The sequence below is a fragment of the Corvus cornix genome, chromosome 4 (genome assembly GCF_000738735.6).
Source record: "Corvus cornix cornix isolate S_Up_H32 chromosome 4, ASM73873v5, whole genome shotgun sequence".
Taxonomy (NCBI): domain Eukaryota; kingdom Metazoa; phylum Chordata; class Aves; order Passeriformes; family Corvidae; genus Corvus; species Corvus cornix.
Window position 1 is genome coordinate 25,531,019 of NC_046334.1, and position 144,179 is coordinate 25,675,197.

The 144,179-nt window shown below is 40.8% G+C and overlaps 2 protein-coding genes across 13 annotated transcripts in view; both read right to left on the reverse strand.

Annotated features, from left to right (window-relative positions):
• Window positions 1-1,023: 1,023 nt before the first annotated feature.
• Window positions 1,024-82,675, reverse strand: TMEM131L (transmembrane 131 like). Of its 8 annotated transcripts, none has more exons than XM_039550757.1 (35): window positions 82,520-82,675; window positions 82,136-82,206; window positions 75,036-75,079; window positions 46,921-46,992; window positions 45,903-46,026; window positions 44,721-44,837; window positions 42,619-42,729; window positions 36,479-36,556; window positions 34,488-34,641; window positions 32,372-32,430; window positions 31,906-32,014; window positions 30,866-30,971; window positions 30,062-30,215; window positions 29,267-29,437; window positions 28,889-28,955; window positions 26,813-26,930; window positions 26,074-26,215; window positions 24,972-25,081; window positions 23,173-23,245; window positions 20,927-21,069; window positions 20,166-20,308; window positions 19,647-19,833; window positions 18,514-18,699; window positions 17,490-17,639; window positions 16,324-16,940; window positions 13,941-14,095; window positions 12,533-12,657; window positions 10,847-11,004; window positions 9,788-9,973; window positions 8,652-8,730; window positions 7,530-7,615; window positions 6,080-6,200; window positions 3,899-3,987; window positions 2,922-3,064; window positions 1,024-1,435 (listed from the first exon to the last, which is right to left on the reverse strand). In XM_039550757.1, exons 1-35 carry the CDS (start codon window positions 82,641-82,643, stop codon window positions 1,157-1,159), a joined length of 4,851 nt encoding a protein of 1,616 aa, XP_039406691.1. In that variant the 5' UTR covers window positions 82,644-82,675; the 3' UTR covers window positions 1,024-1,156. The 8 variants fall into 8 exon arrangements, with proteins under 8 accessions (XP_039406691.1, XP_039406695.1, XP_039406690.1 ...); XM_039550761.1 differs by having other exon boundaries at window positions 7,530-7,612; window positions 26,074-26,212; window positions 28,889-28,958; XM_039550756.1 differs by having other exon boundaries at window positions 26,074-26,212; window positions 28,889-28,958.
• A 21,788-nt stretch (window positions 82,676-104,463) lies between these two features.
• Window positions 104,464-144,179, reverse strand: part of MND1 (meiotic nuclear divisions 1) — a 40,899-nt gene continuing 1,183 nt past the window's right edge. For 3 of the 5 annotated variants that reach the window (XM_039551510.1, XM_039551512.1, XM_010411811.3), the window contains exons 2-8: window positions 143,101-143,166; window positions 142,247-142,304; window positions 140,491-140,639; window positions 123,815-123,889; window positions 121,916-122,030; window positions 106,350-106,394; window positions 104,464-104,709 (exon numbers count right to left, since the gene is read on the reverse strand). In XM_039551510.1, coding sequence (XP_039407444.1) covers window positions 104,603-104,709; window positions 106,350-106,394; window positions 121,916-122,030; window positions 123,815-123,889; window positions 140,491-140,639; window positions 142,247-142,304; window positions 143,101-143,166 — 615 coding nt within the window. In that variant the 3' untranslated portion in view covers window positions 104,464-104,602. The other 2 variants (XM_039551511.1, XM_039551513.1) reach the window with 2 other exon arrangements.

Genomic DNA, 144,179 nt, shown 5'->3' on the forward strand with positions numbered 1-144,179 from the left:
TCTCCTGCAGCATTGCCCTCCAAGGGACATCATTTTTCCTCATGTTCAACCTCCCATGTGGCAATCCATGACCACTGCCACTTGCCATAATGCCTGTTGCCACCACAACACAGAATTTGGTTCTGCCATCTCTGTGGCTCCTCTTGATGCAGTTGCACAAGACAGCTACAGGATCCGCCTTCACTCTCTCTTCAGGCTTGACAAGTGCCCTTGTGCCAAGGACATCTCTGAACCTAAGGGATGCCTCCCCCTCCTTTTGATGTCCAGACCACTCTGCCATGAAGAAGAAAAGACTCTACAGGAAGGGTAAGCAGAGACATCTTGCATGATGGACTGGGTGCTGGCATGGGTGGCAGCACTTCCTCAGCTACTTTTCCCACTAGAGAGTTTCAGTCTCCTAACATGAGCCAGCACAATACCATTCTGTTTTGGGGAGTGGTGTGAACTCTGCTCTCAAATAAACATTTCTTTTAGTTCAAGCTTTGGCATTTTAAACAAGTGCAATTACATGCACTGAAAATGCTATTGCAACATGAAGGCTAAAAATGAAAACACAAAATGCCAGGAGTCACTCACAAGAAAAGTTCCTGGAAGAAATGCCCACTCACCCACACTGCACAAGCATAACATTGTCAAAGTGACAGCTTGCATTTTGAAGCCAGATAAACAAGACACTTTTCTACTGTCAGAAGTTTGCACTCACAAACAACCATATCAGCACTATAAGTGGTACCATTTGGAAACTCTCTGATCTGCATCAACAGGTAGGTCCTCAGTGTTACTGTTTGGTACAGATGCAATGGATGTAAATTTGTACCTACAAATGCTAAACCACTCCTAGTTTCTACCACAGAATGTAAACTTCAGAAGAAACATGTGCAGTACAGGTTCATGGATGCTCTTAAGAACTAATACTGTCCTCATTCATGAAAAAAACTTTGAATTTTAAATCTATAGCCTTCACCTGACAATAACAGCATCCTGAATACGCTGTGCTTTTTAAAATGCACTGAATGCTCAGACTTCAGTAAAAAAATTTATTTTCAATATAAAAGTGCCAAAATATTCACCAACATTGTAATCTATTCAGCAACCAGCTTACTCTAGTAATCAAAATTGCAAGCATCTTTATTCACATTTTTAAATCAAATTCCTTTCACACGTTTCCACAATAACCCGAGTCCCTCGAAAGTGGGAAATTTGCATTTCGATTGGCTGCTGTAGTCCATATGTCCAAGTTCATGTAGGCACGGAAAGGGTTAAACCTCGGATAGTATTCCTGCTTACACATAACTGCCTGGTTCTCCACATGGGTTGAATGTTGAGTTGTGGCACTGACGGGGCAGCAGCTTTCATAAACATCACTCTGAGGTGCCCAGATGGAACCAAAAAGTCCAGACATTGGAGACAAGCTTCGGGTGCTTGAGAGGTAGGGCTGCAGAGCAAGATAAAACCAGCATGGGAAACTGCAACATGGACCATTTGCCAAAGAAAATCTGGAAATGCTAAGTACTAAACGGGAGGGAGGAAGCAACATTTATGCAGAAAACTTAAGAAATCCACAAGCAGAGAATTACACAGGTGTTTACAAAGAAATATGGCTGCCAAAAATATTACGGCAGCATTAATATGTGTGTGTGTGTGTGTGTGTGTGTGTGTGTTTAAAGGCCCCTCACTGAATGAAGCCATATGAGCTCCCCCCTGCACAGCCCTGCACAGCCCAGATATTACTCTAACAACAATACACTAACTCAGTTCTGATCAGACTGTTAAGGAAGACAGAGGAGAAATGGAAGACACACAAAAATCACCATGCATTCTTTGAGAGTTAAAATGAAAATAGAAGGATGCCTAGAAATGACAAGAAAAAGGCTGAAGTATGTGTCAGTCCAGAAAGACTGTGCATGCTGGGAACAGAAAGGGATATTCAGTGTGAAAAATGAGACTATAATTGGGAGCTAGGGAATTTAGTTAGAAAATTTTGAAAGCTTATAAAGAACCTCCTGGAGGGCAAGATGTGTTAGTCTGCAAGGAAGTCTCTCAGAGAAGGTCATGGAAGTCTTGGGACTTTTAAAACTGAATGAAACATTGAAATGCATTGTGGAGAAAAGCTTGCCAGGGAAATGAACTGAATTATCTAATGCATTTTCCAATCTCTACCTTCTGTGTTTCCTGGCATTCCTGAATAAAATATTAAATAAAGCCATGTTTATTTTAGGAAAAAGTCTTCTACCAGTTTTGCCACTTTTTAACACAGAAGAATTTTCATTTTTACAGTTGAAATTATTTCTTGCTTTATTTGGTTAGTTTTACTCAAAATAAACCTACAGTAAATGAAAAAACAATTCTAAAACAGAGGATTTTGAAATATGAGCAGAAGAGAAGGTGGTTACAATTAAAGACCACCTTGAACTGAAGTTACTACACTGCACTATGGGATGACAAACATGGCTAGTCTGGAGTGTAACAGGCCTGAAATGTGCACAAATCCACCTTAAATCACTTGGATTTCCTAGCAAAAGTCACAGAGAATGGCTGTCCATTCAGCTCTTCAATTTTCAAATCTCTCCAGGTTTTGCTATCAGCACTTTTTGGGTTTTACCCTCAACTGGACATGCTGATTTTGATAGAAAAAATCTCAGTAGACTACATAAGCCCAAAATGTTTTTCCATATGTAAGCTGATTTTAGTCAATTTTCAGGCAAAGGATCATCTTAAAATTTTGCAGACAAGGTCAGCAACATCCTTGACAAACAGCTGGGAAAAACTCAGGCTACCAATGCCAGCATTAAATACATACATCAGGCTACTTAAAAGATTCACCAAGAACATGCAAGCAACAGGTAGGGAAAAGACAGCAATACACTAGGACAGCTTTGAAGGAGCACACGAAGGCAGCACGTCACAGGGACAATACTCACTGTGGAGTTGACGTAACTCGCAGGCTCCCAGGCAGGTGGCATGTTGGGAGGAGCATTCCAGGTGGAGGGACAGTTCTGGTCAATGAAGGCTGTATTCTGCACTGCTGCAGTACCTGGGAAGCCACTGGGGTAGTTCATGTTCTCTGCAATTTATAAAATCAGGAAGACAAATTAAGGCTTTTGCAACATAAAACACTACTAACATTTCTGTGGAGGAACGCTGAATCTTCGCGAGAGTGAGGTGGGCTGGGATTGACCTAATCCTTCAGTGCCTTCAGGCAATGTCAGGGTAGCACAACAGCAAAGCAGATCAATTTCTGTCAACAGGACTACCACTTTGTGTTAGGGACCCACTAACAAATTATCAGGGGGACAGGATAGAGACTTGGCAATCCCTCTGCTGGAGAACAGAGTCTTTATTAGACAGAACATGCATGGCAGAACCTACCCAGTCCTCACTGCCAATATGTCTGAGCTCTAAGTACCCGAGGGATCACTGTGCTGCCTGGGATACTGCAGTCTGAACTTTAATTATTACTTAGGTAGGTAATGCTAAAGAATTCTAGATTGCTGCCAGTGTGCTTCCCAAGCCAAGAAACTCTAGCCTGGAAAGATAATTGGTCACAAGAGCCCTTGTATTTCACACACTGGAAGGCAGAAGCCTGCCAGAGGGGAAACAAAAGAAAATTGTGCAAAAAGATATGTGTAATACTGTAGACACAAGCATTTCTCTCTATTCCCTCTGAGAGTCCTGCATACTGCCTTTTCAGGCTCAATAACTCTATACAAAGGCCAATCTTCTCATCCACCACATGCAGTCATTGTTTATTACTACAGAGCACTCAGCTGGAAAACGTAAAGTCCACTTAAGCAATGAACACCCGTGTGTATAGATCAGCTCAGCCTTTTGTTCTGTAAAAGGTGAGAGTAAAATAACCACGGCTCTGTGATAATTCAAAAGCTTTATTTCATCTTACCTTCTGGGAAAGCACCATATTCATTCATCTCTAACGGACAATACATGTTGGAAAACTGGCTGTCACAAGCTGCATTCCAGTCAATGAAGCTGTCCCAAGAAAAAGAAAAATCTGCTGTCAGAAAGAATTTGCAGAACTTCTGAAAATTATTTAGAAAACTTATTTAATGCAAAGCTGTTGGATGCAAAATGCCTGTAACTGATGGTGAGGCTTTTCACATTCCACTTGTCAGTTTTGCCAATATCTACTTCTGTGCCACTACTTAATCACAGGAATCTCTCTCACAGAGTTCTTCTTCCTCTGAGAAAATGAACAACTCGTAATGATGCTACCAGAGTCCTGCAATGCCTACCTGGGTTCAACTTTTTCCTCTATAAAATGAAAATAATTGTACTTCTTTCCCACAATCATGGATAATGTGATTTGAGGTAGAAGACATAGCACATTCTCAAGCATTCGAATGTTTGAGAATAGCAATTAAAATGGAGACTTCTATTTCCTATTTTCCCAACCACATGTGCTGAAGTCCTGTTAAACTGTGCATTTTCTAAGATACACATTGATTTGTAGGGATTATACTCCTTTAATTAAAATAACTTCAGAATTTCAAGAAGATTTTTTCTAAAGTAATTCCTGAAGACATGTCAGTAGTAAAACAGGCCCTGCTATGCAGCAAGTTTGAAGTAGTCCAAGTCTGGATCCCGTCTGCACAAGGTAGGCATATAAATTCAAGATTTCGCATGAAGCTCCCCTACTTCAATTTTACTATTCAGCCAAGCAGCTATCCTAAGTTATCACTACTAAGTATCAATAAATAACTGTATGGATGTGCATGTATTTTTACATATAAAGTCTCAATCAAGATGGGTGTATGAAATTAAAGTCACAGAATGGGTCAGGTTGGAAGGGACCACAGTGGGTCATCTGGTCCAGCCTCCCTGCTCAAACAGGGTCATCCCAGAACACATGGCACAGGACTGTGTCCAGAGGGTTCTTGAATATCTCCAGTGAGGGAGACTCCATCACCTCTCTGGACCATCCATTCCAGTGCATGGTCACCTGCACAGTAAAGAAGTTCTTCCTCATGGTCAGGTGGAACTTCCAGTGCATCAGTTTCTGCCCACTGCCTCTTGTCCTGTTGCTTGGCATCCCTGAGCCAAGCCTGGCTCCATCATCTGTCAGATACTGACAAACATTGAAGAGGTCCCCTCTCACTTGTCTCTTCTTGAGTCTGAGCAGGCCCAGCTCCCTCAGCCTTTCCTTGTAAGAGAGATGCTCCAGACCCTTGACCAACTTTGAAGCTCTTTGCTGGATGTGCTCCAGGAGCTCCCTATCTCTGTTGCACTGACTGTGGAGTCCAGAACTGGACACAGCACTCCAGATGTGGCCTTACCAGAGCTGAGCACAGGGGCAGGATCATCTGTCTCCCTTGCCTGGCTGGTAATGCTCTTCCTAATTCACCCCAGGATACCATTGTCCCAGCCACAAGGACACTGCTGGCTCAGGGACAGCTTGTTGTACACCAGGACCCCCAGGTCCTTCCCCAACTTGAAGAACTGGCCATATTTCACTGCCATGTGGTGGCAGAGTAGTTTGGTGGCTCATTAGTTTGTGGCACATCTTTCATTAGTAAAATTTGCTGTGTGAGCAGTGTAAACCACAAGAATTAATCAAGTTCATTACTATGGGAAGATCAATCCAAATACACACAGAGCCTGAAACATACCAACTTGTATGCCTAAACCACCTATATACTGGAATATTTGTCTTTTTATAACGTCTGTTCATGCCATTTAGCACAAGTACACACTGCATAACACACCATGTGGCATACAGAAGCTATGCATTTAGCAAGAGGGCAACAAATTTCAAAGCTAGGCCCTCTGTCTGCAAAAGGAGTGAAAGGAATTAATAGCTTTCCAAAAAGTAATTAATTAAACTTGAAAGACGTTCTAGAATATCTATATATGAACAGGAACAGCAGTGAATTTGTCTTAGTAAAATTAATCATGATGTACTCATGGAAGAGCACTAACAATTAGAACTAAGATTGAAGTGACAGAAAGACTTATTTTAACTATATCATCTGCCTTACAAATATAATGAGTCAAGTACAGTCCTCTGCATTAAAGAGGCCTGAACAAAGCATTATCTGTACTTTTTACATAAAACATAACTTGCCTGTTGTGGACAGAGGGGGTTTCTTGGATCATGCATGGTATATTATTCTCAAGGTTGTAGTTTAAGCTGTTTGTCACGCAGACTGGCTGGGCAGGCCACAAGTCTCCTGTTGGGTAAAGACCTAAAAAAAGAAAGGGGAATTAAATGCAGAGCAACAAGAAGGAGACTCCAAGATTCTGTTACACTGACACTTTATTCTCAGATCCCCAGTAAGGACTGTTTGCTAGAGAAAAAAATCCAAGAAAAAATCCAGAGTTACTAAGCAATTTTTTTTGTGATGAAGGCCCATCTTTAAACACATCTCAAAACTTCTATTTTTTAAAAAAGATATATATAAGACATATAAGAACTGAGAAACTGGAATTCAAGAAAGCAGGGCAAGAAATTCCTACTGAGGGTCCTTAAGTGTTCAGCTGCGAGTGTGCCAAGGTGGCACACTTCCACACAGCAGAACAGACAGCAGGGATGCAATCCCCACTGGCCTCCTTGTCCCCACCCCTCAGTCAGGAACCACTTCTGAAGTCCAACTACACAAATACAGCAGGAACAGGGTCAGGTTTCTAACAGACTGGAGCCATTCCCGACCAGACAATTTGTGAACTCATTAAATGCTGTATTACCCCCTAGGGAAGATGGACCTAGTGCCCTGACTACCCACAGATACTTGATTCCTATCAACTCCATGAGAACTGGCAGCTGGATAAAGGAAAAATCCAAATTAGCAATTTCCATGAGACAATGGTTGCAAAGCTGGCTCTATTTCATTACTTCACATGATACATATTAATATTGCTACCATGGAAAAAGGTTGATCAGCATTTGTATCCTATCAGATGCAGGTTAAACCTACAGCAAAAGGGCAGGGAGTGCTGCTGCCCAAAGAACCACGTGTCCTAACCAGCTTTCAAACTCCATCTCACCATGTAGCATGATGCCTTTATGAATCCCACTCAAAAAGCTAATAATACTTCCCTCTGAGATACAAACAATGAAAACTCAATTTTAACAGAGCTACACAACCTCACTCATTATTGCTTTCAAAGAGAGCAAGTACCAACTGTGGAAATTTGGAGATAAAAATGGTCATGTTTGATTTGATGTCAAGCTTCACTTTAACACAGCAAGCACTGATCTCCACACTGCACTGCTTCTGGACATTAATCTGTGCAAAGCAAGAAGATGAAAAAAAGAAAGAATACCTAGAACATGAGTTGAAAGCTAAATGCTGTCTTCACACAGAGAAGATGCAGCAAAAATCATCAAGGTTATAAGCAAAAACTGCCAAGGTTTTAAGCCTTCACTTGCAAACTTCACACCTAACTTGCTTGGAAGCAAGTCAAGTTCTAGTAATGATGTGTCTATCAAGTTGGTGCATGCAAGTGTTATTAGCAACATCACTAAAACTGCTTGATAAAGTGTGAAAAACACAGCTTCAGTTGTTAATACTGACCTTTATTTTTGTCAGGATCTGCAGCTATGTCAGTGAAATTGGGACATAAGGTTTCAGGGTATTGGGGGATGCTGTTCATGTCTCTGCTGAATGAAAAGAAAATTTAATTTCTTAAGTCTCATAATCCAAACTATTTCGAAGGAAATATACAGAGATGTAAAAAATATTCTAATGACCATCATGATTGCTATTGCTTTCCCACTGTCCTGATCTTCCTTATTTCAGAATTACCACTGTGCAATTTTTTAAGGTTTTTTTTTCCAGTTAAAAGCCAGCTTCTTATCACACATGTAAAATGAATAAATTAATACACCTTAATCACCCCATTTTTATTATCCAAGTATCAAGCTATTGCAAATTAATTCAACAACTCTTCTCTAAAACTAGAAAACAAGCTACAGTTCATGAAGATCAGTAGGACCTCTCATAATGTTTAAACAACTTCCAGGTAAGTTTACTTTTATGTCCATGAAGATACATAGAGACACATGAGCACGAATTTTATATTCACCAAACCCATCCAAGAAACTAGTCAAAATGAATAAAAGGAAACATTTTCAAGCACCAGAATCCCAATGGAAAAGGATTGGATTATTTTTCCTAGTGAAAACAGAGAGTGATGAATGAGAAGTGAAATGAGGATTCACAGTAATAAAAATTGTAGATGCTATCTCTACTACAGTAAAGAGGGAGAAAAGAATGTAGGGAAGGGAGGAATCAATTTTCATGCTGTATATCCTATGAGAACATTATTCCCATTAAAAGAATAGCATCAACTTGAAAGTCTTACTCCCACCTTTTTTAAAAAACCATTATTACTTTAATACAACTAAGCAGTAATGGAAATGTAGTAAGTTGCTAGGATCTGGAAGAAGTGAGAGTGGAAAACCAATTTCCATCTATTTTCCATTTGGAAGCTTGTATTGCACTTATGCAGCATTATCAATTTTGCTCCTATCTTTTCATGTACTGAAGAAGATTCTTCTCCCAACTAGTAACTACAATCAGATGATCATAAAAAGTTACAAGATAACAGGTAGGTATTATTTATCAAACTGAGACAAGACTTCAAGTTGGTGGTGTTTCTTTAATGCCTTAGAGGTATAGATTCAATTTTTTTACCTGGTATTGCAGATGTTATGAGACAGATTTAGAGTGATAGGAGTTTCAGATGGAAAATCATTTTGTGAAATATTCTCTCCTAAAGAAAAGAATGACTGTGAAAATCAAAGATCCTAAAAAAAAAGAAGTATGCACAGAATATACATACACACAAATAGAATCATCATGGTGTTAATCAAATTTTCTCTCACACTGAATTATCACTAACAACATCAATTTCAAAGCATGCTACCTAGGTCCATAGTCTTAAAATGTATTTTATGATTTAGAAGTGATTACCACAGTCTTAATGGAGAGGTTCCTTGTTACTATCAAATTAAGTCTGAATTTAGAATTACTTGTTTTCTTTTTTTTAAGAGGCATTATAATTTGAACAAACAGAAAAGTCATATACACACGATTTGTTATCTATTAGATCACAAGTTCAGATACACCACACACTATCATCTATCACTTAGTAATGCGAAGTTTTATCCATATACAAATACACATGAAAGTTTTTGCATATTTTTAAAGAATTCAATCCATCCTTTTGCAGGTACCCAAAGCTGGGTTTGCTGGTGTCACTTCAGCACACTAAAATTTACTTCTAGTGCCACGTCACCCTGGATAATTGTGACAGTGACTTTCAACTACATTAACAATATTCAGGCATTCAAGAACTGCAGCAATGAACCACAGCTCCCATTTCTCGTACTAGTGAAGTGGCTCAGGTCTCCTGGCTACTTATGCCTCAAATAAACCTATCCAAACCCAGCACCCTCAGATCTGAACTGCTTTCACACATTCCTCATTTGTGCATCACTTAAATAGTTTTAACGTTAAAAAAAAAAAACCACGGTGAAACAAATTCAAAGGTGGAAATTGCTTTGGCTAGTGACACTCAGTTCTCCCATCTTTCCATGACAACTAAATGTGCATATTCCTCAGTGAGGAGCCTGACAGTCATCTTTGTCTCCACAAAACGTGTGTACTTCTTGTCAAGTACAAAGTTCTTTAAATCTCTCCTTGTGTGTCTAAGAGGTACTCTACAAAAGACAAGTTATGTGCCCCATGCCATGGTAGGCCTTTCCATTCAGCAGGAAAGCTAAAACTCTGCCCACTTACTGTGAAGAGGTGCAGTTTGCAAAACTTACTGGATGGAAGAAAATGCCTGGTAGTAATCATTGGCTTTTTATCTCCATCTGAACTGCTGGTACTGCTCCAGCTACCCCAGCTCCCACGACTTGCACGAACACTTCCTGACGAACTTCCACAATCTGAGCTTGAATCAGAACAAAACTTCTCCAAGCACTTCTTTTTGGACCGCTGATAAAAGTTTTCTAAAGAAGATGGAAAAAAAAAAAAACCAATCAAAAAACCAACTCAACATTTAAGAAAGTCTTGTCAGGGAAAAGTCATCTGAAAAATGAATTTACATGGATTCTCGGAATTTACTGATGGGAGAGAAAATAATATTTACTGATAGCTTCAGTAACTAGACCCTAACACAAGAAGCTTCTGACCTACATGATATCCCAGTAAAATTAATGCAAGCAAGGATACAGTGCAGCTACAGGCAACAGGTTGAAAGAGGAAGTGCATACTGTCCTTTGAAATATATAGTTAATACTTTAAACATGGAACATATCCTGGCTGTATGAACATGCATACTAAAAGCAATGACAAAATGTTGCAAGTAATGAATTCGTAAGAGATAGATTCTCTTTTCTTATTATCTCATCGGAGATGCACAGGACAATCCTACAGAAACTGGTATCTTTTTTCAGATCTCCTCTTCCCTAAAGTCAGGGAAAACAGATGATTAAAATCCTGATGGAAAGGCAGGAAGCAGGTACCCAAGCTAGTGTTGTTCTTTAAAAATGATTCAGTTGCTTCAGCTAATACCAGCTTTCTTTTGAACACGAAAGCAGATTGTCAGTCTGTCTCTCCTTCACCAAGAGCTGATGGGTCATTGCTTCAGACTGATTCATTTTCGGATTCGCACCACCAACCAACCCCACGAAGAAGCATGCAGGGCCCTTCAGAAGTGAGCAGGTATTATTTCAGGCACTGCATCATGCCAGTCCTGTCATCTTCACATCAGGGCTCAAAAGGGAGAAAAGCACAGGTCTCTCAAGCAAGGAAGAGAGATCTACTGCCACAAAATCCACATTGTATTTCTTTCCCCATTTAAGAAAATTAAGATTGCGTACCTGTTTCTCCCTGCATGGACAAGCTCCCAGCTTTTTGGTCTGCTTTACAATTTTCCCCGTTACTCTGAGGACACCAGGCTCTTATTCCAATATTTGCTCTCAGATCCGGCCTTTCAAATTCACTGCACATGTGCTTCAGCTCACTCTGCTCAGGGACCCTAATACAATCACACCCAAAAAAACATGTCTGTATTTTACATTTCATCTGCATTTTTCCTTTTCAGCCATTAAACACTTCAACTCACACAGCTATCAAGGCAAAGTGCAGGAGAAGCAATAGGTTTGGGAGTCTTATTCCCCAGCTTTTCAGAAACCTAAAAAACCTTTCCCAAAATGCAATATCCTACCACACAGACTTCTACTTCTTGGGGGGAGAGGTAAACATCATATGCATATTTAACTCCATTCTCTAAAGCACGTGTAGAAGGCAATCAGATGTTACTGATAAGCACAGTCTAGCAGTGTAAAAAGATCTAGATACAAAGAAAAATGTGCCCTGTGTTCATTTCACTGGCGTAATTATAACTAGAGTAAAATCACAATCTGAACCAATCTTAAATTTTTGCTAGTATAATTGGAATGTCTGCATCCAGTGTCATATTCAGAGAGTATTAAGGAAAAATTATTACAAGTCAGCTGTCAAATTTCTGCAGAAAGGGAACGGTTCCATCTTAACTCAGAAAGTAGCTACTGCTGAATTGGTTCAAGGAACAGACACTGAACTTCAGTATTTCACTCCTGGTTTTCATCCTTCCTACCTACAAAGCTGTGCATCCAACAAAGATTTACACATGTACTGACTTCCCACAAAACCAATAGAAATTTGTGTACGATGCGTTATAACAGCCCTTTCAGATTTACAATCCCCTTTTAAAGTCCACTGACCTCAACAGAACCACTTGCAATAAAAATTAAGTCTGTGAAGGCTTTGTAGGATTGTGACCTTAATTCAAAGGGCTGGGGGAAGGGAAGGAGTAGGATTTTCTCCTCAGAAGTGTTTCTGTTCTAACAGCAGTTTGTAACTAGTATTTTTTAATAATCCAAACAATTTGAAATATATCAAAAATTATTTAAAAGTAATTTACAACTGATTTTAAAATGTATTAAAACAATCCTCAGGGGGAAAAAAAAGTAACTTTCCACAGTGCTCATTCAATATTCTTTAGAACCTAGTGCTGCTCTAGTCTTTTTAATTCATTACAGCAAAAATGCAAGCCCCTGTCTCCTTTCTACACATTTCTCTTCCAAAATTGGTAGAGGACAATGTTCCCCCAGTTACTCAATATAGCAGATGACTCTCCTGAAGGTGGAATCATTTCAACAATTTTCCTTTTTTCACTTAAGAGAATACCCGACTGGAACTTCTCCACACAATACACAATGGGAAGGAAGCTAACCACCCAAACTTCAGAAACAGCACATTCCAGGCTCTAACAGAGAGCTACCACTGCTATGCAGAATGGGGTGCCTCTATACGCACGTAGATTTACAAATGGAATATTTTCATTTTTTTGTTGTTGGTGGTGATACTTAGTACTGCACATTCCTAAAAATAAATGCTTGGGCCAGGATTGAAGTGTGTTTATTTAAATAGATAAAGCAATCCTGCCTAACGTACTATGCAAAACCTGCAGAAACATTGCAGCAACTCTGGGTTTCTTCATGATTTGGTGAGGTAATACATACCTAGTAGATATATTTACATTCTTCTTCTTATTTTTTCTAGATGTTCTATTTCTATTCCAATTCATATTAGATACATTTCCTTCCTTTTTCTCCTGAGGTTTCTTCTTCCTATACGCATCTTCCTGCTAAAGGCAAAAATACAAGCTGAGACAATACGTACATTATAAAATGAACTTAACTTGGTCAATGAACTCCTTTGGATTTTTCTAGCTAAATTTCTCTGGACAAAATGACCTGACCCAAATGCATAGTTACTTCATGATTTAGTGTCCTTCCATAGCACATCCTCTTTCCAGCACCATCAATTTAACCAGCCTTTCCAAGACTCTGTCCATCAAGACAGCAAGAGATGATGACAGACAAATTTTTGAATTCCCAAACTTAGCATTTTCCCCTTCACAGCACCTAGCTCTGGCTTTCAGGGAAATAAAAAAATGGAGGGAGGAAAAAGTAAAGCAGTCAATAAAATTCCCAATGTGCTAAAAACAAAAAACATCTGCCAGATTTATGATCAGCTTGTGTGCAAGTTCAGCAGCAATAAATCCTCCCTTTCCTCAGCAGCTGGGGGGGTGGGGGAAGGCATTCATTTGAATTACAACTGAGGAAATTATGGAGTAAGTTACCAACAAATACTAGTCATTTCAAAAAATGCAAGAAGCAAACTGAGCACCATCAGCCACACATGGAAAGAAGTTTGTAACAACAGTTCCCAAAGCAAGACTAAACCGTGTCTTTTCTGATATATTCCTCAAGCAATGTAAGCAATTCTTCCTCACACCTTTTTGCCATGGGATTTCTATCCAGTAGACAGAATACAAACATAATCCAGATGCTCATGTTTACTAATTGCCTGATGAAGTTCTTTTAGTGTTCTATGCTGCCTGCAACAAAGGTAGAGTCTGATGTGTTTATCACACTCAGAAACCAGGGGTGAAGAATGATCCTTTTTAAGAACTTCACAATCTGTTAAGGGGCTTCTGCCTGCTGTACTCTCAAATCCAAGTTTCTGATGCAAAGCCCTGGGTTTGGAGATCAGGTCTGCAAATGAAGGCCAATATGCCCACTTCCCCTCCAGGGAATGTTCCCAATCATTAGTGTGGCTGACAGCTGGCATTAGATTCCAGCATGCTTGTGCCTGCTCTGACAGTAACAATCTCTGGCTGTGATGTGGCTGTTTTGATTTTTACCCAAACTGTTCATCATTCCATAAAGCAGCATTAATACACAACGGATGTGGGACAGCACATCTGCATACTTCCTCATTCATCTGATTTACAGTATTTCAGATCTGTGACTCTACATCATAGTGCCTACATACATATACACATACCTATATGTGTACATATATGTACCTAAACTATAAAAAGTTAATTTTAAATTTGATAAGCAGAAAGATCACAATACAAACCTCGGAAGAAGTAATCTCCTCTTTTGCACAGCATGGAGTCTCTTCCTTAGGTCCCTTACTAATCTTTTTCTCTGTGGAAGGCTTTAGGTTGATCTGCTTTTTTAAAGTCTCGCAGTTTTCTGTTTCATTCCTGAGAGGCACTTGCTGGCTATTCCCTACAATTAAACAGTAACAACAGTTTGCTTGGGAAGAGAAGGGGCTCCCAGTCATAATCCCATATCTTTCTTTAGAAACAGACTTGTGTTGTTTTCCAAAACACTAGGAGACTAACCTCTAGGCTGATGATACTGAAAATTTAAAAATCAAAAGCTAATGCTGTGTAAAAATTCTTACAGTGGTTGCAAAAAGTAGCTTTGTCTTGGTTCATGCTCCTGAGCACACCATTCCCAGTGCATGCAGAGATTACCCAAGTCCTGCTCATCTCATCTGAATTTGAGCTGTTTGGGGCTCAGCCATGAGTCTGTAAGGTAGAGTCTGAAGCTAGAGAACACTGGGCTAAAAACAAACAGAAAAAAAGCCTGCAAGCTGAGTGGGGAGAAAGGACAGCCTTGGTGCTTTACATCTCTGAAGTGCCCTCTGCATTCACTATGAAGACAAAGGGAAGTCATCCTTTCTTTAGGATGGGTTCCATATTGAAAGTTCTTTTACTTGAGAGGCTTGTGAGGTAGAAGCATTAGTTTGATCTAAGAGTCCAAAAGATGAAAGCTTTGAGAGGAAGCCTGCCTCAACAATTAGCTGAGTTGCCCAGTTGAGTCACACTCCTCTGCCTGGGCCCTGCCAGGACAGGACAGAATTAACTTCGTCTCTGATGGGTTCCAGATATCTCAGAGATCTGCAATACATCCACAGTGACCTGCTACCGAGGCTCTCAGCTGCTCTGCATGAGAAATGTCGTCACTTATTGAACTGAACTGGCCGCCTCAACTGGGAAAGGCAAGCCCAAACATTTTTACAGTTTCCTACCAACCAACAACATCACCCCAGCTCTGAGTCAGACACTCTCCCCTCTGGAGCAGGCAGCCATGAGGACTGCAAAAGGAGCACATGTGAATGAAACACCAGGCAAGGGAGACTGCCAGAGCTCTGAAGAACACTCTGTTGCTCTCCAGCATGCAAACATGTGAGGACCTCAGGTCTTGAACTCCCTGTGCACAAAACCAAGTCTGTAACTATATCAAGATACAAACACTGCAACATGGTACTTTTTAGACTTAACATCTCCTACTAAACACCTTGAAACACAGAAATACTCGCATACCTGATAGTGCAGAACACGACAACTGCTAATAGACAACAAGTACATTTAGTGCTTTACTACTGAATACACTGAATGATCTCCTAATTCAAAGCAAAGAATAAACAACACTGCATTTTAGGAGCACATGAAGAATCTCAAAATACCTTGTAAGAATAAGTGAAACTATCCTGCCTTCACCTGAGTGTGCACACTTGTACCCGCTCTAGCGCACAGATTGCAACACAACAGGCAGCAACGAGCCTGTGGTAACAACTACACAAGACAGCAGGGCCTGAAATCCTCTGATGGCTCACTCATTAAATAAACTCTGCCACAGCTACAGCAAATGACAGTTTTCACCATTCAACTACTTTGCCAAGTGCCTCAGTAAGGCCAAGCTTCCAGAGGATACATTTTCCTATCCTGCTCTTGATTCCTCCCAGGTGTTCTTTTGCTGTTCTTAAAATTTTGAATTGTGAAGCTAAAAGGTAAAAGCTCTCAGGCAGCTTAGTCCCACAATTTCAAAACAAGAAAAACTATATAAAAAATATAGCTAGGCAACTAATAAAAGAAACACTGATTTGCCAATTCCTACAAAATATAAATTCACATTATTCCGATGTCAGGTTTTTGTTATTTTGGGTGGTTTTATCAAAGGAGTTCTGAATATCTGCTTCCCGATGTCAGGTTTTTGTTATTTTGGGTGGTTTTATCAAAGGAGTTCTGAATATCTGCTTCCCGATGTCAGGTTTTTGTTATTTTGGGTGGTTTTATCAAAGGAGTTCTGAATATCTGCTTCTGAATGTGCTTGCTTGGTGATTCAAGCACCATATTTTCAGTGGACCTGAAAATAGCAAACTGGGATCCTTCTGAATATCTGACAAGGGCAATTTGTGTCTTATAAGCATATCTATGACATCAATTATTTTAACAGTTAAAATGCCATGGCACAAGCTTGAAATCTGTAAACCAAGAAACAACTTGAAATGCAAGCTGCTTCCTTAAAAATGTAAACAGACAAATCACAGTGAACACATAAAAACTGCATCCCCTTGTCTCACGCAAAAGACAAACTCCTGATCACAGGGAACTCATCAGAAGATTTTGCTTAGCAATTTAGACTGATGGAATTTGAAAAAAAATTACCACTACTTTTCCTAGAAATTTCTTGCAGTTCCGGCTGTTGTTGAGGTGAATTTCTGGACAAGTGACTTTCAGGTAGCTTCTTGGACATCTTCACAGAACAGAATTCCTGTTCTTTGAGCTCAGCTAGATTTTCTGAAGTTTTAAGGTTAGTTTCCTTAGGAAACATACATGTTTGAAGATCTTCCTTCAGATCACACTCTGAAGAAGTATTTTTAATGAGAACTGTATTTTTCAGTGTACTTTCTTCTTTACCCAGAAAGTCTTCTGGAAGAGTTAAATTCTTGTTAACATTTATGCCATTTGCATATTTCAGAGTTACCCAGTTCTCACTGACTACATCAGTGCAAATGTCCTCTTTTGGTGCTGAGATTTGGTTCTCTGCAATCTGATTCTGTTTCTCATCAGCAGCTGCAATGGGACTGCCAGCTGCTGTGTTTGGTTTCTGCTTACTGTAGTAAACTGAACATTTGTGTTTCTTCTGAGAGTGGCTGTAGGTCGCAGGACTTCTCTTTGCCGCACTCTGACTTCGGCTGGAAGAAGTGCCTACAGACAGGAAGCCCTTCCCTTTACCTTTATCTGAGGAACTATAGGAATCCATAAATGTCTTGCAGCTTCCCCTGGTGAACAAAAAAAAGTAATTTGGGATTTGTTCATCTTTACAAAGCCATCATGAATTGCTTTATGAGACATCGTTGTAAGAAAAGAAGGGGGGGCATATTCACAAGCCACAAAATTGCTTTAGGTCTTCAATTTACCATACCAGCTAATTCATACGTTCTGATTTCAGTGGGAGTTGAGCAAGACTCTAAGTATTTGCTAAGATTTCCAAAACACTTACATGCTTCAGTGAGTAAGTTCCTAACTGACCACTCAAGAGGGTCAGATATGAGAACCATTAACGTATTTTCCATTTTTCCATAGCTGCCACACGTGGTGCATCCTTTACTTTCATCACACAATCTCTACCTAATGTACTACTGTCAATATACAAGATTAATAAACCCCTGAGTTCCTCCACTCCTCCTGGGTTGAGATGGAAGTTCTCTAAAAAAGGCTGCTTGGAACACTGTCTCCTTTAAATCAGCCCACAGCAATGTCAGAGTACACACAGAAAGCACCACTTCACAATAAACAGGGTACAAAAGAAGAAAAGAAAGTATTCTTACTTGTAGGAATCAGAGCTGATTACGTCAACAGAGTTGCTGTTCTGCTGTGGTGAAGCACTAGGATTTGGCCTCTGTCTTGATTTCATGAACTCTGCTAGAATATACTGGGCTTGCTGGAAGGCTATCAGAATCACTCCAAGCAGGGACAAACTGCCAAAGAAAACAACAGATACTGGTGTCTACAACTTTTCAGGAATATTCAGCAAAAGAGTTAAAAAGTTTCTAACAAGATACACTTTTAAATATTTTGTTAGTAAATTCTAAGTAAAAACAAAGACAAGAAACTCAAAATACAGCTTTAAAAATGATAGTTGTAATAGTCTTTTCTTTACCTTTTTTTTCCTTATAGCCCTTACTAGTTATTAGCTCTATAAAATAACTCAGTCATGAACTTTACAAAGAAAAAAACAGAACAGAGAAAAAGTTCATTCTAAAAAAGATAATCCTTGATTTGAAGGTAATTTAGAAGTAAGTCTCACTACAACACAATTACATCATATCATATGATATCTATCAGCTTCCTATTCATTTGTGATAGTCACTGTCATTATTTTGGTATTTAGTTAACACTGTCTCTTTCTTTTCCTAGAGAAAATGCTGGCATAAAATGAGCTACAAATGCCACCATACTTTTGAACTAGAAATGTAGAAGCAAAATATCCTCTCTCCACAGTGTATAAAATTGCACCAAACATATATGGATCAAAACAAAAATCTTTCTAATTCATCAAACAACCTTCTCAATCATGCAGTGTAAATTTTGTTAGCAGGAAAACAGAATGAAAAAAATCCTGTTTTTTCAGATGCCTACAATCTCTTTCTGCTGCATCTAGAACCAGGCAATGTGGTCACTGCTGTTGTTTCATTTGTGCTCTGACTGTTTCCAGTGTCCAAACAGTGCAAGCAGCACCAGAGTGTACACGGGGATCTCCGTTAGGGATGCATCAGCACCAGTGCTATCACCATGACATTCACATGCACTGCATCTTGTAGGAACTCAGGGGTGCTGTGAGGAAAGCCTTACCTTACAAAGAGGACAGTGAGCCTCCAGAAAGACTCTTCCCAGCTGGGTCCTGGCACCACATCTGCACACAGTGGTAACAGATGGTGAGGGAGAGTCACGTTGAGTGTGAAGTGGAACTCCAAATCAGCAGCAGTCACCAGTGTCAGCTCACGGATTACCCACGAAGATGTAAAGTCAGGAGTGAATCTGACAGGAAAAACAGAGATGGTATTACCTTTTCATTATTGGGCTGAATTTAATTTTCTGAAGTCACACTAATACCAAAACCACAAATAATATGACAACAACAAGAAGTATGAAAACTAATTTAATAGTATTTAATAATAATTTAATAGCAAATTTTAATTATTAAAATTACTTTAAATATTGCCTCATTAATAATATTAATAATTTATTCATCTAATAATAACAGTTCAATAATAGGAAACAATATTATTTATTAATATTTTTTAAAGCACAGTTAAATAAAGTGTCCACAATCTGCTTAAATTGCGCAGGTGGCATTATGTCATCTTAAATCAGCAAAATATGTGGGTTCATTGTGACTCTTCACAATACTCCTACTACTGTGACTTGTTTTTCTCTCAGATTTGTCTTTTCTTCCACTTCCCTGACCCACCTCCTTATTCTACTTGATTGCTAGAAGGTATGACTTGCCTTTCCAGTCAGTAGAGGTAAAATTGTTGTACAGGAAACCTCAGTTACTTTAATACAGTAAGTAATATTAACTTTACTTTTGCTTAAGTCACAGTATCTTTCACTCAAAAACAGTTTAAAAAGAATCAATTTTAGACTATGTGCAGTGTTGGGAAAACATGACTAGATTGTGGTCAGGCTACTTGGAACAAGTTTAGAGAATAACAAGCAAATAAAACATTGTGGCAACTCTTTTGCTTTGATTTATTACTTCATAATGCACTGATAAAAGCCTGTATGCTGCTTTTTAAAAATAATGGGTCCTATAAAGAACCAGTATTATATTATTCGTTTGTTAGTGTTATCCTGAGGGAAACGCTTACTAAATTTCCATTCAAAATTTTGTGTGTGGTATGCTATTGGAGTGTCTGCTCCTGAAATTAATTATTTCAAATTTCCACTTCAGTTATTTTGTCAGCAAATTTGTCAGTGCTTACACAATGCTGATCTCCCGTGATGAGTTCTGACCCAGGAAAAATTCCTGACAGTCTAACACTTCAAATCCGTATCCTTGGCAACTGTAACCATTGATTTTCATTGATGAAATTGTTATAGGAAGAGGCCCAATATTCTCTACTTTGAAGTTCTTCGTAATGGATAGAATTTGCTTGCTGTCTTTCAGTTCTTAAAGGGAAAAAAAGAGAGCAATTATTTTACAGTGCATAAAAATTATTTTCTTACATTCATAAATAAATTTCTGGTTTTACTTACAATCAAATAAAAAAAAAAACCCATGTAAGTGACCAAAATTTAATACAGATTGTTTTGCAGTAGTGTATTTCTAAAACTTTTAACTATTTTCAGTCAGCATTTTGAAAAAACAGAATCTACACTTCTCAAGGCCAAGCTCTTCAGCTTTTACCAATCAGTTTACGTAACATTAATGTTCTGTGTCTGTATCAGTGCAGACCAAAGCAGCCAGCTGCACAACCAGAGACCTGTGTCTCCTTACTCACGTCGTCTGCAGTCCATTAGTGTAGCTTCTGGCACCTTGAATCGAAGGGATCCCCCTGCACCAGGGAGTCTTCCGCCTACTTTAAGCAATTCTTTGGCTCCAAAGCCTTCTACACTGACCACATCCAGAACGGTTAAGTTGTTTCTGCCATAAAATAGAAATCAAGCAATCAGCCACTAAAGCACAAATTAAGTTTGCAAAATCATGGCCTTGGTCTCTAGATGCCAAACCAAGACAACAGTGTTTCAGGAACCAGAATCAGTGGCCAAAGCGGAACAGATTTCCCCTAAACAGAGACAGCATCACTCCAGAAACAGTCACTAGTGAATTTCACACAGTGAAGGAGTAAGTTTAGTGACCACTGCCACTGGGTAGCAACTGCGCCACCTAGTAAAAATGATTGCTTCTTCCATAAACTCTCTTCCTACAAAGATAACCAATGTTTGGCTGCACATAAGTCTTACTGGATAAATAACTCCTATCATTACAGAGTTGAGTTGAAAATAGCAAAGCCATGCAATGTGTTTCTCTCTCAGCTCAAAACTGCCTCAGTACAGTCACATGCGTTTTATAATCTTCTGACCATATATCAAGAGAATTAATGACTGAGACATAAGGCACAAACACATTTTAAGCAATTTTTATTAAATGAGAGACATTCTGACTTCCAAATTTTGACCATTTGTCTATGTGCCAGGACTTTAAAAATTCTTTTTTACATTGAGTTGCTTGATTCTCACTTACAGCTAAAACTTGGCTTACCTGATTAAAATAAGGGAAGCTACTCTTTTGTAGTCAAGAGGTGTAAAAATTACACCAACTTTTCTGGTTTCCAGTGGCTGTAAACTTAACCAAAGCATCTCAGAACTGCATTTCTTGCTGATAAGGTCCTCTTGATGTGCATTCTGTTAAACAAAAAATGCACTTCTCACTCACAGAAAACATGTGTGTTTAAAGATGTCAATAAAGCAAGCACTGTATCACTACTTAGCACCACATAGGATATTTTTGGCAAGGTGTAGAAACTGCTAACTAACTTATACCAAAGTCTTTCCTTTTGACAACATAAAACATAAGATAAGATTGTTTATTTGAGAAAAAGTTCATATTACTGCACTTATTATGAGGAATGTATTACTTCATTATTTAAAACAGCCTTTATTAGCTCAGATGGAAAAGAAATTATATAGTGTCTTTCATAGTCAAGGAATCCTGAAACACTTCACAACACAAGAACTGACAGTGTACTAATTGCACAGGGAAATGTGGCAACCATTATACCCTCAGAGTATGACTTACAACTTGATTGAAGTGAGAAAGGGACTGCTGGCAAATATGCTGATCATTTGAGTCACTGGAAAGAAGCCAAAGTGAATTCTCTACTATATTAATTGACAACCAGAACTACCAGAAGTTCACTTAGTCTGGAAATAATGTAAATTTTTGTTTGGTGGTTTTTGGTTTTGTCTTTGTTTTTTTTTTATACCATTGTTTATTCTTTCTGCCTTCAAAAAATGAAAATAGCCCTAAAACTTGTTCTTCCAGAACTAGGAAAAGGGGTGATCAGATACCTATAGCAGTCAAAAATCCCATAAACATTCCAAAATGGGCTCCTGCTTGGTTGTTTCTCAATTCATGGGTGTTGTACTTACAGCTTTTCTGATCTTTTTCAGTTCAAAATTTTTTTATTCTTAGTCTACTTTATGAAAAGCAACACACAAAAACTATCAGAACCTGCATTTAATAGTTAGTATTTATAAAAGCAAGCCATGTATGGCATTTTCAAACTTCACCATGTCACTCCCTATGAAGACATGCATGCACTCAAACATGAGCCTAACAATTCACTGCACAAAAAAACTGACTAGGGAAATGATGACAAATGCAAAAGCTTAAATATTAACAACTACTGATTTGGTTAACAAGCCAAGATCTGTCTCATATGTGCTGAACACCTATCTAAACCATGCATGTTCCCCACAGCTCTTCAAATCTAATGAAAAACATGTATTGCACACACTGATGTGAAGATCTACAGCTATTCTTCCATTTGGTCAAGAGTTTGGTGTGTGGGACTGTGGAAGCTCACTCCTACCCCTATGCTACCTTCCCTTTCTCAGAGTGTGCCTACAGGCTAGGATTTACGAACTGCTGTCTCCTCTCTTTTACAACAACTCTTACAACTGTTGCCAGAAAGGAAAGGTCAGCTTTGATTAGCGTTGCAAACATACTCTTTTCTTTTTACAAGGTACAAATACTTCATTAAGGTCTTAAAGCATATGTGCAGAAACATGTATCTACACAGGACATTAAAGACAAAGCTGCAGAATGCCCAAGCAGCAAGGAAAATACATTAATTCTGGGCTTTTGCACAGAACAGAAGTCTTAAGAAGAAATTCTCCAGGTATTCTGGATAGTACTCTGGTCACCAGAATATGCCAACATCCCTGATACAGCATTTTCTTTGTTTCTGTCACCCATGACACAACAGCTCTGGGTTTAAGCACAGCTCAGCACTGGTGTGACACAGTCAAGTGTTACCACACTCATGCAAAAATTAGGCAATGGGAACCAGAGAGAATCATGACATTCCAAAGCTGAATCCAGGAGTTGCAATGGCATGAAGTTGAGATGCAGAAATCCCGCCTCCCTCTCCCTTGAACTCCATGACATTATTTCCCTCTACTGAGAAGATAACCAGCCAGCTCCTGACATCACTGACTCAACAGCCCAACGCTTCATGGTCAGCCTGGAGCTAAGTGTGAAGTCCCAACAACACATACACACACACTTCCAGGCATGCATGCACTTCCTCCCTACAGCTATATTCAAAACAGACTCATCAAATGCTGAAAATAATTAACTGTGAAGATACAGACCTGACAGGGAATCAAGAAAACACTGTGAAAGTGCTTTAAATCACACTTGGGAACAACCCAGAAGTAGCACAGCTAGAAAAAGCTTTCTCTAGTGTGTCAGACCAGTTCTACCAAAATTAGCCATCTTACCCTGTGAGAACATTCATCCATTAGCCTGAATTCGGTGGTTGTGAAATTAATAGCTTGCACATTTATGCCGAACCTAAATAAACCAAAACAAAAAGTTAAGCACTTCAAACCCAGCCTGTCAGAACTGCACTGACTTATTTTTACATGCTGGCATCTATTCTTAAATAAAGCCTACTTTCACAATTGCATTTTGGCAATGTGAAATACGGTGGAAATGTGGGTCTGCATTTCAACAGAATACACTGCAAATCAGTTTTATGTGGATTCCACACATTTGGAACACAGACAAATGGCTGGGCATTTAAGGTCTGTCAGTGTAGAATATTGTAAAAGATCACAACCAAGAAATACAATTTCTAAGCCACACAAACACAAATTCCCCGAAGCTTTTTCTGCTCACCTAACTGTTAAGAAATAATCATTATTAAATCTCATATAATTTATTCAAATATCCCTCTTTCTGCTCATTATTTGTTTTGGATAAATTCCTATTTTCTATCACATAATTTGCAAATCAAATTCACTTACAGCAGTTGACTTTTTTGCCTAAGTGCAAATTAGAAGCATTTGACATTAAGTTATTAAAAACTGATGTAAGAAAATCAACAGGTAAAATGTAGATTATAGAGGACTAATGGACCTCCAGCCACTGAATTGAAAACTCACTTGTCACAACTGTCTATGACTTTAGCTTAAAAAGAACCAGTTATTATATGGATGTGATTTCTGGTAAACTTAGATGATCTGGAGAAATGAAAGTGTGCAAATACAGAGAAAATGTAATTGCAAACCACTAGAAAGAGTCTATGTGGAAATCATATTTAGTATGCAAACAAATGCAGCTATTAATGTGCATATATATATACAGACATATATATGCACATGCATGTACCTATGTAAAGAAATGAGGTTAAGGAAGCAATTACACAGGGATTGGGACCCCATGTAAGCAAGTTACACCTAAGCACAGGAGTAATCCCACTGTCTCAAACCAAACAGTCCTACCAACTGTAACATTTTCTCAAAGTTAAGTGTGACAGTCAGGACTTATTCTGGCGAACTTCAGCTCACTTCACCAGGTCCCTTTATTGTTCATCTAGCTCTTCTCTAGATTTCTCATTAGATAATCTCAATTCTAAAACAGAAAGTCCAAACCAACGCAGAAACATTTACTTAGCTGACCCTAAACATTTATGTTGAGGTTCCTCCCTCTGGACCTGCATTTTTCTTCCTGGTTCCTGTTTCCTCTTCAACCAGGGTTATTACCTAAGAAAAGGCTAAGAAGAAAACTTTTCCAGGTGGGACGGTTCAGATGCCTTCTTTTCACTGATCTGTCTACAGACTCTGTAAGTACCAACTAGCACCACGAGGAGATACACAACCCCAACTCTGTAAGTTGCTCACCTCACCCAGGCAGCTTGCGCTAAGCCTCAGATCCTAGAAGATGACAGACTTACATCTGTCAGACACAAATTTGCTTAAAACATGTTCAACTTGTGTTTTATCAATGATGAGGTACATTACAACCGCATGCACCTTACAGGGAACTGCCCTGAACAGGGCTGTATCTTCCAAAATGGATCAGAACATAATCCCCACCTAAGTTACACTTCGAAAAACAAAAAAAACAAAAAAAACAAAAAAAAAAAAAAAAAAAAAAAAACAAAAAAAAAAAAAAAAAAACCCCAAAACACAACCAAAACCAAAAAAACCCCAAAAAACCCCAATACGTAACAATCATAAGGCATAGCAAATAAGATCTTTTAAAAGGGAAAACAGTATCCTGAGATAGTTATTACCATTTGTTCAGCAGACTCAGTGAAGCTTGGGGATCAGGGTAGTAAGAAAGAGGCAGAAGCTGCAACGTAACTGGGAAGGATGAAGGGTTTCTTAGTACGAAATATTTTACCTAAATAGTTTGGAGGGGAAAAGAAAGAATTAAAAACTACATATTTGAGAACTGGTTGGTAAAATAATTCAGCACTGGTAATATGATATGCATTTTCAAGGGACTTCAATCTGGCTTCTGTCTTAATGCAGTATAATCATACGTGCACAAGACTGCATGGAACAGCAGGACATGTCACCACAATGTCATAATTTGCAAAATCAGCTAAGAGTGCATTTCAAACCACGTGTGCAAAAATACAGACCGCCTCCGCTCCTCAAACAACCCTTTCATTTGGATTTTGATTTATGCAGGCAGATGTGAACAAAGCTCTTGCACAGAAGAAAGTGAAGTTAGTGAGGTGCCACCCTTTCTTAGAGAAGTCTGAATGGAAGCAGGTTATAAAAATTACTGTAATGACTAACCATTAAACTGGATAAATGGAATATTAAGGTAATTCACAATATGTGCATATGAAAACTATTTCCATATGACTGGTTCTGGCCTAGGCTAGGTTAGTAGAGACCTAAATCTGACAAACAAGAAAGAAATAATTGTCAGTGTGGCTGGAAGATACATTGCTCTGTATCTCTCATAAATGTTTCACACACTTCTGTCACACAAGGCAGTAGCATGAGGAAGGCCATCCTGTAACCACATGCATCACTAATGACAACACACCGTATCCCTGGTCCCATGTTCAATTATTTTATGACAAGCATGTGAATTATATAATAAATGCAAGGAAAGTTTTAACAACTACAAAAAATTGTTTGTTAAGACCTACACTGCTTTACTCCTCTCCTTGTACTATAATATTACAACTAGGAAGCTAGAAAACTTATCAAAGAGCCAAAGGACAAACCTAGTGTTTTAAATTAGATCAAAACACTAATTCACAAGCAGTATGAAAATGCTAAGCAGCACCAAACATTACCCACAGACTTTATAATTTAAATAAGCTCAGAAAAATACATCAACTCAGAAAAAAGCGTAGGAACAACCATCCTCACCATACTACTTTTAACAGCTGTGGCACTGAAGTTGAGTGTAAGGCCAGGCTCTGTAGTCAATCGTGGCAAGAAAAAGGCAAAGGAATCCTCTTCAGAGTTCTTCTGCTGAATAAAGCGAGCTGGTCCTAAAATACGTCTCCTGCTTTATCGGCAAAACCAGAAAACTTAGTTAGTTTGTATTCTTTTTTTTTTCCCCTTTCAAACAAAGAATAACAACAACAAGACGATTTGCCAGGGCCTATAATTGCATCAACTAAACTTTCCTTGAAAATGGTCTCTACAAAATAAAGCCCATAAAGCTGTACCCCTTAGCAGAGAGTTAGCCTAACTTCTGTGTATGTAGGCCAGGGACTAAAAACATTGGAAGACATTCAAAGACCCTAATCCTGAGAAGACTGCTACACAACCTGTCAATGAAGGATTCAGGCAACTCCATAAATGCTCTGGTAAAACATGCTTTGACTGCCTTCATGCCAGGTAGCCCTGGTGAGATGACTATAGTCAGAATATTATTTACATTCTCAGCTGAAAAGCTTACTTATGGCTGGCAGTGCCTTGAAAGGACCACTGGGAGTGTCTGGGGTGCACTGAAACTCCACATGCTTTGAGAGAACTAACGTAACCGTAGAAAATGGTCCAAAATGTTTTGTTCTAATTAAGAATACTTCCGAACAGAAATATTCTTTCTTACAACACTGTCCTGGCTTGAATTAAGAACCTCAGCAGATTCTGTACAGACCTGCATGCTTCCCCACGTCTTATTTTTTGCCATCTTTCATAAAGGTCACTTGCAAGCTCGGAATCCACGTCCCAGGCAGAATGGTCCAGAGAGAGACTCTTCTGCCAAAGCAGATTTGCTAAAAGGATAATGGATAGTTCAGATTTTACAGAGATAATATTTGCTCCTTCCATCAACCTACTTCTGAACATGAGTAATTTGTATCTGCAAAGAGTCCAGACCCAAAACAAAAAATGCAACCCACTTTTCCCCTCCAAAGTGACAATATGAGAGGGTATATATATTATTTTCCACATCAGATTTGCTTAAGGAAATACATCTGCAAAACCAAAGTAACTGTACATGCAAACAAGAGTATGGGTATTGCACAGGCTTTGTATGCTCTAGTAAGCCCTTTTTTACTGCTGCTATGTCTAATAGACGCCACTGAAGAGTAACCAGGTTATCAGTAGCCTACACAGTACTCTCTGCTGATGGCAGTAAAGTATCGAGATAATATATTACATAGTGGTACAAAAACGGAGTAGCACGGCACAGCAGGGAGCAGAACAATTCCCACAGTTTGACCAAAACAGTCTTCTCCTTTTAGCTTCTTTTCTAGATGCTGATAATTTTCTCAAATTCTTAAGATAAATTGCAAGGCTTTACATCAGTCTAAAGATTAATGCCTTTTAGAAAGTTACACTCATTGGCGCGAGCATTTTCACATAGCAGAAAGAAGTCAGAAAAGCAAACTTCCTTTGAAAGAAAACAGAAATTATTTATTTTGAAAGTGTATGTACTTTATTCTACAATCCTTAATGTTTAAAGTATTGAATTCAGATTGGTGATTACTGGAATAATCCAACTACAATTTCTTTAGGTCAGTATTTTCAGGCTCTTGCATTACACATTTCTGTTTAACAAATACTAGTATCCTAAAGCAGAAGGCAGAATACCTGTATATAAAGATCTCATTATCTGCATTATTAGAACAAAAATAAAGTAAGCAACAAGGATTTGGTTGTACCAGCCATATTCCTTTATACAGATTAAAAAAAAAATACAAAAAAGCAAACATTTGCTTCTAAGAAATTTACCTAAACGTGCATGTGTACCAGTAATTGTTCAAGTCACATGTGTCTGTATGTCACCTCAGTTCTCCTTTTCACATTTGACTGACTACTATTGCCTTCCTCACATCCTCACACAAAAATACATTTCAGGAAATGTCATCTTGAAAACACTTCCAGGAGAGCACTTAAACATTTAAAGCCCATGGTACCAGCTGCCTTCTGAAACTCTCTACTGCACAGAGATTAAAAACCACGGTTCTGAATCAGCTTTCAACAGATTCAACATTCTTTAGGCAGTATCATGCTGTGTAATACCTATCGCTGTATTTTGGTAAATGCCAGCCATGTACTTAAAACAGCTCCCAGTATTACAGTATCTGGAGATAAATTCCTCAGTTCCAGAAAAAAGTAAGAGCCCTTCTTATTGTTTCACATGATACAGTGTCAAGGACGCTGTCTTATAAGCCTGATAAACCATCTTTTGCAGAAATCTATGGAATTATTGCTGTGAGAAAGAGATAAAGAGAAGGCCTTCAAATTTAACTCTGGATACAGGAGGATATTGGTCAACATTTTTCTGTTTGTTTTTCATCAAAGAATTCCCAGGATCTGGGCCCAGGTTATGCACATTTTCTAATAACTCTGAGTTAGTGGACAGTTTTACCATTCTACCTCAATATCTCTTGAGAAAATGTGTATAAAGAAAGAAAAGGGCAATACATCACCCATGAGAACTCATCGGAGAGTCTTAAATACTAAAACTCAAAAAAAAAAAAGTTTCAAGATAGAACATCAGCTTGGCATGTGCTATGGAATTAGATGTCTGAAATACTGCACCATGTACTCAGTACCCTTAGCCATTTACATGGTCCCTGAAAAGAGGGTGTTTTTAAAAAAGCGTAAAACTAAGTGCTTGTATAAACAATCTCAAGATTCTCATTACAAGTCCTGCTATATAAAATGAATTTTCTACAATAAAACTACTGTCAGATGCAAAAAAAAAAGCCTAAGATGAGCCTACCTGAATCAGACTTTCCCAAGTAGCACTGAATATCACAGTGGGCAATTGCTTCAAAATTAAGACCTCCCTGCTGGAAAAACAAAATAAAAATATGACAAGAGAACAAATTTCAGTTTCTCAGCGCATAATTTCATAGAGTCAAATAAGAGAATTAAGGCCTTGAATTAAGAGAATTAAGTGCCAAGAGACCTATAATTCCATCGCTGTTCAACTCTGGGGACTTAACTTCTTAAGCTACAGAAGGGTTTAACAGAGTGGTCTGGTACTGAGCCTTTCTTTCAGGACTAAGGAACACATTTTCTGGCCTGAGAGAGACTCTGCTGTAGTTGGGTTTGCAGTGCCTAACAACAATTCAACACACACAATTGAATACAATACCTTGGACACAGTCGAATATATCTGCAGAGGTATTTCAAACATCACTCCCACATTTGTGGACAAACAAATACTAGAGAGCACATTCGTTACAGTGTCTTTCACACTGAGCTTCAAAGAAAATACATTCCAGCAGCCTGGAGGTAGAGTTAGAGGTTCAGCAAAGTTCAGAATCTAAAAAGAATCAAACAACAGCTGAATTAAAATTGGTACATTTACTGGTGCAGGTGATACCTTGAAGAATGTAAACGTTCTTGCCCTTTGTGCTTTTGCTGTTACTACATGGTGATACGTGCCTATACCCAACCCATACAGTGCATATATGCAAATCTCAATATCAAAATATTAAAAGAGTCATTTAGATGCCTACATTATGTGCTTATTCATAAACCAGATTTGCCTGATTTGAATCAAGCAGTTGTGCGAGTAAATTATCAGCTTCAAAGCTCATCTATGCACTAAAGACTTCCACTATAAAGAAATGCTGAATCCTAGAGAGCACAAACACACATGCAACAATTCTGAGAACAGAGCAATAATCTATAATTTGATGCATCTGTAGCTGCAACTCAAAGGAAAGAACAGTTGTTAATAAAACAATACAAAACTAAGCAGGACAGTGAATAATGCCTCTTGAGACAGCAGCCTAATAGTTACAGATGTACACATACCTTTATTTTCAACTGATTCCAACCAGCTCTAAGAACACCAAGTTCTTCAAAGAACCTATTCCTATGTCAAAGGTCCGTATCTTTAAATCAAATACAAAACACTGTACAAAGAAGAAATAAAGCTCACCTTTACTATGTTCTTTGTTTCTCTGGCTATGAAGACTTCATTCAATTCAATGCTGAAGTAAAAATTATTTGTAAACCATATGGACCAGTATCCTGAAGTGTTATGGTGTGGCTCTATATGAAACAATGCTGCAGAAGGATCTACATCAAAATACCTGTAAGAAAATAGAGAAAAAATATAAATACACCTGCTATTGTCCTTGAATACATAATAAGTGGTCCATACAAAAGAAGATACCATAGCATTCTTGCATAATGAGGCTCTTCTAAGCTTTTATGGAGAAGAACAAAACTATTTATTTGGGAATAATTACATATGAGAGTAAAAATTCACAAGAACCATGTAAAAGAGGCAGGCAAAATTTCTACCCTCTTGTTATGCTATAGTACAACATTGCCTACTGCTTTGCAATACAGTAGGCTGGGTGAAATTGGCAAAAGATGACTGAAGAAAGAAAAGACTTCACACTTTTTCTAAAACTATCCAGCTTCTGCGTTGCATTAACAAGGATGCTGGAAATTTTACCACAGACTAATCAACATGTATACAATATGAGCTGCTAAGGCGTATCTTTTTACTGGCTCCTGAAATTGTTCTTGGGATAGAATACAGAACTATTGCTTGAAACATGACAGGTCCATTTTGGCAAATGACACAGCAACAATAGGAAGAAGCCTTTTCACTGACCTTGGAATCGTAGACTGACAAAGGAAGTTACCTTCATCTCTTAGAAGTAAGGTACAGTATTTTCATTATAGTATCAGTGAACGTTAACAGACAAACAAAAACCCACTGTCAACCTACCCTTCCATCACAGGACAGAAAAGACAGGCTTTGAGTGTTGTAGTGCCTTTCAAAAGATTGTTCTCGTTGTTGTCAGAATAAAGACTTCCACTGTCACAGGATGCAGCTGGGAAAGAGCAGACACATGGAATACATCATCCAGAAGCATATCTAAAATTATTTCATGCGAAGATTTGCAAGAAAGGAGAACCTTTGCTGGTGCGATACTCACACAGAGTAAAGCACCTAATTGTTTGAGTCCTGATTTTCAGAGATTTCAAAACTTGCCTTAAATATTCATGAATGCTAAACACCTTCAAAAAATACACCCACAATAAGGCTGTGAAGAGCTACCTGACCAATTTTAACCACGTGTCACTGGCACAGCATTCTTACTAATGAGAGCACACTGCCTCCTTTTAATAACTGAAAACCTGCTCTGAAAAAAAGAATCCCTGAACATAATAGTCCCTTCTTTCTTCTTATTCGCCCATGTTTTCCCTAGGAAAAACATGTCTCAATGTCATTATGAAAGCAGCCTGTTTCATAAATGTTTAAAGTCTGTACACTGCAGTCTAGCGGCCAGAATAGGAAACAGGCTGGAGTCAGGAATGCTTAAATGCCAATCTCTGCTCTTCCACAAACACGTCTGCTCTCAGGCAAACCTCTTCAATGGTCCTGCCAAGAAATGTCATAGAAAATGACCACCCAAGCACAATAGCCTTTTAGAAAACATATTTGAAACAGAAAAAAAACATAAAAGGATGTTGAAAAAGCATGTTCAATAATTATGCTTATTGTAAAATCAGCTAACATTGTAGCAAATGTCTTTTCCCCCTTTTTCAAGCACGTATAGCTTAGAGCCTTCAACCAGCATAAGAGGAACCACATACACATAAAAATGGTGGAAAAAACTAGCAAAAAAATTCATCCTCTTTCTCAGTGAAGTCCAGACAAGTTGATTTTGAGATCTTTCAGGGTCTCTGGTGAAAAAAACTACCCCTTTTTCAGCAATCAAATCCTGTTTAATTATATGATCTCTAAATATATGTAACCTGTACCTTTACAAGAAATAGAAGCAACTTTTGTGAAGTTAGTAGATGATGAGGATAGCAGTACTGGCTCAAATTCCACAGGTGATGAGTCTTTTTGTGACAACTGACGTATTTCCTGCATGAAGACAAGACAAATGATTTTTGTGGCAGTACTACCACTATTAGTTTTGCAGCTCCTGTATTAGTCTATCTTCTTGTCAAATTTGCAAGCCACCATCTGCCATTTTCTCATATCTTCTAAATCAACACATGAATTTTTATTCAAGCTAACAGCTCTTATGTTTAAAAAAAAAAAAAATTCATCACTGAACTACAACATGTCATCTCAAGGATCTATTAGACATTTGGGCACACTTCAAAAATTTAGAAGTGTGACATTTGCCACCAGCAAAATCAATCTGCTATTAGAGAAAGCTAATTCCCCAATCAAATCCAACACCCTAAATTATGACTTCCCAAAGCCCACAATTACCTGTATATGCACAAGGCTGTTTCCAGAATGCATGATATACACATCTACTGATGAATGACCTGTCCAAAAGAATGAACACCAAGGTAAGCTCACCAAGGACGGAAACACTCTTGTTTCTTCTCTTGTCAGATACGAGAAGCAATCCCAGTTTAAATTTTAACATCTTTGTGTGACAGATACCCTTGCTAAAAGGAAGAACTATTTACATCTTGAGCTGGCAAACATTTGAGAGAGGAGTAAAAATCCACTCAACAAGATTTTTGGCCACAAAGATGCAGGCAAGCTTTAACAGGGAATCTTCATTATCCCCTAAATCCTATCTAGAGCACAATTCCCCCCTTTCCTAGGGGCAGGGAGACAGGAGTTAACAGCTGAAGGGAAGAAGAACGGCTGGTGATGCAAGTAACTTTCTACAGGCCAGTCTATCAGTAGCAGGAGAGGGTCCAGTAAAAACTGTTCTGTATCACACACAGCTGAACAAGATCCTGCCTCACCTGCTTTAAAATGCAAGCATTCCCAGGAGATAATGTGAAGCCAGATTCAGTGCTTTGGGCTCATATCAGGAATGGTCCTATCACCCAGCAGGTGGAAAACTATTGCCTAAAGCAACAGGAGACAGGGGTAACAGCTCTCACCTGCTGATAAGGCGGTACAGCTGTGTTGGGGAACCACCCTTGGTCACTGGCAAAGCTATGTTTCCATCCACAGGACAGCAAGAAGATGTACAGGACCAAAAGAAGAGCAGCAGGACAGAATAACTTGTGTTTTTGTCCTTGCTCATGCTTGAATTAAATCAGTGTATGCAGGCTGACATGAAAGGATGTTCTCCCACCTGACCAGCCATGATTTCTAATGATGTATGTGCTTTGCTCAGCTGCTTGAAAGCAAGACTGCAAGTGCCAGCTTCCAAAAGCAGGTTCAAGGTGTTGCTTATGAGCTCCACATACCCCCCAGCTGCTTAAAGCACATACTCTTAAAGCACAAGCTCTTCAGCCTTTCCAACTGGTGAGTTCCCCTGTGCAGCCCTGCCTACCTGCTGTCCCACTCTAGGTGCTAACATCCCACCAACAGCTAATCCAAAAGGCTTACAGGACCAGCCTCTAGCACAGAGAGGACTTATAGCTGCACTATATTTAACAGAAAACAGCCCTAAAAGCATATTTCTAGTACTTTAACCACCAAAAGTGTTAACAGTGAGCGCCCTTGACAGAACAGATGGGAACAATTTTCTACCAGCATCAGAATAAATGTAAATCCACAACTCAACAAAGCCCTGGCATCTCACTGGCAGGGAAACTAGGTTTGCAGCGGGTATTTCAGTTTCAGCTCTGTGAAATATCACAGAACAGGCACAAGGGAAGCAGTACATATTGTGGACATTTTCTTGTGTATATTGTATCTATTGTTTTGTGACTAGATTTTGAAATGCATTTCTCAAAAGACAGAAAGATCACACTCTTTCAATAAGTATGTTAAAAAATATTATTTTAATCTGGACTCTTAAGCAGTTTCTTCTTCTCCAGTCAGAAGGGAAAACTGGCAAAAATGTCTAAAAAAAGCTGTTCTAATAGACTGCAAGACTCTATAAATAATTTTAAATCCCCTGGATTCAGAGGATTTGCAGCATAAAGAAACTGCAAGGAGTTGATTGTTTTGCCTGTGGAATTCTAGCTTACAAGAACAAATGATGTGCACATCTGTATTACCTCATTACCCTACTTTCCATAACAGCCACTCTCGCCAGTACTGTATAAACCATTCTGCCTTCACAGTCCCATAATGGTTGATTTAATTAATGGGAAACCAGAGATGCAGTTGTAGAATTCAAAGGACCATGTCATCTTTCCCTACTGTTTAAGCAGATGCATAAGCACGGGGGACTAAAGAATGAAAAAGATGTAGTTTACAACTTTACAATTGTTACCTTTATGAAGAGAACTCTGCTTATGATAACTCTGCCCTACACAATTTCCTGCACGCTCTGTTTAACTGAACTTTGTTTCCCCTACTTGTGAAGTTAAGCTGTTACTGAATTCAATTCAATTTAGGATACCAAATTGCAAATTATGTATAAAACCAAGCTGTATTACACTTAACAGGCAGATTTAAGACTTACCTGAGGTCTTTGTTCTTTCCATTGCTACATAAACTACAAAAAGATTCTCCAGTAAGTATTGTCTGTGCTCCACAAAATCTTGCTGGGCATTTTCCACTCTTACTGTTAAGCTCATTTCTAGCAGCATTGGGTCATCGGACATAAAACAGCAACTCTGGAGTGAGACAAAGGGATATGGTGTGTGTGTGATGGGGGACAGAACAGAAGAAGTTCACTACACTAAGGTACTCTGAGAAATTAATCAAAGGTATTATCTAACAGACAAGGTTTCCAGCACCAAAGTGCTGGCAAAACAGAAGTAATTAGGACCTTTGCTAAAATCTCAGCAGAAACCAAACACAGTGCAGGTACAGAGAGCACAGCAAAAACAAAGACAAAAACAACTAAAAAAGACACTGAACCTTGAGAGAATGCAAATTTATAAACTGTCTTAGTCAGTCTCACCTCAGGGACTGCAAAACAGTTTCCTTTGTTAAATCCTCTGCCTTCAATAAAATGTGCCATAAACAGACTGATGCATGTGTCTTAATGGTAAGAAGACAGTTCATGTTCACTGGTCTGTTTATAGTTAATTTTTCCAAATCCTGTGTTTTTGTCTCCATTTCTCACTGAAGTAATTTTAAAAAAACAAACATACATGTACAATTCTTAATAGAAAACACTGTTGTCTGGCTAGAATACTTCAGAAAAATACAAATAGGATCTTATTTCCATCTGTAAGCAGTGGCTGCTGTTAACACAGCTAAGTCATAGCAACTACAAAGACACAGACACCATTTGGCAAAAAAAATTAAAGCCAGCAAAGCAGAACAGAACTAGACAATCAACAGTGAATAACATTCATTGGTCCTGCATCAAACCACAAGGTCGCTAAACTCAGGCTCCGATGCCCTACCAAGAAGACTTGCTCCGGATGGAGGAGGAGACAACAGGCACGTGAAGTGCTCTCAGAATTGCAGCAACACACTTCCAGCTAATCTCAAGTGCTGCAAGGAAGTACAGCAGGAGTGGGAAGCGCCTGAGGATGGGATGCCAGCTCACAGCTCACACAGCACCAGAGACTCTCAGCACTTGAAATGGCTGCCAGGAGCAGGAGAGGAGGCTGCCATAGCGACTGGAGCACAGGCACAGTGCACCCTTGGGAAGTCAGATCAAAGGGCAGACAGCTGCACCCCATGCAGCCTCCAACGCTCAGGTGCACCTCAAGCACCTCAATGCACTGTGCACTGCAAGAACCAAACGTGGAAGCAAAGCAGCACAGGAATGCTGCCCTGTGCAACACACAGGAATACAGCTCTGGAGCCTGGGCCTCATCACTCCTGGGGAAAGCGGTGCCGCCGGCCACAGCGCGGGTCTGTGTCTGACCCAACACCACACCCACAGTGAGTAGCACCCACCTACTGTGTAAGGATGCTTGAGGAGAGACGGGAAGAGGACTCAGATGGCACTGCCCAGGCCAAGGAGATAACCTACTGTCCTGAAGGCTCAGTGCTTTTGGAGGGGGAGTCCCTGCTAACACACTCGCCCCTCCGCAGCTCTGTCCAGCACCACAGCCGCCCTCACATCCCCAGGAACACAGCCCAGGCAGCCCAGGCTTCAGCCTCTCCAGCTCACTGATCACTTCTCACTGTGAACCAGACACTCATGAAAAGTTTCCGGAGAAAAAAATTACAGAAATCTAATCTAAGTAGTACAACACCTACCTATCAGAATGCTTAGCCTGTTGGACTGGTTTTGGTTTAGTTTTTTGGGAGGTTTATGGGATGGTGGGTATCTTTTTTCATCTCCTTTATTCCTAAAGATTTTAGTGTGATGTGTGTGACATTTCATTTACATCAGAGGATACAGTTTTATAAAAACACAATTCCCATTTAAACTGAGACACTGGAAACTGCAATGTTGCTAAAATTTCTAGAGCTCTGGAAAGCGTCCCTCTAAGCTTGGTTTAAAATAGAAGACTTACACAGATATAAAATAATAATAAAACATACCTTAACTAGCTGATATGTGTCATTAGGTAAACTGCACTCAAGATGAACCCGTAATAGACTGGCATTCATAGTTTCTGTCTGTAAGAAAAGAAAAGTGATGAAAACATCAAACACATTGCTTCAAATGTTATATAAATCTAATTCACATACCATAATTTATAAAGATAATAGGACTGCTTCCTCATATACAGAACACAGCAATGTAAGGAATTTTTTTAATGACTACAATTACTCTGTACAGTAGTCCAGCAATTAAACTCTGAATCTCAGGACTCCATCAATATCTACCTACTTATCAACATCAAAAACTTATTACACATGATTATTAAATATTTATACAGCATCAGCATGAGAACTCTTAAAAATTTTCTTATGCCAAAAATCTGTATTCAACAGACCCTTGTGTGCAATATAAAAGCTTATTTCCTTGTTTTCTGTGTATTTTCTTTGCTGACTGGATATTGAAATACAGTATCTAGGCCAAGAACATAATGCTTCTTGGACATGGTCTGACACACAGGCTTCATGCCAAAATGGACAGACAGAAAATACTTGTTTTGCCTTTTTATTGACTAGAATGGGAAAAGAAAAGAAAAGAAAAGATGACATTGACTGTGCCAGCTTGTAAAGCACTAATAAATCTAATGGGGCAACAGCACCAACAAAGCCAAGTACAGTTCATGAAAGCTATCTGGAAATCTGCACTGCCAAATTACTTGCAGAAACTGCACAGCCAGTATATCTTGATCCTAAATTAAATTTAAAAAAAAAAAAAAAAAGCCAGAATCAGAATGGCAGACCTGTCACTCTATCAGTGCCTTACTTACAGCCAAATTTCGTGCTAATTTTGAGGCTGATGTGGAACCCCTGCCCTCTGTTTCTCTTGCGATACTGAAATATCTGAGTAGGGTATCTGCAGGTTCAGGTTTTTGAAGGTGTTGATTAAACTGACTTCAAACAATTTCAATAATTTGATGCTGAAAAGCAAAATTGTGAAAAAACTTTTGAAGGTATCTAACACCCTATTTCATACCTCTCTAAGACAGGAGAAAGGGGACAGGCAGGGGCACGTGAAAAGAGAGATTTAGCACACGTGTGGCATTTCACAGGGCTCAGTTTTATAAAAGGAAGCCAAGATCTGCATTCCCGACTCAACAGGATTTCATACCAAAATGACTGAGGCTTCACGCAAGAGGGCGATATAGTCCCTGCAAAGGTGGTTGGTGGCAACCCAAACGCTTTCCCCAGCACAGCTTTCTGGGGGACTCAAACCCCTGCAAACTCCTTTTTTTTTTCACAGATGTTTTTGTTCTTACCAAATTGTGAGAGCAGAAAAAAAAACCCCATTTGATTTCAAAACATGCATCATTTCCTAACCCCCCTCACAGCCATGGCTGCTGGTGGAGTTTTAACAAGGCAGTAAGATTTACAACTTTGGGGGTCATTTTCTGATCAGATAAAACCTGATGATTAGACTTGCCTTCTCAGCACTTCTTGGAAGAACACTACTGCTTTCATGGTCCTAAATAAGGATTTGTTAGCCCTTATTCAATGCCACTGTAGTTTGAAGTCATTTAAGAACCCACATCTCTGTTAAAAATATCAGCTACATCGTATTTTTTCCAGCCTTTGTTTTTCTTGACCTGGCATAGATCTAACATAGGAGCTGCTGTCACCTTAAAATTGAAGCTTCTAATGCACAGGGTGGGGGGGAAAAGTGCTACTGGGGCTGTATTTGATGTTCATCTGCTTTCTAGGGGAAATTTTTATTTCCTTGTGAGGCTATCTTCAGAAAAGGAAACGGGTTTGCATTTCTCTAAGGCAGACAATAATGCATAACTGTCGTGCCTAATATCTTACAGGACTGGCAGGATGGCTCTGAGTTAACCCTAAAGAGGAGATAATGCATCTGAGAAGAAAACACTGTCAGAAGCAGAGTTTCCAATCAGACAAATCCAGGACTATCTCTCCCAGCAGTGCAAGCACTCCATTTATACTGTAAATATCACTGCTAATGAATGAGAGCAGAGAGCTGAGTTATGCAGCAAATATTTGTACCACAGGCAAATTGAAAAGGAGAGGCACAGCAGGGAAAACTGAGCAAGAACTCTGCAAAGCATTACAACTATTGCCACTTAATTACCTGGTGCAACTATTTTGTATTAGGTATACATATTTGAATATACACACACACTCAGCACCCACAAATCCTCTATGAACTGAACAAAGACAATTGATAGAAGCAACATAAATTCTTGGCAGTTTGATAAGTTCTCAAGTTTAAATTTTAAAGAAATAGAGGCCTCTTTCAATAAAACCCTAAAAACCTGAACTATCCATCTCCAAGGAGTCCCACTCCTGACAAAGGGCTAGGATTCTCGCTGGGGGACAGCAGAGTTGGCAATTATTTAGAAAACAATTCAACCATCAATGAGGTCTCAGTAACACACAGCTCTCTAAAAGATTTTCAGATATATTCTCACATCATTACCAGGACTGTAGAGTTCAAATCACTTTCTGGAGTTTGGCTACAGTATCATTAAAAAAGAACAACACTGAACAATCCTCCTCTTCTTCCTGTAGGCTGATCCCTCAAAGTTCCTGTCCTGGACAGTCCTTGGCCCTAAAGTGGTATTTCCGCTCGGAATGATGTTAATAAGCTGTCCCTGTAATAATGATTCAGCAGAGTTCCATCAGTTTTTTGCAGGCAGTTATCAGGATAGCACACCAAGAAAGCCCTACTGTCGTCCTTTCTTCCCTCTCCACGCCCAAGCACCGCACTTGGACAAAGCAAAACATGGCTTAAGGAGTGTTACATTCCTGTCAGTACTTGCAGTATTTCCCAAGTCGTCAGTTCATAAACTTTGAACTCCTCTGGGAAGTCAGCAAAGCGATATCTGTGTCTCCTACGATAAGACCCTCCACCCTGCATGCCACTCCTCCACTGACATTTCCACCATCCTGAACACAGAGAGGCAGTGATGTAGCTGCCCTGTTAGTGCTGTCCAAATACTAAACAATGCCAAAAAAACCAGGCAACTATAGCGAAGACTACACCCAGAAGCTGGGTAAACAACGACGACCTATATGGGCTCCACCATCTGTTACGGCTTAGTGGTAACTAGCCACTGCTGAATGGCCACGTGGACGTACCACGAACTCACAGTGTGGGACACAGCTCTTCTTTCCTCCCAATGAGTGAGCCATGAGCCCAGGAATCCTGGGATCCAGGACCACAGGCCAATCCCAAACCCTTCAAATGCTGAAACTTTGAAAAGGGCAACAGAAAGATGGAGAAATTCAACAGTAAAAAAGGCACGTTTGCCTTTTCTTTCTGCTTTCTTATTAAGCACAAGAGTTTCTGCTTAAAAATGTGGGGGAATGAAGGAGAAAAAAAAAGGCCTTTGTGCTTTGCCCACTAAAAGATAAAAACAATGCACGAAATCCATGGATGTTCATTTTCCACAAAAAATTCAAATATAAACCTGTGGCATATTGCATTTCCAATGGAAACAGTACTGTAGAGGTAAATTTCCATCTATAATCCCCAGGTTTATGTTACATTTCCAACACAAATAACCCTACAGTGGCACAATTTTACCCATATCCCTATTTACAGGTCTGGCCTTGACCTTCAAAACAAGTTTTTACAAATTGAAGAAGCTATAAAAGGGGTGGTCAATTCGGTGGCAAAAGGGACAGCCCATTACTAAAGACACTGCAGAGCATGGATTGTTCAGCTTGGCAAAGTGAAAGCTGAAAGTTCTGGTGCCAGCTACAAATGCTTCTAAGTGTCAGAAGCAGGAAGAGTTACATAAATTAAATGTGCATCTTAATATATAAACTGGCCACAAAGCAACTTAAATTAGAAGTCAGGTGTAGGTTTCCAATCATCAAAGTAGCTTGTATTAGGGGTAACAAGGCCTCCAGCAATTCTGGGAAGTCACTTTACCTAGCACATGATGGGACTAATGATGTCAAAACTTTTCTGGCCTTGTTGACCAAGGATGTCAGTATTAGTGAACAATTTAAACACAACCACCTTTAAAATAGGGGACAACTTAGGCAAAAAAACAGACACACAGCATGCAGCTCTCTGTCTGAGGTTTCCAAGCAGTTATCAGGGGACTTCAGAGGTAAGGACACCTTCAGTGTATCAAACTAGACACTATCACCCAAGGTTAGAACTCAATCATCCCGAGGTGAAAAGGGATGTGCAAATGAGGCTTATGCTATCCTGAATTTACCCTGGTATTTTATGTCAGCTAAAAATAAACAGGGGAAAAGAAATGTGCACAGCTAAGTGAGTATGACTGGTTTGTTTTAAATGCTTTTTCACTACAAGCCTCCATTCTATGTGTAATAGTTATGTATCCTCCAGTTCGCCCATGTGTATTTACTCACTCAGACCTCACCAACCTCTCTTCCTTCTACCTTTTCTGAACTTAAAATAGAAACTGGACAAAGCAGAATGATACCATTTTTTTAAGGGATCTGCATCAGAATATAAGGAAGGTGAATTAAAGAAGGCACTTCTGGAGAGAACAGCTAGCTGTAGAGAAACATTCTTCTAAAAGGAACCCGAACTCAAACCATAAACTCCTCTCCAGTATTTAGATCTTGTCTTTCATCTTCAACAGCTGAGGAGCCCATCCGACTGCTGCAGCATTTCTGCCCAAAATGATAACATGCAGTGAAGAGTGTTTCCTCAATTACAGCACAGCACAGAAAAATTACACCCAGAGATTGGAGAACTGAGTCAACACTCTCTCCCACCTCATGTCCTACAATGAGGCCAGTGCCAGGTGGTACCATGCTGCACTGCTAAACACGACCTCAAACTTGTACTCCATGCAGATAAAGCATAGGATAATGTTTGTCACTCTACAGTAAGGAAAATGTCAGATGTTCCCCGAAGCTTCTCTACTCAGGAATTCAGACTGAACTGTGAAAAAGCATGTATACAACTTTCAGACACTACCTGACAACAACCCATCAAGCTATGTGAAGCTATGTGAAGATGCACACATAAACAGCATAAAAAACCCCTTCTCAGTTCTACCTCTAGCACCCCAAATTACAAAACCTTAAGATTTTTGCTTCCTTTCCAAGACTCTGTCTTTGTACATCCACAAGCAAACACAATGATGTGACTACAACGAAGAGACTGGCATGGAAGAAAAGAAAGGGAGAGAAGGAAATTGTGCACTATCCTTGCATAGAGGTAAGATTGACCTAACATATACATAGCAGACTGAAAAATACAATATGTGCTGGCAATTTTTCTCAGGTAGAACAGAAGGCATCACAAAGGCAATGAACACAGCTTACATTTAGATGAAGTATTAAATTTTGTTACATGCTAAGATATTCTAAGTATGTTTTTAGAAAAACAGTGTCTGTGTATAATACAACAGAAAATCTGAACGATCAATTTTTCAAATTAGTTATTCACTTGAAAGGCTCTGTATGGACTGGAAGACTACGAAAATACCTGCAAGTGCAACCAAATGACAGAAATCATTAAAGCTTCTTTCAACTCAAGTATTTATGCCTCATAAATTCAGCTTGCTTTGTTCTCCAGAGCTCCTTGTCAAGATGAGGTAAGCAAAGCTGGTATCTTCAGCACTGATAGGGGCAGGAGGGATTGCTGCAGCCTGATTCCCAGCTCCCATTCTCATCCATGCAGCACGCCATGCTTTTTAACTGCAGCAAACTGTTGGTGCAGCCCTGCTGTGAACTCACATGGGGAACTGGCCAGAAGTAAAAAACAGAACAAACCAATACAACTTCCTGCCCTTCTCAATTTTATGGTATGAAGTTTATTTTTTTGTTAAGGACAGACCAATTCCCCAGTTCAGTCAGAGCAGGGCCACACAAATAGTTTTGCCAGCACAATTTAAAGGGCACCCCACCACAGGAGCACAAAGAAGAACAAGTGTGAATAGTTTAAATGCCAAAGACTGTCTCATAAAAGCAGCTGATCACAGTAACCCTGTATCTTGCAATCTTTCTCCTGCAGTCACTGGTACTTGGATTTTTTGCTAATGTTCCTTGCTTGCATCCCAACAACCTGAGGTCAAAAATCTTTTGTGGTTAAGCAGATTTAGGTTTCATCCCCCTTGAAATGTATACTGTACCAGCGTGTGTGATGCCTGGATGTTTTGAATGTGTGGAAGCAGTAAGTAGGCATTTGCTAGCTGCACTTTAGGTTCTTCTGGAGAAGACATCAGAGTTCCTGTTCCAAAAACCTGGTATTAAAAAAACAAGGTCATTACATCAACACCTAGAATTTATACCAGCAACTTCCAAAACTATTTTGCTAATAACAACAATCTTCCCAAGAAACAGATCAGTTTTTCACGTTAGATTCTTTTGAAGGACAATAAAGTTGCAATGTAGAAAGTAATCATACACATAAATAGCACTTTAGAATCATCACTCATTCAGGCACTATTACAAAAACAAAACAAAGCACTCACCAGCAGAGCATCAGGTGATCTTAAAAAGAAAGTATCTAAATTCTCCTACTATTCTTCAGGCAATTACAATACACGTATCACCATTTGGGAGTGCAGTAATTTCTGAGAAAACTTTGTTACTAGTCCCATTGAATACTGAATTCAATGGCTTTGCCTTAAAAACTGAGTAAAATATTTTCTCATTATTTTGGTTTTTAAAGACTGCAATTTTCAGAACACTATAAGATTTGTAATTTGGATGGTTCTACTGCATTTATATTTTGCTCCACCAAGATGAGTTTATGACAATAACTGGGGGTTGTGGAGCCAGGAGGTATCAAGGAGGCAGGGGATCATTAGAGGCTAAGAAAAATTACCTGGGGCTTTTCACTTGTATGCAAAGATTTATTATTTTTTAATAGGAAAAATCCACATATTTTTAATTAAGAGGATAATAAAATGCATTCTACGTTCACTGAAGATCTTTGACTACAGATAGAAAATACCAGAACAAAGGGAATATGCCATTTGCTTTTAATGCAGGTATTTATAAAGTACATTTTACTATAATGGTACCTCGTCTCCATTTGGGTGATTCTTCTGTACACACTCTTGCATAAATGCATTAGAAACATCAAAAGCTTCAAGGCTTTGGGGCTCTCAAGAGCACTGTAACTGTGCAACAAACACTCAAGTCATGCCTCCTTTTGAAACTCTTAAACCTAATGCGAGCTGAAAACATGGGCAGCTACTTCCTCTGTCTCAGGTGGCTGGTGAAAATGTACATGAAAACCAGTCTGCTACTGACTTTTGCAGCAGTCCAACAGGAAACAAACCAATTTTGAGGTGAAACTGACAACTGCTTCCCTGCAACTTGTTGATAAAAGGCTGAGCTGACTGGGCAATAAATGAAGGGGTCAGGAGTGAGCACAGGGAGGGGAGAGATGTCAAAAAGAAAAGGTCAACCACCCTATAATGCACTTTTTCCTCATCCTTGATGAAATGTTACTGCCAAATGTGGCATTACCGCTAATAAATACTAGATAAATGCAACATTTGTATTAAAACCCCGTGTATTTCAACTGAACTTACCTAAGCTTCTATGTAAGGAGCTTTGTTTTCCAGCACAGTAACAAAGTACAGGAATTAAATAGTTTGATGATTGATTAAAGCTGACACTCTTTTTAAATCACGAAATTCAGGGTTAAGATTTTTCTTTGCCAAATTAACAAGAATTTGGAGTACATAGTGTTCCTTATAAAATTTTTAAAAAGCTAGACCTGCTTGAATTCACCAGTTAGTCAGAAAACAGACAGCCTTAATGCACAACCATTATTTTGACTTTCATGCTTTAAAGGCCTAAACCTCTGACCCTGTGCTACATCCCCAATGTGTTTACATAAAATCCTGCAGAGCAGCTGAAAGCCACCTAAAATATTTCCTAATGGGTTTTTCCCAATAAATGCATTCCAGCACAGTGCAGTCTAGACTGCACTAATATATGAAACGATCAGATCGTGATCTTTTAAGTGCACACATACAAATGAACTTGGTTTTACTACCACTAAGAGCAGTAATTTTAATGATATACATGTATGTGATCATGACACTAGAACAATCTGGTAAAAGGGATGAATTGTTAACACTACCCCACCTGATCTGTATCAGGAATTCAATGAACTTTAAAAGTCCCTAAAATTATGAAAATCACTTTTTAAAACGCAAGTAAATCCAAAACCCAAGCTGAGCAGTTCCCTGATATGAAAAACAAGAGTAGTTACCTGATATGAAAGTACTCCATGAGATGAGGTATTTATAAATAATGAGCTTTCAATACTGCCTTCTTCCGTTGGCAGGAAGAGTACTCTGAAAGACATCTTTCCCATCGCTGGAATCACCTGCAGAGACCACAAAGAAGCTTGCTTGCTTGGTGCCAGTGAGCACACACTCACCATTCAGTCACAGGGCCCAGAGGACACTTCCACATGTACATCCCTGTCTGTAGATCCCACTAAGCAGAACCTCAGCGCTGAGAAGTTTCATCTGTGCACTCTCAACTCTTACTACAGACAAGAACCAAAATCACACAGCAGCTTGCCAAGTTATGGCTGGAGTTTCTCAGCTAGCATGGGCCCTCATCAGTCAAGGCTTCTTTTTGCATAAGATCTTAACCATGCAGCACTGCCAGCCTCTGCATGCCCAAAAACACTTCCCCCACACAGAGGCAGATGGCTATAGCAAAGTGAATCAATACCTCTGTGATACACAAGCAAATCAGTCAAAGCTGAACTTAGGCAACACTGTTAGTAACCAGATAGTCTGGCTGGAGGAACAATGATGTTTATGTCTGCACAGTTATGCCCATCCAGCTACAGTAAAAGCAAAAATCAGATGAAAACATAATAAAACCCCTTTGCACATCAGTGGAGGATAAAAACTGAGCTTCATCCAACTGAGATCACAGCAATTCATTCTTAACATGCATTATATTGTTATACATTGTTAAAAAAAAATCAGAGTTAAAATAATGGTCTTAGATCATAAAGGCAATTATGCCCATAATTGCACTACAAAATACATAAAACATTTCACTGCAGGTTTTTCTGACAAATATGCAAGGCCACTCAAAAGACTGAAAATTCGTGGCTGTAAAACACCCACATGCCTGTGGATTACTGCATAATGCTGCTTTAGAGCAGAATGAGATTTAAACAGCCTCTAACATTGAAAAATTCTTCTCTTCTTCTGTTACTGTCAAACACATTTCCTACTGCAGGTTTTGGATGTCCTCTCCCAAACAAGTCTAAGTAGAAGTGAACAAAAAAGCCACTAGCAAAACAGAAAAAGAGTTGGAGGTCCTACAAAAAAGCACAAAAACACAGAATGAAGAGCTTATGCCAAAGGAAGCACGAAGGCTTGGCACTCGGCCATTACATAGTTTCCAAAAGTACATCAGCACTCACCCGGCTATGAGCAGGAGACACATGAAACTGTCTAGTAGCTGTAAACACTGAATTGACTACAACATCTCTATCTCTACTAGGGTTGTAGGCATGTAGCATTTTAGCTCTGGGTAAACCCAGTAACCTAAAGCAGGGGGAAAATAAAGTTAAATAAATTATTCACTTTATAAACACAGGCAATGCATGAAAGAAGCAACACATATCAGTTTAAAAAATGTTGATCTGCAACAATTATTTAGTTGTAATTAATCTTTGGAAACATGTCAAACAAATTTTGTCTTTCCCGTAACACTGGGATGTGGGCTACACTTAGCCAAAACTCATTGGAGTAACTAGGAGTCAAAAGAAAAAATAACCCTTACAAAGCACAAAGTTTTGAATAAAAAGGTTTAAACAACTGATTGTTTCGTCAGCTAAAGCCATAATTCTCTTAAGGCTTTTGCTTTAGTTAGTACATCCTAAACCCCAACAGCTTAGGCATTCCTCCAGTACACCCTCTGAAATACTCCTTTAACTCACAAGGGGACTGAGTTTCTTTCTGATTACTGGTAGGTCAAAGGCTGATTATCACTTAAGAACAATTTTTAACGTTTTCTTGAAAGAGTACTAAGAAAAATCTCATTTATTCTACCAGTATGTTTTGCTTGGGACTCTCTGGATTTTGTTTTCAGAATTTAAAGGAAACAAGCTATTCCCCCGCTAGAAAGGCAATCTTTCAAAAAACGAACAACCAGCATGAAGCAATTATTTGACATTCATGCAGAATCACCTGAAATATACACCCAGAATACATTATATCCCCTATTAGCTTTTCCTCCTTCTCAGAACTATGTTGATTTTTACAAAACACTGCAAGGCAAGAAATGCACTTCCAGCTCTGTGGCAATTATTTACTAGTTCTCTATTTTTCAGAGGATGGCATGGTCACAGCTAATGCTTCTTACCCAAATGGAGCCCACTATAGCTGTTCCTCCACACTTCATTATTAACCAAAATAACAATAACGTAAGATACTCACTGCATTCCAAAATGCAGAACTGATGGGTGAAAATGTAAGGCCTTCCCATTTGGAGGCATCTTTGCTGAGAAGCTGAAAAGAAGGGAAAAGAAGCCACGATTAATATTTAGTGGGCATGATGCTACAATCTGCAGGGAAGGAAGATACATTACAGGCTCTTAACTCTTTATATTCTGAGCCTCCCTTCCTTGCAAAGGTCTCCCCAGTCATGCTGACACAACTGTTTATGGGGCTGTACAATAAACTACAGAGGGAAAACAACTGGAAAGAATCCTGAGGAATGAAAACTATGTCAGCATGGAGCAGATCTCCAGTCTCACCAATCCAACATCTATACAAGCACTGGTATGAGCACACCTGAGAGATGCAGAGGTAGAAGAGTAAATAGCAGCTTGGGCAAAAGCCGACATCAAAAGAAGTGCCTGTATAGCTGTGGTTTTAATGCAAAAGCCAACTCATTTCTTCTGTGCAAAAGAGAGTAAGAAATACTATGAAGCACATACCTCATCATCTTTCCTTTGCCCTACAAAAATTCACAATGAAGTTTCCATCAGTTCTAGCACGTTTTTAGCTTATTTCAACATTACTCAATACCCTGTAACATAGAAATTCCAGGATATCCTCACCATTTTCTCAATTAAAACTTGTCCTCTGCAAGTCCCAATGACAGTGGTATAAAAGAAGCCCAGCACCTCTTCATTTTATCTGCATGCCTAGTGCTACTCAGTCAAAAGCTTCCCGAGAAGCAGTCTGCATGTTGAATAGCCAGAACCAGTTTCATATCTTTACTGGATGATGCTAATAAGCATCCTAGCAAGGAGGAGTCCAAGAAGGGAAAGATGGACTGTGGTCTCATTGGTTATCCAGCTGCTTTGCATAAGTTGTTGTAGTACAGTCAATTGGCTCCCAATTTGAAAATGCAGTTCTGTAACATTACACCTTTAATATCTCTTAGTGTGTACATGATCCTGTTGTTATATTCTAAAGCAACAGACACCATAATTTAGTACCAGTCAGGAAAAATGATGTTTATTATTATGAAAACCCACAACTTTTATGAAAACATAGAGTCACAGAAAGGAGAAAACTCCCTCACTACTATAGCAGGCGGAATATCCAGGTAGCATTCCTGAGGAGCTGCTAGCGATAGTCTCCTTCCAACCACCTTGTCTCTGCAGCAGCCAGCTCTTGCTCCATTCCTAGAAACACTGCAGCAACCAGCACCTTCTTCCCCTTCCAAAAATCAGCCTCAGGGACGTACCCAGAAGGTAAGTCTGAGTACTGTTGTAAACACATACAAATTAAAATTACTACTATAGTAAAAGCCACAGACATTTGGGGAAGACGCGTTTCTTAAAGGGCCTCAGATCCTTTTACTGTATGCATACACATAAAGAGCAGAATAAAAGTTAAGCCAGTGGTTTATGCACTACAGTATGACCTTGAACCCCACCACTGCTTAAGTTTCTAGCATCTTACAGGTACTGCTGAAATACCTTTTCTCACCAGAAAAATCTGTGCTGAGAACAGCAAGAAGTTGAGTGCCTCTCTTTGCCAATTCATGATATTGGCAGTAGCTCTCCAAGACTTACTAACCCTCCTTCTGAGGAACTCTAGCAGCATCAGCTCTCTTCCTCTCAACTCTTGCTCTTTGCAGTTGGTACCAAATGCACCGGCTGGGTGCAAATCCAGCTGTGGATGTAGGAGACTGCATTTCATTTGCTCTAGGTGAACAAGGCCATGCTGCAGCACTGGCTCTTAAAAATGCACTGTCTTGCTCTTTACCCAACCCTCTACTTGTCAAAAAATGGGAAAAGCCCTATGAGAGTAGCAGCAGGGGTATCCCAGGGATGCCATTTATTCCTTCTGGAGAAGGCGGCCTGGACCTTGGGTGGCTGAAGCCAAGACTCAGTTAACAACCTCTGCAGGCTCTGAGCTGGCTCCTGAGCATGGAGATAACTTTGGAGCATCCCTGTACACTGCTTGACCAGAATGGTCCCATGATTACAAGACATCCAGCTTCTGCTCTGCACCCCACTAAAGCTGCCAAATTGCTTCAAGCTCCAGCCTGGCCCCAAAAGCATAACAGCCACATTCCTATGGCACCGTGCCCATCACCCAGCCCACTGTCCAGCTCCAGGGTGTCTGCACCACTTATCAGTGGCCCCAAAGCAGTACCAAAACGTAACTTGAGAGCTGAGTTTCTTCAACAACAGAACTAGTGGAAAGAGAACTACCACTGTTTTTGGTTGGGTTTTTTTTCCCCTCAAGGGAAAAGGTGACAGATTAGAATAATGGCAGCGGGCAAGAGAACATTCTGCTCGTGACACTCGAACAACTAGGATGCACTTCGAAGTGCATCACTACTTTGAAAGAGGCCCATCTACATCAGAAGTGTACTTCTCCAGTTACTATCTCTAAAAGGCAGCTGGAAGCTGGCAGAAGCTGGCAGAACACCACTGCACATCCCTGCGTGTGGCAGCGCAAGTTGCTACAGCCACCCTGACCCTTGAGGGCACGGCCGAGACCAAATACGGGGGTCAGGCACCTAAATTCAACCACTCACTCCCAGTTCGGGTATGAACGCATAATCCCCCAGTTCTGTAATCTACACATTCTCATAGGATTGGTTGATGTTTTCCCCTCCCTGTTTTATGCAGATTATGAATATTCATGTTCCCTAGTTGATTATGCATCAGTTCTAGAAAGTTCTGTAATCTTCAACACCCCCACTGGCTCCTTCCCTAAGTCCCTCCCATGTGTTGATCCCATTGGTTCCCTCAGCTTTAACCCTGCCTTCTTCCCTTAATCTCATTGGCTGTATCCCTTATCCCCGCCTTTCCGATCCTCACTATAAAATCCCTGGACCCCCTCAGATTTTCGGCTTTTCATGCCTGGTCCCTGCAGGATAAACCTTCTCCATGGAATGCATACGAGGACTGCCCTTTCTCCTTCGTTACCTCCGCCCGTGTGCTCTTCCATCCAGCTTCGAGACAGCTCCCACAGGTGAGGAGCTGGCCCTCTATGCATTTTGTGAAGCCACCTTGAATCAGCAGGGGTGCAGCCAGATCTCCGGCCTTCTCCTCCTAGCCAGCGCGCTGGGTGCCCCCATCACCTGCACCCGCGCTCCAAACACAATTCAGGTCTCTCTGAGGGATCTGACGCACAAATAAACACCAAGGTAATTTATTGAGACATTTAAAATTTGAAGTCACTTTTAACAAAAAAAATTATTTTTTTTTCCTCTAAGAACATGATTTCACCCATAGATTCACCTCAAATTACGCCAAACACTGCTCTTTTAGCCACAGATGATGTGTCCAAAAAAGTACGTGGATCCTTTCATGAGAATGCCACAGGCTTGGGGAAGACAAATACCTGCCTAAGAATGTAAGTCTTGAAACAACAAATGTGGAGGAACAGGCCTCTTCACAACAGAAAAAGTGTGGTCTCCAGCTTCTCTTTCATTGCTTTTAAAATCTGCTAACATGCCATTAAGCATGCCATCTAACAAAGCTGGACCACAGCCTCCATGGCATCTCTCTTTTTTTTGTGGCAGACTAGTTGAACATCATCTCCTGAATGACAGATTTTGATAGAGCAATTCAATTCCAGCATTTCAGAGGACATTTTTAAGCACAAGTGAACTGGAGGGAAACAAAGAAACAGATGAGGGAAAGGAAATTCTTGGCAATTACTTTGAACACTCAGTATGCATCAAAAACCTAGTTTAAATGGTGCTGTTACCACTTCCCAGCCGAACAATTTAATGCCCTTCCTCCCATCCATCCACACAATGTATTTAAAACCCTGACACCGTGAACCATCCATTTCCAGGAAAAAAAGTGTAAGAAAAATCGAAACACTGAGGAGGTGAGGGAGAGCTCCACATGGTCACACAGAACACCAGGAAGATTGGGGACAGGTTCTGGCAGGAAAGGTGAGGCTGAGCCCATGAAACCTCCAGCTCATTACCCTCACTTGCAGACAACACCCAGCAGAAAGATAAATCCTGAGCATGCACACAGCCATCAGGAATGCCTACTGGAGAGAAAGGTGGATGTGGAGCTGAAAAAAGCAGGCTGGAGGGAAGGTTGGTTAAGGAAGAAGGGCGACACCGGGGGAGAAGAGCAGGATGGAGGAATGCAGGCACCGTTAATCACTTGTGCAAACAGAGGAACACATAACTGTAAGGCAGCATTTTTAGGGGATTTTGTTGTTTTTTAGAAGGTGCGTGAGCTGTAAAATGTTAAGCTACCATATTCCCTCCACTAAGCCCCAGAGGTGCTTCAACATGGAGAAGTTCCAGCCTTTCACATTGTTTCCTGCTTCAGGAAAGAACATTTTGGTGTCCTGTTGATGTGGGACTAACGAAAGGAGATGCTAATACAGGGATGTTGAGAGCACTGTTAAATATAGCATTGAAATTGTTTTGCCCTTCCTTCTTTCAGTTCTGTTAGTCTGTGATGTATTAAGTAAATACAGGTAAACACCCAGGTCATTATGTACAGTCTCAAACCCTATTATGCAATGTATATTACAAACATTTGTTCAAAATAAGCAAAATCCTTACATTTCCCCCAAGTCCAACAAAAACAGATCTTTTTTCATAGGAGATTTATTCCTACTTCACTGGTTGAAATCACAAGAGAAACATTTCTCCTAAAAATGCAAACAAAAGAGCAGATCTGTTCTGAACAAATTGCTGGAGATTGCACTGGGGGTTTTTGTTTGTTTTGCCTTTTTTTTTTTAATGAAACTTTAGAACTGAGTAATTCATCTGGTTATACACATAAAACACTCAAACTGCAGAATAAGCTGCGTCTGACCAAAAGTGAAGGACATTTCCTGGAAGGAAGGTTATCTCCATGTTGCTTTTTCTTCTATTAGCTCCTTTAAGTCTCCCTTGTATCTTTATTCATTCACTTGAATTGATTACTTCATACTATCTTAGCATACATATTATCTGATGATTCAGATAGCAACATCTGTAGTTGAAAATAATCACAAATGCTACTTGGTTCCCTTTCTTCTTCCTTCCTTTTTTTTACGCTTTGTTCACAGCACATGCTGAAAAAGCAAGTCGGGGAAAGGCATTTTATTGTTGGGTCTTTTGCTTTATGGCTGCAGGATTTTCTTGGAAGCAGCAGGCAAAAAGGATTGGATTCTTAAACATACAGTAGGTCTTTTTTGTGTGAATTTGTTTAGGCAGTACTGTTTTATTTTTCAGTGTATTGATAAAAGTAAAATTTTACTTACGTTGAGCATTTTGGCACTTAGTACCACACATGCAGCAATGTTAATGAACCCACAAGATGAGGTTTTGAGATATGAAAGCGTGTATGCATTGTACAGGAAAGCACATTTTTTATGCAAACTGAAGTAGAGAAAAGGAAATAAGACCCCTCATTTACTGACTAATTTTAGATTCATTCCTCTAGACTACAGCTGATAAAGAAAAAGCAGAATGGAACACATACAGAAACAACCAAACCTAGATAGTTTCAATCATTCTGATTACAGCTGATGCAAAGAAATTATTTTAACAAATGAAAACAGGTAATTAAGAGGTAATTGACATAGAAATATAAAATGCAGATGAATCAAAGTCTTATGCAGAGCTAATACAAAGGTTTGGTTTGTCATATCCCTAGTCCCTCTCTTCTCTCAACTTCCCCTTTACCAAAAGCAGTAAAAGCACCAACTAGTATTGGGAACACTAAAAGTACAGCTCCTGAAAGACATAGAGTACCTCTGAAAGAGATAATTAAATTTTTTGGAAATACAAAATTAAAACTATCGAGGCAACGCTGCCAAAACCAGAAACGGGAACTGTTTTAAATTATGATTTTTTTGTAACCTTAATTTCCTTCCTAGAGGCAGAAAGAGTCCTCAGAAACCAGGAAATTGTCCAACTTGCAATAACCCTGCACCACTCATGGGCAAGCTGTATGTGGTGTGTCTCTGTGGGGCTCTGCCACCTGGAGAAGAGCAGTCACACTTGCCACCTCAGCTCCAGAGGCTTACAGGACTTCTCCTGAAGCCCTGTACTGACCTGTGGCAACACATGAACCATTCAGTCTTTCTAGATTTTCTTTTACTTTTTAGAGAATGACCAACAGGTGAAAGAACACAAATGTGAATTTTGAACACTGGAAACCTAGAAGTCGAAAGGCTCCCTTATTTTTAGCACTGCATTTTTTTAGGGAAGAGAGGGAGGACTGACTCACTGCTTCTGAATGCTTGGGATTTGTAACCCATCATTAGGAATTCACTTACATGCTTTTTACCAGAGAGCTGTGCTGCTTCTGGAAGAAATTCTTGACCGTGAGGGTGGTGAAGCACTGCAGCAGGTTGCCCACCAGAAGTGTTCAAGGCCAGGTTGGACAGGCACTCTGAGCAATCCAGTCTAGTGGAAATCTCCCAGCCATGGCAGGGGTATTTGAACTAGACTGAGGTCTCTTCTGACCCATTCTATGATTCTGGAAGAAGGATGGTTGCCTTTATTTCCTCTGAAGTGCACTATGTACATCAAGGACTGAATCCTCGACTGTGGAAAGTACGAAACGCCAAAACATGTGCATGCATACCTGCTATTTTGCATGGTTTGGCTACAGGAAAATAGGGAAGGGCAGCTAAACCAAAAGAAACCAGTGAAATGCATGAAACAGTCTTTCTAAAAACAAATCCCATAATTTATGGCCAAAGTTATAACTTAAGGAGGAATACAGGTCTATCAACCTTTTCTTTTCTTTGTATTTCTTAAAATACTGAAGCTGGCAAAGCAGCATAATATAGCTAAGACCTGCCCACAAAAGTTTCAGTGAGCTGGTAACTTATTTACAAAGGCAGTGTAATAAAGAGGTAGGTAAGCCCAGCTCAACGTGTAAAGCACAAACCATTCCATTACTTCCACTTGGTCCCACGTGCACTGCTCTCCTCCAGCAACTTGAGCAGCCTCCTCTGCTCCATTACTCTAGCCCTGGTGCTTCCACAGCCACAAGTCTCCTTCCTGGGCAACCATCTCTCCTCTCACTGCCTGTGGTCCCTTTTCCTACCAAGTTCTGCAACAGCATTTACACAAACCACCTGCACGACAGTTACCTGAGCCAGCAGTGCTTCAGTTTCATTCACTACAAAATTACAACAAAATTGCAATGATCAAACTTAGAGTATCTCACTCTATAGCACTTAAAGCCACATTTGTCAAGGGGATAGAAATGGAAGGACACAGGTTAAAAAAACCTGGCTTTTCTCTCTACCCTCACACCCGAACAGTCTCCTTGAAAATCGTCCAAAGAAGTTAAATGCACACCACAATAAAAAACGAGATTAAGACTCATGAAGAAATCTAGGGGAGATGATGATCAGTGAGGGACAAAGTGCTATAGTGAGCATCCTGGTGAAAAGAAAAGGCTTTCTTCCCCAGCTGCGCCTGTGGTTTGCAGTTTAGTAGCAGGAGCAGCACAATAAAGCATGTTTAAGAGCAGAATGGAATTACTCCCTCACATAAAATCAGTCCCCAACGTCTGAAATAACTGAAATCTGTTAAGACATTAATTAAATTAAGTCATTAATTCACAATGACTTGAATTAATTTGAAATTATTTTCCAAAACCTCTTCTTTGAAATCCTTTACTCATCCAAATTTCAAGCAACAACCAACACTCCCTAGAGATGGTCCAGGGGGACAATGTACTTTTTAGGCATCTTGGATAGACAGTAATTATGCTATTTGTTTTGGATGACTGTACGTACAGGCCCCACTAGTTCAAAGTGCACATCAAACATATTTTGGTTTGAAGCACCTCTACTGCTCCCAGCAAATCCCAAATATCCTAGCAGGCAGAACATCTATCTTCATTTTACTTCTGGCTTCATATAATTCAACCATTGCCTTTTCATTCTGCACTATTTCATGAGGCAAACTCTGATAACTGCTCTCAAATAAAACCCTTAGCATGCCTTTCTCTTTTTTAAGCTTCTTTACAATTTATCTTTTTCAAAGTAGTCAGCAATCTTCCATTAAAATTAAAATCACAGAAACAATAGAATTTACTCTTTTCTTTTTATAAGTTCTTCCCAAGACAAATTAAAAGAGCCAATTGACCAATACAAACACACAGTTTTGGCCTTGGTATTCTTGACGTTTTGTCTTTACCAGGTCCTGGACTTGTGGGTTTTAAGAAAATACTGCATTTCATGTCCCTTTGAAGACTGCTTCTAGCCCATGAGTTTGCAAAATAAAATCAAAAATCACAAAGGCAGCTCATGCTCTTTTTTTTCCCTTTTTAAACCTCAAAATTTTTTAGCCAAATTCAATTTTTTTTGCCTAATATGCGTACTCTATAGTTGCCAAACCCTCAAAAATCCCAGGAACATTTAAACTGCCTGCAGAACAAACACAGGTTTGTTCTTCAAAAACTGCCACTAAGATCACAAATAATTGCTGAGATGTTAATTTTTGCCTAGCTTACTCAATTAACCAGAATTAAGAAAGGCAGACAAACCTGAAGCACCCTGGCCTATTTAATACATGTACAGAAATGGCTGCTTTTTGAAGAACGCTGCGCAACTCTCACAACTCAAAACCCCTACAACAGAAGCTATGAGTCTCCACACTTCTGAAAAGATCAGGCTGTCTAGCCACACTCCTGCCCAGCATCTCTGAACAGAAAATGAGACATTTTGAAGCGAGATGTGCTGCTCACAGCCTTTTTCAGACACTTTGACGACACGAATCCCAGAGAAAGGGTACACAGAGAAGTACCTAGAGAAAAGGCTTCCACGGTGTCAGCACACTGCCTTCTCTGGCTAAAAACAAAGCACTACTGCAAGCCTTGAGCTGAAATACCATGAAATTTAAATGACTGTTCTCTACCTACAGTTTTCAAAGCCTTTTATTGAAAGCAGTCAAAATTCAGAGCACAGCACCATGAAAGAGGCAGGATAAAAGAACCTCAAGAAAGTCAGAAGATAGGCCACAAACCCACCTCCCTTGTACCTAAGAAGAACACAATTATTTTTACTTACTAGGTAGCAAAGCCTTATTCCTGTGCTTGCAATGGCAGAGCAACAGCAGAAAATTTTAGTGGGAAGGGCAGTTTTTAAGCACAACCCTGTCCTAACATAATTACAAATTGAACAGAACAAGAGGCAGGCATTTTAGAAGAAACAAATTCAATCACACCTACCTCAACTAAATTAATTCCCACAAAAGTAACAATGAAAGTTATCTGCTGTTCCTGCAGCGTGTCTACGGAACCATTACCAGTAAAGAAGGAAGAGATCCAAGTGAAAACAGACCTCACCTTTTTAACGCCCCAATTGCAATTCTGTTTTTAACAGTTAAAACAAAAATTCGTTTCATCAAGCACACCCAATTTTACTCAAAAACTCCCCCCAAGCTGAAGAGCAAAGGGCCAACTTCTGTCAAGTCAGTAGCAACCCTTCCTCCCTTCAAGAGTTTCACTTTCACATGCCAGGGAAACTAGTTTTCCTCCAGCTCTGAGAATCTGGCTCCCACCTCAAGAAAAGCAGGACGCCTTGACAGGAAGTACTGTGGGGCTGCAAAGCTCACAGCAATAGGAAGTTACATTCTTGTCAAATTTCATTGCACCCAACCATTTCCTTTTTCTACACCAGGCACAGACAAAAATTTCTATCTTGACACAAACCATTTTAAGTTACAGCAGTTCAGCAAAATGCATGAAAAAGAGCTCTGTGGTCACTGATAAGCTTGACCTGCTTAATAATTAAGAGTGATAATCTTCCTACAGTAATTAAGAGTGATAATCTTCCTATGGGAGCTGGCTTTTGCTGTTTCTACATTAATCCAAGCCTTTTAGTTCCTTTTCATAATGAAAGGGTACAGGCCTCTAGGACAGCATGTATTTGCCTGCTGGAGCTCAACAGCCCATAGGAAACCTTTACACTGAATCCATTAAGTACTAAAAAACCCACTGTTCTTTCCCGTGCCTTGCCCCTCCCCGGGAAAAGAAAAAAAAGAATGCTAACTAAAAAGGAAACTAAAGCAAATACAAGAAAACTCAGACCTAGGACTTTAAAAAGTAGGAACTTCTGCTTTTAATTTATTCCCCCCATCTGGACAGTGCACCTGATACCAGTTTCCCTGAAAAGAAGTTATGGAAAAGTCACTAAGATCACGTCTCAAAGCTACAAAAAATACCCAGTAGTGGAAAACAACAATCTGGACTTCGCATTTTTTTTCTCTTTTGTGAATTTCAGCCCAAATTTTTAAAAACAAAGTATAATCATTGAGCATTAACCTTTAAGAATAGTAATTTACCAATTAGCATTCAATACCATGCCTTGTTTAAGCCAATATATGAAGACAGACAATCAAAGGGAGCTCAGTATTGAAAACTGTACAAGTTATCTCCACAGCTTTTTGTTTTGTAGCCTCAAATGCTACAAATGCAAAACAAGCAAACACTCCAATATACAGTTTTGCTTATTTTACAAACTGATAAGATGCTGGGGAAGTCCCTCAAAAACTTAAAACCATTAACCACTTGCAAAATCCTTTTACCAAATATTTGCTTGAGTAATAGACGAAGACCAGCTTTCTCAGGGCTATGTTTCCATTTTATAAGGAGAAAAATTATTGCCACTATTGATTGCCAAACTTATTAAAAACTTAATTATGTCCTCTAGCAGATGAAACTTCATAGAAGACTTTCTGAAGCATCTCCAAACTACCACAAATTTCAACTACATTAGTTTTCTAAAAAATACATAGTTTGTCATGTAACTGAAAAGCATTTTCACAAGCTGTACTATATATGAATGTGAAAATACGATGCAAATAAAATTATAAGGAGAAGAAGCAAGGCTACACTTTTTTTAAAGGTACTTTAAGCGTGATGCTGCAGGGGGAAGCTGCGGTCACACAAGTCATCCTACACATAGCAGAGAAGCAAAGCTGCTCCCCCACACCCCAGGGGCCACTACCAATCTTCAGCATGAAAGGTTAAGTTAAGTCACCAGCCAAATACCAACACCAAAAAAGTAGCTTCAACCCCAAACCACCACCACTATCTCACAGGAGCATCACTCTCTTCTTGTTTTCCACCCCTCCAGTTGGGATGTATTACATCCTCTTTAGTCCCCCTCCAAATGTTTTGGTGTCATTTGACAAAGCTTTCTGTTCTGGTGCAGTAACTCATTGAATCTATGCCATATGTGATGTATGGTTTTTTGGGTTTTTTTTAGACAGGACATAAAATACAGAACCTTATAAAGAACCTTTTAAAAATAGCAATATAGAAATTGCAGACTATTTTTATTGTTCACTGGCATTTTATTAACTGACAGCACTGTACATTTTCATCTTCGTCTCTATGCTTCAGCAGCACAGTCATATAAACCTACTCTCAAACAAAGAGCTTTTCTCTTCTAGCTTCCCATACAAAACTCTGGTTATACTTCAAAGTACATCCCCTCCTGCAGTCAGAAAAAGAAAGGGGAATCCTCCACAGCGTCAGTTCATTTCCACTTTTTCACCTAAAGCCAGTAAAGCCCCGTGGTGACAGGACACCACGCAGACAGCCTGCAAAATTTCCCCGGCTGCCCCTTTTGAAAAGTGCAGCTTGCTGAGCTCTCCTGTCTTGTGTCACTCGTCACTCTGGGCTGTGGTGTGCAAAATGGAAAGACAGCTCCATGACTTGGTGCTATTAATAAAAGCAAGCACACTCACAGTGTATTTGTGACCTACTCCTAAGTACTACTGTGTATTTATAATTCACTAGATTATGTTGTTAAAGGAAACACACAGATATGAAAAAATTTATACCAGAAAATTCAAACTGGCAAAAATACAAAAAAATTGGCATTACCAGGATTAGTAGCTGCAACACTTATCGCAGAAACCACCAGGTCCTTACAAAACATCTGGGATCTGTTGAAGCCAATGCACAGCATATGCTCTCAGCCAGTTTCTTCTGATGTACAAAATGCTGCAGTGTTCTGCTATTATACAACTCAGAACCATATGAAACACACCCTGTTCCACAGGTTTATTAACAAAATGTCTACCACCAAAGAAACTCAGGTATGCTGTTGCTCTGAATTCCAGCAAGGGGCACCTACAGTCCACAAGTTAACATTTGCTTCCTTCAGCAGGGTAGCTGGCGAAGAAAGGAAGAAGAAAATTAGCTGACAAAAACAGCAGGAAGTCAGCTTTTGATTATTTTATATCCATTTTAAAAAGTACTTTCAATCAAGTACAATATTAAAACTCCACCTCCCTTAGATTCTTGCTTTTCCTCCTGTATTTCAAAGCTAGGAAGCTAATCAGAGTTCACCAACTTGAAATGTTCACCTGTGAAACCAAAGCAAAAGCATCAGTAACGCTATTTTTAGTTTCTTGACAAGCCTCAAACCAGACATCTGCTTCCACTGCAATAAAGGATGCACTTTGCTTCTGCATGCCCCACATGGGGTTTCTCAAGCTGCCCATGAGAGGAAAAGCTCCTCCAGACAGGCCAAAAATCCTTCTGCAGCCCAAAGGTGTACTTAACTGGTCTTGGCCACACATCTCTTGACACTTCTTCCTCTGCAAGAGAAGCAAACTAGTGCCATGGTCCCGCATGGGAACCTGCACAAAGGTCCCAGTGAAGCCACTTGGGCTTCTCATAAGCAGAGGGACTGCTGGGGTGAACTGAGGAGCAGGACTGATGCACAGCATTTTGCCCCTTCTTATGGGAGCATTTGGATACATGGATGGACATGCATCTGAATCAAGAGCAAGACATAAAGCTTGGCAAGTGCATCCAGCCTCTGAAGAGGCTTCTTCTGTCACTCTACAGCAATAATTTACATTAAAAAAGGAGCAACAAGGTTTTGTAAAACAGATCTTCAGTCATGTCAGAATGGAAGATGTGGCTTTTGGCAGGAATATGGCAAAAAAGCAGAGGAAATTAAAGAAGCTTAAGATGCTGCCCCAAACCATGGCCAGCAGTAGGTAATGTGGATTTGCAGTTACCATGAAATCACATTTTCGACACCTCATCTTACCTTTCCACAGCTTGCAAGCTTTCAGTGGACAGAGGGAAAATAAAGAAGATGTGAGTGTTCAAACAAAGTGTCATTGTCCCCAACCCAGTACGTGCACCCAGAACGACTTAACCTCCAAGTCAGGCATCATGACAAAGTCACGGATGACATGGGACAACCTGAATTTTTCCAAGTCCCAAACAAGCTTCCTCGGCTTGGGAACAAAAGCAAAGGTTCTCATCTTAAAATTTGGAAGCATACACTCCATATGGCTGGGCACTGCCCTGCCCTCCCTGCACAGCAAACGCTGCAGTAATTGTTCCAGGAACAACAAAACACAGCCCATCGCTTCGATGACCAGAAAGCATGAATAATTGTTTTTATTTACAAGGAGAGAAAAAAAATCCAAGCAAGACTGAAAGCATGGGGACCAGGGCAGGGGTGTGTGTTTGTTTTAAAGCGACTACCCGCATCTGCGGGATCAGCCACATTATCCCAGCAACACTGAGAATGCTCACAAAGGCCAGAAATGTCCCCTTTTCAAAAGGGCAGCTTAAACGCTGCAGAAACTGGGTCAGCGACAGGCCACAGAAATACCTAAGCAGGCAGCAGGCACCTCGCGAGCTGTAGGCAGCAGGCTTGCAGCAAAAGCCTTGAATAAAAGACAGAACACACCAAGACAGAAATCAGACAATAGCTATTGAAGAAAGGCAGTTAATAGCAACAAAGCACGTAAAGCATGGGTCAAGGAGTCGGTCAAGTACAGGCCCTTCAACTCTCTACCCTTCTTCAGTTGCCAGGAATCCAGATTTAGACACAAACCAGAGATATACATGGCACACAGCACCAGCAGGCAGGCACAAAACGGAGCAGACATGTTAAATACACAACACAGTAAGGAACTGCAAAACTTATTCTACAGTATTACAGGGCTGCTCATTTGCCGAGGGCAGCACAGTGCTTCTTGTTCTTCCAGTTTCGTTTGAAAAAAAAAACCCCAAAACAAAACAGGAATTACACAATTTCTGCTTTTATATATATATATATATATCATCTGCATATATTCATCATCTCTGTGGTTCAGGTCTTTACTGTTTTACATTTATTGACATGTAGACACCTTAATTTTAAAATGCCAACCCACAACTGCAATCGATAGGACAGTGTAATTCAGCATAAAATATATTTATGTAGGCAAAATCTAAGGTGACCTACAAAGTCACTAGTGAGTTCTGACTTGCTGACTGCATAATAGCTGACACCAAATGAGTGTGCAGCAGGACTGCAGCACACATCTGCCAGCCACAGTCAAGACACTTGATTCTGTTTTGCACAGACCCTTAAAATCATTTGACGTGAACAGAGGTGGTGGTTACCCAAGGTGTAAGCAGTTATGAATCAGTCACTCCCTCCTTTCTCTCATTTCACTTCCCTTTTGCTATTATGTATCTTTCCCTTCATTGTTAAGATTGAAATCTGCAGTTGTCCCTTATCAGTTTTTCCAATCACTTTAAATGAGCAAGCTCTCATTTGCTCCCTCCCTACCAGTATCTTCGTTCACTTTGTGTTTTTATTGGGGCACTTTTTTTTTGCCTGTTTTTTTCTGTTCACAATCTTTAGTATTTTTTCACTTGTTACCATACTCTGCCCCGGCCCTCACCTCTTCGGCAATTACACCCCATCCTTCCCCTGCTGCCAAATTCTAGCCCAGACATGTTCAGCACCACATCCAAGCAGTTTCCAGTGCCACGTGCAACTTGCTGGCTGCCCAGCCTCTCTCCCCCCAGCCAGGCAACCATGCATGGATGGTGGCGTCCTGCTTCAGGCAAGTTTTGCCTTGGCCAACACACTGCTCTGAGCTTTGGTAAGAGGCATCAGTCTGAAGAGGAGAGCCCTGTGCATCAAAGCAGATGGGATCTGTAAGCAGCACTCCCAGAAAAAGACATAGTGGTTGCAGACTGCCTTTTTTTCTGTAGCAGGAAGCCCAGTGAGTCCCAAGGCATAGCCACAGCCTCTGCCCCAGAACACAAACTGAGGCTGGGTGCCTCAAGTCTCCGAACTTACATGAAAACCTGAGCAGAGAGGGCAAGCCAGGCAAGTCAGAAATGCCAGAGGTTTGAAAAGGCTGCCTCAACTTCACCTGCCACCTCGCTCCCTGCACCAACGGGAAGCTGCACACAACATGGGAAGCAGCGGAGGCAGCAGAGGTTGGGGGGATGTGTAACACCAAAATTGGGCACATACAGGTATGCACTTTAATGCCATCTCCTGGCCCTTACCCTGGGCTCTGAAATTAGAAACCTGTCATTCCCCCTCCCTCCCAAGGACTGGGAAAAACAGGCTGCTTGCGAGGGCAATTCGAAGCAACTAAATTAAACTCCCTGACCATCCTCTGGTAAAACTGCTTTCTCACTGCACAAAGAGCTGCAGGTGACCAGTCTTCCTTTCAGCATCTAAAGCTCTGTCCTGAAATTGCTCCTCCACCACTGCCCAGGTACCTGGGGAAGGAGCTTCTCCATAGAAAAGACAAGATGCTGGCAGTGGGGATGGATCCTGTCTGTCACCATGGGCCAGTTCCAGGTCACGGTACAGGTAAACCTTGCCTGGCTGCTGTAGTTACAGTTCTTCTGTTGCTCGGAAACCCATTTTTTATGCAACATGACCACTCCCATACCCTCTACATTCACCTTGCCTTCAAGCAACAGATGAACAATGCACAAATGCCATGATGGCATTGTGACTATGTGGGATAGCTAAAATCCTGCAAAATAGTCTCATGCCTCAGTAACATTACTGATTTTCCCACTTGGCTGCTACTTTGCTGTGCCCCCCCTCACATGCACAGCCCCTCAGGCTCTGGCTGGGACCAGGGTCTGATGAGCCTAGAGGGGATGAAAAGGGGAACAAAAGGCACTCATTGAAACCTCAGAGTGTAGTTTCTTGTGAGACAAACACTGCTGGGCATCCAGACAGACAGTGGGAACTTAAGGAGGGGAAAGAAAATCACCCCTCCTCCTGCCACATCCCACAGTAAAACCCCACTGCCCCTCCACCCAGAGATTTAACATCAAGACACCAGGGTAACCACTGCACTGGGCAGCACTCAGTTACAGTGACAGCATCACTTCTCCAAAATGCTCAGGATTTGTGGCTATTTGAGGTGCAGGAGCTGACCTGCCACAGCATTATTTCAGCCAGGATCTGGTGCTCAATACCCAGACTGCACCAAAACTGTGAGTGTCCAACTCTGTGCATGGTGACAGTCACTTGTCAATAATTTGGTAGAGTTCTAAGGTAAAAAGACAAACCTTTTATATTTCAATTTTGAACCCTTCCAATAATGCTTGTTAGACTGTCCCTACTTTTTAAGTAGAGAGCAAACAACTTCACACAATAATTCTGTATTAACTACTGCAAAGGCAGCTGAAATCTTTCAGGATGACACCTAGTACCTACAACTCTGAAATTTCATGCAATGTACATCTTTATACCCTAAGAAGTAGTCAAGTAATTACTTTAAACTTTAAAATTACAGTTTTTATTTTCTTCCAAATGTAACCAACTTTTTTATTAATGAATCACCATGATTTAGCCTCCAAAAAAATAAAACAACTGCATTGTCAGATAATTCAGTAGAATTCAACTAGTTTTGCATTTTATCATACAACTCTCTCAGAATTCAGCTGTGTTGTGCAATGACAACAGCTAACACTGAAGTCTAAGTGAAGATGATGGCTTTTAAACACATGTCCCCATAGACCACACCTGTTTATGAAACAGCCAGCCTGGAACAGAGGAGTAATTGACAACTTTTACATACTCCCACCCAGAAAAGCCTTGAGAACACGGTGCACTTTGGCACGCTGACACAAGCGGCGAGGAAGTCCGAGAGCCTAAAAAATCCGGTGCACGTGCGATTTCAATTGCTTGTGTAAACTGCACCTCTCATCCAAGAGCACTACAGCCACGGAGTTAAAAGGCAGCACAACATGCAGGAACCTCAAGACTTTGGAAGCCATTCAAAAGATCCTCCTCACAAATAATAAAAAAACAAGCATGCATCTGTTTTTTCTCTCTCCGGTGCTAAACACATCATACTGAGACTGCTGAATCAGTGTCAAAGAAGTCTCCAAAGTCCCATTTTGTTCCAAGTGTATTCCCAATGGCAGCACAACACACTGCTCCAACAAATGCTGGGAGATGGCATTAAAGTGCATACACATGTATGTGCCCAATTTTGGTCTTACACGTGGCTTGCTGAACCTGTTTCTGTCCTCACTGATAAGACATAAATACCTGCAGCTGAAGGACTGCAAAGAGCTGCCTGATGTCACCAACCCTACATGCTTCCCATGGAGGAACTCTTTGGAAATGCTCACCAGGAAAAGAGTACCAGCAGGAAGCAGCATACCAGATATCTTTTCTTTTCAATTTGATTTTGATAATAACCAGAAATCACAGAAACAGTTCAAGCAGCTTCACAAGAAAGGTCAGACCTCAGTGCACCAACAAACTTAAAGAAGTGTTAAGTATTAACATTTGGATTCACCACTCAACAGCCAGTGTCAGCTCTGAAAGAAGTGTACAGGAGTCAACAGCAGCATTCACAGTGACTCAAAACCAGTCCCTAGAGTTCCTAGAAATCTGAGTCTCTGTAAGAATTCCCTTTTGGATCCTCTCCTGGGACCCACAAAAGCTTTTCAATCAAGCCCTCCAGTAATTCAGGAGGGGAAACAGGCTCTAAGAACATGGCAGAATTCAGGGGTCTCAGAGTACAACAAAGAACAGTAAAAAGAGAGAGATTATTAACGTTCTATTAGATCAGATATCAGCATTCACCCAATTAAAAAAAGCTGGGAAATTCTCCTCAGGAGATAAAAATAAATGTGCTACCAACAAGGCAGATAGTCATCATTTATCTCTATCCACTTTGTAAAGCTGAGACTGCCTATTTAATTCAAAGTTAACTTTTTGTTTTGAAAGGTACCTATATGCGTAACAACAGAATAATGCTTCACTCTCTCAAAGAAAATAAACAAGACCCAAAGAGAAATATTAAAATAATGAATAGCAATTAAAAAAACTGGAAAGCAATATAAAATTATTTATACATGCAAAAGAGTTAGCAAAAATCTATGCCAAAACAATTTTGGCTTAAGGTCACTTTTTTTCATATACACATATATATATAAAATTCAGGCTTCTGAAAGTCTTCCCAAGCATTTTGACATTTTGATGTGTGTCAAATTATCATGCTACTGATATACAAATGTCTCCAAAGGCCAGACCAGTTTCAAATCTTAGTACTGCAAAGGAAGCAAGTTCTTTCATAATGCAAGCAGAGCTATGTTACTGCTTTTGGCACATCACATTGGCCAAAAGAACAGTTTTAGGCTTAAAAAAATACTGAGTTGTTTTCTGCATTTCTTTTATTTCCTTATGGAACATGCTGTTGCAAACAAACATTCTAAACAGAACCTTTTCTTTCTCATAAAATCCAACTCTGAAACACAACAAAACCATGAACCAGAGTGAACACAGCCCGTACTTTCAACAGCACTGAACAGGATACACCATCTTAACTTTCTCATTTTTATTTCCAAGTCTTTACAGCTCCTTCATGTGTCTTCACAAAGTTTTGAAGCTGAAGTTGGCTTTTATCAGGCAGTAACTAAAAGCATTATTTTGCACTTCAAATTTCTTGATTTTGCCATCTGCAGCGTTCTGGTATGCAGGTGGGTCAGATGGTAAACAACTAGCTACAGCTCACTGGGTACTGCAACGGTATCTTGAAGCAGACATGGGAAGATGAGAACTTCAGTAAAAAAAAGAACAGAGGCCTACTTCTCACCTTCCTCTCAGAAAATACTACTTCTTTTCCTCATAATTCTGAGCAAAAAAAGCTTCTTCACTGTCTTTGAGAAATTCCCATGTTTATATAAAGTCCAGTTGTTCTACAGAAATTAAGGTCTGTTTTGTAGACGCACACAAAATATCCTGAGTTATCCCTGTCTAATTATATTTCCATTGCTATTTCTAAAAGTAAAAATAAAAAAACCCTCAGCTTTATTTGTGCACCACTTTGGGGCCAGGAGGTGGAGAAGAAGATAAGGTGACAATTAACACCGTCAGCTTTGCCCTCTATCTTCCTTATCTCAGTTGGCAGCCTGGAAATAACATAGAATGGTAGACCCCTGAGACAACAAGCAGATACCTAAATTATCCATACTGATCACATGTTTCTCCCAGGTGATTAGCTTATTTGATGAAAGCAAACTCTTCTACAAATACAATGCAAATATGTGCAGTGAGTACTCAGAACTCTGCAAAAGAGTTAATACACACTGCCATCACATGCAAGGATAATATTTGATATATACTGTTCCCCTCCCTGAAGTGGACAGGGCCCTTCTGTCCTGATGAAGAAGGGAATTGGTCACTTTGCAATAACCACCAAAAATAAAAAGTCTCTTCCCAAAGCAGATACTGAAGAAAGTGGATAAAGAATGATGTTTAAGACAATGTAACTAAGATGTTTTTTAAAACTCAGGTTTGAATTTATAACCAATACTTAACTACAAGTGGTGTTGGTGTTGTTTTCCTGCTCATCTTTTTACTTATGTTACTATGGCAAATACCCAAACTACTGAAGAAGTTCCTTCGCCTACTTGCCCACAAGCCATGCAGTCAGAGCCACTGTCAGGGCATGAGCACAGCTTTCCTAGAGCATGTTTCCTCATCAGATAAAAATATGTGAGTCATTAAAAGCTAGGTTTGTGTCACCTTTGAGTATCTACGAAGATGAGAGCCGGTTACAGCTGTGCCTATAACTCTCTATTACACTGCATTAGAGAGATTTCAGGACACTTTATGCTTTGCTTATAATAATCAAGCCAGAGTGCTGGGGTTGATCATTCAGAAGCAGACCCTACACAAATTCCTCAAATTGAGCAAACTGTTGTTTAGGCTTTTTTCTATTTTGTCACAATCTGCCAATCTGCAACAGTGGAAAAACTGTGGAGGGTTATTCTTACAGGGTGTCAATTTTCAGACTGCTGACACTGGTCTATGATTCGAGATGTCTATTGTTTAACAGCATAATGGTAAAATTAAAGTTACTGCAAATTAAGTCCTCTTATGGGCAATTAAGAAACAGTTATTATGGAGGTGAAAATAATTCATTAATAATAAATGCACAGACCAAAAGCTAGATCCTTTGCGGCCCACTGCCCACAAATCAGAAGGATTAGCCTGAGATTAACAGACATCTGAAATCCATTACTAGTGTATTAAAATGTAAAAGTAGAAGCATAAGAAGAAAGTTCCTATTCTGAACTACTTATATTACAGAAGCAGCAAGTACAGGCTAGGGGGACACAAAGTTTACAAATGGACATGGACAAACACACCATAGCAGCTGTTTACTTTTGCTTTTCTTTGGTTTTTTTCCCCTCTTCCCTAAACACACAAAATGTGTCCCAACATCCCCTTTCTCAAAACAAGGCAGGTTAAGTTTAACAAGAAAAATGCCATGTTCCCAAGCAGACTTGCACAGCCCTCGCAGCATGCGACTGGCCTGGCACTAAAATCTGACCTTCCCCATGTGTTTGCTGAATGACTACACCAACAGGCTGTGCCACAAGATCTGTCTCTGCTCTCACACAGCTCTGCAGCCGGTACTGAACCTAACACAATCGGAAATAAGACACCACATGCCCTTGTCCCACCTGCTCAGATCAGGCTTGTCCTAACTCTAAAGGGCATGCACTCTGGGTGGGCTCTGTCCCAAAGCATCAGCTATGGGGTGTTTAGCAAGAGCCAAAAAAAAAAATAAAATCATGCACAACAAATGACGTACACGTGCGTGCACCGGCTTTCAACTGTCCACACAGTGCTGCCACTGCGTGATTCACCACACCATCCACCCAAAACCCACAAGCTGTCTCCCAGGCTATCCATCATCCCAGTGCAAATGCTTTACACCCCACTCCTACCCCACAGCCACTGACTTGAAGGCATTACTCCTAACACACAACAAGACACTGTCCATCTCAGCCCCACACTTTTGAGGGCTGACCTGCTCATCTATCTCACCTCAGTGAGTGGAACAGCAGATCAGGCTGGGGTCCTCCCCAGCCCCTCCTGCACTGCAGGGATAAGGGAGCAGAGTCAGCCCTGGCAGAGGTACCATCACACAACCACCCACCCCCAGAGCAGGCCAAAAGGCAGGGGCAGGAAGAGGCAGGTCTGAAGGACTGAGGAAAGAGCAAAACGATGCCACAAGATCCAGACTAGTGCCACACCAACATGAGTGGGGCTCCCTGGGAGCAACGTGACACAAGCAGAACAGAGATGACATCCTCCAGGTGACACAGGGCACCCATCCCACACAGCGGGAGGTAGACACCGAGGGAGAACTTCTGTGCACATTTTCAGCTGATGCTGCCAGAGAGCAACAGGGAAACCAATCAGAGAACAATCACAAGTAAATGTTAATCCCACAGTAAAACAAAGAAATGCTTCTAGTCCAGAGAACTTGTAGGGCTGCACAAGGCAGGGAACCACACCAGGCAACAGAGTGCAAGACAGCCTCTTCCTCTTGCAGTACAGAAACTACAACCATTTCAGGGATGGCCCAGACAGAAACTAAAATAAAAAACTAGAGATGCCATAAAACAGTATACAAGAGATCTGCAGAAGATACAGAGAACAGAAAGTGAAGAAATTATTAACAGAAGAAGACAAAGAAAGAACTATATAGGGCACCAAAATGTAAAGCATAGCTTATTTGTATTTTTAAAACAGGTCATTACATGTGAGAAAGTTTCCCCAGTAGCACATATCCACAAACACAATTTCTTCATACACACTAACCCCTGTGCAAACAATGACCTCACAGCCCCAGCCTGCTATTTTTACCAGTGTAGAAACTGGTGTTTCCATAGAAGCCTGTGTGGCTTTTCAAGGCACCATGAGCCATATGAATGCAGAAGTGCCAATGTGCAATTAGCACACCAAGATTGCCTTTATTTCTCAAAGCCAAGTTGTCATCCACAGATGAGAAAGTCCATTTGAGGCAGCATACGAGCTCACACAGATCTAAGAGTCTCTGGTCCAACCACGAATATCCTCCAGCCCAAGAGGGCTCACAGAAGCGAGAGAAACATATACATTCCAGCACGGTTTGTTCAATGCAAACAGACAAGATTTTGATGATGAGTGGGACTGCCACAGCAAATCCAAGAGTAATTAAATGTGGCCACACATCACCTTTAAAATATTTCCATCAAGGTCAAGTAGGACCTATGCTGAGGACAGAAGTTTGACAGCTCTTTGCAAGACCGTCTCATCTGCCATTATGTCGTGATCACTTTCTAGCCACAGGCTCACCTCCTCAGTTTGGTGTGAAACACTGTACAGCTGGCCTGGGAAACTGCTCTCATTTATGAAATGTCTGAAAACAATTTAGAAATAAAGAAACAAACGACAGCTGAAACATTTGTTAGCACACAGCACCGCCATGCAGTGTCCCAGGAGAAAAAACAAAACACAGTTTTTACCCCCTGTATCAGCAGGCAAGCAACATAATTTTGTAAAAGGACCAGTATTTTGGAAGAAGCAATGCACACAAGGGAAGAGCTGTCCCTAGCAGCATCTAACACAAAGTTCAGCAAGGCAAAGTTCATCAGTGAATCAACTGCCACATAAAACACAGATAAACAATTAAAGCAGCAGGAGCTCAGCCTGCCACCCTAGCTGTGTCTGGCAGAAGCCTAAGGAAGAAGAAGAGTAATGCTGATAGTTCCTTCCAAAACAATCTGTTTCTTCATCAACAAGAGAACCTCCAATTTCACTGACCTCTTGCAGCTCTCTTCCGTAAGCTTCTTTTAGTCCAGCTTCACAATATCTTGTGCTCCCGACAGGTGTTTCCTTAGGGATTTTCAACCAAGTGTAACAGGTGGGTATGTGCATCTCAGTTCCCCTCCTTTACTTCTAAGGATTATGTAAAGTAAGTGTAATTTCTTTAGGCATCCAGTAAAACTCAAAATTAGTAGTCCCTTGGTGATCTAGTCAAAGTGGGAGTGGGTACAACAACCATGACTTATCAATCAAAAACAGAAGTTAGCCAGTATTGAAGAAGCTTTTGGTGCTAACCACTAAAAACATACATTCTGTGCATACTGTACAAAATTTCTACCATATGCAAGTCCATTAATGCAACTAAAAAGCTTTTTCCCAAGAAACTCAGCGTTTTTTGGGTTTGTTTTTTTTTAATACACACATGGATTTCTGCTTCCTTTGTAAATCAAAAATTTTAAAAACCACTAAAAACTTAGTAAAAGCAGCTTCCACTATTGCAAGTTAAGAGCAAGCATGTATTCTAGGAAAAGTCTTCATGTAGTTAGACTTACTTTTGGGGTAAGTTTAATGACAATCTAAATGATCAGTGGTACTCCAGACAAGCTTAGATTGAAAATATTGTTTTAAGATGGTTCTTTTCAGACAGCTTAAGCCTTCACTGATGCTCTGAAAACTACTTTTCAGCTTTTGATTTTGAAACACTTTCTCAATGGATGCTCAGTTTGATTTTAATAAAAGATATTTAAAAAATAAACACAACATAGACCAATTTTTTTAAATATTCAGACATTTCTGCTGGCACAAAATCAATTTTTATTCATTTCAGTAAGAAAAAGCAGAAGGAAAAAGAAAATCTGGTTGATCCTAAACTATATTTCAATCTTTCTTTTCCTGCCTTAGCCACCATCCAAGCTAGTTGTCTGGTACAAAGGCTTACCACTAGTCCCATGCCACTACCTTCCAAGAATTGGACTGTCAAAAATTATGGCACTAAGATCACAGGCTTTTTGGAGGATGAGTCACCTCTGAAGTGTCTTAATACCCCATCCACAGCACCAGACCTCATTTGTGCCTCTTGACTAGAGACGAGTTGTGGCCAGGGAGAAGGTGCAATGTACAGCCTCGCAATGCGAAGCAGGCTCATTCTCCCACTGCCACTCTGGATTCTTCCTGAAGCAAATGCTGTAACTACATCTCTTAAGTATCCCCTCAACCCTCTAGTAATTCTGCAGTTTGTGCACCTTAACTGCTTTGCTCTCTCTCAGGCAACTAGTAATCTACTCCCTTGCTGCCTCTACCTTCCATTTCTCCTCCACATCTGGAGCACTAATTCACAGACACAGCAAAAACAACAGGATTAGGAGTAATTCCACCAAGCAATCATGAGAGGTCAAAGTGCTGGGCATCAGCTGTCACTCCCAGGCTGCACTGACAGCCGAGCAGGAACCCACTGGGAGCCGATACCATCTACTGCCCCAAGCAGCTCCAATCCACAGGGTCAAACGCTCTCCAGTGATCAAAGGCAAAGGCTCAACAGAAATGCCTGACTGAGCCGACTGCATCACACTCAGAATTTTCCTAGCAGTTGATACACCTATCTACTCAAAGCAAAATATGCCCTGGCATAGGCAAAGGCTGGAAAATGTCTTCTTCCTGGCTAATTTCATTCCATACTCCTAGTATTGTATGATTTCCCTTCTCATAGACAATAACTGTGCATCACATACTAAGAATACATGCTGCACATCTTGAGCACAGCAGTCTGTTCTGGTGCAAATGTTCCTTAATGTGCCAGCTGTGAAACTGCATCCTCAAAGGCCTTTGTGCAGAAGTCCTTAAAACCCAAGTGCTAACAATGTCATACATGCAAAATTACCTTTTTTTTTTGGAGTCCAATGACTACTTCCTTGAAGTAGAAGGCTAAAAATTTTGATAGCATCATTTGTGCACGTCACCTGACAGTACTGTCTCTTTATTTGTGCCAGACTTCTGCATTTCACAGTATCACAGAATATCCTGATTGGAAGGGACCCACAAGGATCATCAAGTCCACCTCCTGGCCCTGCATAGAACCACCCCCAAGAGTCACACCATGTGCCTGAGAGCATTGTCCAAACACTTCTTCAACTCTGTCAGCCTTGGTGCTGTGACCTCTTCCCTGGGAAGCCTGTTCCAGTGCCCAATCAGAAAAGGTGAAAAACCTTTTTTCTAATAGCCAACCTAAACCTCCCGACACAACTTCAGGCCATTCCCTTGGGTCCTGACTCATTTTGCTGCTTTAGCAAGCACCTAAACCTTCAAAATTTGCTACTGCCAGTTGTGGCAACCAAACTCACCAGGATGAAGGGGCAGAGGAACAAAAAACCCCAAAAACCCCTCCAAACACAACAAAGCCCTTTCTTGTCAACACCTGTCATTGACTGTTCTGAAAGGCATCTTTCTACTGCTGACTTTCAATTGTAAGAAAAGGTTTTTAAGGAAATTTGAAGCTTTTTAATAGGCTAGTCCAAATACACACGACTTTAATTCTGTCAAAGTCTGTGGCCTGAAGCAGTACTCAAGCATCTACTGTGCTGCATTTTTTGTTTCAGAATCTGATCCAGAGAGACACAGAACAGCACAAAGCAACCTGTGGAAACATCCAAGCAATCACAATAGCAGGAATCATAGGGTGGAAATCAAAGAGTTGATAATGATCATCTCACTCGGGGCAGCTGCAAACCCATGAACCTACAAATCAATCATTTCCCATTCACAAAAATTGCTATTTTGACAATGTCTTTTACCTCCATGCAAATTTCTCTATTTGTTAAAGCTAAACCTAAGGCAGAAATGATAAGACCACATCCATAGCCCTTGTGCACTTGCCACAAGAACAACAGCAAACCAAGAAGGCCACCCCAAAAGGAAGATCTTATGATGCACATGTACAGGAAGTCAGTTAAAAGACTGTTAATATTTTACTGGTTTTGTTGTGTTTGGTTTTTTTAAAGTAGGTTAGCAAGCACCCAGGGGAGCCCACTAACCTAAAATTCAAAACTGAATAAAACAATGTTTTGGAAAGAGACTTTCTTCTTTATGCCCCAAGATGATGAACTCTCTGTACTTCCTTCATCTCTGGAGAAATTTCTGATTTCTCTATCTCCTTTAACTTCTGCTTATACCCACCCCCACATTAAGGTGCTTTGCTTCTAGGGGCTTCACATCAAATTACAGTAGCTTCAGCTGATTTCCCCAGGGCATGCAGTTAGACAATAAGATGAAGATTCTGCAAGCTTCAGGTTTTGCTGCTAAAGGAAAAGGAAATCCCCATGATTTCACCATATAGTAATAAAAGCCAAGGGAATAAAAATTAATCTGGAAATAAACTAATACATTCTAGTCTTTCAAATGTACTTTTGCTGGGTCTTCTTCATGAAGTCTACACTATAATATTCCTTCAGTATATATAGCACACACGGGGCTATGTATGTGTTTACATACAGCAGCAAACCAAAAGTTTAGAAGATGCACACAAGCCAGGACCTGTTTAGGCAAGTTTCCTGAAGCATTTCAGTATGACAATAGAAGGATGTTTCCACCATGCACGTGAACCTTTACAAACTTTACTCCCAAAAAACAAGTTCATTTTCAAAAATGAATAATTACAAGAAAAATCTTTAAAAGCACCTGAATGACCAAAAAAACCCCAGTCAATTCACTTTTTCCTCTCCTAGTCTCAAGAACTATTTTTCAGTATTTTTACTATTGCCATAGTAGCCAATTACCCCATCCACCTCCAGAGAAAAATAAGCAAGTAGAGATTTTTCTTTTACACCTAAATTGCATCTCTCTGCTTACTAAGGAAAATATCAGAAACAATCTTAAGCACAGCATTAGAGACTGCTGCCTTCTGACTACCTCTCAATAAAGAAAGCACGCAAGTAATAAAGTTACGCAGTAAAAATTCTGCATCCAAACCATAATAGCTCCCAGATGAAAAAATCAGAAACTTCAGTATTTGTGCAGGGAAATGCAGCTTTCAATAGTATACCTCTCTTTTCACAAGAAGAGGCATTAAAAAAAAAAAAAAACCAACCCTCTGCAGGTAGGAATTGGGGCACTTAGGCAAGCACAAGTAATCAGCACCAGCTGTCAGCAGCCGCAGTAATTCTCACAACCTGTTTCCATACCATCTTTGTAATTCCCACGGAGATGAGGCCTTAATGTGGACACTGGGTCCAGATGAGAAAGCTCCCAATGGGGCAGAAAGGGGAAAAGCCATGTGAAGGAGCGTTGCAGTGCAGGGCAGACCCATCATAACCATCCTGCTCCCGCCCCTCAGGCTTACTCCTTCTGCCAGCTCCCAGCAAGGCTTGTGTTTTATCAGATCTATTTGCTCTCAAACCTAAGCTAAGGGCAAAGACTGGAGATAAATGCGAAAAGCATTTCTGGCTAACTGCAGCCATCAGAAAACGGTGCTGTTACACATGTTTATTGTAAGTCTTGTGATCTTTCTGGCTGGCATGGCACTGAAAGCTGTAACCACATTAACACATACCAGAGGAAGGAAGTGTTTCACTGGTAGATGTCCAAGCATTTTAACCTGGACTCTCAGAGGAAACAAAATGTGTATTTAAAAAATAATCTGTGATGCTATTTACCCAACCCTCCAAAATACAGAAGGCCTGATATCAACAGAAACAGCAGAGTTGAGACTACAGTTCTGAAGAGCATTATTATTTATCTGATTTCAAGACATAAGGGCAGAATATTTATTGTTCCACAGCAACACATTAATAAACCTTTGGCTTTCAATCTCCTTTACCTCCTTCCTTGTCTTAGTACAAATTAACACTCCACGACTACTTACATTTACAAATTTCATAATGGAAAACTGTCCCCTGCCTTAAAGAAATCAATTACAAAATATACAACAAAACAGGATTAATAAATGGATTTTTTTTGTGTGTGTGAAAGCAATGAGAAGCAAATTCATCTTAGATACAATTAGGAGAAAGAGATGCAGGAAAGGTATTTTGTGCTTGCATACACTGAGCACAGGTTTTTTGGTTTTGCTAATAAATCAATATTAACATTAAGTTGAGAAAATTGTAAGCCACAAGTAATAAAAAACTATTTAACATGCAGGAGAAAAAAGTAATTTTTAGTAGTCTGCCCAATTACACTTTGGTATTTCCTAAAGCAAAAACCAAAATGAGCTTCAATACTCTTGCTTCCATTTGAGTTTAGCTTACCTTTGCTCTTGCGGATGCTCTTCCACATCCTCCTCCGAATCAGCCTGACAAACAGAGAAAATACTGTGTAAGAATCCCAGAACTGCACCATGCTACACTGGACATATGTACCACTTTTAACTCCTTCACAGATGGATTCTCATATGACTTGTTTGCAAAACAAATTCAGAAATCTAAAATTCCTCCAACTCCTTTATGAGTCAAGTAAGGTGGTTGATGGACATCCCATGCTGACTGAACAGACTCATTTTCCATTTATGCAAATGCTTCTATACAAAATCTGCTCACACAGAATTTCAATCTAAGGCCATCAATTGCCCTCAAACTACAGGAAGACTATTTCCTCCACTTTCAAATTCTCTGTCCCCATCAGTAAACTTCAGTAGCCAGTACGTGAGAAAATAGGATGCAGAATGCCTTGAAATGCAGATCACCTGTCAATGCCAAAAGCAAAGTACCACATTCCAGCTGGCATGGTGAGGTCCCAAACCCAGATCTTATCATTGATTAGCAGCATGTACAGAAAGCAGAGAGAGCAGGAGCTCTGAACACATCATCTTAGCTCAGTTGCTGGTCTCAGGTAATTTTCAAGACATGCAGCTGAACTGAGTCAGCTTGCAGTTCACCAAAAACCACTTTGAGCTGTCTACAGAAATGAACTCAAGTGTTGGTTCAATGAGCTCCCTGCAGGAAATCCATTTAAAACAAGGAGGTAGCTACTCTGAACTGGCCAAGATCTCCAGGAAAGCTTTAGGTACAACTCAAAATGAAGTGTGTTCCAGCCACTCAACCCCTGCTGATGAAACCAGGGACAACTTTAGGGAGATTAACATTTTTTCAGGAAGAGGTCACAGTGTTCCTGCTAGGAACAGCTGGTGAGTTTTCCCAGCTTCTGCAGGTGATGGTTCTACAAGACACGGACTACTGACCTTAGCAATGAAAAGGTAAGGGGAAAAAATCTTTTAAAACTAAAAGACTGTACTTTCCACCACCCCTCCTACATGTTTCCCACGTAAGCCTATCACGGAACAGGCCCCAAGCTACCAGCTTTGAATTTAGCTCCTATTTTCACCACATACTGGAAAAAAAATATCACCTGTAAATACTAAACATCTTTCTACAGGCTTCAGATGCTTAAGCAGATCAGGCAGCCCTACCTGCCTACTGAATGGGACAGACAGCAGGATTTCTAAAGACTGAGCTTCATGAAGTAAGGAAAAATGACAACACACACACTATGGCAACAAATATGGTTAATGTTGACATTAGTGCTAATAATTAACATTATTGTGCCTAAAATAATGACCTCATGGCTAATATTAATATAGATCTTGCCAAAAGCTACTAGATGCATCTGAACATCCGTCTTTTGTCACAAGCAGCTCATACAAGAGAAGCAGCACAGCCTCCACCATAACATAACCAAATCTGGAACGAGACTGGCAGAGAAGTACAAGTTAATTTGAGGACATGACAACCTTTCTGTATGCCTGCCCCGAGGTTGGAGACACCATGCTAATTGTCCAGGATCTGCAGCACACCACAAAGCTCTTCAGCACAGATCTACCTAGAGGTCCCAGCACCTGGCCCCATGAAGACCCAGCCATCTCCTCTAGAAGCCTTGCTAAGTCTTGCTGTTAAGACTCCACCAGGATGGCACGATACAAACCCATTATGTTTTCCAGCTTCTTCTAGCTCCTTTTGTACTTCTAGGACCTCAGCATGATGCCAAGCAGAACTAGAGGACTCCTTATCCACCTTCTCCAGAAACAGCTCCTCTGCCATAGCCAGCCAGCAAGCTATCCTCATTTTAAATGGCTTAGTTCCTCCTTTAAATGGCTTAGCATCTGTCAGGCATCAGAAACCTGGGTCTGTGTCATTACACTGTGCTCACCCTTAACACTATCCACTTTACCATTTCTCCTCTTCACTTTTCCCCAAGCAACAATGAAGCAAACTTCCCAACCTACAGTGCAGCCACAGCACATCTCGACTGTGCAAGGAAAAATAAAAAAATTAAAAATCACCCTCAACTCTGATCACACCCATGTCCAGCTTTCTCCTATCTTCACTCTTCTGTGTGCCACAGGCTACACATATATGTAGGCTTACACTGAGGATTTACAACAAAAAACAAAACAAAAACAAACGAACAAAACACCAAGAAAAAATTAGCGTTCTCAAACTATAGGACTACAGGGGAAAGGAAGGGAATACCTCCTGAAAGTTAAAATGCAGGTCCCAGCAGTCTATCCATGAAAAGAAAAAAATCCCCTTCCTCCAAACCTTATCCTGAATATGGGGCAGGTGCTTATCTTGTGCTGGAAAGCCCTTGAAAGCGCCCCTCTTGTGTCACACAAGTCTCAAGAGCCTGGGCTGACAGCTACTGCATAATCTGCATGGCCAACCAGCCCCAAGTCCTATCAGCACCATCCAGAAGCTCAGCTGGGAGTCTGGAGGAGCCTTTTAACAGCCCAAAGAGGAACAAAATTCCCACCCCAAGTCTGTCTCAGACAAGCCCTGCTTTGAAGCAGGTGACTCTGTACATTTAATTTGTGCACAGCTGATGGGATCGTTAATGACACACTGCAGTGCCGCATATCTCTGATGAATATATGTAAGATCAAGGTCTTCCTCAGCTTTCTAAACCAGTAGAACAATTAACCTTATTAGCCCCTGAGCTGCACTGAGGAACAGAAACTGAAGACAAGTTCCTACTACTTGGGATACTTGGGAAAAGGAAAAAAAAATCTTTCAGACCCAAGCAGAACCTTGTAAGTGAAAACACAGGCAGCAGCTCTCCATTTGTCCAGTGTCTATAACAACCATGATACAGTAAATACTGCAGTATCTTTCTCTAAAATTCAAGCACCTGAAACACTGTCACAGTAAAGTGAAATAAGAAGTCACTGTAACCTCCTTAGTATCTGCAAGCAAACTGAAACATTCACAAGGTGCTCCTGTAATGAAACATCTTGCTCATCTCCTACATGTAACACACAGGAACAGTAGAAAACTCATCACATCAGTCAAACACAGCACTGTCACAAAACCAAAGTTTGGCATACACTGCCTTTGATGACTTACTGTCATTTTCAATTGTGATAACAAGAACTACAACTTTAACTTCATTATGTCATTTTAAGGTTCCTCCCTCTAAACTAAAGGGGCTGAAGGGAAAGTGCTCAGCAGCTACCCAACCCACCTGCCCCTGCCTGCAGATGCTCCCAGTAACCACCTACAAGGTTTTTGACAGACAGAAACACGCAACTGCGACTCTCTGATACCACTTTTAAGTGGTGTAGGCTGTGAACAACAATTGTCATTTGTGCTTCTTTCATACGCTCGTGGAAACAGCTGGCCTGATACCCTTACTGTGCTTTTCCTTGTCCTCTTTCCTCTCCTTTTCAGCAAACATAAAACATAACTAACTGCCTTTCAGCTATGCACTGAAGTGCTACAACCTGGCTGTTAATATTTGGAGCTTTTTCAGCCTTTAGTGATGAATGACTTGGGTGTCAAGTCTTACATAAAGGAGCTTTTCTCCCAAGCATTTTACTTAAGTAAGTATTAACAAGTTACAAACAAACATGCAAAACCACAAAATTATAAGGCGTCTGAATAAAAACCAGAACTGCTCTAATCAAGTCTCTCACACTCGAGGTTTTCCATGTCAAAAATCCTACTGGTTTTCAAAGGAAAACTCAGCTGCCCATCCCAGGGACATTTGCTATAAAAGGGAGGTTAAGGGCAAGGAGAAGGAGAGCAAGGTCCACAGTGGGTGCTCTGTGGTTACCCCACACTTCACACCGCCTTCAACAAGAAAGAAGAAACGGGCACAAGGGAATACAGCCACCACATCTGACTGGGAAAACCAGCTGGTCTCAGAGCTTAAAAGTGAATCCAGGAAGAAACATTAAAATACTGGAGGAAGCAGGAGACCAGTGGAAGACAGTCAGCAGGCTAGATACAGCAGCTCCCCGTCAGCCCCGGCACACGAGCCCACGCACACCCTCACCAATTGCAACGCTCCAGGCACCCTTCGGGCCCGGCTGTGGAGCAGGAGCAGTAGGTGAGCCATCCCCAAACAGCTCTGCAGGCTTCAGAGGAAGCTGAAATCAAAAGCTCACAAGCACAAGGGGGGGGTGAAAAAAGGAAAAGCACAAATACGTATAAGAGGGAAGCTGGGAGGGGGGCACGCGAGAAGCACAAACAATGAAAGGGAAGCAAGAGGAAACAGAAGGTAGAACAACCAAGCGGGGTGGAGGCGCGGGGGCCCTGGGCGGCTGTGCTCCAGCATGCAAATTCATGCAGCTCACGTAGACAAAGCGATGTCATGAAAGGCCTAGAAAGCAACTACAAATATTAAAATGCTTTGTTTCCCTTCCCTCACCCTTTAACGCGATGTCTTTATTCGCTACATGCTCCTGGAACAAAAGCATGTGCAGGCAACCAGATGGCTGAATGGGTTACCAATCCATCCAACTTTCACCCTCAAATTCTGCAGGCAGCAAGGAATGCTCAAAACTGCTCTGTCACAGGCAGGCAGCTGATGATGCATGGAAAATAAGATAATAGTGTAAAGCCATGACAGAAAGAGAAAAACATCCATCAGACAGCGTTGGTAACCCGCCAGAAACAGGCTAAAGGGCTGGCAGACAGGGCAACCTAATCCATTTTCCTGCTGAGAGCAGTGGGAGGGAGGTGCTTTGGCAGAGGAATATGCACAGTTCCTTCCCTGGGTTTTTCACTTCCACAGGTAAAATCCCCATTGGTGCCACACTCCCTCCAAAAAGAAGCAGAAAAAACAAAATCAAGGGGCTAGAACAATCCTATTCCCAAAGTCTTCACCAAGACCCATCTTCAAACATGTGAATGAAGCAACTCTTGGATATTCCTTACCAAACAACATTTATTATCCACTCAAAAGCAAGGAATTCTTCCTCTTTCTAGACCCTCACCATAGCATCACCACTGCTGTGATACGTGAACACTGGGCAACAACCCTCATCAAGTGTTTAACCAAGAAAGTCTATTCTTACAAGAAAGAGAACTACTCCTTGTACCAGCAGTAGGTCAGACCATTTTTTTTAAGTGAAATGTGATCAACAAGCAATAAACCTCTTGCAAGTTTCAGCATCTTTCTAACAAAGGGCAGTCAGATGTAGTGATTTTCCAGACCTCAGGAACTGATGCTGGCTTCTCCACTGATGCCCCTCACCAACCTGGAACAATCACCCAGAAGGGAAACGATGCTGAAATGCCTTCAGGACCTCACAGACACTGCTGGGGATTATGGCTGGATGGGCAACCCTTGACTCCTCAGGCATCCAGGGAAGAGCCATGACCAGCCACTGCAGATCAGTGCCACCACTCCATAAAACAGGTGTTGAAAGGGTCCCCCACCACATCCGCAGGGACTAAGGGAAGGCTCCTTTCCTCCTCACCATGACAACTGGAAAAGGTGGGTTCAAATGTGGTCACAGGGCCCAAGCCCAACAGGGGCTGGGTAAGGCCCAAGTCCACATGGAAACAAAAGATCAAGCAACAGGGTTGGGCCTGTAACCAAATTTTGGTCTTAAAATCTGTTTGAGGATCCCAGGCCCTTCTGTTCAGCTTGAGTAGTCACTGATGCATCAGATGCTGCTGCGGTCCTCAAGCTCAGAGGGGAAAACCATGCAAACCAGTCAATGCACCACTAGTACTCAGAGACTGGCTCATTTGACTTTTAACTTCTTAAATCAGCAAGCCTGTCGCGATTTTCCTCTCACTCTGTCACAACTGAAGCCAGAAGACTTGTTTCTTTCCTGCATACCTAACACAGCCCCTACAGAGAGGATGGAGGAGCAGCAGCCTCAGCTTCGTCTTCACTGCTGCAAAGACTCAGCAAGACCACGTGCCAAGTTCATGGGTCATTCATGCCTAGCTCTTCCCTAGCCAAGCTAAAGCTTATTTTTATGAGGATGCTCAAGAACAAACCGTTTTCCAAGAGGACCTAATCTCCTCAGGAAGTAAACATCACGTCATCATCACTCAATTGCAGCTTCGCTATGAGAAGCAACTATAAATTACTACATTACACGGTTCCACATCTAATGCATCTTAATGTCTTCAATGTAAGGAACGCAGACGCAAAAGGCTGAGTTCCCCAAGCATATCTGCACAGCAACTCTACACCTCCCCTTAGCTACTACCACATCCGCACCAGGCAAAATCTCAATAGCACAATAAGTGTATCTTATAAAATTATTTGGACATACAATAGAAAATACTTTCATAACACCACATTACAAAAAGCTGGGTCCTGGTAAGCAGCATCAATTGTTAGCTAGCTAAGAAACAGCACTTCTGCTATTTTTCCTTACATTAATGAGTGTCAACGGCTGAGCACAAAACAGAGAATGATATATGGGCTTAAGACAAATAAATTACTCGCTTTTGCCCCCCATACAACACGATGTCCCTAAGGACTGCTTCTTCCCGTTTATGAGCCTGGTGCCTTGAAGTCTAGAAGGCCCAGCTCAACATATGGCAGAGTCCATCAGTGCGAGCTAAATGACTGCCTCAAATGCCATAAACTCCAGACCCCGCTTCCAGTGCCCCTCCTCGCTCACCAGCCCCGCTGGGCATTAGACCATATTGGTTCCTCTCGCCAACACAGAATTTATCAAATCTTGTTAGCGCCCAACGAAAGCGGCTAGACGAGACAAAAAAAAAGCGCTAGAACGAGAGGAACGGCACCATAAATGATGTGTCATTTGAGGGGGGAAAAATGGCTTCACCTGAGCAGGCCTGAAATATAAATATATGCATATTCACGTTAGGCACGTCTAGTGCGTTTCGAGCTAAATGTACTCGTTAAAAAAAAAAAATTGTGGGGGGGGGAAAAAAACCCCAAACAGAAAATAAATGAAGCCTAACAACCACGCCGCTGGCGCAGGCTAGGGGGCCGCGGGGATGGGGGCTGCGCCGTGACAGCAGCGGGCGAGGCCGCCCCCGCCCCGCCGGCCCCGCGCCCGCCCCCCGGGCCCCAACACACCCGCACACCCCCGCAATGGCCCCGGCCCCCTCCGCCGCCCCACCCCCCGCGTCCCCTTCACCTGGGCGGGCAGCAGGAGCTCCCCCTCCTCGGCTTGCCACAGCTCCACCACGCCGGGGATGGGCTCGATGGCTGCGGGGGCAGAGAGAGAGAAAGCGCGGATGGGCAGGGGGCGGGCGGCCGGAGCCCGCAGGCGGCGGCCCGGGGCTCCCCGCGCCGGGGCGGGCGGCAGAGACGCGTGGCCCGGCGGTACCGGGTGGCCGGGAAGAAGGGAATTGGACTGGGGGGGAGAGGTCAGCCGCGTCCCGGCTCCCTTTGTGTCCCCGGGCTGCCACCGCGGCAGCCGCCCGAGGGACGGCGGCGGGGGCGGCGGCTCCGCTCTCAAGCCCGGAGCGGGCAGTACCGGCACCCCCCCGCCCCGCCTCACCCCGCCGGCGCTCTCCACCTTGTCCCTGCGCCTCCCCGGGGCGAAAGCAGGGTAAGAGGACGTGGAAGACGCCGAGCAGGAGGTTCATGGCCGCGGCCGCGCGGCAGTAGCCGCCGTGCTGCGGGAAGCGCAGCCCCGCCATGCCGAGCCGCGCCGCGCCGAGCTGCGGCTGGGGCTGGGGCGGGGCGGGCGGCGGCGGCGGCGGGGGCGGCTCCGCGGGCACCGGGCACCGCCCCGCCCGCAGCGCGGCTGCGCCCGCCCCGCCCCGCCCCGCCGCGCACATGGCCGGGCCGCCGCGCTGTCGCCGCGCCGCTGCCGGACGTGCCCGAGCCAAGTCCCCGCAAGGCGAGAGGGAGGCGCGGGAGGCGTTGGGGAAAAGCCGAATCGGTTTTGTTACCTCGGCTGTGCGGTCGGGCCGCGGGCTGCCTTACCCCCCCCGCCCACCCTTACGCCCGTGCGGGGTGTCACCGCGCCGGGGCCCGGGTCTCCCCCGGTGATTCTTAGAAAAAGAAAAAAAAAAGAATGAAAAGTGCGAAGGGAGGGAACCAGGATGCCGCTCGAAGGGGGAAGGGAGAGCACAGCAAGGAAGGCGGGGACGGGTGGAAGCGGGGAAGATAACCAAAGCCCCCCGATCTGGTGGTCCTATTGCAGATCACACAGAATCTTTAGGGACGGAAGGGACCTCTGGACATCATCTCATCCAACCCGCCTGCCAAGGCAGGGTCATCTAGAGCAGGTGACACACGAACTCCTCCAGGTGGGTTTTACAGGTCTCTAGAGAGGGGGACTCCCCCATCTCCCTGGGCAGCCTGTTCCAGTTCTCTGCCACCAATAAAGTTAATTTACCTCAGTACTCCTTGACAGCTTGGCAGCGCTATTATGTTGAGGGTCGCTGCTGCTGTTCAGGTACATTTCGGTCTTAAGCAACTGTTCTGATGCCTGTTGGGTCTCTCAGGGAATTACATGGTGTTTGTAAAACAGAAGTGTAGAACAGAGCCCAGAGATAGTCGTGAGAGTCACACGGTTGTAACGTGTATCTCACATACCCTTCTAATTGCATTTTAATGTGCTTTTTTTTAAGTCCCTTTTGCTAAAAAAAAAAAAAAAAACAAAAACCAAAACCAACAAAAAATCCCCCCTCAAATGCTTCAATTACAGGAAAAAACAGTTGTTAAACTAGTTCTGCAAACCTTGAGGAGAAAAATAAAGCAAATACTTTGCTAACAAGGTTTGCACAGCCCCCAAATTGCATCTGGTTCTCTCCTTACCAGTTGCACGTAGTAACTCACACAAACACTGGCAACATGGGACTTGGTCAGCAAAGGCTCATAAATAAAGCAAAACAAATGACAAAAACCATTTTTAGCGCTGAACTGAGACAACACGTAAGGACATTTGGGACCTTGGTCCCCAAAAGCAGTGGGTCGCCTGCACAATGCCCTTTCTGCTCAGTGCTAGGAGAAGCTTTTCCCACCCAGAGGCCATTCAGGTTTGATTGGAGGTGCAGGTGGGTCTCCACAAAAGACACGCGGACTCCTTTCCTAAAGGAGAAGACTTTGGCATTCGATATTGCACAACCGCCAAAGTATAGCAGCCAATGCAGCCTTGTGTCCTGCCCACATCCTCCTCTTTCTTTCTTCTCTTCCCTCTTTTTACTGCTCCCTAATGGTTAGACAGATCTTTTGTTTTCCGCGCTGCCACCCTGTGTCTTTCATCTCATCTCATTGCATGTGCTTTCCCACACGTGCAGAGGAACGCTGTGGCATCCCTCCACCTCTGCCCCAGAGCACCCCAGGGCTTGCAGAGAAACACAGCCTTTCAAAATAGGAATGGTTGGATGTTCCTCTGTCAGCAAACATGTGTCTATGCTTGGACAGGTGCTTGAATACCTGCTTTAGAGAAAAACAGTTACAATGGCATAAACTTTATATGACTACCCCACCTGGGGGCTCCAGGAACATGCTGTGCATTCAGTAGGGAACAGTTCTCATTACTTCTGCAACTGGTTCCAGTTGGAGTACCAGTTAGAGCTGCAAACTAACATTATTTTAACTTACTAGCTTTTTCTTGATGAGTTTTTAAAGTGTCACGCCAGCATGAGCTGACGATTTTTTGCCTCTCTAAAAGTCAACTGCATTTTCAGTGCCCACAGGAAGGGGTCTGGCTGGACACAGGTAGGGGTTTAGAGGGAAACTCCTAGACAGTCTTGGATTAGCTAAGCAGGTTTAAAAATGTTAGGTGAGAGAGTTAGCCTGAGCTGCAGTTCAGGCTGGGACCAGACTCATCCAGGAGATGCTTCCCCCTTCCTCCGTCTAAAGCAAGGGGCATGTTCACAGCTTTGGAAAGGGCTGGGGAGCAGGGGAAGCAAGGCTTTCTACAGTCGTAGTAGAGCCACTCCAACCAAACAGCACAGCTTTGCTTTCTGGAGGCTTTTTCAGATGCAACGGGTAGGACTGGGAGGAAATCAGGGCCAGGATGCAGATGTTGCGATCGCATGGAGAGATACCTGTTGTGTAACAGGCATCGGATGGGAGGAAGCAACCTAATTACATTGCTGCTCTTGTGCCTCTGTGCATCTCTTTATCAGCAATAGATGCCTGGGACTCTTCCTCATGTGTGAGATGAGATGAGATGAGATGAGATGAGACGAGATGAGACGTACCTGATGCCATATACATGGAGATGCTCCTCAGGCAGCTCTAGGAATGTCACCAACCACTGAGAGCACAGGGGAGGACAGGGCAGGGCAGGGTGGGTGGGCAGAGCAGGAGGGAAGCAGAGCGGGAAAGTTTTCCTCCCCGGTAAGGCTACAAATTACTTCCGTAATCATGAGAATGGATATTTGGGCTCCTCCAGACTGAAACACCTGCATCTTTTGGCCTCGGTTGCTCAGCGGGATACCCGAGAGCCCCGTGTCTAACAGCACCCATTGCCCCTTCTTTTCTCGGCCAGCTTGGCGGGTGCCGGCCCCAGCTCGCCCAGGGAGGGTTTGCCTCGCTCCGCAGCCTGGCGGGGCTGAGCTGCTCCTCCTCGCCCACAGGGCTGCCTGCAGTGAGCGGGCATGTGAACGCGCAGCCCCGCTCCTCAGGCAGCTTGGGCATCCCTAGCACCACATCCCTCACCGTCCGGTTGTGTGCACATCGGCGCCGCCACCAGCAGGTTTCCAGCTGCATCCGACCTACATTTGCCGCCTTCTCGCTGCCACAGCTCCATTTTATTTAGAGCAACCTTGCTCCCCTAGTCTGACTGCAGACCCATCGGTGTGAAGGAGCTCGGTGTGAAAGGGGAAACAAAGGCTGCCGGCAACTCCTGCCGGCCCTCTTTGATGGGCTACCGTGGTACTCTTCTGTTCCTCAGAAAGTACTGACTAATCTGGAGCAAATAGATTCGCCCCACTCACCCGGCAAAGCAAACAACTGCTAAAGTATTTGGATGAGGAACTTGTTGGACAATGCACTGCAAGGGCATGGCTCATGAACCTGGTGTGGTGGTGCAGCACCCCCTGCTATCTGCAAATGTGACTGTGCTCTGCAAAGCTCACAGACCTATTGATGATGCTGTTTTCCAGACAGAGAAGATTTTTTTGAGGCTATAGACATACTTACTATTCATGCAAAACAAATCCCTGTGCTGTCATACTTAAAATCTTTGACTTGTTTTTTTCAGTAGTAGAATGTGCTGCTGAAATATTTATTTTTACTGTTTGCTTTGCCCTTGAACTACAAGGAAAAGGAGCTGAGTTTTACCTACAGCAGTCCGGAGATACTGCTGTAAACTTCTGCAAATCATAAAGCACACAGAAATTAATCCAGCCCTAAATGCCATTACAAATCCCCATTATTTGCAGCATGGGAATATCTACTTGCCTTTCAAAAGAGATGTGAGACTTTACAGATACACTAGGCAAAATTAATTTCTGAGGGAACTGAGCCCAGCAGAAGTCTTTCTAGTTGAAGTATGCAATCATATAATTTGCAGCCATGTATTGCACCATACGCAGCCAGTGCTTAACGTAAGTTGAGCATTATTTAGGTATTTCCATTAGGGGCAGTTTGAGAGACAGTATGCACTGAAGGTGACATATTTTTCTTTTAAAAGCCCCAGGGAAGTAGTCAACTCACTCTGGAGTGTTACCTTCACCTTGCCATCCCCAGCCAGGAAATTGGCAGTAACAAGCCCCATTGGCATGAACTGAGGTACGCCCATCCTGGGGTCTGCGTCAGGCTCCAGTGGAGCTCAGGGCCTCTCCTCAACCTCCCCAGTGGCCTCCCTTCCTTGCCAAGTTCCTCTTTATCAGCCCCATGGCTATACATCCCCACACCCACTCCACACATGCCGGGCCAGCCTTATCAGCAAGTGCAGCAGTCCCCCCGATAAGGCTACAAATCCCAAAGAGAGATGGAGAGGTGATAACGCCATGGCTTGGGTCATCTCCCCGCCCAGCTAGCTCATTCCTCCCCAAAGGGGCAGCCTTTCCCCAAACACCCACTGCTGGCTGACCAGACAGATCACCGGAGGTTCAGTCCCACACAAGGAAAGCCAGGTCCTTCAAACCTGTGCCATAGGACTATGCGCTCCCCAAAGACCAGCTCATGGGTGAACGCACAGGGAGGGGAAAAAAATTTAGTGACAGAGGACCTGGCAGGGTACAGCCATAAATGTCTGCTTGGTTGCCCGCGTGACAGCTGAAGATAAGCAGCCCTCCCTTTTCTCCCTGGCATTTGCCCCGCTGCCTTGCTGAGCCAGCCAGCGTTCTGGGAGCAGGCACTCTCCCTCCATCTCAGTGTTGTGTAACTCCCAGCAGAGCGGGGCTGCGATCTCCGCCGGGGCCCCTCTGCATCATTAGAATAATAAAACAGTACGGGAACAAGAGTTTCTCTCTTCCTTCTGGTGACAATTACTGTCATGCGCTCCACCACTGCATGCTCCCCCCCCGCCCCCCCATTCCTAGCAAAGATTCTTAGCAAAGATCCTTAGCAAAGATGGTGAGTGCAGCTCGAGCTGGGCTGAGCCTAATTCTTTTAAAGACTAACTCAGCCTGGTAAGAGTGCCTGGGACAAAGCCTGCCCTGACAGCGTAATTAAAGAAGTACAAATTGTTTCTAAAACCACACGCTGGCAGAATTTTTACAATTAATGACCAGTTGTCACTGCTGGGGCTTGTCAGGGAGGAATCGCTCTCAACGCACCCGATCTGGGTCAGCAGCCCATCCATCGCCTCTCTGAGGACGGGAAAGCGAACAGGCACTGCCCCAATAAGCTGTTAATGACACCGTACGCATTACTGCAGATAACAAACATCTTGTTTCTAAGCAGAATTTTTGCCAGCTCGCTTTAACTTTCTAGGCTGTGATTAAACATAGAAAAACAGGGTGGTTACCTGGCCTACTTTTTTTCATTTTCCCTCTTCTCATGCATTTTTGATTGAAAAAATCTGCATGGTAAAACAAGCATCTGTATGATCACAGAAAAAGTGTGATGAATGTAGGACAATATTATGTTAATGGTGCAACTTCTGAAATATTGGCAAGAAAAATAGTATGGTTAAGTGATCTATTTTTAAAAAAGCTGCTTGCTCTGGAATCTCAAGTACACATATATCTATATCTCCCAAACTCCTCTGTGTACTGAAGAAGAAAGGATAGTAAATATTTTTATTTTAAAAAGCAATGTTACCATTGCGGTATCAATCAAATGCTAGGTAATTAAAAAAATATGCTGACATGCTCTGTCCTTTCCTTGCCCTGCTCTGCCTACATTTTTTAGCACATACAGTGCATCCACTTGAAAGCGTGGTGGATCCTTGCACACAGCAGGATTTTGCAGTCTCCTGCGGGACCCACCATGTTACAATAGCGTTCAAAGCTTTATAAGCTTCATTTAGTTTCAGCAAGCCTGTTGGAGCATTGTCTGTGCTTAAAGAGGCATTTAAAACTAAAGCGAAGCTTTGAAAGCTTCAGAGACAATGACGCTGGACTCCCTAAACCCATGAGTTCACTGCACAGTTTGAAGTGATGGCATCATGTAGGAAACATGACACGCTGCTCTGAGAGCCTGGCAGTACCTAGGCACAAAAGCGGGGGCAACGCAAAATCTGGGGCGCACATCAAGTTTCTACCACTGAAGGTCATGCCTGGACTGAGGAGAGGAAGAGCATTCTAAATTTTTTCCTGCCTTTGAGATTTGTACCTATGCATATTTACTCTCTTGTTCCATAATGATTTTTAAGCCATGGCTATGTGTATCTCTAAGCTGCTATGAATAAAAGAAAACAACAGCCAGAGCACACACAATAAAAACACGGGAATATGCAGCAGCCATGCCTCCATGAGATGTCCAGCTCTTGGTCTAAGTGGTTTGCACATCCCTGGACTGTGCAAAAGGCAGCATTTAATGCAGAACTACACTACCTACAAGCTAAGGGAAAGAGCAGTAAAACAGGCATCAGCAAAACTGTGGTTTCCCGAACAGGCACTCATTTTGCAATGAACAACCCTGCTTGTCACCATTTCTAGGCAAGGGCATGCAATTTGTATAAACACAGTGAGAAACTGCATTGGTAACATCTCAAGGCAAGAGGAAAAGATCCTCTTGAGTCCCAAAAATAAGCATCCACCCTATCCATGGCACCTCGCTCAGGTGGTGAGGGTTACAGCTATTCTTGGATTGCAGTGGCACGAAGTCCCTGCTCCTGCCTTGTCAGGCTTCCCTGGCAAAAACCCTGGTGCTCTTGATCACCAGGGAATATGACAAGGAGAGGGAGACCCACACAAAAATAGCAATGATCCATGAAAAACAGCACCTTGTGGATCAAGTCAGGTACGGGATGCCCATAAGTAGATTGAAAGCACAGTCTGTAGCAAACAGGTGTAATAAATACCAGCTTTTTAAGAAGCCATGGTGCCTGAGCATGTTTAGAAATACAACAGTAAAATAGGATTTCACAGCATGACAAATGCTGCTCAGTAAAAGCTGGGCACACCTTGGCAGCACTTGGAGAGCCATGTCATGTCTTGCAGGCAGCATCTCATTTGTAAGACCAGTGTTTCACTGGGGCACAACTGCAGGCAAAGCTTGATGGGCTGGAAAAGGACATGGCGTGAGCCATGGCAGAGTTACCATGTGCTTTATTTTCAATTTTGATAGCTGTAGAAGGTTTTAATGGGGGTAAAATATAGTCTTGTTTAACCTCAGTCCTCAGCCCACCAGAGCCGTTTTTCACTGCAACTGAAAATAATGAACATAAGCTAGTTGGAGGCAGACAATGGGCATGGGAAATTTGAGCTCAAAGGGCTGAAGCCTGGTCAAAGTATAAAGCAACCAGAATCAGTTTAGTACCACAGTATGTCAGAAAAAAAGTGTAGCTGTCAAGAATACAGCACTTCCACATGTGTGCAGATGCTCTTGAAGGATGAAAATACACTGATGACATTGAAAAAACATAGCACAAAAGTAGAACACGTTTCAAAATACACCCAAATTGGAAACACTACTGTTAGAAGCTTACTAAAACACAGTAAAATATTGCCGTAGCTCTTTTTTTTTTAAGTCCTGAAGTGTTACTATAACAAAAATAAACATGCTGATGAAATATAAGAGAAAAGCAATGCCAAACTCCTGGAGAAGTGAATGGCAAATTTGCCAGAGCTGTGCTTCCAAAACTGGCTGTGCAGCCCAGGATCCAGTGTTAATGGGTCACAGATGTTCTCCTTTTACAAAAAGAAGTTGAATGTGTTTATTTCTTTCATGGTGCCGGCCAGAGGGCAGTTAGGGGAGCAACTGGAAACCTGTGAGTTGCAGTTACTTGATTGAATAATCTGTTTGAAAAAAAGATGTTGCCATGCAAAATTATCCTCCCCCCTCCACCACCTCCCTGACAGTTTTGACAGCACGTAAGAGTTTCACTTCCATCCAAAACTTACAGGGGAATTTAGGTAACCCAGAACGACGTAATGGGCACAGTCTGTGAAATACCAGGGATTTTTCATGCCTCAGTCCTAAGGCCACCTCTTTTTTTACTCCATCAAAGAACCCAGGGGTCTGGCTGCTGCCCAGCTCGGTGCCAGGGCATCAGGATGCATGCGCAGGTCAGGCTCTCCAACAGGAGCCAGGTTCCCTGCCTGCTGTGTGAGAGTTGCCATGAGGAGGGATCACCTCTGGGCATGGCCTGACTTCTCGGCTCACCTATCTGCAGACAACTTGTGTACCTGCAGCCACCAGTTTCTCACCAAGTGCCCTCTCCCAGTACCTAGCTCTTTCCTCCTTTAGGGAAAAGAAAAGCCACAGTATAACAAAGGAGAAAATAAATCCCTCCCTGAGGACAAGGGGTGCTATTACAAAGCCTTCCTGACCACCCCAAAGCATTGGCATTTAACAGCACTCATGTCAGGGCTGGTTTTAATGTGGGACGAGGAGAAGCACTGCCTTGCACCCAGGCTGCATGGGCAGCAGTGGCATGGGTGACAGGATACTTAGAGCAGTACAACTCAAACAACATGGGGAGAAGAAAGCTAATGGTTCCTATACTCAACCCACAGCATGAAGAGTCCTTTCTGGATACTTACACCACAGAGCAGTAAAATCCTAGGCAGGAGTTGAGTATCTCATGGCAGTCCTGCAATACAGGGTTCTGAGATCCTCTCCAGGGGCGCAGCTCCATCACCACTGAAGTTAAATGTCATGTGTGAATGCGGGACGCTTCTGCAGGGGTGGCAGGCATGGGTGCCCAGTTACAAACAAGCTTTCCTCCAAGGCACAAAACATCCATGAAACCCCACCCTGCTGACCTGGAACTGAGTGGTACCCACAGGACAGCTCAGCCAAGGGTGGGGAGGCAATGCCTTGGCCTGGGACAGAAGCCACATGACACCCCCCCACCTGAAATGGTCGGGTTGCTGAAGGAGTCTCTGCAGAAGCCCATGTCACATGGCAGACCCCAGAGCACTACGGGGATCAGGGAGGCCCAGGCTGTGCTGGGAAGAGCTGAAAGAGCAATTTTTTTCTCTTATTCGCATAGCCAGGAATCAGCCTAGATATTTACAACTTTCTAATCTACTTTCAAATGCTGCCTAGAAAAGCACTGCAGAAAAATCAGGTGATCTGGACATTTTGAAGACTTATTTTATTTCCCAGAGACCAATTTTAGGCTTGTTCATTTCTTTTCACAGAACATCTGCAACTCTCTGCAACTGTAATTCCTATCATTGTCTTTTGAAAATGACACTTGTACAGCCTCCTTCCAAATAATTGCAGGAACTTTCTGTTCATTACAGGAGCATATTTTCAATGCACAGGTCTTCACCTCACAGCACCTCTGCCCTTTCCCCAGGGATGTGCAAGCATTCAGCTGCTGTACTGACATCCCAAGGGCTGTGGCCCTTTGCTCACCAGCTACTCCCAGTGGCATGGCACTCACAGCTGGACAGGAAGCAGCACAGCTCCAGCACAGTCTGGATGAGAAGCCATGCACATCATCAGCCACAGGAGCTGGGTGCCTCGTTCTTCGCCTGTTGTGCCAAAAATGTACTCGGCCAGGTGCCTGAAGGCCATGCAGGGCTGCTTTTCCAAACCTATTGTATATGCTGAGTGACATTCAAATGAAATGCAACTATGGTGCTCCTCTACAGGCCTTGATCCAAACATCAGACCTCTGAAAACAACACATCTGCCCTAGGAAATACATTTGGTTATTGTAATGAATTACATTTTTACATCCAAAATCTGTTTCGTTTCCAGCAAGAAATCAGAAGATGGCTAACATGAAATACTTAGATTCTGCCATAACAGCTATCTTGTGGCTGGATAAATGCACAAGGATATGGACTTTCTTTAGGATGCTGAAGACAGCCCTACAAATAGGTTAAAAATAATAAGTTGTGTTTCTATGTAAGACTGTTACCCTTTTACCATTCAGAACTCCAGCTTTGCTCTCAGCTTTCTGAAGCATTATTCCTTATGCTGCTGACTGCACACTTGCACTTACATGTTTTCTTATTTTTTGGCTCAGTGGAGCAAGCAGTCAGCTTTTCGCTCATTCCTGAGGGATATCAGGTTACAACGAATGTTGTTCTGCTATTGTATACTTACCCAGTGGTGTATTAAAAATGCATATTTTCCATTTGATTTTCTCCTTGCCAGAGTCAGGTTTAAGGCCACTTTTCTTCTCCCACTTGCTAGGTACTGTTAACAAGCTACTAGCTTATTCCCAGATGTAAAAAGGCAGGCAACAATACATGCTCTGTTTAACCCCAGCTGGGGATATAGTCCCTGCACCAGTTCATTTAAACTAAGGAAATTTACAGTGTATCTGTGCAGCTAAACTACTTTGAGTGTATTAATTTTTGGAGAAGTAGGAGAAAGATGTACATATGGAGGCTGCCTGGTGATGGGACAGCCTCCTGCAGCTGTGTGCATGGCACACGCTCACAGGGCAGGTCCCAGAGGGTCTCAAGTCCCTGCTGGTGGGTGCCATGTCCCCCCTCTGCCCTGCCCCTGGGCCAAATGGGAGCTGGCTGGCAAGTGAGAGGCCATGGATGAACACTGCTGCTGAAGCTCTGGGGCACCTTGAGGACCCTGTCACTCGCAGTTTTGTTCCAACTTTGAGATCAATTCAGTTATTAAAATTGAGCAGCAAATTCAAAACAAATACAGTCAGAAATACAGTGCAGGCTTGTTAGAGCTGTGTGCTGGAGCCACTAATATTGCTCGGTTTAGCAGTTTAATCCAAATCCCTGAAGAATAAAACCAGGATAGAATTCCATTGGATGGTTTGACTCCCCACAGGCATTATCCAGCACTGTTCCAGCAGCGCAGCCTGCGCCACCACACAGCTGCCCGGAGCCCTGCATCGGACACAACGAGAAGCCCAAATGCCACAGTGCCAACATCTGCCCATGTTTTCCCTTCCAGTGCTTCATGCTATGGAGGGCTGGTTCATCAACCCAACATTCCCAGGCTGAGGTACTGCAAACACATGGGGTAGCCTCGGTACCTTTCAAGCACATGGGGTAACCCCAGTACCTTGTTCTCAGTCTCCAAGCTCTTGAGGTCCAGGAGCACATATCTGTGCACTCATGAGAACAATAAAAAACCCAACTGACCTTTTTTTCTGGTTCACAATTAGGTTAAAGACTTTGAATAATTAAGTAGAACTGATGCTAAGAATATTCTTTTACAGGTATGCTAGAAACTGGTAGTATAAGAATCTCAAGAGGCAATTTAAGCACTATCACAATTCCCTGAAACACCAAGGGGAGGGATGCAACTGTTTTTCCTACAGCAAAAAAGGGTGAAAGGTTCAGCCTGAAAATACATTTGTGGTCTGGTAACTGCCACGTGTAAAGAGCATGAACTAGAGGATTACACAGACAGAGAGGGACAGTAAATCATACGGATGTAAAAGCATGTTACCACTCAAGCTAGAAATACTGCTTAAAGGAATTATATTGTCTGTTGGCTTATTTAATTTGCTCTTAATTGAGCATATAGAGAAACAGATCACTACTCAATGCAGACTTCTGATTTGGTGCCTCACTGCTTGGATTTGTCTGTGGCCATACAATTATGGATGATCAAAATCGATTAAATGCATTCACTAAGTAATCACCTTAGAAACAGAAAATTTTTTTAAGAAGTCAAAAAAGTCAGAAGATGTTCTGAAATTATTAATTTTTTTTATATTTATATATTCTAGTATGACATACAATAGCAAGGACAGGCTGGTATTTCTAAAAGGTCAAATTTTTGTGCAAGTAACCAGAAAAACATGAAGTAAGATGAAAAAACCAGAATATTATATTCCACACGATTCACAGTCCCAAGAACCAGAGGTTAAGAGTTTGCATGGATATACTCTAACTCCACCCACAAAAGGACTTATGTTTTATACCAACTCATAAGTCTTCAGCTGGAGAGCTAAGCTATCCTCCTTAGCTTTATCCAAATCTAAGCATTCAATTCCACCCATTTGGGAAAAATTCAAGATTTTCTTTATTATACTTAGCATGATGAGCATGTGAAAACAGAGGATGCTTGATGCAACTTTCTCAAGGAAGAGTGGAAACTCACCTCTAAGTCTCCTGGGAAACACTCCCATTGCAATCAAGAGAACATAGGAAAACGCATAATGGACTAAACTTGAAACCTGGTTTGTTTCAATTTCTGCTTTAAGTAGTTGAAGGTTATGCATCCATCTTTCAAAAGCATTAAATGTGGATAAGACTGATTCTCAAACTGGAACAGGACATGAGACTGCTGTAAACTCCAAAACCAGTTATTCCAAAAAAAAATAATCTGCTTTACTGCTGATCTCTGTTGAGACCTCAGATTCTGTCCAATGTATTTCGGGCTCTAGAAACAGTAGTAAGAAAAATTATATTCATCTACTTTGCATATTCCTGCTGTATTCAGAACCAGGCTCAATTGCTCCTGCAGTAAAAGATGTTTTACAATCCTGCTGTCTTTAACAACAGAAAACTTAAGTGGAAAAAGACCCTCAAAAATCTCCCTTATGTATTTTAATCCATCTAGTAGCAAAGAGACGTGAGACTAACTTAGACAGATTTTCAGGCTCCCAGTGATTTCAGTAGAACTTGGTCTCCTGAAAAGCTCTGAAGAGATACAGATGCCCAAATGCCTCGCATGGCATTTAGCACAGCTGTACTCTGAACCCCCAGGGATGTCCAAGCAGATGCTGAAATATGCTCAATAACCTGCCTGGGGGCCAGGAGCAAAAGATGCTGTATTGTGCTTAAAGCATGCCAGAAGACCTTCAGCTGAGAAACTGCACTGTGGGGTAAGATTTTTCCCTATGTTTGCAGGTAAGACAGAGGTGTAAGTAAAATGTAATTAATTTCAAGGAAAAAAATTAGCAATACTTGTTTATGGTGCATATGGAAAGATATGGCTGGTTCAGGCTGGTCCCTTCCATAGGCCAAGCTGCAACGCAACTGGACTTTAAGTGGCATTTGAAGCCACTTTTCCCACAAAAGCATATTTTCCACAAAAGCTTTTCAGTCTCGAAGCCACGTGATGCTGCAGAGAGGCTACTTTTCCCCACAGTGGGCTAAAGCTGCCTCTTGCATCTCATTTTGACACTGACAGCTGTTTCTGCAGCAAGACATTACAACACACGCAGAGTTCAAGGCTTGTTTGCTGAGTCTCTGCACCACTGACCTCTGAGCAATCACAAGTTTTCTTCAAGAGAAGCTCCACACTGTACCACAGACCACTGGGCTCTGCCTTGGCATCCAGTGCTGAGCTGTAAATGCAGGAAAGGCATCCTGGGGCTGAGCTGTAAATGCAAGGAAGCAATAAGAAGGGAAAGGCGAGATGCTCGATATCCAGCAGCATCCTGCATTACAGCCTCCCAGACCTGCTGCAGACAGCCCTACAGCAAAGTTATTCTGTTTTCATAAAAAATCAGGTGCAATTCAAGAAGCTTTAGCTGGAAGGTTAAGATGGAAGCCACATGCCAAGGAATTCTGGAGCACAAGCATCACAGATTTTTATCCCCAAAGCAAAAAGTAATGATTTAAACTCAAAAGGCAGAAAGGCGTGGAAGAACGAAATTGTAGGGGTGAAACCTTGAGCATCTTGGTAGAGGTGAATGGAGATAAGAATCCTGATTCCTTAGAGGCAAACAGGGTTCAAGCAAAAAGGGAATTTTACTAGGCTGAGTAGAGGATGCCTAAAAAGGAAATTATTTTCCTCCTTTTCATCGACAGAAAGATTGTTCCAGTGACAGAGTTACCATGGAAACCAATTTTGAGAATAACAAGAAAGCATTTATGGTACAGAGCTTATTTTAAAGGATGGTGAACCATCAGCATCCCATTCCCCTAACTGAACTGATAACCTGACCAGATGACCCAGAGAACTGAAATAACACATTTTAAAGTGGCATGGAATGGCACCGCTAAATGGAACAGCCACAGCTTCCCAGTGCTCTGTTTTTATGACCTTCAAAGCTATGGATATGGGTCTCAAAAGTTTCTCCCAGGACACAGCTTTAGCCAGGCTGACTGGCACCACATCTCTCAGCATGCGAAAGCTAGAGACAGGTGAGCACCTCTACTCAAGTTAGTTCATTCAGGCTGTCATTTTTTTCTGTCATTCAGTTCTACTGTGAAGGAGGTGGTTTTTCCCCTGGCAGACTGAAAATTCAGTTGTCAAATGCAAGGGCACAGGGGACTGGCTGAATCTAGGAGGGCAGCATTCCTGCTGCCTTTGCAGTCACAGATTTCACTCTTTCCTGGGGCTGCTGCACAGACTGGGGAAACTGAGAAATGCCTGCTACCCAAGGTAGCAGAGGGAGGAGGGATCCTTAGGGTCTCTCTCAACACCATGTTAAAATGTTGACTTCAGAGTAGAAGTCATGAGGCTTTTTTCTTCCACTCATCTTCAGTCTTTGGTCTGCTTTGCATTTACTTTATTTTTACTGCTTCTCCTTGCACTATGAAGGCTAAGGGATGGGAGGCAGGCCACAGACTTGAAAAGAGAAATACAGGAACATGAGCTCTAAAATAAAGGCAATAATGTTCCACTGACACTGCCACAAATATTTTTCATGCAAGGCTATCAAGAGCTTTCCAGCTTCCCAGACAGGAGGCTGTTCTCTGCACACAAGCAGCCAAGGAGCAGTATCTCTGCTCACAGCCACCCGCAGCACCGGAGAACAACCTCACTGCCCTGACTCCCGGGCCAGCCTCTAACGGCTCAAACCCGAGATAAGATGACACCTGTCAGGTGGAGCAAAGACAACAGGCAAACCCCAGGCTTGATGAGCAAACAGTCACTTCATCAGATCTTGATGCTTTTTGAAGTACCCAGAAATCAAGGAAGCTGTAAGGACTTTATTGCAGAAATGTTTCTTTTTCAAGAAGACCGAACCTTCTGAGCAGAATCACTCTGCTGGCTTCTTGGCAAAACTTCTTTCATTTTGGTAAAAGCTAAGGCCACATGTCCCACTGTCACTGCTGTTGTTCGTACAAGAGGTGACAGAACTGTGCAATGAGCATTGCCATGGTGTATGAAACTAAAGCCTCTGAAATATGTTACCTTGAAAAAAATTACATGATAGAGGAGACAGCTTGGCATCAAAGGGTTTCTTTCAGTAACTCCATAATACACCTGTAAGCCTGGTTCTCTGATTTTTTTTATTTAATTGTAAATTATTGCTTACAATATTGCATACTAGTTTCTGATGTAAATGCACCTATATTAGAGTATGACTATTCACCACTCACTTGCCAAGATAAGCATTTGTTAGGGTAAATCTGTCAAAAATAAAGCTGTCTAGAAGAGCACAGAGGGGAACTGCTATCAAAGGTGGATCTAAGCATAGATCTTACTTGTGCTTTTTAAGCAGTGAACCCTCCTCCCTCTGGCCCTAATTCAGGATGGAGACATACTAGGCAACAACAGTAATAGTAAAAAGGCAAAAAAACCCTAGCATAAACTTGTTGCTATTGTTTTTTCTATCTGCTCACTGTCAAAAGCTGGATGATGCAATTGGCGAGTTGGTATAGAAAATCAAGTCAGGAATCAATATTTTTCACTTATGGTTTTCTGATTTGGGATGTTGGTTCAGACAATGCCCACTCTGTTGGCTCAAGACTGACAAGGCAAAAATCTAAAAAGAACCAAAAAATTTGACATTAAATTCCCTTTTTTTCATTTCCTCATGTTCCTATCATCAGTCAAATTTGCCTATCAGTAAAGGCTGTTTAACAGGAAATTCTCTCTGCTCCAGTAACTAACATGAGCACTGAAGAAAGAATAAGAATGAAAACACACAACCCCAAAATGCAGATTTAAATCATGCCTACTTGAAAGAGTGAAGCCGTATGTCCTACCCAGACATGCACGGTTCTCCTAGGTTTGTATAATCTTTTAATAATTTAAGCAGTTAACTGACAAGGAAAGGGCTCCTGGACTTTTTTGTTGTTGAATAAAAAGACAGCTTCAACAATGTGATACCCAATTGTGAACATAACATTTTAAATTGGAAGTTTTGATTGTGAATCTGTTTTCATTTTTACCACTTCCAATCCAAGGTCAGAATAGTAAACCAGCACTTCCATAACAGCTTAACTCGAAAGTACCAGAAAAAGTTGATGGATTCCAAAGATGGATTTGAAGCTGCTTTGTTCAATGTATCTGTTTGAAAAAAAATTACTCATTCACTGAACCTCTTATGGTAGTTACACCAGAAATGGAACACATCATCCAGGCTTCTTGCCTTTCACCAGATGATACAGAGACTGGTGTTCTGGAGCACAAAGTACCATTTTCTTCAGTGTTATTTCTTACATATCCTTTTCAGACAGGTACAGCATCAATGGCCATGGGAATAACAAACAGGTCTGCTGCAGAGCCTTTTGATTTTTTTAATACTGATCTCAGGAGCTGACTGACTTTTAAAAACATAGTGAAGAGCATATTGCCTAGAATATATTTCAGGAGAGAAAAAAGCCCACAGAAGAATACAGTTTATTATGATGATTAATTGATGTCCATGCAAAAAAATTAATCAAAAAGCATTTCTGCCACTGGGAGTGTCTTTGACGAAGTACAGCATAACAAGGAAAAAAAATACAATTCAATAGATAATTAATTTTTCTGAGAAACTGAAAACAAAGTATGAAAATTTGACTTTTATCTTCCTTGAAAAATCCTCCAAAATGCTAGGATCAGCCAGAGGCATTACTTTGCACGGCTAATAATGATAATGCAAGAAAACATGTTATTTACTTTTTTACTCTCCTTTTTTTCTTAGCAGTAAAGGAAAGAGAGAAAACATGATCATTTTTCCCACTGTAGCCTGCAAAAATGAGAAGAAATTTTTTTTTTTGCATCTCAACATAAAAATCCCATCTCCAGAATGCCAGTGAGGTGCAGCCTGAAGGAAGATGACATGATCAAAAGTGTCCAGGGGAAGAGGGGGATTCCTGTACGACACAGCTTCAGTATGCAGGTGGTAACTCAGGCCCTTTTTAATTTAAACACAACTTCTTCCACCACTGGCTTTCTCTAGAAGCCATAATTTTAAACAGCTTTTCCTTCTGAGCTTCAGCAGCAGCACAGCTGAAGTTCATCATCTCACCTGAAACAAGGTGCTCCTCCGACGGGTTACAGGATTTAATTTAGCACTGCTTGCCAGATCAGTACAGTTTTTTGGAAACAAAAGAATGGAGCATATTTTAAAATTAAGTTTTTCATCTGGAAAGGCTCATTGTTTCTCAGAATAACTTGAGTTTTTATCAAATACTGGAAACGGAAAATTGCCCAGCAGGTTTTGTTTGAAAACTGTTCTTTATAAATACTTCAGCAGGAACATTTTTTTCATAAGGAAAATTTTTCTAACTAGGTTAGGTATGACCTCCACATAGCATCAAAACTGTTCATTCATTTGTGATGCTTTGTAAGAGAGTCTGAAGTAACCCTGAGAAGTTCAGTGGGGCTTTTGGTGGTCTTCACAGATCTCTTTGCCTCCTGGTCTTCTTGACATGCAACCTTCCGTGCATACAGTTTAAAGAGACAAGTCCAACACAGAGATAGATGCTTCCCTTCCTGTATGCCTGTGCACTGGAAGGTGTGTGTGCTCACAGCAGTGTCAGCAGGAGGAGGAGTAAGACAGACAACCATCTGTACAGACTGCAGTGCTTCACTTGTTCAGCCTACATGGTTTCTACAAGCAGATCTAAAAGGGAAATGACAGTGGAGGGGTGGGAGAGAACGCAAATAGGACAAGGAGAAAAAGAAGCTGAAGAGAAAGGCTATCCCTGCTGTGAAGGCAGACTCCTTATGCACAAGAACATTGACGCAGGAATTGTGTCTAGATGGCAGCTAACTGCTGCCATCATGGAAGAACCCAGTCATGTGTGTGACTCGTGATCAGACAAGGACTTCACTTGCTGAAGTCATCTGCTCCTTCCCACTGAAAGGATGCACACACCATCCCATCTCAGCCCCAGCAGTGCTGCCAGACCCTCACATAACACTCCACCACCATCTCTGACATCTTTCCTTCCTCCTCCCACCCCCAGCATGCTCTACCCCTTCTTGGGTCCCTAAAGTGTAGGTGGGGAAGGGAAAGCCTGCATTTATCAGGCAAGCAGCCAAACAGAACAGATAAATCATGAGCTTGTACCAGAGCCCCTCAGAGTAAACTTAGCTGAAATAACTGGATAATTTAAGAAGGCTGGGAGGGAAAAGGAGAGGATAAACAACAGAAAAATATGATCATACAAACCTCACCTCTACAACGAAAAAGGTGAAGATTAAGCACCAACCAGATCACCTGACTGGTGGAAATATGCCTGGGTGACAGAAGGACTCTCTAAGGAGCTCTTGCACTGAAGTTCTTAGTCACCATCACAAACTGGGTTCCGTTTCCCCTCATTCTCCCAAGAAGTTTCGGTCCACCTGTCACGTGATCACAGCATCACTGTGCCATTTCCGTCAGAGCTTGGATTTTCCCTTTTAAAACACCCCCAAACAACAATGACATTTTAGATGATGCATTAAGGAAAGGCTTAGGACCTGATTTGTCAAAACCTAAACCTTTGTGACTGTTAACACTCTGCAAGTACCATAAAGGGAATCCTAGAGTTGATGCTTGGTGTTCTACAGAGCATATGGACGGCAAGTTAAAAGACAAGGAAGAATGGGATGTTTCAGGGCAGATATCATCAGCAACTTTCTTTAAATGAGTAAGGTTTCCTAGTAGATCAGGTAGAAATAAGTATTTTCTGCTGTATCTATATTGTTTCACAGTGGCCAATCAACATCAGTCCCAAGATGCCCAGCAGGCTTGTCCAACACCTCAGCCTAGTATTGCAGAGATGAACTCCTAACGAGATTTTGAAAAGCTGGACCTGATACTGTTCTTGGTACTGTTCAGAGCTACAACTTTGATTTTCACCCATTGCACTAGTAAGTACTTTAATTATAAACCTGAACTGTAGTAAGGGCCTGACCTCCTGACTTAGCTGTAACAGTTGAAAACATTTACCTTACATGGGCAAAAAAACCTATAGGGCACAAGAAAAAAAGAGAAAAGAGGAAGACATATACATAAAATAGCTGTGACATAACCACAAGAATAACAGTGAAGTAAGCACTTAAACTCCATTGTTTTCTTGTTAGATTCTTTAGAAATATTTCAGATTCTGTCTCAGGAAAACTCTGAAAATACAAACTGGGACACACAATCAGCTTGAGGGTTTTTATTTTTGCTATAGGCTAATAGCAAAAAATTTCTCGGAAGGAAAATAATTTTAACAGTTACTGACTTTTAACTCAGCAGAATGCAAAAGTCTCAGCTTCTCCTAAAAAGTGAAGTGAACACACATCTCAAACCACACAATCCTACATGGTTTCATACTGTGGGATTTAGCAGTCTGCTGCATATCTTTTTAAGAAGAAAAGCTTCCAAAAGTGAGCAGATGCAGCAGTCTCAAAGTAACTTGGAATATACAAGATACACAAATTGTCTCTTTTTCTCTCAGAAAGGATCTGGCTTTGCTCTTCCTGTTGAAATTCACCTATGCTAAAAATCCAGAATCACAAAAAGGTAGCACAAAATAAACCTATTCCACTAGAAGAGTAAGAATCAGTTTCTGGTAATGCATCACCTCTTCCGTTGCTCTTTAGCTGAGAAATTTCTGTTCTGACTGTTCTAAAATTGTGTCCTTACAGAAGCAGACATATTCTCCCTCCAGGTTTGCTAACCAACACTGGGAGACAGAACAGAAAATAGAGTACAATTGTACATCTACATCTGTTCTGTACCTGTAAAACAAACCCAAAATTCTACAGAAAATTACATTGCTAGAAATTCCCTGCACTTGAACTACCGAAGTTTTGTGTCCAAAGCATAATGGCTGTGTTTGATATTTTTAAAGCCAGCTCATGCTGGCTGACTGTAGTATCTCTCGGCAAATCTACCTCAAGTACAGTTATTTAGATGGTATTTATTATATTTAGAGGTTTTATTACAGTCCACAGTGCTTTTACCCTACAGACAGGAAGCTACAACATTGCAGCTAAACTTACATAGCTGGTCATCTTCCTTTACCTCATGAATTTGGAAAGTAGCCAAAGCAGTAAAGTCAGTAAGAAACCTTCATCCCCAAAGGTACCAGAGGAAGTCTTGGTGCACAAGCTGCTACAGACCATAAATTACCTGAGGCACCTTGACAAGGAGAAGGTCAGCCACATGAAAGTGATTCTAACAGGCAAAACTTCATGTGCTCAATGTTCCTTCACACAAACAAGCCTTCTGAGTCATCATATAACTGTATGGCAGTTATATGTTCTTGAACACAGATGTGCCAAGGAGCTTCTCACACCTGTTAGGTAGTGCAGAATACTCACAGAAAAATCCAAACATTTAGCAAAACCAAAAAAAGAGAGAAGATCTCCCACAAAGAGCAAAAAAAGCTTGCCTCTTTACTGTTTCACAGTACAAAATCCAAGAGCAATCCAACCACCCAAGCTACAGGTGCATCAACAGTTTGGTTTGGCACCAGCAGGGAGCTCTGCTGCACAGCACCCCCTTCATGGGGCAAAAGCCAGGCCTGGGAATGAACACTCCAACACTGCACTCAGCTCAGTGCCACCTGCTTGCCTCATGCCTTCACCAGTCAGAAGCTGTACTCAATGTTCAATATTGGACATATTAGGAATAAAATCTTTCCAAACACATAAAAGGAAACATCTCCATTGCAATTTTAAGCATAGGGACATTTTACTACGTGCCAGGCATCCCATACATTTTCCTCAGGCAACAGATAGCTTGCTACACTACCTCTATGAGAGGAAAATCTTCTACCTGCTATCTTCCCAATAACTTTGCTGTCTTCATAGACATGAGATGACACTAGCCAGGGGCATACCTGAAATCCTTGGATTTTAACTGAACTGCACTGAACTGCTAGGCAACTTTTTAATTTGAAAGGTCACAGGAGACAGATTTCTGGGCATATCTCCAGCTAAATGCCACCTTTTCAGCAATGCTCTCTCATCAGATGTTACATAAAAGGCGACAGACACTTTTCAGTGATACCTTGCAGCAGGCCCACCAGCCTCTTAAAGGTAAACCTGAAATCCTTCAGAGCTGTACAGCAGAAATGCCATCTTGCAGTCCACAGCTGCGGAAGATGAACACCAGTCTCCACTGTCCACCTCTCTTGCTGTAGCCATGCACTGCTCAGAACTAGAAACCAGAAGCTGATACAACGTGAGGTGCTTTGGAAATTTCACCAAACAAAAATGAGGCGCTCTGAAATCTTACTATTTTCGCTGGCTGCACTTTTAGCCTGAAATTGAAAAAATGTGCATAACCCCAGAAATGCTCAATTTTGAACAGCAAATTGAATTCAGTCACTCACATCCCAGATAAACATCCTAAATCTCGGTGCACTGTGGTGTGAATGGATGGGTGCTCTTTGTTCCCACTTCTATGCAGATACACTCTTGACCAGAGAGCTTTCTCAGCATCAAATCCAATATATTTGCTGGAACAGATTCAGCTCTGTTGAACTAGTATTTTTCAACAACAAACAAAATTTTGTCACTAAACTTAACAGTACTAGGAACACAATAAAAAATTACCTGAAATCAGACCTCAGCCTTTCTACTGACCTCCTTACTGTCTCATTGTTTTCCATTAATGGATTATGCCTCTTTTCTATTTCATTGGTGAGACAAAGGAAAAATTAATCCCATTCCATACTGTCCTCTGTTATTCCCACTCCAAAGCCTTCAACATGTTTAAACATAAATCCTTGGAGCTTCTAGCTCTTAGTGCTTACTACTCCCAGTTAACCAAAAGAAGAGTTAAATCCAGTCTCAAGACTCTGTAATAATTATTCCCTATAACCTCTGTCCATTCTGTCTCACAGAAGAAACCAAGAGATTTACTATCTACAGTAGAGTACAAGAAAAAAAATTGCAACAAATATTTTTAGAATTTTATTAACCTTAACAAAACCAGCAAATTAAATGGTGATCACCTGTTTGGAGAGGATTCGCATTGAAATGGCAGCTGTGAATATATAACAAACTATGTACAACTGTGTCAGTCATCAACTGAACACTAATCAATGTAATCCAAATCTTCTGGGATTCCAAAACCTTTATCAATTCTGCTCTCTTCAAATCCAAATTTACGCTTGGCCCAGGACTTTATTGAAAAGATGTTATCTGTAAACAGAATGGAGAACATTCATTTTGACTATTTAGGAAAGCATGAATTATAGTCTTGGCTCCAAAAAAAAATCCTTCCATTTGCAGTATCTCTTGTGTGTATGAAAAAGGTATATAGTGGGAAACATCACTATTACGTAGATTTAGAACAGAAAACACAAGGCTTTTGTTAATAACCTCCAAAAAAGAGGAAATCATTTACTTAGCAATGACTAAAATATGTTATCTTTATCTTTTCTTGCTCCTCTTTTACAAGGAGACTGAAAGCTACTATTACAGTGTAAGCCTGCTATAGTGATGAGGTAAGTGTGAATATGCATAGTGAGTATTTTATATGTCCTTCTTCAACTAGACACCTACTATGTGACTGTCTACAGCTACAAAAATTAGATTTAAATTAGCTGTCAGGTCCTTTCTAGTCCTGCGTGTTTGTTCAGACACTGTATATAAAGTTAAAAAAAAAAATTCAAGAAGCTTTAGTCAGCACTTCTCTTTTAGCATCAGGTTATTATTTTAACATATACATTTTGTTCAATTTAACATAATTTTTCACTGCAGCATTTACTGAAACTCATTACGTCATTTTTAACACCCATAAACTGAAGCGTTCCTTAAGAGAGGAAATGTTCTCTGTCTCTGCACAGCTTAGAGATCTGTTTTTCTTTTCTTTAACTATCATACATTTGGTTTTAAAACTGTCTCTTCAAAAGAAAAATATGCTGCAGCATATAACCAAATTGTCTAATTAAATAGCAAAGTACTTCCCACAGACTGAGGCACAGTTCCTTTACCTCACTCGAGGCCTTGAGAACAGCCTGTCATCAACAGCAGAAAGCCCTGACAACTCCCAGAAGTTATTTTCAAATACATAATTTTATTTCCCCATATGGAGTAAACAACCCAGATATAAAATAATAGTCCAAAGACTAAGACAATGATATCCTGCTGCATTTGGCATAACCAATGATCAGCAGTCCATCAGCAGGAGATCTATTCTAGACAAAAAATTACGAACAATATTCTAAATAATTTAAAAAACCATAAGGACATATAAATAGCTTCCTCTGCAAAATGGGAATGAATACAGCAAAGCTAAGCAACAACAAAATTGAATTAAACTTCCATATAAATGTCATCACAGTAACATTCCTTAAAACTATGCATCATTTTACCTATCAAAACTGATCACTTAGTTTGAGAAATACCTACTTTGTATCAGCATCCATCACATGGTAGCAGCAATAAGATTCCACAAACCATCCTACTCTTTTGAAAGAAATGAACATTCAAAATAGAATTAAACTTTCTGAATACCTGGGCATCACCATTTCCAGTCTCTATTGCTTTCCTGATCTTACAAGATTTAATTCAGCCAAGGAAACAAGTTGCAGGATTTATACAGTGTGCAAGACAGCACCAGAAGGACAAATCTGTTATGGCATATGAAGTACATTCAGTAACTAAACTGGGAAGATGTATTTTTTTTGTTGAATCATAGTAGTTTTATAAGTAAAATAAATTTCTCTATGTTTCTATAAGTAAGGACTATCCCACATCAAGTCCTAATCAAATTTAACACTGAGTAGGTCTTTTACTGAAACTGCTCTAGTGTGAAGCTGTGTCGCTGCAATACACACCAGTCCATCTGTTGGCTGCCTCCTTAGCCACTTGGTTTGTTTGGCCTGAAACAAAGAAAAACACCAACAACAGTAAAAGCATACCTCACAGTAAAATCACCACAAAGTTTCAAGGCACAGAGACTAGATTTTTATTGATGTCATTTTTAGGGAACCACATAATATGAGGAAGTTATTCTACTGCTTCCAAACACTTGCTATACACTTTTAAGGTTCCACCAAGCACAAAGCTAGGTTAAAAAGAAACAGGAGCAAAGAGCGTAAAAGATACCATATGATCAACTGTAAGTTTTTAAAGTGTATCTTAAAATAAAATAACCCCAGTTTGGCTTGCCTACGGGTTTAATTGTCTTCACCAAGATTAGAACTAGATATATGGCCTGAAGATACCAGAGATGGAAAATATTTCATAATCCTCTCTATACATAAGTAAACTATCACATAGGTATGCATGATGCTACATAGATAAGGGAAATGACAAGGCAGCAGTCTATCATATCAATCCAAAAGTTTATCATATGAACTTTTATAAATAGTTTATCATGTATCATTTGAGAACCCCTTCAATGAAATGAAGACAAAATAATGTTTCTGGCTATTAAACTTGGCTTACGTCCCTTAGCACCACTCCAGAACTAAACACATAATAGTAAATTACTGTTACTACAAACAGGTTTTGTACAGTTTCCATGAGACAAAACAATCAAGAAGAATTCCTTAGATCACCTTACTCCCAGTTACAGTAAGTACTGAATCGAATCAAGCAGGTTAGGTTGTAACGTGGGAATTTATCAGACTCATTCTGGTTCTCACGCCTACATGTAACTTAGTTATTCCCAGTTAGTCTTGTTAGTACTTGCATGATAATACTCATTTGAATGGTCAGCATGAAACTTGTCTCCAGGGTACTGAGATGTGAATATATGATCAGGTATCTACTGTTATACACACTACACTTTAAGCAACAATAAATTATGTTGAAAAATCGTCTGCTAGCACATACTCATTATTCCAACCTTAATACTCCTGTAACTGAAATGAAAAATGTTTACGTTGGAGTTATATGCTATTTCAAAACCAATATAAAATGGTTTCTAAAAATGGCCTACAATTAGAAAGTTTGGGCAGAGCACAAAGAAAAGCAAAAAAGATGGGCAAAAAAACGAGTGGGAGAGAAAATGGCATTTTTGTTTGCTTGCATGCATCAGAAATTCAAGTTGTTCCTAGCCTGAGAGAGATAATACTTATTTCCTTTGCTGAGTGCTTGCTGCCATCCCCACTTGTTCAGTTCCATGACTGGCAGCACTGACAATATACCTGCAGCTAATGGCATTTGGAACAGTACCTAACCTAACCCTACTTAAAGCAAGTCTGCAGAGTAAGAGCTTCCACTGGTCAAGACTTTAAATGTGTGAACTACGATACTTCCCTTAGCATTTTTCTGAAATTCTACAGTAAAACTTGACAGCTGTATTTGACTCCAAGTAATGAAGTTTGAAATGAAGTGGGGGAAATCAGGATGGCATTAAACTCCATGCATCCAGAGCAGTGAGGTGACAGCATCCCAGTGGTGGGTGAGCCAACCTATTCCACAGCACCTGCGAGGTCTCAGCAGAAAGCTCTGCTTTGCTGGAAGCAGCTGACCAGCACAACAGTGGCAGCATGGTGCACTGTCACGCTGCAAACACTGCTCATGTGTGTTAAAATATACATATGTGATCATGTGTTCTGAAAATGTGACTTCACACCTCTGTCAAAGAAAAGGCTGAAGTGACAGCAGACATAGGCTGGGCAACAAGTTAGAAGGGCAGTCATTGCCTATAACTGATTTGTGGCTAAAAAAGAAAATATGGTAGTGGCAGCAGGAAGCTACACTGGGGAAATCCCATTATAACATATAGATAGATAGACAGACAGACAGACATATAATCCCCACAATGTCTCACAGCTACAGGGGAACATTTAGCTATCTGAAGGCAAGATTTAAGTCCCTTGGGATCAGTCTTAAGTCTTGCTGATGATTCCACTGCATGATCTTGTGTGTCTGCTGTAAGCAATACCATGCCTGGAAGAGAAACAAGAGACAGGCTTTGGTAGCTATGGACCTGCATCTCCTGAAGACACCAGCCACATCTGCATCCTTGCCACCATCTTCCTCCAACTCCATCACAAGAACTGACAGAAATGAAGAAATCTGCACCTTCACTACATTCTGAAACTCTTTTTATAGTTGCTTGTTGGGACTTTCATTGGCTGCATCGTCTGTATGTATACACGTGTGGAGGATGAGGGAAAGCAGGAGTAGTAAAGCAGACACCCCCCAGACACACCTACTGTTATGTATGGGTGTAACTAACTCAGAGTCATGTTACTTCTGACTGCCTGTTCTCTAGCTCCAGGGGATCACAAAGCCGTGCTGGTTTTTAGACCGCACTGAAAAAGAAAGCTCAAAATCTAAGGACAGCAATAGCATGGGAACTCAAAAACACACACTCTAAAGCAGAATCAGGACACCAACTGTGCAAACTGTGAAATGGAGAAACTCAAACACAGCACTAAGGGCAGTTGGCTAATTGCCAAAACCACCACAACCACCGAGTCCCAAAGTTGGCTGGAGTCCTTCTGATTCTTCTGCTCACCAGAGCTGCTCTAACTGAACTCGATTTTTGGCAGCTACTAAATAGTGATCCAGTACTGAATCTACACAAAACAATGAAAGGCCAAATATGCAGTAGAGGTGAGCAATACAGAAGGCAACATCTTCCAGATGCTTCCAGATGTTCTCATTGCCATTAGGCTCTAGTTACAGTATGTATCTATACATCTACACATAGGCTGACAATATATGGGATTGCTGTCTGGAAGCAGCAAAACAATCCATTTGTTCTGGACATTACATATTTATTTCACCTATTTGTGTAACAAGGCCTCAAACAGACTTTCCCAGTCCCATGTCTGCAGGATACAAGTCATTTATTTAGCTGAAGCACATACCTGTATCCTCTGCAGACTAATTTCAGGCATTTTATATGAAAGAAAATGGAAGCTTGAATTTTGTCTCCAAAACTGAACAAAAGCAACCACTGTGTGTACAGCAATCCAAGGCCCAGAAGCAGCGAGACGTAAAGTGCTGGTCTGTTATGTCAGCAAAACACAGCTGGAAATATGCCCTTAACAGTGAAAGGATACAGGGCAGAGTTATTTCGACCGGTCCTCGTGAAAGTCTCTTTTTCCCCTCAGCCTTAGGTATCTCTGGAGAGCTGCAAGGAACTCAAAAAGCTCAGGTTCTGGGAGCTGAACCATTATCCCAAACATCTGTGATTGTCCTTATCACAGGGACAAACCCCTGTATCCCCACAGAGGAAAATAAAGGTATGGAAAGGAAGGTCCAGCTGCAGTAAATGTCTAAAAAGAAAGTGAGGGTGGGTTGGAATTATGCTTTTCAATGCAGGTAAGTGGCATTCTACCAGTGACCTGCAGGTATTTTGGAGCAGGCCAGGAGACAGAGGTGATAAAAAGGCACATGGACAGCTGTCAGAGGTGCACTGAGAAGCTTCTAAAGCAAATAGACAGCACCTGGTCAGGAGTCAAGGCCAGCAGCACAGAACATCAGCACAAGAGTGTTTCTAACAAATCTCAACAGGCATTATATATTGACTCAAATCATCATAAGGCCTCTATGTTTCTGATCTGACTCAGGAAGACCTACAGTCATTCTCAGCATATTGCAAAACTACAGCCTCCTCCTTCCTTTCTTCTTTCCTCCTTCCCCCAGATTCTCTCACTTTTTTCACTGGAAGGTGGAGATGGTTGGAATTAAAAGTCCTATTTGCATTCCAAAACTGAATGGCCAAGAGCTGTAGAAGTCTCAAATATTTCCACAGAGTGAAAAACAATTGTGACAGCAACAACCACTACCATTTCCTCACAAACATTTTCCAAACCTACTTTGGGTTCTTCCTAAAATCCTTTTTAAGTCTTGCACGTATCATTAAGGGAACACTAAGGATACAGTCATGGAACAGTACTCAAATTCAACCTGTAAAGGCAACATATAATAGTTCCAATAGCTATAGTAAAAGAAACAAACCAACAACAAACCAGCAGCCAGATCCAGCTCACAACCGCCTGAGCTGATAGACATGGACAAAGAGCTGTAGCTGTTTTTGATCTCCTAGATCCTACTCTGGCATTTTCTGGACAACTTTAAGGACTTCTAGCTCCAGGAACCTCTATTTCCCTAGAATAACAAAAGCTAATTGTAGTTATAAAGCTTACACACTACGGTGCCAGTTTTGACCTACCACAACTAGCGCCACAAGGAAATTGTATGGACTTCCTCACTTAAAAGGCACATGACTGCAGAGGGAATTAGCACCTTACTAAGGAGGCAGTCACCCATCAGCCTGTGGGGTGTTAGCAGATTAACGCAAAATACAACTGCAGTCTTCAGCATGTGGGTGAGGGAGTAATTTTACAGCATGGATTGCAATTCCTCTGCATGAAATGCAGGGAACAGCTGCAACTGTTCTCGGGGATGAGGGAGGATTATTAGCCCAAAGATTCCCAATCTCTCTTGTGAAATTGGTCAGGGTAAATTAAGTGCATTAGGTGGATCTGAATTCCCATAATAATTCTGCATTCGCTTAGACTGAATTCAAAGATGAAAAATGGCAACTACCACAGGAACTGTATGTGAACTTGAACCTCCCATGACTCTAATTATCCACTGCCTTCTGCAGAGAGTTATCCATTCTCCTGCACATAGGTTGCCCTTACTTTCCAGAAGCATTACCTTGCCATCATCACACTGTGACAGATTTGTTTCCCTACTTCTGCTGGCGCAGCATCACTACAATATCCCGTGATGCAGTTTCCAAAATTTTTCCCACTAATGAAAATATCTAATGCAAATAAAGATCCCATCTCCAAAGGCCAGGGTAGAAGGTGAGCATAGAAATTCTACACCTGTCATCCACAGAAAGTACAAAAGGTTATTGCCTAGTAACTCCTACCCACATACCCATTCACAAACTGACTCCACAGACTCTGATCAAGAGCCTGTGGCTTGCCATTGGAGACTATTTATGGCAGTGATGTGATGAGGTGGCTTCTTAAGGTCCGTATTTGAGTATCCTTGAGAATAAGTAATCTACAACACTGTCAACAGGGTGAATTGCAATGTGGCAAGAAGAGCTTTAAAAGAATGTTTTGTAACCTTGTATTAGGCAGATACCTCCGCACTATTGGAAATCTTTATCCTCCCCCATGCTTCCCGAAGAGGCATTTCCTCTTAGAATAAAGAGCTGCCATGTAGAAAAGTGATAGCACATCAGAATTCTGTCAACTCCTTTGAATCCAAAATAACACATCACTCTTCCCCCACACTCCAATATCCCACACAACACTTTTCCTCATGATATTAATCAACAGGTCACAAAGCTTCAGAATTCATGACTAAATTTAAGTCAATGTGTAAATAAGAGTTCTCATTTAAATCAAAAACTCAACAGAACTTTTTATACTGACTTATTTTAGACTCTGAATAAAGTTTCAGCACTGCAAGAAAAACACTGACAATTATGAATGCTACCTACTGATCTACAACTATTTTGAAAAGCATAGAACACAATATAAGCTATTTGTGATAGAAAAATACTCAAGAATACTGATATAGTAATTAATTAAATCAGCATTTCTGCTGCAATACCTGTGTATATGTGCTTGAAAATAAACCTGAGCAAACAGATGCCACAGTACCAGACTTGTCTGCCTGGTGAGGCACAGTAAAGCTACTAAGAAGCTGATCCACATTGCCGAGAATATGCTTTTAAAGGGTCTGTGATCTTTGTCAAAGTGTTTGAAAAATGTGTCAAGTCTCATCAGCAAAAAGCTCCCTCTGTCCCATATGAAAAGGTCACACTGTCAAATTTCATCAGTATGTACACAGGGTTTCCTTGAAAAACGTCCAACAGAATTTGTCAGAATTGCTACCAAGAAATTCCTCTATGGAAGACATGTTCTTGCACTTAAGTTTACTATATTCATGTACCTACAGAAAAAGACCATTTACCTTTCAAGTATTGTACCCGAAAACTCACACTGAAATCTCAGCTGCATAACTAAAATACATCAATTTTCATCCAAAGGCCACAGGGAAGCAAAGTGCTTCCAAAATATAAACAAGCACATCAACTTGATTCAGGGCTGAGTCAGGGCTCCCTGACACCACTCTGTTCTTCTTGCAGTGGACAACTCCTCTTTCCCCACTTCATTCGCTAATATATTCCACACCTTCAGCACAGTTATAGGAACTTGTACCCTTCTGAGCTGCTGAACTGTACTTCGGAAGGAGGCCCATCCCAGGACACCATGGGTTTTGGCCAGTTGTGGATTGCAGTCTGCTGTCACCTCACATGTCACAGAGAAGAGTCTGGAAGGCATCACAAGAAAGTCTCTGTAACCACAACTCAAGGCATGTTCAACTTTACCTATGGCATTTCTGAGACATTTGTTGCCTGTTTTTAAGGTTTCCAGTATTAAGCTTTTATAACCTTCCCAGGCAGTCTAATTCTATGTTTGATTATTGCTATCATTAGTTTTTCACTTAACTTTTTCTGGCCCTACAATTTAAGGCTATTACTTTTTGCCATCTTCTCCACGAACCTGAGTAACAGGCTGTTCCTTTTCTTTCCTTGAAGAGATACAGATATGCAAAACCCACCAGGAACAATCTTCTTTTGAGCCCTATTCTTGTAAAGTTTTTTGTCTCTTAGAATATGATTGCTCAATGTCCTTTTGCTCTGCTCTGAACACTTAGTTAGATCAATATACGAATGCTCTGAAATAAATCGGGTATATCCAGGTAGGATATCCAACACTGACACAGTGTTGTACAGATGAAGCCATGCTAAAGCCTTTAGTGCCACACTTTCTGCCTTGAGCAAAAAGATTATTTCATACATCTCATTGTTGGTTATACTTCTGCTTTGTATCTTAGTATGGGGATTTTTCCTGGCACAACGAAAATTCTTATCTTGTTAACTACTGTAACTCTGACATCTTTTTTCAAATCCTCCCCACTTAACCAGCTACCTCAGATCATTTGTGTAGCACAATATCCTTGAATACAGGTAACACCCTTGCGCTTGCTACTACTGAATGTTATCCAGTGTTTTTTAGACTATCTTTGCAATTTGTCATGATCATTTTGAAATCCCATTTTGTCCTTTTTCTGTGCAGTCTCTCCTAGTTTCATCATCTGCGAATGTAACAAAAGAACATCTTCTATTGTACTGTCCAGCTCATTAATACAACCACTGAGCAGATACACATACATGACAGACCATACTACAGAGCTTGATCAGTTCCACCTCCCTTTCTGATACTGAATTGCTCACAAACTATAAAGTACTTTGAGATTCACACTACTGCTGTTTCATCAGGATTGTATTTCCTTACTTTCCTTAAAACAGTATCATGCAAAACCAAGTCAAAACACCAAAGACAAACTTCCCCCAATCTACAAAGGTCTCTTTACAGTGGCAGAGAGAAACCCTCTGTGTTGTTCTAGGTGTTTCCCAATTGGTTTTCTGTTCTGAATTTTTCTCTGATAGCCTGCTCTTTTCAGTGAAACTAGCTCATATGATGTTAAAGTGAGAAGAGAAGAAAAACCATTGGAAATACTGTCAAATGTGCCAACATTAGTCTTGCACTCATACAACCTGCCTTGCAAAAACTGCAGTTGAAGAGCACAGAACAAGGTATCTATATAAGGAATATACAGTCACAATCCAGATAAACCCATAAGATGGTAACATACCATCCCATAAAATATGGGAGATATCTTAACATATGAGATTGGCAATTCATTTTTTAAACAAGGCCAGGGAAGACCTCAATTTGACAGTCCTGCCTGTTAGCACTAAAGACAATGAACTAAAATCCACAATACCTTTCCTGACCTAATTTTGCATGTGAAAGTCATGAAAAGATATAGACCAGTACATTCCTTTGAATTTCACCACAACTTTATCAGAATGATCTGAATGAGTGCTACTATACACAACTACCCTAGCAGGTCTAACACCGGGAGACAGAAGCAAAATACTCATTCCACAAAAGCCTTTTTGTTTCGTATATAAATGGATCTATAGATTAGTTCGATTTGATGCTTTCATCAAGGGCTTTAAAACATTGTCAAATGGATTGCTACCAATTCATTCCTTAAATCAAGGAGTATCATAAATGTAGCCTTAAGTAGCCATTTTCCACATCACAAATTTTATCAAGTGTCTACCATTCCTAAACAGCTCAACAGCTTTTGCCATAAGGATTTACTGGCTCAGACAATAAAGCTATTCCCACATATTTCACCCATGAGCCCCTCACTCTACATATTTTTTCTGCCATTCCAATATAAACAAAAAAGAAACAAAATAGAGGAAAAGAACAAAACCATGTCTTGTGAGTGTTCTCATTTGATTTCAAGAAAAGGTACCTTGCCTGACTGCCAAATTTATTTAAGTAAGGTGTTTGTTACATATGTTATCTAAAGATTTGGTCCTCCAACTGCCTCCTTTCTGTGCGTCCAAGACAAGCCCCACCCACAAAACACAGCTTTTTGCTTAACTAGCTAAAATGCAGCTTCATTTTAAAGCAAGTTGGCTTAAGTTGACACTCCCTGAGAATAGTCTTGCTAGAAACTGACTGAGGTATAATAACACAAGTATGCATGCGTCCAAATATTTAGGACAGTTTTTCATTGCAGAGTAACCTCCTACCCAAAGACCAAACACAAACACAGAGAAATTCTCTGAAATGCAGAGAGTAAGGGCCTTTTGCTGAAAGCCAAATGACCCTTCTGGACTTAAGCTTTCCAGCTTCAGCCAACATCCCCACATTTCACTTTAAGCTTTGTGCCTTAGGGTATGTATGTACAAACACTTCTTAAGCTGCCCAGTTTGTCCCGGTGGCCCTTCACTCATCATTATTCACAGCTGTTACATTCTCCTTTCTTTCCCGCTGCTCACCCATTTACCTACTCCTGTTGCTCCCTCATTCAGTTTTTTCACATCCATTTTCTAAGAGTTCAACTCATTGCAGAGTTCATGAAAATGCCCTTATGAAAACTTGTCACCTGCTCAGTTGGTCAGAAGATCCCTGGTTGCTCTTCAGGGCAACTATCACACAACAGACAATTCTGTGAGGTACATGACAAATGACCACATGTATGAAAGTCTTGTGAAGAAGGCAGTGAAAGACTTCATTAGACAGATCTGCTGGATGGAAAGAGAGATTTCAAACACCTCAGGAGAGTCCGTCACAAGACACAGGCATCTCCACCATGAGTTCCTAACTTGATTTGACAACTTGCTTTTATCACTGGTGAACTTCAGCACCGGAATGAAGGGCCAAGGTGAGAACTGTTTAACTTGCTTTTGTCAGGGAAAGTCCTTAAACCACCACGTTACAGCCTCTGGTAATCACAGCCAGATTCTCTTTAGCAAGTGTTTCCTCTGTCAAAGGACCAGCCTTTTAAATAACCAAAATGCAAACAAGCCTCCCTTGATTTTCAAGTTTAAAAAAAAATGGAAGGGCTGAAGATAAAGGAGCAGATACACTGCTTGAACTTGCGATTCCATCTCGCATCCTATGATTACCAAAGGAGCTTGGATCAGTGATCCAGGTATACATTTGTAACTCCACTCATTAAGTACCCTGTTCCTTTTCTCAACTTTACTTAACACATAAGATTTTACCGTTACTATATGTAACTGTGTTTACATACAAGTACATTTATTATTCCTCACTCTTCCTAGAAACTAAGTTATGGTTCATTTTTGTAAGTTTGATTTATCTTTTAATGTAGTTTTTGAACAGGTAATTTAATTTGTCAACCTTCCAAATGGATGACAAGCCATTCCAAGAACAGTACAGGGTGTAGGGGAAGCAAAACTAAATTCTTAGTTTGATGCTGCCATTAGTTGAGAATTAGTAGAGTAAATGTGTCCTTTCATTACTGGTGCACATCTATATATACTCTGGTACTCCATGATGAAGGAGGAAAAAAAAGGGGTGCATGTGAGAGCTGTGTAGTTTTGCTTTGATTAGTAGCAGATAGCCTGCAAGTTACATACACGAACATCCATTGTCTATTTCCTGTCATATCCTCATCCAGATCCTCAGGAGATGAATGTAATAAATATACAATACTCTGTAAGATGAGACTAAGTAAAAAAAAGGAGTCCTTGCTTTTAAAACTATTATTTTTCTATGTACTTTTAAGCAAGTGTCTGGTTCACTCCAAAGAAAGCTTAGTTTAACCCACTAAGACTAACATAAGTGTGAGTGAAGACACAAGCCTAACATCGGCAGAATGACTAATTTCTAACTGCAGACCTTTGTTAAGGGCATTGCTGCACAAACTGCAAAAAGCACAGCTTGTCTCTCAGATGCCAGGTGCATATTTCATGGTCAGTAGCTAGGAAACATCCTCCTAATTGCAAACTGAACATACCACATCTAGAGGTGATTAAAAAAACATTGTCTCTATAGGCTTCGTCTGTACACTATTGATCTTGGTGGCACCTAGACCAGGCTTAAAATGATTTGTAGACATTCACTTTCCCAAGTGAAACATTACATTTTTAAAAACAGATACTTAATAGTTCATTAACTGATACTGCTGACAAGACTTTTTAGTTTAAATCACCTTTCTGATATGATTTCTGAACAACAATCTTTACCACAAAGTATAAAAGACAATCCATTAAATCCTTTTGTAAATTAGTGGCATTCTGACGGATTTCAAGCAAAACTGATGCAACTCATTTTAAAGTCTTTCCATTAGCCAGGATAGTCCAATCTTCATTTCATTTCTTCACCACTGTTTCCCTTCTGGGAACAGGGACTATTCCAGCATTAGTAAGAATCCCCCAAAGAATCTAACACTTGGTACTAAAGTTTTTGTAACATGAAGTACACCTGCATATGTAACGTATTTTCAAACTGATGTGAACATAAGAGAATAGCTGGGTGTATCAACAAAAAAAAACACCCCCAAAAAACAAATCCCCAAACTATGCACCCCACAAAATCCAGTAGCTAAATCAACATTAACTTTTCAGCATTCACCCTTCGGATATTAAGATGAATGAAAAAAACTGAACAATCCAGAACTATTTTCTCATACTGTCTGTATACCCTGACAATTCCTCAAAACAGTTTGTCAAGCTGAAATTTTCAGTGTTTGGAGACATCAGAATTAGAAATTTTTGAAGCACCTACAATGAAAAAAGACGTTTTCAAGTACGTATTACATATAGAACGACATTTTCATGGTATTCAGTAAAGTCTGGATGCTTTACCAAGATTTATTTTCACAGAATCATGTAAGTATTAGTTTTAGAAGATAATCCAACCCTGAATTGGACTGGTAGTGATGCCTCTGAGATCATACATTCAGAGAGTCAAAAGGATAACTATGTGGATATTTGTGGTTTGAAATCATGTCCATTTGAACCACGTGCCTCTCTTGTTACAGGATAAAAATAAACAGAGAGAACTAAAGTAAAAAGGTTGACACCAAAATTGCTACATGTGTTGTATCTGGTAAGTTTGCTAATTTCTGAGAAAACAATTTGCCTAGACATGTTCAGATCAGTGTTTTAAAGGTAAAAACCTAAGACATAAAAGTTATCAGTAACCAGACATTCTAAAAACATGCTAAATAAAAAAGGAATGCTGACAGGCAAGATCCCAGGCCCCATAAATATTAGCAATCATACCACACAGAAGTCACTTCAGTCAGTATGTAACTCTTTCTGAGAGCTGCCCTATCCAAAGGCACACAGTAACAAAGCATGGCTATTGTGGAAAAAAAAAAAGAAAGCAAAGGCCTGACAATGTTTTAATAAAGCATAAACCAACATTCTTCTTATTGCAGAGAAAAAACAAGACGTTTGAAATTCTAGAAATGTTTATTTTACAGTGAGCACTGAAAATGTTTAGCTGTTTCCAATTACAAGCTGACCAGCAACTCAAGAGTAAAGTCCCTATCATTTATACACTTATGTTACCAGGCAAACTTTTCTATAAAATTAATTATGAGAAAAATTTTATTAGCTCCCTAACACCTCTCTCTGGTGGGCAGAAAAAATTAAACTTATGCAGCAGGTTAATCTTGATGTTAGGTGGAGCTTTTTCTGTAGACTTCATGAAAATCTGCGTAAATTATGAACTATTGTAAGCTTGCATTCACCATGGCTTTGTCCTCTACCACAAGGTTTAGAGAGTCTAGCAGCATCACATGTATCCAGCTTTGCATACACGCATGCTATGTCACATAAGAGACAAATCTCTCTACAATGGCTGCTCTCCCATGAGAATATATTCCAGCCTACATAGACATGCCTCAAAGCTGAGAAACAATGATCCTGGCCTGCACCATTTGAAGCAGACCACAAGTTTAATAGGAAAGTATAAAATCCCACTAATTTATTTGTTTGGGTTTTTTTACTTCAGATGATTCTGGTCAGTTTTACTGCCTTTGAGAAAATAATTTATTACTCAATCCTAACTCACAGAAGGTGTCTTAAACAACATTACCAAGTGGCAAAGACCAGCTTCTGAACTGCAAAGGTCATTAGAAAAAAATCCACATATTTTGCTGTTCTAGACATATTTTTACAATACCATACCTGTAAAATGGAATTATCTGAGTATATCCACAAGACTAGACTATTACGTAGCTTCCTCTAGTGGTCAGTCCCTAAATCTTGCTGCTTCTGCTATTTACTCTAGTTACTTGTTACACTTAAATTCTGTGTTCAAATTCTGTAAATTTGAGAAGGCATTAAAATTTATACTGCAATGTACTTCTAATACAAAAGCCAAGGAAACTAAGCCACGACATAGAGCAAAACATTTGTTAGTGACACTAAAAGAATAAACAGTGAAGTCAGCAAAAATCAGAGTTATTATTTTAGTTTTCCCATTTGCTCCCTTGTGAATATGCATTATATTATATTTAGTTACATGGTCAAGCTTGACTTTCCCACCACGAGATTCAGGAAGCAAAGACAGATGTTCAGTTTTCAGCTGAGTCTTCAGATATTTGCTATGAATCATTCAAACATTTGTTTTGACCCCGAAAATGATATATATGTGTGTGTGTGTGCGTGTGCACATTTTAATGAGGCTTACTGCTGTGCAAGTGGTTTGTTTCTGCAAAACTCCGCTGAGGGAGAGGGCAACTAAGAAGACACAGCAAAGCATTCACCAAATTTGAAGGCCACTGAGAACAGATGACAATTTGATATAGACCTAAAATACCACAAGAACCAAAGCAGCTCTCTGTGATATGGGATAAGAAATTACCATGGTGAAATTTTTTTACTGAGCATCAGAAAGATTTCCTTACAGGCTGAAGTCATTAAGGAAGAAGAGGGAAAACCCAAAGGTAGAGAGTGACAACTGCCTGTTACAAAATATATTTTACTGAACAATTCAACTCTTAAATAAAAGAGTGTTATTACATAACAGCCATCTCTGCCTCTAAAATAAGGTAGTCAAAAATCTGCTCAGGTGATTTAATTGAAAATAATTCCAAGGGTTATGTTATCTAAATTGTACAGAAGTAGAAAATCGTATCACCCATGTGCAGTTCGAAAATCTGTGAATGAGAAACTTTCATTATACGTTTTTTTTCCTGTGAAACAGCAGCAGCAACTTTTATGTCTAGCTGAATGCATTTCACTGCCTGAGATTCTTTATTGCCTTCTTACACTAAAACCCATAAATTCCTGCATCTTGTTTTGCCTTTGCACTTTTCTGCCCTCTGGAACCAAGATAAATGCCCCACTTTTTCCCCCCCCCCCCCCATTCCCTCTTTTCCATAAAGCCTGTCAACTTCCATTCAGTTTTGACAAAGACATTAACTCCCCAAAACTGACATCACCATTTATTCACTCATACATTGCCAGCAACAATGCACACTGCCAGTGCAACAATGACTGACAAAACATATAATGAAGCAGAAACTTTTTAAATTAAGTTCAAAGACAAATTAATTTTGAAACACTACTGCATCTTCTCCTGGGAATCCTACAGGTAGTTCAACAGTGCTAACCTCACCAAGTCCCTTAAATGTCCCATCACAAGAAATTCACACATAGCTTCCACACACTTGGACAAAAAAACCCAAACCCACAGCATACAGACAAAAGAGAAGGGCATGACTGAAGTAACCAAGTACTATATTTCCTTCTCTTTCTCTCTTTTCAGGAGACTAGTCTCCATGTTGCCTACTAATGCAGCTTGCCCTAGCATTCCAGCTGTGACTTACTCCCTCACGCCATACTTAGGAACGTGCTCATCGTGACTGTTTCAAAAGAGGCTCTCAAACCATTCTGTGCTTACTGTAGGGGTACCTCAGCATTACAATACCTGACACTACACATCTCTCTGCTGTTGGTATCTGCCTAACCTCATTCATTTTTACAGCTGGAATCAGCTGGAATGTGTCTTCTCCTCAGGAGAGCAGGCAGCGAGGGATTTACAGCACAGTAACTAACCTCAGGTCTCAAGTTTGCTTATTCCCTGGCATACCATTACATCCTTGGGGAAAGATAACAGCTGAAAAAAATGTCACAGCCCCTTAAAATAAATAATATCTGTCCAAATAGTGAGTGCTGCCAACTCTGTTTATGTTCCTGGCTTTCTCTCAGAACAGTTCTAAAGCTGTGGACTTTGTTAGTAGAATAAAGAAAGAGAAAAATTTAGCCACATCTCTTTTCAGAAAAAGTTCTGTGCCTGTTTCTCGTCACTCTGTAACAGCATTTTGGCATTACAGCAAACTGAATATGCAGTGGTGTTTGGGTAGCAATGTAAGAGCCTAATAAATAAAACATGAAAGCTGCAGTAGAGAAAATTCAATAAAATTTCATGCATGCTTTTCATTTTTCATGCTAAAGATCAGAATATTAAGTACATTTCAGTGCTAAATTCTGTATTACAGTTTCTCATCATTCCTTGTGTTCCATTAGAATTAGAAACTCACACTGAGAGCCAGCATGTCAGAGACAGTACAGTCAGTCAAGAGTGTGATAACGTGCTTTCATGTAAGTGACAATTAAGTGTCTCTAATGAAATGCTAATGTTTTAGATAGGCAAGACGAAGTAAGTAGAAAGATACCTGTCTTAACAGTATGGAACTGAAGGTAAACAGAAGCCAGAGACTCCTCTTCCTACACACATTCTAGGGTTTAGCACAAGTTATAGAATTAATATGGTTCTGGAAAGGATGATCCTGACATTAATCTAAAGCATCAGAGTATTTTAATTATAGGATCATTTCTTAACAGCTGGCAGAGTAAATATCAATAAACCTCTTCATATATAATAGAACAGAACACGAAAAGAAATGGTCAGTGTACCTGTTTTGTGTGGCTCAGCTTTAAAAAGCAAAGCAGCTATTCTTTGACTAACCTCTGAATACCAGATTTTAAGCTAAAAAGTGCAGGCCTTTTCAGGCAAAAGATCACTTTAAACAATACACAACTTACGCATCTCTTCAACCACGTCTGGATCACATTCCCTGTATTTGTCTATTTCTGCCTTTAGCTGCTCTTTTCTCTGCCGAAGAGTAGCAAGTTCTTCCAGTAGAGCTGCACGCTCTGCCTGAGGATTCAAAGGATGTTGGGAGACACAAAAAAAAAACACAAACATTAAAAATAGTAATTATCACACAAAGTTTTTCAAAAAATAAAAACATGTAAATTTAAAAGCTGCTTTCACTACTGCTTTCTGTCTATGACCCACTTGAGCATTTTATTTTATTACACAGAATTCTCAGTGACACTAAATGATACCAAATACAAACTGGAAGGAAAAAAAATTAAGGCCAAAAATGGATCAACTAAAAAACAATCTTCTACGACCTATAAACTCAACATGGTTTAACGAACTCCAAAGATCTCTTAATTATTGGGCTTAAAGGTTAAGCAGCATTTAGGAGTGCTAGTCTTGTAATTAAAGATGGCATTACAGAAAAACCTACCATCCACCCTTCCACAAATTGAGATGCTGTGTATAAACACCCTCTGAATTTATTTGTCTTGTTTCTTTTTCCACACAATTTAAGAGCAATGGTCTCAAAAATAAATTCAGTATTTATGACATGGTAGTCTTTGTTGGGATTGTACATAATATTGACCTCAGAGATTCTATCGATCAATAAAAGTCTGCAGACACTGACTCAACATAAGCTCTCCCACAGCCAACTCAGCACATACTTCTAATTCAGTCTGTAGTTACACACAAACACTGGAACTGGCTGATATTCAAGTAACTCAAGCTAGGGTAGCCTAGAAGAGCCACACAGTTTGTAAACCATCAGGATTTTACCAATGGCAATCTCCATGGTAACCCAGCAGTCTGAGGTGTTTGTGGATTTGGGGATTTGTTTATGGCTGTTGGTATTTTTTTTCCCCCCCAAACTTCCATATTCCCAGTGCTTTTGCCATCAGTTTGGATTCAGAATGGAAATCAAAAGTTTCCAGATGCTGAGGTATGCAGGTGAGATGCTTGGAGACCTACACTGCAATCTAGATTTTTTAGGACTTCCTCCTGATACATAATCAGGAACCAAGATGCTGGAAACATCAGCCAGAACAGGATTTCCAGACCAATAGCTTTCTGTAGGGCAGGCCACATGCTGGAGAAGCCCAAGGCTGAAACAGTTTGTTTGGAAACACGACAAGCACAACTATGTGAGAAACCTGCCTGTGATTACAGTCCATTGCAAATGAATGAATAAAGAATCCCCATTAAAGATACTGGCAAAAAGCAGATTTTAATTGAATTTGTGTAACTGCAACTTTAACAGACTTCGATGGAAAGGTTCACTCTATTCCTTACTAGATAAATGAAACATGCATAGGAAAAACCTACAGTGTTTCTACAAAACAGTTGGGATTCAAAGATTTGGCACTTTCCTGCAAAATTCAATTCCTCCTGAAAGCTTCTGGCTGTCCCTGTTTTATTGGAGGTTTAAATCACTTTAGACTGAGCATCTCAGTGCAAGTCAGCAACTTAGAATACCATATGAAGTATTTCTAACTAGTATGTTGGTTATGATAAAGGTGAAGCCTAGATATTTTTTTGCAGTGTTAACAGCTTCAGCATGCAAAGAGCACTGGGCTTACACACCTGCTCAGAACAGTAATTTAGGTATCTATATTACAAATATGTTGAAAAAAACCCAAAGCAACATTTAAGTTTGTAGCTACTAGATTTGGCAGTTCAGCAACTATGGGCAACTTTGGTACACACCTCTGGGTAGTTCAAGTTTTAAGACAGATTGAAATCTGAAAATACCTGGAAGTACTACATTAGTATTTACAAGAAGTACATACATGCAGCGCTATTTCCTTGTAGGGTTACCTCCCCCCAAAGCAACTTACAGTATCTTCACGTCCAATTTTTGATTTCTCAATGCTTTTTTGTAAAGCCTCTTTTTTCTGACTGCTTTCAGCAAACTGATAAAGAAAACAAAGAACAAAAATCAAACTTTTTCAGTAACATATTAAACATAGCTATAAAATGTGCATACATATTAATGTCTTTAAATAAGTGGATATATCTTTTTAAAATACATGTATTACTTATGTAATAAAAATATACACAAAATAAATACAAAAGTACCCAAATATAAATCTGAGGTTCTGAACCCCAGAGAAGAATTATAGGAAGCAATTTCAAGTCTAAGAAATTTTCACTCCCGGGGCACATAATCTTGTTATATACTGCATGTTCAGCATGGGACTAAAATCCTGTTTCATAACATAATCTGGCATCTCTACGCAAAGGACTCCATAACATGGAGGCTTTGGATTTGATGATTTCCTTTGGTCCTTTTCCAGCTGTCCCTATTCAACGGAAGCAGTGACAAAAACTGTAGCAGGTCCACCTGCTCAGCTGCGGATAGCAGTGTTCCTAAAGTCTGGTATGCCACTGGCACTGCCCCAATCCCTTTTACATGCTGATGAACTGAAGCCTCTGTTCAAAGGCATGTAAAGCTGTGGCCCTCTTTTACTGTGTGGCCCTTGCACTGCTAGACCTCACAGAGCTCCCTTCCTTCAGGCCTGAGGCACAGGAATCTCACGGGGCTGGTGTGAATACTCCTTCCATTTTCCTGTTACTTCAGGAGAAATAATTTGCCAAGAGAGATCTCTCTCCATTAACCTGCCACCCATCTTGAACCAGGCCTTTCCAGCTTAGTTGGCAGTTTTCCAGAGATACTTTGGAAACTCTTAAGCTGAGCAGGAGTGTGACTCAACCCTCAAGGACACCATGTTCAGCATCAGACAAAGCACCTCGAAATATTAAATGAGATGAAAGAGAATGAAAACAAAATTTTAATAAAACATAGTTTGAAAACCTTTTACTGCTTTGAAATCAACACAAAAGAAAAAAAAAGAAAAAAGGAAAAAAGAAAAAGAAACAACAGCACACTTTCTAAGTACCCCTTGTTTTAGTTTTAAAATGCTCTGAGCACCAATCCGTATATCAGACTGACTGTGAAAAGAACAGCTGTCAGGTCAGGTTTTACTCTGCCCTACCCCAAAATCCCCCACATGAAGCCTCCACTTCTACATTCCCTTTCTCACTGAGGATCCCACTGAGTACAAAAGCATTCCCAGATATTTCTTGCAATCCCCAACCTTGATAATTTAACCGTATCGTTTATATTGTGTAACTGATAAAAACGCATTCATACAACACGAACTGAACTGTTCTGGAGCTCTAATCACTTCTCAATTTCTATTTAAACTAACGTTTGGTCCATATTTTCAGAAACACGTATTAAATATAAATGCATGATAGACATCAGGCAGTGCTTACTGCCAAGTTTTGGAGATCAGCTGTAACAGTAAAAAGAAAATATTGGTGGTCCACAGAGATCAGGATACAGTCTAACTGCAGCTCACGGGGTTTAGTGGTTCCTTTCATAGCTTGATTTTTTAAAATAATTACTCCGTGTTCATGCACGTGTGAGCATGCATACAGACAAAGTCTCCTTTCTAAAAGAACGTTTTAGTTTTCTTCGATTTATACAGGAATTATACTAATGGTAAGACATAATTTGAGGAAAAATATGTCCAGCTGTTTACTTGCTGCTCTCAGTGCGAGTAACCACAGAGGCAGCATGGGTTTCACTATGTGGCTTGCAGTACACCAACATCTTAATTTTGGCGGATAGTCAAAGAGTACTCCTTCCACAAAATACTTAAAATAGTAGGTGTGTTAGTCCCCACAGGATGGCATACTAAACAGAGGTATACAGTTCAGAAGAGGGTAAGTACTTAGACGCAGTTTGCAGTTCACAAAGTCCAGGGAAGACAAACCCCAGACCATGTCATTTGGCATCTCTGGACACAGGATTTTTCTGGAACAAAACTGGCAGAGGAGGTAGAGAAGGCAAGGAGCTTATCTAGACCCTTATACTGCAAGTGCAAAGAAGCCAATGCTCTCTGCAAGAGGTCACAAAAGGTGTCACTTTCTCTGTTTTTTTCATACTCATTAAGTTCTTAAGGAATGTTTCTGCTCTCTCTAAAATGGATGTACAAAAGGAGCCCTCCAGGCAATGCAAATCATAAAAGCACCTAATAAGGCATCTTATCATTTTCTTGGTCCTCTATATTCCACATCATTTAATAATGAAAGAGACACTAATGACAAACTGTGGGAGATAAAGCAATTTCTTCAATTCTGTCCTACACAACATGCAAGGTTGCCATGCCATGAGGTTAGAAGACCCTCCTTTGCCTAAAAGCAAAGATGATTTTTACACAATCATATTTAAGACATTGCTTTCTTCACTCACAGATTTTAATTTCTTGGGTGTTTTCGGATTTTTTAATTATTCACATAACCAAAAAATTTACAAAATAAAATGACATCTCAGCTCTGTGCATTATTTAGAAGTCACAGTGGCTATCCCCATGACAACAAATAAAAGATGAGGAAAGGAATAGCAGAAGGAAGCAAGCTATTGAAAAAATCCTAACATAGGACAAGGATTCAAAGGGTGAGGAACAGATGGCCAGGGTCTGTGCAAAGAATCCATGACTATGGGGGAAGCAGAAAGGCTTGGATAGAGAGGTGGGAACACAGCTGAAAATAACTATAATGAAAGAAGGGAAGACAGTCAGCAAGGATAAAGGAGTCGGAAAAAGGATGAACACAGATGATATAATACTTAATTGAAAGGTAAGTGTAAATGGCAAATGACAGGTTCTAGGGCATAAAAAGAAAAAAAAAAAAGCAGAATTTACAAACATTGTGTATGTATGATAGCAGAGGGTCACATCTGGACAGTGACTTACTTTCCCACACACCAGCTGTAGAAAAGCCCGATTGCAAAGAAGCACAGTAGCAGATGGAGTATTTCAATCCTTGGAGCAACCTTGGGGATGTCTTTCAGGGGAACTGGCAAACAATTTCGCAAGGAACATTAACCACTCTCAGAGAAATCTGACTCCTGCCAACAGCAGTGAGACCCATCCAGAGAAAATGATACTGTCTCCCCTCTATGTTTCTTGAGAGAGATGTCTGGGCTGACACAGGACCAAGTGCACTTCTGCCACAAGTGTAACTGACCAGGTGTGGAAAAGAAGTACAGAGAGAGTCTACTCCACCACAAAGTTTCATTCCAATCTGACTGCTCTGAATCAGCACATGATTAAGCAAGATGCAAGAAAGCAGCAAAAACATCATCTAGGTGAAAGAAGGAGGAGAGGAGACTAAATAATTCAAAATTAATAAGTTAAAAATGTTCTCCACAAGAGCATTTCATGTTTTCAAAACACAGTGGGAGCCTGCAAGAAGATAGTTTAATGAAGAAAATAACTAGCATCTATAAAACAGGAGAGTTGGGGAACAATTTCTTTAATTTTACAGACCAGTCTGATCAATTAAATGACCACTACCCTTAGATATTAATTCAATCCAAAGTCCCTCAAAGGGATGATTTTTCTTACTCTGCAAAGGTCTCACAACGCTAAGCTAAACATTTGTGCAGCAGTTTGAGTGTGCAAAGTGCTACGTGCTGATAACCATCAGTTCCATCACAGAACTTGGGGTCTGGTTTGTATCAAAGGACACAGATTAGACGTACACACATAATTTATAATCTAGTATGATTGCATTAATACCAGGGATCCACTTCAGCAAGCCACTGATGTACACCTGGAAGAGGAACACTTAACCCCCAACAAACAACAGCAGCAGGTTTCAGTTCCATTCCATGTCAAAACCTGCCTGATAAGACTTTTATTCTAGAATAAAAAAAATACGTTGTTTTTTTCCTCCGGCAAAAGTTTTTGTTGGTCCTATGCCTTCTGGTTCCGTTTTTAACCACTCTAACCACCAGTATCCCACAAACATGTAGCTTGTCTCACCAGCATATTAAAATATCTGCAAACCTAGTGTAAGCCATGCAAACCCGGCTCCTGAGTATGTTCACTGGGCAAGAATCAAGCCAAGGTCTCACATGCTAACCACCAAGAGTGCTCACAGCTGTTAGCCCACTATCATTATGGTCTGAAAGAGAAATAGCATCCATTTCGTTTTCTTCTGGCCAAACACTCAACCAAAAATGGTATTAAAAATGACTGCTCTTGTGAGCACCACTCACTGTGGCACTACAGAAGAATTAAAGACACATATTTTTTAATTATTTCTAACTTGCAAAGTTATTTGCTGTGGGTTTGAAGCTCGCTGTGCTTTATTTCAGTAAAATGCAAAGCTAGTTTGCTTTTGGCTTAAACAAAAGCAGTTCAAGAGGTTTAGGGTAACATTTGCAGTAGATAGGTGTATTTCTTTTCTATGTGAAAACGAACTCACTACTGAAAAACTTAAGTGGAATTGACAGAAGGCATGGAGAGAAAGTACTTCAAAGCATTCCTCTAGATTTTAAAGAGAGATAACGAAAAATTGAAGCCAAAAAACAGACTAATAATATATAGAGAGGAAAAATATAGATTAACAAAGAACAATCTGAAAATACTGAAAACAGACCTGTTGTGTTGAAAGAAAGGCAAAGAACATTATACTGAAAGAAACCACTTAACAATTAGTGTTGACTAAAACTTAAAGAGGAAGAAAAATCCCAAAGGGCAGCACATTGAAGGGCAGAACTGCTTTCTAAAGTACTACACTAAGCAAGCATTCAGCCACTCAAGTCACATATCCATACTTCCCAGGGTTTCCAAATACACACAAGCAAACTTTGCAGCCAGCTAATTACAGTCACAGCAGCATGGAGAGCACTGTGACCTGCAGTACTGTGGCTTCTGCTCTGATCTCAGGATGTCACGTACCACTCATGAAATGCTGTTTCTCCATATAATCCACCCAGTCAACTGAACTATAGTAGAAGCAGCCACCACTGGGACTTCAGTCAGGAATGTGATAAACTCTTAGTGAGGCACAAACAGCAAACATACACTCACTACATAAATACAATTAAGATCTATTATTTTTATCTTTTAACATTTGTGAAAGGAAGATAAAGCAGCATGCAAGATCTTACCCTGAGTCACTCGAAGTCATTTCAGCAATATGAAGTAGGGATTTGTGTTTGGTGGGACTTAGAAGGAGCAACTTGGAGACTCCAATACTTCAGGAAATATAGGTAAGAACAAGAGTAGAGATCAAAGCAAGATAGAGTAAGAATTTTTAACTCCTGAACTGAAGAATAAACAAGATTTTTTCAGCAAGAGAACACCATAAAATGGAAAGAAAACAGACTGTAGAAAAAAATCTTGGAATAGTTAGGGCCCGCCACATTTCTGTATTCATAAGAACCTTTTTTTTTTTTAAATACTGCAATATAGGTATACTGGGAAAATATTCAATCCAACAACTCTCTTCTCTTTATGCACGATACAAATTTGACAATTTAACCATAAAAAGATTACCTAATTTTTAATGCAATCTTTGAAAGTGTCAATTCAAAAACTTGGGAGAAGATGGGGAATAAACTAGATTCCTTGATCAAGGGAAGGTCTTCCTCCTGACACTCATTTACCCTGATCTCAGAGACCCCTGAGGCTGGTCTTATTAGTGAAGACTGATGCGAAGAAGGCATTCAGTAGCTCTGCCTTCTCTGCATCCTCTGATACCAGGGTCCCCCCTTCATTTACTAATGGGCCCACATTATCCTCTGTTTTTTACATATTTGAAATACCTCTTTCTGTCATCCTTGACATCCTTGGCCAGATCTAATTTTAGATGCGCCTTGGTCTATAAAGTCTCATTTCTATTTCTCCTGACCACCTCTCAATACTCACTCCAAGTGGCCTAGCCTTGCTTCTGTCTCCTCCTTTTGCTTTTACTTGAGTAACAACAGGAGTTCTTTATTCATCCATGGAGGTTTCTTGTGCCCTTGGCGTGACTTTCTCCTCACTGGGATGCATTCACTATTCTTGAGCCAGCAGGAAGTGAGCCTTGCTCATCAACCAACTCTCCTGGACCCCTCTTCCCTGCAGAGCCTGGCTCCAATGGGATTCTTCCAAGAATATCCCTAAAGAAGCTAAAGTTAGCTCAGCTGAAGTTCATGGTCATCATCTTGCTTGCTGTCCTGCTACCTCTTCACCCGACACTGAACTCTACAGTCTCATGGTCAGTACAGCCAAGGCTGCCCCAACCTTCACATCCCCAACACGACTTCCTTGTCGGTTAGTATGAGGTCAAGCAACACACCATTCCTTGTGGGATCCTCTACTACCTGTAAAAGGTAGTTACTGTCAATGCTTTCCAGGAACCTCCCGGCCTGCTTGCGCATTGCTGTACAGCTTCTCCAGCAGATGTCAGGGTACTTAAAATTCCCCCACAAGAACCAGGGCCTGTGACTTTGAGACTTGCTTCCAGTTGCTTGTAGAAGGCCTCACCCACTTCCTCCCCTTGATCAGGCAGTCTGTAGCACATACCCACAATAGCGTCACTCTTTCTACTCTTCCCTTTTATCCTGACCCACAAGCTCTTGACTCGCTCATCATGCTCATCAAGACAGAGCTGAGTACATTCCCTTCCCCCCATAACACATGGCATTTGCTATTCAAAATGAAAGGATGGTGCACTACTTAAACAAATAACACTCACTCCAAAACACCATACTACTAATCCTGCCAAGGTGCAAGTTCTGTCTTTTTGAAGAAGTACCAAAGAGGTACCAAGTGGGAATTTTTTAGGTTAGCACTGTAACATGTCAGTGATTAAAAGGAAGTATCAGACACTCACGCTAAGTAAGTGAAGGTTTTTTCCAAGGGACTAAACTGAAAAAATATCTGACTCTCCATACAACTGTTTGACAAAGCACTACAAAGACTCTCAAAACTAGTAATTCTGAAGTTAGATCTCTTCACTCATAAGCAATATTTATATGTTTTGCTAGAGAATTCATGTGGGTAATACTGATTTACTTGCCCCTCCCACAAACAATTCATTTTGCATTTCAAGACTAAATTTAGACCTATAATCCTGATTTGCTTAACATGCTAACAGATGAGAGTGAGATGAAACATCACATAGTAAATTAGGCATGGTTCTGTTCTCAGGGCATATAGAATACGAGATGAGTCCTTTTTTTTTGGCAAATAAAATAAAACATGTGGGGTATTCAGAAGAAAAATGAGAAATCCCCCCTCCACAGGAACTTTCACTCATCCATGTACAAACCTGATGTTGTTACCTGTAATTAATTTAAAGATATTACTATATAGGAAATCCCTCTACATTAGAAGTATTTTAATTCAATTATTTTCCATCTTTTTAGATTTGCCATAATAATTAAGTTAATTTAGAGAAAATACCTTGCCAAGAGCTTTTGTTTTTGCTTCGTTCATTTACAACACCATTTGATAAGTAGTGGTTACGCAACAAAAAATAACTGCTCGAGGCCAACCTCCTTAAAAGACAAAAGGTGAAAGAAACAGTTGTGCAGGCTCAATGAAAGAACTGAATTTCTGTGGCTGCTTTCAGAGTTGCCGTAATTGGCACGACCTGAGGGACAGATGGCTGTCTACTCAGATACAAGTATCAAGTACACCCCAATCAACCTAAAAAAACCCCAAACCAACAAAACACCAGCTGAAGCACCTCATTCAACACTGTTTCACAAATGCAAGCAATCTAATAAGGAAAGCTTAAAGAACTTCAAAAGACATTCACATGACTGACAGAACTACAGAAAATTTTCATACTTGGACATGAAGGATATGCCTGTTACTGCATATTAGTGTATTTAATAACCCTACAAGTCTAAGGTGGTAGTTAACAGGTCTGTTCAAGGCAGAAAGAACACAGAAAGATATTTTCCCTTGGAAAGAAAGGGAGAAAATGAAGAAAAGTTTTAACTTTTCCCTAAAGAGCTTTAAAGATTGCTATCCTAAGCAGCTGGACCATACACTTACAATGCCTTCAGGGACTAAGTAGAGACAGGCCCAAGCTAAAACACAATAATCATCCAATATTCCCTGAGCTCATGTTCTGCTTAAAGACTTTAAAAACCAAATCAAACTTTATTTCACAGACTTTTAGAAATGCCCAAATTCTACACTGAGATATTATCAGTAAAATAAAAAACCTCAGCAAAATACATCTATCAAATTTCAGAGTTTTGACAGCAGTCTTACATACTCACTCTTCATGCCAATTTCATCATTTTAAAGTAATGCTTAGACAGATAACCAAGTCATCTCCAATTCCCGATACAAAGAAGAGTCTTTGACGGAACTACCATGTGTTCAAAAATAATGAGCTGCTTGGCTGCGACAAGAAAGACCTGTTCCTCTCAAGTCTCCCTGCATAAAAATAACACATTTTGGTTTTATACTCTATTTTTTTGTTTGTTTTGTTGGTTTTTTAAAATTTTACTCCTTTCAGAAGAGGAAAATTCTATAGAGTGAGACTTCTATAATTGCTTGCTGGTAGTTTATTTCTGCATGCATGCTGATTTTCTAAAATAAAATACGCTGTATCAATTGAAATACAATATTTTAAGGGGAAAGTCAAAGTTCAAATTAAATAGGATTACAACTCACTGTGTCCATCAAATCCAACTTTGAAAGTAGTATTGCCTCTGACCTATCACCAGCCTGGAAGCTCCCAGCCTTACAGTACAGGCAAACTTCCAGACAGCACAGAACATTTAAGTCTTTAAAGTTTCTTGGGATACTGGGTTTCTGCTGATCTGCTGAGCTGTCACTCCCACCTGCCACACCAACTACAGGGCACAGGGAGATGTGCACGGCCGTGTCTGTGCCAGACCTGACTGGGCTTCTGCAGTGAGAGCCCTGTTTTTGCTCCCAGTTTCTTTTCATTTCAGATTAACAATTTCACTGCAATGCCAGGAATGGAGCCAGCAGCCAGAATGCAAACCTCTTCAAAAAGGTACACTGTGTGATGATATTACCTAAAAAAGTCAGTGTCACAGACAACCGTGTTTGAAAAACCTAGTAGTTTTCCTGCATTATATCAGAATGAATATATAATATAAACTCCTGAGGGACAGGAACAATATATCCTTTTTAGTACAGTAGGAATCTTCCTTCTAATGTACATTAGAATCTTTAGTTATTACAGAGACCATTTTGAAAAAAGAAATTGCTCTTAAATCATGACAATTTTACCTTACGCTCATCAAGAAGGAAGGAAAGGAAAACCTACACTTCACAGTTGCCATCAAGCTAGTCACATATTAACAGCAAGTAAAAGGAAAAGCATGAAATTCAACTAATGAACACCAAATTATGAAGTTGCTCAATTCCAACAGAAGCCTCCAGAGCACTGTATTTTTAGAAGTCTGCCATGCCAGCAGTAACTAAGCATACTCTCCAGGGCTTTGTAGCATGCCATGAAACGTAATTCCAGAAAGCTCTAATAAGTTACAGCATTAGAAGAATCTTCTCTGCTGGACATTTTAGGACTTACTAAATGCAGAATCATTTTAAGACCTCACCATTTTCCAAGTGCAAGATGCAGAGGTAACAAAAACTGTGGACTATTCAAATAAAATTTCATTAGCATTTTCCAGGAGACTAAGAGGAAATAAGCCTTACAGGATCAACAAACAAACAGGCATAGATACAATCAACATATTCACAAGGTTTAAATGATGCAAATTCTCAGCCTCTTGCCCTTACTGCTACAGCTCCCCCTAGATGGTTTGAAGTGAGTTAGTCATACTATACCAACTTTGCAGGAGGCCATTTTTAATGCGTCTAGTCCTGTAGCTCAAATAAAATGTACAGGTCAGTGAAAGCCAGAAGGCTGAAGACAGGAAGGAATCACTAATTGTCTCTGTTGGGAGAGTAATTACTAGGCAAGAGGAAAAAAAAAAAAAGTGAGCCAGCACAGAATGTAATTACCCAGCCCACTGGGGTGCAGACTATCAAAATGGTCAGGGCAATCCAAAGAAGAGTAACTAAATAAGCACAAAGCTACATGACATGTCCTCAAACAAGAGGGAAAAAAGGAGGCCCAGCATGCATAGGGGAAGACTGCTCTAACAGCTTAGTCAACACATTGGGATCCTGCCTACGTATTACAGAATCATAGAATGGTAAGGGTTGGAATGGATCTTAAAACCATCCAATCCCAACTCCCTCTGCCATGGGCAGGGACACGTCCCACTACACCACGTTGCTCAAGGCCTTCCTTATAACTGGCATTAAAAGAAAGACTGCTTCAGCAATCACAATTTTATTTTTCCTAGAAAGGAACAATTTATTACCTTTCCTGCAACGTAATAAAATTAAATTGTAAGCATACATGTGTCTAAATTAAAGAATGAGAAAAATGTCTAAATAAGTAATTCCTAACACAAGTCACACGCGTTAGTTGCAAACGTTCTGATGTACTTCTCTGGTTTGGAGGACGATTCTTTAACCATGCTATCTACTCCCTGAAATTTATAAAATATATATGAAAAAGATAGTGCTAAGCTTTCTAAAGGTATTACAGCAAACCTTACAATCATGATAAACCTTAAGACATTTTATATCTGCAAGTCCTTCTTTTTCGATAAATAGATGAAGAATTTTTAAAAACACACTGAATACAGCTTTTCAATGGATCATAATGTGAAAATATTACACCCAAAAAATAAACTGTTCTATCAAAAGCATTAGGCCATGGATTCCAAAGGTGTTGTACATGTACCTCTAGGAATACTTCATCACTGCTATGAGGCAAAAAACCCCAAAACAGTGAGAACCTGCATTTAGAACCATCAGAGGCTGAAAACTGCAATACACACCTGAGGCATGTATGGAGCTCTGCTAAGAGCTGATGGTGTACCATCTGCTGAGGACACCTCAACAAAGCAATGCCAAAAGCTTGCTCCACAGAACTAGGTCCCACCGACTCTCCCTTCTGATGCAAAGCTCCAGCCAGGGCACACAACTTGTCCAGTATCTTCAGCAACATCACCCAACTCCAAGCACCATCAGGAGCCTGCTACCCCTCACTGCTCATCTGTCATCTCTACAGATTTGTACCTCAGTTCAGGATTGGCTGCTTTTTGCCAGCCACTGCTGAGCATTTGTACCTAACAGAATCAACCTCCAAACCATGTGGAAATACCCTGACAACTGAGTGAGTCAGTCAATCAGATGAAGGAGGAGGCTGCTCACACTGAAACAATGGGGACAGCAGAAGTTTCCTGAACTTCAGTCAGTGGTCTCAAGCAGACTTTATTCAGCAACTTTCCAGTCACAGTATATAAGGAAGAAAAATATACCTAAAAGGATAGATATAAACCAAGCTGTGTCTTGAAAGAACTTTCTGATGGTTAAAACTCAAAAGTTTTTTGTGTGCATTCTAAACAAAGAAGGGTCTCTCCTTTTAATTATGTTGTCAAATATCTTCAGGAGGATTCAAGCCAGATTTCTCACAATATGAATGTGTTTTCCCACTAACTATTTTCAAATAATGTGCATTCCTAACATAAGCCTTTCCTAATAGAGCATTCCCTTAGTTGCTTTTTACTAAAATAAATTCTTTCATGTTTCATATTTCAGTGCTCATTAGTACAAACAATTTAATACCTATGAATTCACTTAATTTTGACAAGTTCATTCCTGCAGGGAGGTGGGGGAGGGGTTTTTTTTTTCCTTTTTTTTTAAACTAGCTACCAAATGTGAGCCAGGATGTACCCACTTGTAAATGACAGGCAGGATGTACCCGCTTCAAATTCTCCCCTTGGTTCAATATATGAGTCACAGGAAGTGAAAATCCCTCCTCTTACCAACCCTAGGGCAGGGATTTAAGGAATGAAACATCAACTAATCCTTTCTATCTTAACTAACACTGGCCCAATGCAATGCTTAGTGGGAGAAAAAAATTGCCAGAAACTCTCAAGTCTCTTGGTCATGAGTATGCTGAAGCAAGCACAGGGGAACAGCACAAAATGTCCGTCCTGTATCCTGCTCTAAAAAGATTCTCTTCAATCTTTGTTGCAGTGCAAGGTGACACCATTTTGCTCTCAGTTGGAACAGCAGCTCTAATACTTTTGGCTGCTACACTTTCCCTTGCAAAGCCTCAGAGCACAGAAGATTAATCCACAAGACACAACACCATGAGGAATGAGACAAATAAAAACACAGTGAAATGAATGGTTTTAAACTGAGCAGTGAAAGGGACACCACCACACCGAGGAAAGGAAGCGAACTGGTTGTTTTCCCAAGCTACTGAACGACAGTGCTCATAGTACTGTCAATAGTTACACTAACAACCACAACATCTTTGAAGTGCTTAGTATTTCAGGTCCCTCTCAGCACAGACACAAGTGTTTGCCCGAGACACAGATGAAAAAATGAAACAAAATCTAAGCTGAATTTGCTTATACTAAGGCTACATCAGAAAGACTTCTCTTTTCCTCACTCACAATTGTTACGCCAAGAATAAACATCTTGTTTTGTCAAACTATAACTGATCATAGGTAATTCAAAGCTTCTGAATCCAACAGCCAGGAAAATATTGATACAGAATAAAATCACATCATTTCAGCTTTTCTTAGGGAAGGAAGCAAACCAAGACCTAACTACCTCATCAGTAAAGCTTCCAAAGTTCTCTTGACAGGTGAGGTTACATTAAAAATTTCTCAATTTATAAACATTGTTAAAACATTATTTCTCAGTCCACACCGTTGCTCTAGTCTCACCATCTCATACCTGTACCCAATCTAACCAAATGCAACTTCCACATGCAAACAAACCAAATGTGTGTATAAACCCATCTAACCAGAATGCAGCTTCCAACACATTTCGCTTTTTCAGTGGTCCTCTTCACAGATGCATAAGCGTAACCAAGAGGTAACGAATAAGCACCTGGCAGAAGGCATAAACCCTTAGGAGCAACCATGCCACTGCAAAACAAATCAATACAAAATCCAAAGGGACCTGCTTCGCAATTCTCACTCGGAGCTATTGGAAGAAATAGTTCCAGCAGATGCTACACAAACTAAAGATATTTGCTGTCTTTGCTTTTCAGGAAAACAGGAAGAGGTCCAAGCAGTAAATCTGGGTTAGAGGGCACCGCCAAGATCCTAATTAGATCAGCACAAGATCTGCCATATATTTAAGTCAGGGATTAGTGCCCCTCTCCGAACACCTGCTTCCACAAAAGCAAGGCAAAAGATGGGGTCAGGCACGCAAGCTGTCAGGAGAAACTTTAGCATTGTTTTTAATTGCCATATCTCTGCACGCTGATGATGTAATAAATCCTTCCTGAAAAAACTCTAGGGTATACAGAACCCCTGTGAAGTGCAGCTTTAAACATCCGGACAAAACTGGCTTGATCTTCATTATGAGTCCTGAGTCAAACTTCTCTGCTTCTGGGTCTCTAAGACAGGGTGTGGCTTAATAATCACTAAAAAATTGGAAACAAAAAAATTGCTTCAAGAACAGCTCCTAAAACAGCCCCCCACAATCACAAGTTCTGTAAGATGCAGAATGCTATGAGCAACCTGGCTGTAACATTCTGAAGTACCAATGTATGCAGGCAAAAGTTCCTGTAGCAGGCCCAACTCGTCAAACATAAGCCTCAGTGCTGTGAATTAATAGGGGAATTTGCATAATGAAGAAGCCTGTTCTGCTCCTCCACATTATTTTCAAATGACAGTTCAGCATTTGGGATCACTGCTTTTCCTTGACTATTTATCCATGCCCTCAGGAAACAAAGATAATGCCTCCTGGCAAAAAGCCTTAATTGTAGCATGAACTGAACTGCTGGATTTTTAAACATGTTTTAAGTAAGGCAGCCTGATTCTGGCTTTTAACTGCTGAACAAAGAGACCAACTCATGTAGTTAACAATCAATCTGGACAAGACACAGAGAGAAAACACATCTCTCAGCATGCCACAAGCTCTATATGGGAATGATCAAAGACAAGCAACATGCAACAGAAATGGTACAATAGCTGACTTCTTTCCTCTGCTTTGTATGTTCTGACAAGAAGTTTTGTGATAGTCAGTGACTAGATTTAGAAGCCCTTAAGAAAATCTGTATGTGGGCACATCAAGAAGAATACAAACACCAAAAGAGCTAATTTGAACTCACAGACAGAACCAGTTCTCATCTTGTAAAAACATTCAGAGAGCTTTTCATTGAAAATGCCACCTTTCCACTGTGTCAACAGAGAAGTTACTTTCAGCTAGTGAAAATGTTTTTCCCTGAAATGCTGAAACATTTCCAGTCTCATCAGAGAAGCAAGGTAATGAAGACAAGTACTTTTAAAGACTCATAGCATCATCTAAAGAGACCTCTTATATCAATAAGTCCGTACGTCAGGAGCAGGGCTTGGCTTGCAAAAAAGGTTCTGGTAACAAAACTATTTCTTTCCACTGGAACAGTTTTATATTGCAGAATTGTTCATATCAGAATAGTATATTTCTACATAGAAATAACCATAAAATAACATTACAAATCAGTAACTACCTGCCCATCACACTTTCACAATAACAGATGTTTGCCTAAGTAAAAGTACATTTAAAGCAGTACAGCGTATTTTCGTAGGTAATTCCTGGATACTTACCATGGAGCACATTAGGCAGATTCTGCAAGACATTCCAAGGAGATACTTGTCAGGGTATGCCAGAGACCTGCTTGACCAATTATGTTTAAAATTCATGATGGGACTAGGCCCAAGGGCAAGGACAACAAATATCAACTCCTTCATTCAGCTACTTGGCTACAATACGGAGTATGAGCAACAACAAAGAGGATCCAAGAGCAAATCATTTGCATTCAGCAAAACAGTGGCACCAGAGTTTGGTGAACAAAGCAGAAGTTTTGGAACGTATTTGTTCAATTGCTCAGCTGGCAATTTATGTGCTGGCAGACTAAGTAGCCTGGTCCAAAACTTGCGTAAATATACTAATAAGTTGAGTAATTTTACTAGGAATTTCAGTTCCAAGTCAGTGCAGAGTTAAACTAATCTGTTTCAGACAAATGAAACTTCACTGGAGTAAGAGTCAGTGCATTGCTACTATCAGTGTATAAAAATTAATTTAAGTCCAAGGATGCCAGGATTAAGTCCATGCCTGAAAATAGTACAACCATAGTCAGCTAAATCAAACCCCTTTTTCAATTCAAGATGTGGAAAAAAAACATTTTTTTTAAATTATCTTGATATAATTGTATAAAGAAATAGCTGAAGTTGACAACACTGTACATAAAACAGCAGTGTGTGAGATTCATTCACAGCTACGCCTGAAGAAAATAATGTCTGTAAAAACGTTCAGATGCTACCAGTAAATCTGCATTAATTCAAATGATTCTTTGATGAAAAAACATAATGCTAAATAATCATGGGAAGAGTTGGCAGTGCTGTGGTACAATCACACCACACGATCTCATAAAGCTCATTTGTTCATCATCTTATTATATACTTCCATTGCAAATAAACTGATGAATAGATGCTTTCCCACTCCCATCAGAAGCAGAAAGAAAGACAGTTCCTAAAAAGCAGGAAAGAACCAGATGAATAGAACAGCAACGTTGCAACAAAAGATGCCCTGCTCTTTTGCAGGAGAGCCTCTCCTCCCCCTCTCCTCTGCCCTGGTGAGGCCTCCTCAGGAGTGCTCTGCCCAGTTCTGGGCTCCCCTGTTCAAGAAAGACAAGCAGCTACTGGAAAGGGTCCAGCAGAGGGCTATGGAGATGAGGAGGGAACTGGAGCATCTCTCTTATGAGGAAAGGCTGAGGGAGCTGGGCCAGCGCAGCCTGAAAAAGAAATGACTTTACAGAAGAGAGGGGATCTCATCAATACAAATACCTTAAGGGCAGGTGTCCAGAGGATGCAGCCAGACTCTCTACAGTGGTGCCCAGCAAGAAGACAAGGGGCAACTGGCACAAACACAAAGCTCTATCTAAATCAGAAAAAAACTTTTTTCCTTTGAGGATGACAGAGCATTGGAACAGGCTGCCCAGGGAGGTCATCGACTCTCCTTCTCTGGAGATACTCCAAATCCACCAGGATGTGATCAATGTGCAACCTGCTCCTGGTGAACCTGCTTTAGCAGGGAATTGGTCTACATCTCCAGAGGTCCCTTCCAACCCCAACCATTCCTTGATTCTACGATTCATGACCAATTTGCTCTTTTCTCCTGCTAAAACTGCAGTATGTGCTCACAAATTAAGCCACCGATAAAAGCAGATGAAAGCACAATGGCATAAGTAGAAACCATTGTCCCATTTACTCAAGTTATGCCTTTCAGGTGTCATCACTTCTAGGTTATTACCACATGATGGCCTACATTACATAAAAGACGCAAGAACATGCTACCTAAATATTTCGAGTCCTTAAATGATGCTTTGCTTCCTGACTAACATGCTTTCAGCAGCAAGTAGACAAAGAGTTTTCTCAAGCTCCAGCAAGAACCTCCGCAGTTTTCCTGACTTAACAGTAAGATAATGACAATGCCCAGCCATGAATGACAGATAATTCCTATAGTAATATCTCTGTGTGTGGACATGCACACTTGTACACATGAGAGATATAAACAAGAATGACAAGGGGGTGTAAGAAAAAGCAAACCCATTCAGATAAACAAGTGCTTTCATAAAACAGATTTACCTGAGACTCTAACTCCTCCAATTTACGCTTCCTGGCATGAAGAGCTTTACTTGGAAAAGCCCAGAAATAATTGGAAGTTCCAATTCTATCAGTGTCCACCATGCCATCATCAACAAGGCTTTGCAGAATCTCTTTCACTGACATCGAGGCTAATAAAAGCAAAAATATAAAATTAGAACCACATAGCACCTAAACTATGAGTACCACAAGCCACCATCTACAATCATCTATATTTTCCTCTAATAGTCAGCTAGCTGGAAAATTTCACAAGGACAACATGCCCAAAGCTTCACTTGAAGGGATGAATCTCTTTGAAACCAGCAGTTTGCTCCTGAACACTGCTATTCTGCACATCTGCTACCAGATGTTTGCAAAACACTGCTCGTAAGTATTGCACAAAATACATGCATATAACACTACAATACTATAACAAACCCATGGGAGGTACCTGAGAAGTTGTCTTGCAATCTTAATTCTAACTTGGATTAACTTGTTTAAGTTTCTTGATTGGGAGTGTAATTACATTTCACTTTGTAATGCTTAACAAAGTATTCCATAGCAGCAGAGGCACTAAAGCTATCTGTCTACAGACTCAGGAATGACAAGATTCTGATTTTGATTATACTCACTTCCAAAACAGAACATCACTTACACTCACAAGGATCAACATTTCTGAACATAACTGATCATTTCCTAGCAAATCTGTGGTATAATTCACCATTTTAAAAAATGATACCTGTTCCACAAAGCTAAGCAATTACATTATCCTCAGGTGCTGCAGATATAAAGACTTCTGAGCTCATTTATATATTTTGGAGTCCGACATTCAACTTCAAGACTACAGGGGATCCCATACCTTTTGGAAGCTATAGCCTGGATGCCAGGACGGCAGCATTTCCACATGTTAGTAATTTTTTCTTTTCAGAGTAACTGGGGCTTGGGTTGTATGGCTAAATGCCTTCATATGCAGAGACAGGACAAATTTGGACTATTCAAAGGTGTTAATGGTTTTAGAAACTCTAAACTCAAATTTACTGCAAATTACAATTAAACATATGGACTGGCAAACCAATCAAGACACCATCACATTTCTTCAGAAGCCCATGAATGCCTCTGTCAGCTGCTGACACAACTGAAAAACTCTGCTTTGTGATATTCACATCTGCAGTTCTCTCAGCAAGTTCATTTATTCTTGCAGTGCCACCAAGATATGCTAGTCAAGGACAGTGGCAACTACACAAACATAATGCTTTCCCACCCCTTTTGTAAATGAGCATAATAGGAAGAAGAATTAGGAACTTACAGAACAATCCAAGAGCATACAGAAATCCTCTTGAACCTAATTCTAAACCAATGGATCTCATCAGGAAGGCTTTTATTGAAAAGACAAACCCCTTCCACTTATAGCTGTCCAGCCATTTTGGAGGTGAAAAGCTGAACAGCACACTGCCCATGTATATTTGGACTAGCATTTTAAACACTTGTGACTTTACAGGTGGATATTTAATACCTGAGTGCACATAATGATTTCATACACTGAAAGTCACTGCAAGTCAGGCAGCTCAGAGCGTAAGAAAGCCCCCATCCCATGTCACTTTTAACACTACAGACCTGCCATTGACCAGTATCCCATTCCAGCTACATTTTCCATTACTAAACTCGCAAACCTAAACTTGTAGCCAGGAAAATTTACACTGTAGGACCTGTCCCAAAAATGATTACTTGCTCAAGAGAAACAACTTTTGTAAACACTTACTAATCCCTTTTTCTTTTGGAGCAATCTTCTCTAGATCCTTCAACTGGAAGACATCTTTCTGTACAGAACATGAAAGACACTTTAGTTCCAAATGACAGCATCATCTAAGCCTGGGTGTTTTTTACACTAAGTCAATGCCAACAGAATCAAGCAGGAAATGCACTGTATGTTTTGGTTTTGCTAGGGAAATAGCCTGCATATCCCTCAACAGAATTCGAACATTCTGAGAACTAAATAATAAGAAAAACACTATTATTGTAACAAGCCCTGTTCTTTCCTTTGGTGCTCTGTAGTCACTATATTTCATCTCAAGTTAGACTACAAAGCCCTTAAAGCCCAGGTTAGACTGTCAGCACAGATGCACCACATTGCTCAAGTGTCACAGTATTTTTTCCAGAAGATAAAACATGGTGGATTATATATGCCACCAATACAACTGTAGCTGAGCTTTTGGATCTCCAGGTTTCTTCTCCCCAGTGACCCTTTCCAGCTCTGCTCTCAATTTTTCTAACGTTCAGATTTCTTCCTCCTCCCATAAAATGCAGTGAGATACTTCCCAATTTCCTGCTGTCCCCTCTTATGGTAATAGACTTAAAATGAGAAGATGTGCATAGGTAGCACACAAAGAATTTAACACCACCTGTGCATCGTCATTCCTTGGCTCTACCTGGGGATGAGCCACCTGATCAGAGGTTAAATTAATGAAGTTTTGCCTCTGTAATTTATACCCTGATGTCACAGGGCATAAGTGAAATGCATGCCAGGATATAGAGTTCAGCTGCAGCTACAGTTAAGCTCCTTTTAGAACCTGTTTTCCCACCAATGTAAATGCAGGACAATTATAAGTTACTTACTGTTTCAAAAAAGATCTCCATCATGCGAGCTCTCTTCTCCTCAAAGCTCAGGCCTTTTTTCTTGGACTAGAACAGGGGAAAAAAAGAAAAAACAAACCAAGACATTCAGCAATTTGAATAATTAACATCTACTCAGAATTCAAATCTATTTCCCTATAAGTTGTATTTTCCATCCTCTAAAATACCTTACCAATAAGCCCAGACTTTCAGATAAATTCCTTCTTTGCAAATAATCACTACACCAAGCTCATCTATTAAATGAAGGGACCTACCTTTTAGTTCAGAGCCAGCCTTTCACATAACCCAACCTGGCTCCAGCCTCAATGTTTCTTGACACATACCAGTCCCAAAATCTATATTTATATAAAACTCACACAAATGTTTAATAACCCTTAAAAAGATAAGGAGTACCTTCTATTTTCTTTTTGTTTTAAGAATTGCCTTCCATCTTGTGATATACAGACAACAGTGTGAGTTGTAGGCCATTCAGGTTTTTTTAAGGAGATAAAGAGCATTTTGAGGTCCTAACCAACTTTATAATGTCAAGGTCACATTTTAAAAACCGTGCTGGTTTTATTTCTTTTCTCTCTGGTTGTGTGACCAAGCATTCAATAACTTGGGTTGAAATACAAGCAAAAGGCAGAAACGGCTATTCACAAACTGCTACCAGCAGTACAAAACTGAGAAATAGTCTCCTCTGATCACTTTCAAAGATGCTGTTTTGATATGCCTCTCATGAAATTAGGATATAAAATATTTCACAAAGAATTGGAGTTTTACTAATAGCATTTAGCATAGCCCTCAACAACCCAAAAGCAGCAGGCACAACGTGAATCTGGAAAGTTTCCCCTTGCCCCACTCCCTGCCTCACACACTGTGTGCAGATACAAAAAAGGGAAAGGGGGATGGAAAGGGCAAAATAGGATGTTGGCAGGAGAAGGTCTCATTAAAAAAAAAAAGCATATTGTTGCCCTTAAGTCAATGGAAGTGGGTAGTCTAATAACAAGATGCTTTGAGAAAGACATGGTTACGTTTCCAAGTCTGTAACAGAAAGGAGTCAACACCATTTCTACTTTTTA

Coding starts and splice junctions, on each gene's coding strand:
- TMEM131L (XM_039550755.1), bottom strand. CDS start 82,643: ATGGCGGGGCTGCGCTTCCCGCAGCACGGCGGCTACTGCCGCGCGGCC. Junction 30,216..30,865: donor TTCTGTCCTGTGATGGAAGG/GTAGGTTGACAG, acceptor ATTTTCTTACAG/GTATTTTGATGTAGATCCTT. Junction 20,309..20,926: donor GCTTCCCTTATTTTAATCAG/GTAAGCCAAGTT, acceptor ATTTTATGGCAG/AAACAACTTAACCGTTCTGG.